This window comes from Microcaecilia unicolor, chromosome 13 (assembly GCF_901765095.1).
Source record: "Microcaecilia unicolor chromosome 13, aMicUni1.1, whole genome shotgun sequence".
Lineage (NCBI taxonomy): Eukaryota > Metazoa > Chordata > Amphibia > Gymnophiona > Siphonopidae > Microcaecilia > Microcaecilia unicolor.
Window position 1 is genome coordinate 75314923 of NC_044043.1, and position 136356 is coordinate 75451278.

A 136356-nucleotide genomic window follows, 5' to 3' on the forward strand; every position below is an offset into this window, starting at 1 on the left:
GTGCTTAACCCTTAGATGTACTTCCACCATCACATGCACAAGCACACTCGTGAGCTACGACATCAGCAGACCTGCCAACTTTTAAATGCTCTCTTAAGAGGGAAATAGATTGACACTGGGTACATGAGGTTCCTGATACCTCCAGACCTCTTTATTACTAGGGGGAGATAGACTGACACCATGTATATGAGGTCCCAGATATCTGCAATCCTGTCTGTATCTCTGAGCCCCTTTGCACATTACAGCTGTTTTTTGCAGTTTTTTCTACAATCATATCATTTCATCTCTGTAACCATTTTCAAGAATTAGAGTAGTGGTGTCCCAAGGGAATACAATGGCACCGGGGAGCCTTTGGGAGGAAGGCAACAGACAGAATGGTAATCATTTTGACCAGACAGCGCTCTTCTCTTGCAGAAGTAGAGGTAGGAACATCTGTCTTAGCTCTTTGACAGCTAGTACTGCAGTGTGGTACGGTGGGAGCTGAGATTTAATTAGCCTCCTGCCATACAGGTAGTCTTGTGGCAAGTACAGGAGGAGTAATACAGCTGTCTTGTTAACTGTTTGCACTCCGCACTTTCAGGTTATCGACATGTGTACCTTGAAGGTATGGAAGAGGCATCCATCTTTGTTCATGTAGCAATTAATGACATCAGTGGTAAGGTGAGTGTGTTCCGACTGACTTGCATGAATGATTGTGCTAACAACGTTATGCCACCAGCTTATAATGAAAAGTGAAAAGGTTATCTTTCGAAATACCTCAGAATGCTACTTTTCCTGCAAGTGGAGAACTATTGCACTGGCTTCTCTTTCTAAAAATTCTGTGTTGTATGCTCCGTTTTCCGTCACACCAGTGCCCTTGGCTATGTGCCATAAACTGCTTAACACAATATTAAAGAAATTTAGTTTCTAATATTAATGTCAGATAATGTGGCCTATGTATTAAAGTGTAGCAACATGGCATTTATCATGCTTATTAACTCTCAATGTTAATTAAATGCAAATGAGAGATGTATTATCACTGATACAGAAGTACTTGCATTAATACTGTCTGTAACTCCACCTTCCTGGGCTGTAGGTAAGTTTGTAATGGTAAGACATCTGCATTACATTTTGTGTGATTTAATCCACAAATGTTTTCACTGTGTTAGTAGATAATGCGCTATTTAGCATACTTTTACATTTTATGACCTCATTTCTCATACATTTCATGATAACATAATTGAAGGATAGTTATACAGTTGGTGATCAAAAATGGGGATCATTGAATGCCTGTTGATGATTGCAATACCGTTAACATTCTGAAATCTTCTGCCCAGTGTGCGGCGGCAGCCAAATAAGCAAACAGGATACTAGGAATTAATAGGAAAGGGATGGAAAATAAGATGAAGGATATTATTATGCCTCTGTATTGCTCCATGGTGCAACTTCACCTTGGGTATTGCAGGCAATTCTGGTTGGCGAATCTCAAAAAAATATATAATGGAATTAGAAAAGGCTCAAAGAAGGGTAACCAAAAAGATAAAGGGGATGGACCTCCTCTCATATGAGGAAAGGCTAAAGAGGTTAGGCACTTCAACTTGGAACTAAGACAGCTCAGAGGGATATGATTGAGATCTACAGAATCCTGAGTGGTGTAGAACGGGTAAAAGTGAATTGATTTTTTTTTTTTACTCTTTCAAAAAGTACAGAGACTAGGGAACACATAAGTACATAAATATTGCCATACTGGGAAAGACTAAAGGTCCATCAAGCCCAGCATCCTGTTTCCAACAGTGGCCAATCCAGGTCACAAATACCTGGCAAGATCCCAAAAAAGTACAAAACATTTGATACTGCTTATTCCCAGAAATAGTGGATTTTCCACCAAGTCCAATTTAATAATGGTCTATAGACTTTTCCTTTAGGAAGCCATCCAAAACTTTTTAAAAACTCTGCTAAGCTAACCGCCTTTACCACATTCTCTGGCAACGAATTCCAGAGTTTAATTACAAGTTGAGTGAAGAAACATTTTCTCCGATTCGTTTTAAATGTACTACTTTGTAGCTTCATCGTATGCCCCCTAGTCCTAGTAGTTTTGGAAAGCGTAAACAGACGCTTCACGTCTACCCATTCAACTCCACTCATTATTTTATAGACCTCTATCATATCTCCCCTCAGCTGTCTTTTCTCCAAGCTGAAGAGCCCTAGCCGCTTTAGCCTTTCCTCATAGGGAAGTCATCCCATCCCATTTATCATTTTTGTTGCCCTTATCTGCTCCTTTTCTAATTCCACTATATCTTTTTTGAGATGCTGTGACCAGAATTGAACACAATGTTTGAGGTGTGGTCGCACCATGGAGTGATACAAAGGCATTATAACGTCCTCATTTTTGTTTTCCATTTCTTTCCTAATAATACCTAATATTCTATTTGCTTTCTTAGCTGCAGCAGCACACTGAGCAGAAGGTTTCAACGTATCATCAACGATGACACCTAGATCCCTTTCGTGGTCAGTGACTCCTAATGTTGAACCTTGCATGACGTAGCTATTATTCGGGTTCCTCTTTCCCACGTGCATCACTTTGCACTTGCTCACATTAAACATCATCTGCCATTTAGATGCCCAGTCTCTCTTAAGATCCTCTTGTAATTTTTCACAATCCTCCCTCGATTTAACTACTTTGAATAACTTTGTGTCATCAGCAAATTTAATTACCTCACTAGTTACTCCCATCTCTAGGTCATTTATAAAAATGTTAAAAAGCAGCGATCCCAGCACAGACCCCTGGGGAACCCCACTAACTACACTTCTCCATGGAGAATACTGACTATTTAACCCTACTCTCTGTTTTCTATCTTTTAACCAGTTTTTAATCCACAATAGGACACTACCTCCCATCCCATGACTCTCCAATTTCCTCTGGAGTCTTTCATGAGGTACTTTGTCCAATGGCTATTGAAAATCCAGATACACAATATCAACCGGCTCACCTTTATCCACATGTTTGTTCACCCCTTCAAAGAAATGTAGTAGATTGGTGAGGCAAGATTTCCCTTCACTAAATCCATGTTGACTTTGTCTCGTTAATCCATGCTTTGGAATATGCTCTGTAATTTTGTTCTTTATAATAGCCTTTACCATTTTGCCCGGCACCAACATCAGACTCACTGGACTATAACTTCCAAGATCTCCTCTGGAACATTTTTTTAAAATCTGCGTTATATTGGCCACCCTCCACACTCATTGGAGTTACATGGTAATAGTTTTAAAACAAACAGGAGGAAATATTTCTCCACACAATAAATAGTTAAACTCTGGAACTCATTGCCAGAGGATGTGTTTATAGCAGTTAATATATCTAGGTTTAAAATAGGTTTGGACAAGTTCCTGGAGGAAATGGCCTCTTAAACCAAAGGCAATTCTTGCCCAAAGTTTGTTGACTCCCCCTATCTTTTTCTCTTTACTTGGACATTTTGCATTAGGGGAATAACTTCTTCTGTTTTTGTTGCATTTAAATATACTAACCACCACTGCAGAAAATTACCCTCATCTTTTATTTTATTTTTGTTACATTTCTACTCTGCGCTTTCCCACTCATGGCAGGCTCAATGCGGCTTACATGGGGCAATGGAGGGTTAAGTGACTTGCCCAGAGTCACAAGGAGCTGCCTGTGCCTGAAATGGGAATCGAACTCAGTTCCTCAGGACCAAAGTCCACCACCCTAACCACTAGGCCACTCCTCCACTGGTGCTACTATTTGAGATTCTACATGGAATGTTGCTATTCCACTAGCAACATTCCATGTAGAAATCGCCCTTGCAGATCACCAATGTGGCTACGCTGGCTTTTGCTTCTGTGAGTCTGACATCCTGCACATACGTGCAGGACATCAGACTCACAGAAACAGAAGCCTGCGCAGCCTTCTACATGGAATGTTGCTAGTGGAATAGCAACATTCCTTGTAGAATCTCCAATAGTAGCAACATTCCATGTAGAATCTCCAATAGTATCTATTTTATTTTTGTTACATTTGTACCCTGCGCTTTCCCACTCATTGCAGGCTCAATGCGGCTTACATGGGGCAATGGAGGGTTAAGTGACTTGCCCAGAGTCACAAGGAGCTGCCTGTGCCTGAAGTGGGAATCGAACTCAGTTCCTCAGGACCAAAGTCCACCACCTTAACCACTAGGTCACTCCTCCACTTCATTTTTTTCTGAAACTAACAAAAAGGCGATATATAGAAATAAAATAAAACAAAGAAAATAAGATGATACCATTTTTATTGGACTAACAATACATTTTTTTATTAGCTTTCAAAAGCAATACCTCTTTCTTCATTTGAATGCTTTTATGTTTCACTTATATATTTTGATATTTGTCAACATTTACTGATTTCTGATCTGGCCTTTGAAAGTGAATCAAAAAATGTATTGTTAGTCTAATAAAAAGGTGACATCTTATTTTCTGTTCTTTGTTTTATTTCTGGTTGTTACTGTTAAAAGTGAGTTAACACAGCCACCATACCATTTTCTGAAACCAGAATGAAATATTCAAGCTCTTACAGCAGGTGGCAGTGTTGGCAGGTTTTTAAATTTTTGGTCAATTCAAGAACTGTAAAAAGAAGACACCAAGATGTTAAGGCTAAGTGAAAATGTATTCAGGGTACTACTACTACTACTATTTAGCATTTCTCTAGTGCATTTCCTTTCTGGTTTTCAGGATAGAACCACTAAGCATGAAAAGAGTCTCAAGTATTGGAGTGTATAGAAATCAATCTTATGCATATTCACTGTAGCTCTCCAGAAAAACAAGTCTTGGTTTGCTAGACCTGTCGGACTGGGATGTGAAATAGCAAGCTGGCAAACCCTCCATTTATCAGTGAATGTACAAGAAAGGTCCTTCATCACTCTACTTATTATACAATATAACTGGAGTAACAGTAATGATGTATTTTATCGTAGTAGGTCAAAATAATCTTGGTATATTCCTACAAATCTTTTAAACACATATATTTTTTTCAAATCATTTATACTCCATATATTATGAAAAAACAGTGAAAAATGTGCTCAGAAAAGTGTTTTCTGTCTCTAATGCCACCACATAAAAAGCATCTTCTTTATCATTGTACACATTCGGTCCATATAAAGTAGAACCTTCATAATAAGGGACCCAGATATAAAGGACACTCGGATATAGTAGCCTAAAATTTTAGTCCTGGCTGAGAGAATAGTACATCCGATGTATTTCAGTTCAGTTATAGTGGACTCAGTTTTAGCGGACTTCCGTTTATAAGAGAGCTTTTTACACAGTCCCAAGTCTTCATTGTACCAGGTATATAAGAGACTGACACGGTGGCAGTGCTACTAGTGAACTGAGTGATAGCTGGTCTTAATGTCCAACAAACGTAAATGAACAATGTTGCATATGGAAACAAAAATAGCTATAATAACTGACATTGAAAATGGTCGAAAACAGTCAGTCTTATGTTCTAGACTAAATCTTGCCCTACAAACAGCAACTCAGATACGGCAGGAAAGAGAAAAGCTAGCATATGAAGCATTGGCAACTGCTAGTCAAAAGCTTTTGTCAATGGCAGCCTTCAAAGATATCGGCGCTGTTTAAGTGGTTTCATTTGGCATGATCGCAGAACGTTATAGTTAATGGCCCGCTGCTGCGTGAAATGCCAACATGTTTACCAAGAAATTAATTCAGTATGCATTTCAGTGCAGCATTGAATGGCTTGACAGATTCAAGGACAGACATGGAATTGTGTTTCATGTGGACAAGGGTATCGTTAACAAATGGATGACATCAAGTATCCCAAACATGATGTCATCATACCAACCACGTGATACCGTTAATGCAGATGAGACGGGTATTTTTTCCACCTACTTCCTGATAAAGACCATGTGCTTCAAAGGTGATGCGTGTCATGGTGGCAAAGTAAAGAACACCTGACTGCAATAGTTTGAGCAAATATGGATGGCAGTGAAAAAATGCCATTGTTAATCATTGACAAGTTTGAGTGGCCTCACTGCTTTAAGAACCCTAAACATAGGCCATAAAATCCAAACTTTCTCTTCATCCCCCACTCACATTGTAATCCTGACAAGACACTGATAACTAGTTGAAAGACAGTATGAATAACCAAAATAATCACATAAGTAATATCAAAAGGTTAATGGTTCCAGGAATCAGGATTGATGCAGCTAAATGCCCTTTCACACACTGATTTCAAGTGTGCAGTCTTCAATAAAGAAGGGTATTGAGTTTTCTAATGGCACTGTGATAAGAGAGGATTCTCAAGTCCTATCTCAATTTAGAGATTTTTACTCTTCTATCTACACATCGGAGACTGCCTCACTCTACCTTGAGTGCTACTGACAACTAATCATTAGATAGGCCCATCACATTGGCGGAAGTCTACAAATCAGTTAAGGCACAACCTCATCAGAGGCCAGAATTTTCATGCTGGAGAAACCTGGGAGAGATCCCCTCCACGTCAAGAACTAAAAGTCCATCTCCCTTATCAACTTGGACTGTAAAATATACGTGAAGATCTTGGTGACGCAACTTCACTTGGTTCTTGACTCCTTGATTCATATGGGTCAGAGTGGGTTTATGGCACGGTGCCATTCATTCTCCATTACGAGACTGTTCTGCCATCTCCTACAGGCTGCAAAGTCCTTGTCCATTCCAGCCTTCTTGGTATCCTTGGATGCCAAGAAGGCGTTTGACAGAATAGAATGGACCTATTTGTTTGCTACTCTTGATTGGATGGGCTTTGGTGTATCGTAATCCTATGGCACACCTTTACATTAATGGTAAAACTTTGGGGCTTTCTCTCTCACCAAGAGCACCAGGCAAGGATGTCCCTTGTCTCTGCTCCTCTTTAATGTTGCCTTGGAGCCCCTGACGATAGCGATATGGCATCATGATGCAATATGTGGCTTCCAGATGGGCTCCTTGCATTATGAAATGTCTATCTGTACAGATGATGTTATCCTTTATCTAACCCATCTAGATTGATCCATTCCCCCGTTGCTCCAATTCATCATAGATTTTGGCAAATTTTCTGGGTGCAAGATTAATTGGGACAAGACGGAGGTTCTGCCTCTTAATGTTCTCTACCAGCAAGCTCATTTTAATCCTATTCTTTTTGCTGGTTTACTGGACCTTATAAATATCTGGGTATCCTGTTTTGTACAGGTCTGAACTCTGTTACAGAGAACACTACTGGATAATGTTGCAACCCTATGTGGCAAATGGTCTCCCTTATGTCTCTCTTGGTGGGGGAAGCTGGATAACCAAAACCTTTGTATGCTCTTAGTATGCTGCTGGTTTTCTTTCCACCCAGGTTTTACAATTTTATAATCACATGCAACTTAATTTTCTATGTCAGGGTACACAACACCGCATTGCATTAAAAAAATTACAGCAACCTAAATCACTTGGAGGTGTAAATTTCCCTGATTTCCATGATATCACATGACTTTTATGTTATAGCAGAGTAATAAGTGGATTGTAGGTCCTGATAACGACAGCTCACCTTCCTGGCTGTCATGGGAACAGGATTTAGTTTCCCCTCTCTCTCTCTCTCTCTCTCTCTCTCTCTCTCTCTCTCTCTCTCTCTCTCTCTCTCTCTCTCTCTCTCTCTCTCGTGTGTTTATTTTTTTTTGTTTATTTTGAATTTGATTAATCAACAAATCACGACAAAGCCAAATCTTACCCTCTGGCCTTAGGCAGAACCCTCTCTTATTATCCTTTCATCAGGCTCTCCACTTACTTAGTTAGTAAGTCAGGTATTAAATGATGTCAATCCTTTCGATTTTCATTATGTTATAATAAATCTCTTAGGGTTAACGGACAACCTTTCTTTTGGCCAAGCTGGACCACTCAAGGTATATACCACCTTGATGATGCGTCCTTTGTAGATTTTCAGAGTAAATTTGCATTGCCATTCTCGTAGTGTTTTAAATGGGTTCAGCTACGGCATTGCGTCTGTTCCTGGAGTTTCTGAAGCCAGAGCCTGCTCTTTATTCTATATGTGTATCTGAACGCCATTTGGGTCATGTTGCCTCCACTTTTTCTAAATTATTGATACAGAAGTTGCATGCAGGGTGTATGGGGGCAAACTTATTTGGAAGACTGAAACTCTAAGGCCTGGTCACCAGGACGACTGGGAGACCACCTGGAATACAACTGTGTGGTATTCATTGTCGGCATCCCTCACTCAGTCCATGTACGTTTTGGCACATTGAGCCTATTGTACTGTGAGCAAGCTTAAGAGATTGGATAATGCCAAATCTGTCCTATGCTGGCACTGTGGTAGCCACAAGGGTACATTGGAACACATTCTTGAATCCTGTTATTTATTTATTTATTTATTCCAAACTTACTATATCGCTTTAACTGTCAAGCAGGATACTAGGCTAGATGGACCATTGGTCTGACCCAGTATGGCTATTCTTAAGTTCTTGTGGTTTACACTCTAATAAAAACAAAGAAAAGAACTACAATAAAAAATAAGGGGGAAAAAAAACCAAAAACCAATCCTACAAGAATAGTTGCATGCAAACAGTATACTCCCCTCGAGGTCTTGATGTCGGACCGAGCCAGTTAGCACTCACTGATTCAGGTTGCGAAGGCTTGTTCAAAAAGCCAGGTTTTCAACAATGACTTAAACTTTCTTAATGAGAGTTCACAATGTAAATACATATTTCTCTGATTTTTCCAGCTACAGGTTAAGATGCCTTATTCTATATTGTTTTGGAAGGCTGCTTTGTTCATGAAGAGTTCCTCTCAGCAGTCTCATGCTTGCTGAAGCTTGTCAAAATATATTATGTGCATGGAAAAGTACTGCTTGCTTAAATGTTATTTTTTTTTGGTGGAATTCAGTTTGTCTGTTTGCCAAGTATGAATTGGCTGCTGCTGAGAGATTGCAACACTTTCCAGCCAATGTTAATATGTGGTCCTCTTTGGATTCCTTTTTTGCAGGATAGAGAATAGCAGCCCCTCCTTGTGGTTTTTACAATTTCTCTACTATATTTGTATGTCTCGCACGGTACATTATATTATTCTGTGGTATGGCATTATTGTATGAGTCTCGAATTATGCATTTTGTAACATAGTAACATAGTAAATGATGGCAGATAAAGACCTGTATGGTCCATCCAGTCTGCCCAGCAAGATAAACTCATTTTACATGGTATGTGATACTTTATATGTATACCCAAGTTTGATTTGTCCTTGCCTTTCTCAGGGCACAGACCTTAGAAGTCTGCCCAGTACTGTTCTTATACTAAGTTCTGAAGCTAAATTTACACTCCAGCCCATCCCTATCTATTCAGTCACGATCAGGGCGTAGACCTTAGAAGTCTGCCCAGTTTTGTTTCCAATTACCGGCGTTGCCACTCAATCTCCGCTAAGATTCCACGGAACATTCCTTCTAAACAGGATTCCTTTGTGTTTATCCCACGCATGTTTGAATTCCATTACCGTTTTCATCTCCACCACCTCCCGCGGGAGGACATTCCACAAATCCACCACCCTCTCCGTGAAAAAATACTTCCTGACATTAGTCCTGAGTCTGCCCCCTTCAACCTCAATTCATGTCCTCTAGTTCTACCACCTTCCCGTCTCCGGAAAAGGTTCATTTGCGGATTAATACCTCTCAAATATTTGAACATCTGTATCATATCACCGCTGTTTCTCCTTTCCTCCAAGGTATATATGTTCAGGTCAGCAAGTCTCTCCTCGTACGGTTTGCAACGCAAATCCCATACCATTTTCATAGCTTTTCTTTGCACCGTTTCCAGTCTTTTTACATCTTTAGGAAGATACGGCCTCCAAAACTGAACACAATACTCCAAGTGGGGTCTCACCAACGACTTGTAGAGGGGCATCAACACCTCCTTTCTTCTGCTGCTTAAGCCCCTCTCTACATAGCCTAGCATCCTTCTCGCCACGGCCATCACCTTGTCTCATTGTTTCTTCACCTTCAGATCCTCTGACACCAACACCCCAAGCTTACTAATCTCTCCCCTCCTATTCGGTATCTCTCTTTTGGGTTTCCACACCCCAAGTGCATCACTCTACACTTCTTGGCATAAAACTTTGCCAGACCCTTGACCATTCTTCTGTTCGGAGATCCCTTCTCATCGTTTCTACTCCCTCCAGGGTATCCACTCTATTGGCTATTTTCGTGTCATCCACAACAAGGCACACCTTTCTTTCCAACCCTTCAGCAATATCTCCCAGAAATATATTAAACTGAATAGGCCCCAGCACCGACCCCTGAGGAACTCCACTGCTCACCTTCCTTTCCTCCGAGCGGATTCCATTTACCACCACACTCTGCTACCTGTCGGTCAACCAGTTTCTTATCCAGTTCACCACTTTCGGTCCTAAGTTCAACCCTTTCAGCTTATTCAGCTTATATCTAGTTTAGTATTTTCAGGGGGGGGGGGTTATTTATTTGTTGGGATTTATTAACCGCCTTTATGAAGAGATTCACCCAAGGCGATGTACAGCAGGCACAGTTTAACATGAAACTTACAATTGAACAAGTAAAGACATAGACAGCAAAACTGAGACCTGATAAAAGGACAACCATGAAACAGGATCAAAAATAGACATATTCAACAGTTTACAATACAAATACCAGATTGACCCCTCTGCAATTCCTTCAAGGCATTCCTTTATGCCCTTGAGAAATTATATCATGTTAAACCTGCATTCTCTTTGTCGGATATCTAACTGTTGAAAAGTATCAATAATTGAGTCTATTGGACCTGGAGGACACCATGAGGAAGGTAGATGATATTTACCCAAAAATGTTTCATTATCCTCAGTAGTTTCAGACCTACTGTTGGGGACAAAAAATGATTGTAATCTCAATTTTCTAAAAAAATTTATATAAATAAATCTGATTAGGAAGGAATCAAAAGGACCCTCGGGAACAAAAGACAACCCTAGACTCAGTACTGATTTCTGAACATCGGCTAAAACCTTCAAAGTTATATTAAATACTACATGACCCTGTTGTTCTCCAATGTTGTAATGTTTTAAATGTTTTTCAATAAAACGCTTTGGACACTAATAAAGGGGGGTATTAAAAAGAAGCCCTGTGGGAATCGTAATGCTTGCATCAGCCGATACAATGGAAAACAGGACTGTAGATAACCTATACTTCACTCCCTCTCCATCTCACCTAGAAAGCTCTGAGAACTAGACATAATACTTTAAACTGTATGTGATGTATTACTGAAAGCCAGTGGAGCAACTTCAGTGCAGGAGTCATTCTTTGACTATGTTGAATGCCAGAGACTCCTTATATGCAACCACTTTCTGAACCAGCTGTAAGATGTGAGAATATTTCTATGGGAGCTGTATCTAAAGACTATTGCAGTAATCCATGCCTGTGAGAACCGGTTCCTGGACCATTTGCCTTAGTCAAAATGTATCCAGTGAATAAGCTGTCAACCAAAACCCAAAGGTATAAGTAAAAAAAAAAAAAAAAAACAACAACCTATATATAGTCCAAACAGGAAACCAGGAAGTAGGGGTGGACCAAAAAATCTTTATAGCCTGAGGTTGATAAAAGCAGGTTTATTCAGCACCACACCAGTGTATGACCTGGGCGACCTTTCTAATGTCTGACTTGTGCCACTGCCTTTTGGCAATGAGTGTTACTTTACTTTAGAGCGGCTTTTTGATCACCAGTTGTATTATTCTGCACCCATATTTTGCTTTTCCCATCAGCAAGTGTCAGACCCCTGAAGCAGACGGTGGTTTCCTTCAAAACACGGCCCTGTGTCGAGTCATACCCTTGTGTGGTACTGAATAAAGTTACTTTTATAAACCTCAGGCTGTGAAGATTTTTTGGTCCACCCTTACTTCCTGGTTGCTAGTGAATAAGCCACCAGTGAAGAATCATAGACACATTGCTGTTGAACCTCACCCCTAGACTACTCATATTCATGATAATAGGTGATATGTTCAATTTGACAGAGTTGTTTCTCCCAATCCAAAAGACTTCTGTCTTGCTTAAATTCACCTTTAGCATATTTCTCTCCATCCATCCATCAATGAACTATGGTCAAGCAATGACAGTTATAATGTGTTTTGTTCACAGGTATAATTGTAGCTCATTTGAGTTGCATAACATATCTTTGTTGAAATACTGAAAAAATCTGATTGTGAGAGATCAGGCAAAGACGGGAAAAACAGGGAGATAATATACCTTTGTTGGATTCAACAGGTCGCCAAGGGGTCCTTTTACAAAGGCGCAGTATCGTTTTTAGCGTGTGCTAAAAGTAAGCATGTGCTAAACGCTGGAGATGCCCGTGTATTCCTATGGGTGCCTCTAGTGTTTAGCACGTGCTAATCATTAGCATGTACTAAAAACACTGTCGCGCCTTTGTAGAAGACCCTCCCCCCCCCCCCCAAGTTAGCAGAATTATATTCCATCATTACTACTAACTTCCAAAAGTAACTATGACCTCATCCTGTTAAGGGTGAGATCATTTTTAATAGGGTAAGATGGGGAAATCATTCCAAATCCCCCCAAGACGTGGCTGCTTCTCCCTTGCGCTTTACTTGTTAAGCCTCCAAGAGTCTAGAAAAATAGAATGGGTGAACATTGCTGACATCTGAAAAGCTTGTTTGTTTTTGTAAATGCTTGTTTTGTTTCCAGTTTATTCTTGTTTCTTGAAATCTGAGCATGCTTCAACATTGGTGTATGTGGAGTTAAAAATGAAAAGTTGACTGAACTGAGTTGTAAATGTAAATGGAAGAAACTATTTAACATAAATACTCTGCTTCAAATTGTTTTAGCATAGCCCATGTGAAGAGCAAAATACTGCCTGCCAGAACCTGGTTATTACTATTGGGTTCCTTATATCACTCTCTCGTTGACTTCAAACCCTTATTCTAAATTGTTGTTTCTTGAAACGCTCTCTCTTCGATCTGTTTTACTTTGATCTCTGTACTGCATTTTCTCCTGTGTTTTTTTTTCTAGATGTGCATTTTTTCTTGTCTGCTCCCCCCCTCAATGTTTCTGTCTGATTTGCCTTTTTACTCTGTCTGTTTGTGATTTCAGTGGCCTTCTCTGTGTCAAAACTCTCCTTTTAGAAGCAGGAAATTTTTAGGAGCCCCGCTGGTGGCCCCCCCTCATGTCTCAGGAAGGTGTAGTGAGAACTGCAACCAATGTGCATGTTTCTGATCAGTGACATCATTACTGTTTTGCCCCTTAGCATTTGAAACTCTTTCAACTCATGTTGTGATTTGTGACATTCCTTGGTGGGGATTTTTCAGGGCATTCTCTACCAGAAAGTCTTACATTTAAGAAGCAGCTCCAGGATAAAGGAATTAAATTAATGATCTCACTCTTGCTTCAGTTTGTGCACTCTTTTTCTCCTTCTGTTTTCCGGGAAATGCGATACCTTTTATTCAGCTATCTTAAAAATTATCCAGCGATCTTAAAGTTCCTAAGTTTTCAAGACCACAAAACCCTTCTTGGTTCTAGTTCTTCAAATCTCTGGATAATTCTTACGTCATCTTGACAAAAAGCATCAAAAGCTGTTGAGAATCCAGTCTTTTCCAGGACTGGTGGGTTCACTGCAATTCTTTATTTGTCTCTCACACTCACGCATTATGAGGGCAATTCTATAACCATGTGGTAAAAGCCTGTTCTATAAAAGAACTTATGTGCCTAAGTTCCGTTATAGAATGCTAGCATAACTGGATATCAAGACACCTAAAATTTAGACATTTGTACTTATGTCAGCCATAGGGCTGGTGTAAATACACTTAAGCGCAGCAGGGATGTGTGTAACTCACGTATTCTGTAAGTTATGCTTGCAAGTGGTAGCCGCATCCCAGTGTATGTCCCTCTGCAAATATGCACTATGGGCTCCTTATAGTAAGCTATAGTAAGCACTAGTGTGTGCTTACTGCAGCTTCTAAGGGCACGCCGTGAGTCACACACCGCAGGGCGTGCTGAGACTTCCCATGGTAAGTTCCGAATGTACGTTTGCAAACCATGCACTAAATAATTTTTCTCAGAGGGGGGAGTGTCTGGGGGGGGGGGGGGGAGACAGAGCGTGGGCATGACAGTGCAAATCAGTTAGCCATAACTACATTGCTGTATGGTGATTAGCATGGGATTAGCATGTGAGTCTTTTCCACCTATAAAGTAGGTGGTGAGAAGGGCTTATGTGCTAATCTTTGGTAATGGCCATGCACTAACATTTGGAAAATGGAAAATTAGTGGGAAAGAGCCATGTAAGGGGACAGTAAGGCCACTTTGTACTGCAACTTTGTAAATAGACCCCTATATAAGTTAAGTGGATATTTAAATGAGAATTTGCATAATAGTGCTTAGGCACCATACTAGCATTTACACATATAAGTGTTCACATACAGTTTGTACGTAAATGCTGGTATTCTAATAATTTATGCGCATGGTGAGCACCTGGGTTATACAATTGCCCCTGTTTTGACTTGTATTTTCATTTCTCTTTATTTTTTTTCTTCCTAAGATATTTTGTCAAGTTCATTGGTGACAGTAAGAAATACATTGTGTGGGGACTGGGAGGAGCTGAAGCACTATTTTATTTAAATTAAGAACTGCTGGAGAAAAAAAAATGGAGCCCCTGTTTTATTTTAAGCTGTTTTGGTTGAAACGTAAATACTCAAAAATGTTCACTGAGGATGTTGAAAAAATTATCCTGGATCTTCTTCTAAATGGTGCTTCTTTACCTGAAACCAAATTTGCACTGGATTTGGGGCCTTGAATCAGTAGCTGGATTCAAGAGTAACCTCCGATAACCTCATCGTGACTGACGATGCACTGAATCAGAAAGGGTCCGACTCAAGACCCTGCAGTTTCATGTCACCCATTTCATCAGTTCGACTACTTGTTTGTTTGTAATATATGTAATGACTCTTTGTGTGTGCTTGAGAGAGATTTCCCACTATGCAACCGTTTGAACTGCTGCTTGCATCATCTGTTAGCAGTCAAGTTCATTTCGTATACTTGCCAACTTGGATCAATTGGTTTACATTTAGAGGCTTTGTTGGCATTCAACAAGGAAAGGCCTCATGGCCCCTTGGCTACTGGCAGCTGAAGTGACTGAACCTTATTTAATGAGGCTAGTATGAGCGGCATTCATTAGTCGCACAGGGCTTTTCCCATCAGACCTGTTACTTGGATAGAGGCGCGACATAAGCCTGTCAAAAAGTTAGTGTCAGTGTGTTAATATGTATTACTGCAATTGAACGTGCATTGTTTAATGCAGGTCCCCTTGTTGTCAATAGAACCTATTAACTACATTCTATACATATTGCACATTAATGCATGTAAGCAAATAGTACATCTCTTGTTTATGATAGTTTTTCAGCCTTTATTAATCATGAATTCCTCTTAAAACATTTACTCCATATATGCATCCATGTGGTGCTGAACACTCTTGTAAATATACTGAAAGGCAGAGCACGGGAGTTTTTGATTTTAGCATACAGTTTGAAAGATACTCCATTTTTATTATGAAAAGTGAAAGATCGCTGTAGCCACACAGTTCATTGGGTGATGTCAGAACCCAGTGTCTGTGACATCAACACCACTTTGATTCTGCCATAGTGATGTCACAATCGTTGCCTCACTGATGGAGCCAAAAAGAAGCAGACTTATCATACCGGGATAAATAATGCAGAAGCCAGTATGTTGATGCAAACCCCACTCGACCGCATGGCTGAATATTATTGCTTTGAAGAAAAAAATCATTCAGGGAGATTTGCAGCGCATGTAATTTTTCTTGGCCCAAAACAGCGCACACATTTTGACTAATCAACTGGTATTCAGTCCCTTGTACTCTCCCCAGCCTTCAGGGCTGCCTCTGCAGTCTCCAGGTACAAGTACTTTTACCTGTACAGACAGGGTAGGCCATAATGAAAGAGCCAGTTTCCAAGGGGTAAGTGATGTCTTACCTGCAGAAATGCTTTAGTAGTAGTATACATTTATTTAGGCATTTATAGGGTCCCAAAAAACAACAAGGCAAACGATCTGCAAAATCCAATATGGGAAAGAAAGCCAGCAGATCACTATCACGACAAAAAGATTTAGGCATTTATATACCACTTCTCCAGTAAAACTGTCCAAAGCAGCATTCAACAAAATTATAAAATAAAACTAACGACAAACCATATTGTAGACGATAAAATTACACATTGCGTAGAAAAATGTTTTCTTGATGCCTTCTGAAACGTTCAGCACAACAGAAATGGAAAAGCCCAGGCATAAGAGAAGGGTGCCTAATACCTGTGAATGATGGTTGTTCGTTAATCCTTAGTTGCCAGATGGTAGGAACCCCCGACACTGAAAAAGAAATGGATCTTTACAGGAGTCCATTAAAATAATATTTGAATAGTATGGTGAATATTGACAATAAATTCAATCGATGCTGAATGCTATAAAACAGTCAAATGATTGTCAGATTACTGCAACCACCTAAGAGATGGTGTATGCAGTAGGAAAAAAAATATTTTAATGAGAAAATTGAGGGATTCAGGAGTATGGTTGAACCTTTTTTGCTTATAATCATGATGAAGTTGGCAAGTATATTTTGAATGTCCACTGGAATGTTGAGAGAACTGTGTGTTAAGAATATAGAAGTTACCTATTGCAAAACATTGAGCTGAGCCATTTTCTCTGTTATGATTCTGTCTTCTTTGGAATATGTTTCTGTTTACTTCCCAAAACATCCAGGGACATCATTGGATGTCTTTTGTATAGTGATAAATCCAAATGCTGGTAACCTTCAGTTGCTTTGTAGAAATCTCTGTGTACGTTGGAGGGGTGAGGTATTATTGAAATTAATCTTTACCAGGGCATCCTAGGAAAATAAAGCAAAAAGTAAAATAAACATTTTTCTATCCCTTAGAACCAGTTTTGTGTGGAGAAAATGGCCACCAATAAATGTAAAATGTATTTAACCAATGGCGCTGCATATATCCCCGGATTCTATAAATGGGCACGCAAATTTCTGCGTGCATAATTGTGCGCTATCCTGAGATGCGCACACAACTAAATTGGCTGATGATCCAATTAGCGCCAATAATTGCCTGCTAACCATTATTGTTATTAGCAACAATTTGGATTTGCACGCATATGTTACTAAGCGCTATTCTATAAAGATCCGTACGCATGCTACTCAAAAGGGGGCGTGGCCATAGGAGGGACATGCGTGGGTCAGGGATGTTCAGTAAAGATACGCACAGTATTACTGAATACCAGGGATCTGCGTCTAAATTTCACGCCAGGTTTTACACCAGGCTTCAGTTGGTGTAAATCCTCACACCCAAAGTTTGGCGTGGAAATTGGCTGTAAGCGCTGTTGTATAAAAGGTGTGCAACTCGGAGCATCATTTATAGAATAGTGCTCCATGCAGGGTTGGTTTTGCTGCTGTTTTTTGAGAACCATTTACTGAATCTGAAATTTACTGTTTTTTGTCATCCTGCCACAAAAGAGGTTTTCCAAATTAGGAACGTATTACTGACATCACAGATGGTGGTGCTGGTGGGGGGGGCAGGGTGAATTGCTTTAAGATAACTGTCACACATTTTTATTTCTACAAATAGTTTTGATTTACCTCCTAACTCCCTGGCTGAATTGTTATAATATGAAAACCAGTAAGAGTGACCCTCCATTTGGTATCCAGAAGCCTGGAAAAAGTGTTGTGCTGCTTTTAATGACACACTTTAGTACAAAAAAGATGGAGCGGAGATGGCCAAGGGGAAGAATGATGCAAGACTCTGTCTTCTACAAGGTTTGAAAGTTTATTGCAGATCCAAAGATAATGGTGTACAAGGCCTGACATAGACTGTGTTTCAGCAAAATTGCCTGCATCAGGGGTCCTCACACTTATTCAGAAACTTTAGTGTTCTGGTCCTGGGGAATGTATTTCCAGCAGGAGTCCTGAGGGAAGGGCAGGAAGATATCCCAAAACGGAGGGGCGGAAACCCAGTTTGGAAGGGCTGCTCATGGGACAGTGTCTTCCTGCACAGAAATTGCCTGTGCCTACAACTCCCAGAAGACGTACCCCCTGGATTCTATATATGGTGCATAGATCGCCATGCCCAAATTTCTGTGTATGCCCAGGATCCACATGCAATTTATTTAACAAGCCCTGAACTATCAATAATTGGGTGCTAACAACTAATTTTTGAAGTTAATTGACACACATTAAAATTTGCACGCACATCCGACTCGCAAGCGGTTCGTTAAGGCTTAGCATCTAAATCTAGCACATAACTCAACAGGGGCCATGGGCGTGTCACAGGCATTCCAAAAAGTTGCATGCATAGTTATAGAATATGGTCTCAGCACACCTAACATGGGGGCCAATCCTTACCTGGTTTCAACAGGTGTAAGTCTGGCACCTAAAGTTAGGCGCAGGAATCGGCACTACACACAGTTCTATAGAATCATGCTTAGTGTCAAATTTGGAACACCATTTATAGAACTCCCTCTTTGGTTTCCCCTAGCCTGCCTAGCAATAAAATTTCATATCTTGTGAATGGACTGAGTCTTGTATCATCCCTCCCCTTGGTCATCTCCATTCTGTCTTTGTTGTCTTGATTTCTGTGTGGGGAGGAGGGGGGTCCTCTTTGATTCTTTCGACACACTTTAGTATAAATATGCAAAAGTCAATGGCAGAAAACCAAACTATGATGTCACCAGACATGCAATAGTTATATTATTTAATGATAGGAGTTCAGCTCAGCTCTAAGGGGCTGTGTTGCCCAACCCATGTCTTGATGACAGCACTGGGCATTGCTATTGGCTAGACTCAGTTTCTGACTGGCAGGGCTGGTGGGATTCAAGTGTGCTGTACAGGTGATGTGTTTCATCCCCAGGGTCAAGAGGATGATTACTACTGCAGAAATGACCACTGTTGGATCAAGAGGGGCTTCACTGCTAGCCTTCAGCTTTCATGGACGACCTTAATCACCTTCCCCTGTCAACCCAGTGGAAATAGGAGGAGAAAACAGTGGGAACAGAAATTAATTTTAAAAGCTTAATACTAACTTAATGCCGTGTGAATGTTCCAATCAGTTCTTGCCCTCTTATGAAATATTCTTCCTTCCCAGAAAATATTAAAATCCTTTTAATTGGTTGATGGTGATAGCTAGTTTTGACTGTCTTGCCATATAAGATTTAAACAACCAGAAATTGAAAAATTGTCATGCAAATAATTCTGAGTTGCTATAGCATTCGACCTTTAATCTATACCCCATGAATGGTAAGTGGTATAAAAATCCAGAACACTTTTATTTCCCACAATAGTATAAAAACTGAGAGAAGAAATTTGGTAGCAAATTGAAACTGCTGACAGTCACTTAATGGCCAAATAAAAATGTTAGAAAATTCATTGAAGTGCAAATTTTTAATCCTGATATCTTGGAGTTTTTTCAGATGCGCTAGATGCTTCCCCTTCCTTTTTGAACAGTAAATATTTTCTTAGAGGTAGATTTTCAAAGGCACTTATAACTGGTTAAGTGCTGGTAAGATTATGCAGTTAGTAGTCATATTCAGACTGCTAACTAGTTAGCTAACCGGCTAAATTTAGGAGTGTAAAAAGGCTGTCTTAACCTTTCTAGTTAGCAGGTCTGAATATGGCCCCTTTAAACAGGGAGGACTTCGGGTCAGAGCTGAATGTCTAGTTTCAACTGCCACAGTTAAACATCAGGCGGCTAAATTTCTAGATTTTTATCTCTTCAAAATGTTTCCACCCAACCCAAAGATTCTTTTCATACGTGCTTTGAAACTATATAACAAGCTGTTATGTATAATCTGAGCTGTATTTGTCTGCTCTGTGGCTTCCATGTCCCATTTTTATTTTTACTTGTATTTTATGATTAGGGATATATAGTCATAGTATGGATAATTCCAACAGGCATTCTGGGGTAAAATACCTGTTAGCGCGCACATTAGGGAATTTCTCTGGGAGGTGTGACATGGAAACATTATCCTGTTAGCACATTCTAGGTAGCACGCGCTAATTGGATTACAGCTCAGTTAAAGCTGGATACTTTAGTTTCTCCCTTATATGGTGTGAAGCCCCGCCCAGAGCATCCCAGGATACACTGAGCAGGGCTGGGCGCCGCCATTTTGCAGGCGGCGGCGAAGGAAGAGGAGGAAGGCAGGCCACCTCCCTCCAACTCAAGGTAGGGGGGTGGGGTGGGGGGATTGACAGCGGCCCACTGGACCACCAGGAACTTCTTGCTAATGCTGGGGGGGGAGAAAGGGGGGGCTGGAGACCCACCAGATCTCTAGCCCTCCCTGAACCTGTGTCGGGGGGGTCGGGAGGACCAGAGGTCTGCTGGACCTCCAGCCCCCTGTCACTGGAGGGGGGTAGGGTCGTTGGTCGCCCACTGGGCCACCAGGGACTTCTTAGAAATGCTGGGGGGGGGGGGGTAGGGAGGCTGGAGACCCATCGGATCTCCAGCCCTCCCTGAACCTAGGTTGGGGGACCGGAGGTCCGCCAGACCTCCATCCCCCTGTTGCTGGGGGGGGGGGTCATCGGTTCCTGGGGGGGAGGGTTGCTTCATTGGGAGGAATGGGGCCCTGCTAGCATGCAAATGCATGCTGGACAGGGCTCGCCATTCCTCCCCAATGGTCTGCAAACCCTAATGCCAGCTCCGAGCTGGTGAAGAGTTTGCTGCGGCCAGTGAGCCAATCTTTGGCATGCTGGTCGCTGATCATTGGGGATGAATAGGTTTAGCATGCATTTGCATGCTAGTTGCATTCAGAGCCCACAAGCGTGTTGTTTCACGCACTTAGGGGCTCTGATCATGGGGTGGTAGCAAATGCAGGCGCTAGTATGGTGCTAACAGCCTCTAGCGCCTGAGTTTGCTTCTGATCATCGGAGCATTAGTGCCCCTGCGTTAAATCCTAGAACTTAATATGCCCTAATGATTACATTAGTGCATGACCTGCATAAAATATACCCTCAGAATTAATAGCATTAGATTTGTAGTTAATACACACTAAAAGCTGTGTTAACTACAAATTCTAACACACTTTAGTAAACATACCCCTTAGTTTCTTAAATTTGCATCAACGTAAAACTGGCAATCTGTAAGAGGCATGGTTTCTAGCAGTTTGATTGGCTGACACACAAGAGCTCTTTTTCCTCACAAATATGTTCATTTTGGACTAGATTCAGTAAATGGTGCCCAAATTTGGGTGCCAAAAAAATGCATTCTGAGTGCTATTCTGTAAACAACACTAAGTTGGACGCCATTTACAGAATAGTGCATAGCATCGGGATCTGCGTCCAACTTTGAACACGAGGATTTACACCGGCTGGAACCACAAATTTAGTTGAGTGCCGCTGACTTACCCATGCCCCTCCCATGGCCATGCCCCCTTTCAGTTATGCACTAAGATTTGCACGCATATTTTTATAGAATAGCGCTTAGCAAGATGCGCACATGAATCCAAATTGTTGCCAATTAATGCTAATAATTTATTGGGATTTATTAACCGCCTTTATGAACAGATTCTTACTTGTTAGCACCCAATTGTTGGTGCTAATTGGCTCATTACGCAATTAAATTGCACACACAAATTGGGCATGCACCCAACTTTGCACGTGCAACTTTAGGTGACATGTATTGAATCTGGAGGTTTATATCTTGAATGCTATCTTTGGCTACAAATGCACAACTTGAGTTCCAGAAGGTTTTCCAACTGAGCAAAAGCAACTGGTGTTTATAAAGCGATACCTAAGGGTGTGCACCATGCAAGTCACAGAGCAAACATGTCTATACAACTCAGTTTTATTTGTGTATACTATCGTGCTCTGCTAAGCTGGCCATCAAGGCAGTCCAATGACTGCACGAAATGAGACCCCTCTGTATCTGGGCTGAGGCACACTGTGAACAGTAGAGTCCACCTTCGGGCTACAACTGCCCAAACTGGATCTCGTCTGTGGGCAGATGGAGGTCTTCAGTTTCCAGCCCTGTCAATCTGGAACCTTTTACAAGCACTGAAATAAATGGAAATTAAAATAAAAAAAAGGTGCAAGTGTGTATATGTTAACCCTAATTTGAGATCCGAGCAACTCAGAAAATGTCATCATAAAAGGGGGTGATTTTCATTTTTGATCTTCCTCATATCTCTGACGTTTCTGCATGGGGCAAACTTTCCTTTTATGTTTTGTTGCTTGTTTGTTTTCTTCTTTCTTGACAGGTCAAGCAGGCTATGGGCATAAAAGGACTATTTCTCAGAAACCCAAAGCAGGCCTCCCTGGACAGTCATGCTGCTGGCCAACTCCATCGGAAACACTCCTTTAGCAGCCACATCTTAAGAAGGACCGCCAGTGCTCCCACCAAGGGCCAACAGAAGAATAGAAAGGGCTTCCCTGAGATTGCCATTAACACCAAAGATAACAGCTCAGAAGGAGCTAGCGAAGACAGGGATTTGGATGACTCGTCGCAGCCTCGCTTTGACAAAGATCCAGAAAGTGCTTCTCCGGCACCCATTCTAAGGGACGGCTCCAATGGGGAGCTCCACAGCAAGGGGTTCAAAGGTAAGAGCCGCAGTTCCAGTAAAGGTAAAACTCAAACCCACTCACCAAGGGCTACCACTTTCAGTGAACCAGTGAGGAGGTCCGACCAGGAGTGTCATCGTGAGAGCCCTAGCGAAAGGTCAGGTGTCTTTGCCCGCTGTGCCATGAATGGCTCAGGTACGATTGGAATGGCAACAAACTGTATTAGATGTATGATTGGTTCAAGTGAGAGTCCTGATTTAGAGTGTGGATGGAATCAAAATATGACCCAACCTCTTGCAAAAGATATGCCACAGTCTGACGGGTATAACAGTATTGGTGGAGAGGAATGGCTAGATCTGCAGTCTTATAGCGTGACAGAGCAGCCTAGAAGGCGGTTGTCAGATTTGCAAACTTTTGGCAGCCATGGAAACACAAATGATTTATCAAAGAATGCTCAGGCTTTTGTGACCCCAGGCAAGAAAAATGGAGAACCAAAGTGTTCTGGGGTGAAAAACCATCCTCGACAAAGGTGGCAGTGCCAGTCAGGTGGCAAATATGGAAGCACTGTCAACTTGGTTAACACCAGCTGTGGATCAGTATCCTCCACCTCCAGCAGCCTAGAGAGCCTTGGAAGTCCTGATCTATCTGTGCGCTGGCCTGAAAGCTCCCGAAGACAAGTGGGCACCCTACAGAGGGAAATGAATGCGTTGTTCGTTCAAAAAATGGAGGAAATTCGAAGTAATTCCCCTATATTCTTTGCTGGTAAGAGTAGATTTTTGTAATCCCATTTGTCATCTTAGACTGCCTTGTTGCTTCAGCACTGCCTAGGAGGTCTTGTATTTATTTTCATTTGCCATTCAATATAATTTCCATTTTTAACATAGAGTTGGGCAAAGGTAACATGAGCTCAGACTCCAACTCAGTTTTCTATATTGTCAAGTCAGAACAAAAGCCGAGTGATCAGAGAATTTGACTTCCAATTGAGAATACGATTTTAAAAACAATCACCCAGCATAAGCCCTAAGAAATTGGCAGTGAATGCTAGGAAAGTTAGTGGGGGGAGGTGGGGAAGGTTTGAGATTACTTTGTTTTGTGCTGACATAGCTTTACGTCACTGGTTGTCCCCTCTATTGAGCTCCAAAATGCATGCTCTAGAAGTGATTTATCTGGAAACTAAAGAATACAATTTGACTCAAAAGTTTTTATCACATTTTTCATCTCTGGGAAAGGACTTCTATTTGGCTTTCCAGATGGAACATCAGTTGGACCAGTACCGGTTTTGTTCTGTTTCACCTCCGAACTTGCAGTCCTGCTTTTTTTTCCTAAAGAAAATTGGAGCAACAAGTTCAAAGATGTAACACGACAAAATCCAGAATAGATTCAGCCTAGTTCACAGAACCATCTGGAAACCCCTAATCTGAGGGAGCCAGTCTGGACCCCTTTAGCTTTGCCCCGTCTTTGCTTTGACTTTTGGTTTTCTGGATGGCTCTTTCTTTTTTCTTTTTTTTTTTTCTTTAGAATTGCGTGAGCTACATTACTCATACCCTCATCTAGAACATTAGTGCTCATGTATATGTAGTTTATCTTTAATTATATTGTAAACTCCAACCAGAGCATCATATCAAGCGCTGAAAGACAAAAGCAATATCTTGCATATCACCTGACAGCCAAAAGTTGTTTGTTTGTTACTAAAACTGCAAAACCATAGATAAAATCTTCTTTCAAAAAATTTACTGTAAAAAAGGTAAGACATTCTGTTCAATAATCATTTGGAAAATACGGAAGTATTGATAAGTGGATTGTCACAACTGCTGGATGTGTTGGCAGGATCCACTGTACTAAGGTTTTCAAACCTTCGCCCAACTCTACCGGGTCAACAGAATCCTTACATTTTCGGTGGATTTCTTTTTCTCATTTTTTTTTTTTGTTACATTTGTACCCCGCGCTTTCCCACTCATGGCAGGCTCAGTGCGGCTTACATGGGGCAATGGAGGGTTAAGTGGCTTGCCCAGAGTCCCAAGGAGCTGCCTGTGCCTGAAGTGGGAATCGAACTCAGTTCCTCAGTTCCCCAGGACCAAAGTCCACCATCCTAACCACTAGGCCACTCCTCCACTAATTTTAACTAATTTGCCTCAAATTCATTGAAATGAAGATGGATTTATTTATTTAATCCCTTCTGTTTCATAGGGCCATCTTAAAGGACGAATTACTGTTAATAAGCTGAAATACTCAAATCTAACTTGATCACCATAAACCGTTGCCTTTACTCGTGATACCAAGTTAGTAAAGTGGAGAAAAAGACCTCAGTAGTCTCAGCGTGTCAGCAGAACAAATAATGTACTTGGTGCTCGCATCTTTAAGACTCCGTTCTTATCATTGGTCAAAAAACTCCACTTGTTCTTATACTCAGTCAATATTTATTCCAAATAAATGTGAGTTAGTTGTGACTGTTTTCTAAATTACACAGGATCTTAATAGTGTCACTTGGCTTTAAATCTGCCCAATGGGGCTCTCCGTTTCACTTGTGGTTGAGCTTCCTCTGGGGGCCAAGTAATGCCCCTCTTCTGCCCGCTTTCAAAATGGCTGGTTAATGCCGGTATTCAGTACCTGCTGAATATTGTTAGCCAGCCCAATTAATCGTTTTGAATATTTTATTTTAAATATGTTTTCAAAGTTTGCACTATTTGCAATATTTATTTAAAAATATGTATTGCCCACCCATCTATATATTGTTTTTTCTTAAAACATTTGTACCCCGCGCTTTCCCACTCATGGCAGGCTCAATGCGGCAGGCAATGGAGGGTTAAGTGACTTGCCCAGAGTCACAAGGAGCTGCCTGTGCCTGAAGTGGGAATCGAACTCAGTTCCTCAGGACCAAAGTCCACCACCCTAATCACTAGGCCACTCCTCCACTGTTGCTACTATTTGAGATTCTACATGGAATGTTGCTATTCCACTAGCAACATTCCATATAGAAGTCAGCCCTTGCTGATCACCAATGTGGCTGCACAGAAACAGAAGCCTGCGCAGCCTTCTACATGGAATGTTGCTAGTGGAATAGCAACATTCCATGTAGAATCTCCAATAGTAGCAACATTCCATGTAGAATCTCCAATAGTAGCAACATTCCATGTACAATCTCCAATAGTATCTATTTTATTTTTGTTACATTTGTACCCTGCGCTTTCCCACTCATGGCAGGCTCAATGCGGCTTACATGGGGCAATGGAGAGTTAATGCCCAGAGTCACAAGGAGCTGCCTGTGCCGGGAATCGAACTCAGTTCCTCAGTTCCCCAGGACCAAAGTCCACCACCCTAACCACTAGGCCACTCCTCCACTCCTAGGCAGGTTACAATAAAACATCTGAAATAAAATTCACAGGTAATATAAAATAGACTAACAGACGAGGAGCCCCGTTTACTAAACCACGCTAAGGCTGTGCTGGCGTTTTTAACACGTGCTGATTAGCACACGCTAAATGTTAAGTCATATATAAGCGACTCTAGCATTTAGCGCATGCTGAAAACACGAGCGTGGCTCAGTAAACAGGGCCATAGGTATACATTCAGCCTGCTTTATTCAAAAGCTCCAGTTAACAAAATGGTCTTCGAAACAAAATCCCATCAATGACATGATGAGAACCTAAATAAAATGGAAATTCTGAGCCTGCAGACCCCTAGGTAGTAATACTTTTACTATCCATCAATTAGGAAAGCACTTAAACTCTCATTTTTATTTATGTGCATCTGATGGTTTAAGATGCGAACAAAAACTGGGTTGCTATGGAAATCCTTGTTTAATGTAATGTCAGCTAGCATTCCCAAAGACTGGTGTGATTTAAATTTGAAAAAAAAAAAACTATACTCTTTTAATTAATTTATTTGAGGAAGCCATTTAAAGACAAACACACATTTTCAGTTTCTTAGAATTTGACTTGCCTTTTTTCAGAGAAATTTATGGCAAGAGGCAGCATATTAAAGATCAATAAACATAAAGATAGAAATATAATTACTCATCATACGTGTAGGTCTCACAGTTAAATAACCTAGGGACAAAAACATCCATATAAGGAACTCTAATACAAAATATGGCCCTTATTTTAGAAGTCTTAAAACCCAAATTTAGAAAGTTAGAATTAATACTTATAAATCGGTTTAGATTGCAAGGGAGCATGGTTTGGCCGGGGCTTTTGCAGAACCAAACTCTACATATGTATTCCTCATTTCAGAAAGGAAACTCATGTGTATGCCCTGATAGTCCACTTTAAGGATTACAGCTGCTCCTTTGCATGTTTTTACAGGAGGGATTAAAAGAGGTCACTCCCTTTCATCTCCAGTTGTTTATCTCCCTATCCAAAATGAAAATAAACAATTGCAGCCTCTATATACATGTAAGTTTGCAAAATGGCGTACTCTGTTCATTTTTTCTAGCAAAAAAAAAGGTACTCAAATGCCAGGCCACCCTTCAGGGGTGGAGTGATCACTGAGGGACCTACCCCACAATAGCCAGGCCCCCTGCAACCAGTCACAGAATCTATGACAAGGCAGAATTGGTGTGTAGAACCTGAGCTCTTTCATTAAAACTTGGGGTCCATGGGTCAATTTTAGAAGACTATGGAAAAGGTGCCGGTAATCAGTACCCCCAAGTACCCCCTCAAAAAAAAAAGCCCTGGGCGTACTCGTAAATTACACTTGCATGTATATATTACAAGGAAGTTGGTGTTTCACAAATGTATAAGTTGCCGATTTCTGTGGTATCTTTGTGAAATGGCTGCGTCCACGGCGCACGCAGGCAAATATACATTCACATTTGCATGTGTTTTAGAAAAATCAATCTTAATTGGGGTTGTATAGTAGATGATGCAGAAAGGCAGTCTGTCTACTCTGTTAAGGTTTCCTCTCTGCCTCGTTAAGGGTGTATCTCAGTTCTCAAGCGTAGAATGTGACCCCCATGTAAGATCATCACTCCCTATCCTAGATACTTTGTCATTGTCTATCCACTTTTCTTCCTGTTCCTGGCTCCTTTTTAAGTTCACACCTCTCCCTTCCCACATTGAAACACAAGATGCCACTGCAGTTCAAAGAGTCACCAACACCAGCATAGCCCCCAAACATTTAAAGCCTTTCCAGATGTGTAAAATAGGAGGCAAAAAAAAAAAATTAAAAAGTACAGAACCTGTGTTATGCCACCACCTCCCCCCCACCCCCAACCGTCCTTAGTAGAAAGCAGAAAATATAACTCCTTTCTCAATGAGGATAGGGGATCACTTACTCCTTTTCACTTCACTCCAAGAACAGTCCAAATATCTTTGTCAAATCAAAAATGTGTAATAATGAAAACAAATAGGAGGACAAGAATAAAACACGAGGAGGATATGGAAAAATAAAACCTGTAAAATCCACAAGTTCAGAATGATCCAATATGCAAGCATAAAATAAATGTGTAATCTTCATAGACAAATCATAAGCCCTCACCAAAAGGAAAATCGAGCCTCCCACTGTTCCTTCTGAATAAGGCCCAGATGCATTAAAGACATTGGTAATTCCCGTTCCCTACCGATTCCATAGCGAATCGGTAGGGAACGGGAATGCATCAACGATAGGGAATGCAAATGAGCTACTCGTAGCTCACTTGCATTCTCTAGTCCTTCGGTACCTGAGTCGGAGAATCGGGACGTCCCTTTAGATTAGGCTCCTCTTCCTGGTCTCTTCAGCCAATCAAAGCGGGCTTAGCTGGCTGTTGTCAGCGAAATGCGCTCTGATTGGCTGAAGAGACCAGGAAGAGGAGCCTAATCTAAAGGGACGTCCCGATTCTCCGACTCAGGTACCGAAGGACTAGAGAATGCAAGTGAGCTACAACGAGTAGCTCATTTGCATTCCCTATCGTTGATGCATTCCCGTTCGGTAGGGAACGGGAATTACCAATGTCTTTAATGCATCTGGGCCTTAGTGTCCTCCCTGGAAATCCTCCCACCTTCTGCCTGCAGCCAGGAGCGTAGCCAGACCTCACGGTGGGAGGGGGCCAGAGCCCGAGGTGAGGGTGCACATTTTGGTCTGCCGCTCCGCCACCCTGCCGCTCCCCACCCACTGCTGCATCAAATACCTTGGCTGGTGGGGGTACCTAATCCCCACCAGCTGAAGCCTTGTCCTGCGCCGGTCTCTGGCACCACCGCATTGCCCAACCTGCTCTGTCTTCCTCTTACGTCCCTCACTGGTTGAATGGCAACTCTTACTTTCTCACAGAGAGAGGGCGAGAACAAGCCGTCTTGGTAGAATTATGTCTTGAACTCTTGCTAGTGTCTTTGCACCCTTGATTTGTGTGACTGCCTCCTGCTTCATTATGTGTATGCATTACATTTTGTCTTTATTCCGAGACAAGGCCATAACTGGGGGGTGGAAGAGGGTGGGAGGAGGAAAGGTGGATCATATGGCTATTCTACAGAGCCCTTCTTTAAGAAGGCCATAGACTAAGCTATTAGACATAGTAAGTGGTAGCAGAAATTGTATTGCTACCCACTTGGCAGAACGAGTTGAGGTTGAGTCACTTACCACTTTTCAGACACCTGGGAAGGAGGGGTAAGAAAGGCCCCCACCGTTTCTGGTGATTCTGTAGTTATATGGCACTGTGAAATCATGGATGTCTGATTGACCCAGGCCTTCATCTTCACCTATGATTTTTAACTACCGTTTTGATATTGCACTAATGCCCAAAACACACAGCCAGTGCACCATTCCAGGGCTGCTCTAAACCTCCCAATATAAATTCCACGCACCATGCATTATATCTTTTGAAAAATAATCATCTTCCTTAATTTTTGTTTTCAAATTTGGTGATGGAAATATAAAACAATAGAATGTGCTCTGGTTGGACAAGATCTTCTGCTTGATCACATGTTTACATTTCTCGTTGTCTTCATTTTTCCTGCACTGATTTCTCCTTTGAACTAGACTTATCTTTCCTGACTAACTTTTGGCCTTTGTTCTATCCTTTTCCCATGCTGGTTCTCTCTAGTTCAGAACTGAAAGGAGGAGCCCATTAAGGTAATGGTTTCTGTGTCCTTCATATTCAAGTACAAATACATAGCTGCATGAAAATGTGTTCTTAGGCTTCTAAATGTTCTGGATTTACACTGTTAATGTGAAACAAGCTGCCCCTATACATATTTTTGTACAGTGTTTGATCGGTTGGGTACAGTTGATGCCTGTTACTAAGCCATTACTCAAGTGAAGGATATGGGTTTTAGCTTGGGCCTTTTCAGTAGTAGTTCAAGGTGAATTACATTCAGGTACAGAGGTATATTTCCCTGTGCCCAGTGGTTAACAGTATCACAGACAAGCTTTTGGCACGTGTATTCAAACCAACGCAGTTTGAAACAGCAGCATTAAGAGTTAATATAACTTATAGCACTGGTTGTCAGGATATTCACAATGAATATGCATGAGATATCAGCATGCATTGCTTCCACTGTGTGGGTATCTCTCTCATGCATACTTAATGAAGACTGAGTTAAGAAGCACAAATTTCAAAAATACATGGAAGGATCTGTAGTGGTTGCCGTCATTGTTCTTGGGTTACTGGAAACCCCTCACTCACTTCTGCTTTGTTGTAATCAAACCTTTGTATAATAAGAAGGCATAATATGTTCTCCATATCTAGTAAACCCAACGTAGTGCCTGTTACTTGTCATGGCATTTTTTGCATTCCGATCAATAGCTATGGTTTTGGTAGGATTTGTCTGCACAGCCAATGAAACTTGAGCATTTGTTTTCATGGTCAACTTGCCATTACAGTGAGATATAAGGCAAGCTGTCTAATCTTTCTTTGAGCATGCTGTTGGTGCCTTCTTACAAGAAAGTGCAGGTTTACTTTAATATAGTTTTATCTTTGTAATGGTTACAGTGGAAGAACTTTGAAGCTTATAGTAGATGCTTCTCAACATTTTCAGTAAGTCTCTTGCACTTCTGCATCTAAAACCTCAACAACCAAAGCGCCTGTGGATCTGGCAGTTGAAGTTTGCAGGCTAGATTGTTTTGTTTTGTTTTTTGTCCTTTGACCAGCAGGATTAAGTCAAGCACACAAGTGGATGATGACATCACATGTTGCTGGGATAGAACAGCTCACCCAGAGCTCGGAGCAGTTTGGGGGGCTTATATTGCTGGGGCACTTATTTGGGAGGGGGCCTTAGAAGGGGAGGGGCCTGGGGGCACCTTGAGGGTGCTGTTTGTGTTTCCCTTTTAGATGTGGCCCAGGAGCATCAGGCTACAGCTTTGCAGCCCAGTGCTCTCAGAATGTGAACTAATCCCAGTGTGAACTGCACCCAGTGTGCACTGCAAGCGGTGTTATGGAATTTACATAGTAATGAGCTGCTCTACATGCATTTGCATGTCTAGAAAATCAACGTATATAGGCAGGTTCCACAATATTTCGTGGATTCTTTACATATGTATGAACCGCAACAAGAATGACTCTCTGTGGTAAAGAAACACAGAAATACGGATTGGTTCAAGATTGGAAAGGGCGCACATGACAAGGATGCATCCTGTCACCAGCAGCTTTCAACATGTATGCCAAAACTGTCATGCGACAAGCACGCCTGGATGAGTCCAAGATTGGCATGAAAATAAGTGGCAGAAACATCATCAACCTCTGATATGCTAATGATACCACTCTGCTGGCAGAAGATAAAAAGGATCTTGAACATCTGATCAGAAAAGTCAGAGAAGGCTGAACTGCACCTGAACATCAAAAAGACAAAGATCATGACATCAGCAAAAAAATGTGAATCTTGACATCAAGATCAACAATGAAGAAATTGAAGTTGTCAAAGATTTCATCTTTCTTGGCTTCAAAATTAATCATGATGGTGAATGCACCCTTGAGAGCAAGAGACGACTGACACTTGGAAGAAGTGCGATGGTCAGCATGAACAACATCTAGAAGAGCAAGGATATCAGCCTGGCAACCAAATGTAGATTGGTCAGTGCAATCATCTTCCCAATAGCAGCGTATAGCTGCGAAATCTTGGACGTTGAGAAAGGAAGACAGGCGAAAAATTGATGCATTTGAATTATGGTGCTGGAGATGACTGTTACGCATCCCATGGACATCCAAAATGACAAACAAAGCAGCTCTGGATCATATCAAAACAAAAGTCTCACTGGAGGCCAAGGTAGCAAAACAAAAGCTCTCCTATTTTGGTCACATCATGCGAAGCAAGTCCCTTGAAAAAGACATCAAGCTTGAAATGGTTAGTGGCAAAAGAAAAAGAGGCCACCCAAGAATTTGCTGGATGGATACTATCGAGGAAGATACTGGAATGAACATAGCAGAACTAAAGAAGCTGTGAGAGATAGGAACTGATCCATAGAGTGACCGAGAGCCGTACTCGACTGATTGGATAAGGAAGGAAGGTAAAGAAACAACTACAAACCTCTGTTTGTCGTTTGAAACTGTAAAAGCATATATGGATGGTTAGGGATTGCTTTGTTCTATTAGCTCTTTAGATAGTCTATAGGTTAATGATAAAACAGTATGACATTTTTTTGTTTGTTACTGTTGGCTATTTTTCTTTTATGTTTGTTTTTAATGTAACCTGCTTTGATTTAAAGCAGGATATAAATCCTTCAAATAAATAAATTAAAATTATTATATACCATGTGGTAACCTAAATAATACTATGTTAAGGCACCAAAACTTGAAGTAGAGCCCTTTAACACATTCTAAGGGGGCAAATAATGTGGGTTAGTGCTCTAATTCAGCTTGATAACTAACTCCCTAAACTGGATTGGAAACTGGCTAAAAGACAGGAAACAGTAGTACCAAAAGGTCAGTAATCCACATGGAAAAGGGTCAGTAGTGGAGTGTCCTGGGGAAAGGTACATACTGAGACCTGTACCATTTACCATATTCATAAATGATCTGGATATTGGAATGACAAGCTAAGTGATTGACAAGATGACACCAAATTATTCAAAGTCATTAAAATGGCCAGAGGATTGCAAGAATTTGCAGAATGGTCTTGTGAGTCTTGGAGACTAGACCTCTAAATGGCAGCTTAAGATGTTAGAAGCACCATTCGTGTTTCACGTGTACATAAACTGGCATTTAAATGTTTATCTTGCATAAACGTCTTAGTTCTGATTATACAAAGCCAGGATATGCATATGGCAAAGGGGCTGGCCTAAAAATAAAGGTTTATTCCCCATTTCAGAAGGGGAATGAACATCTGTGTCCTAACCCATTGACACCAGCATGTACACCTGCTACCGAAGATTGGTGCCTCCTGTTGAGCAATGCTGTTCTACGGGGTTTAGTGGAGATCACCCCCTCCCCCTAATTCCCCAGTGGAGTGAAGTGGAGGAGTTCAAATCCCACTGCTGCTCCTTTATCATTAGCGCATGCTATCAGGCTACTGCAGAACACATTAAAGCCTGTTGAATGCGCTAACCCACATGTTACAGATTTTTTTTTTTTATTTTGGAAGGGGCATGGCATCCCCGTTTTATCCGACTAGTGCGTTATGATTAGCGTGTACTAACCGGATAACCGCATTAATTCTTTCCAGGCTTCACACGCTAATGGGGACATTAACGCACAACCTGTAATTAAAACAGAAAAAGCTCTAAAGAGGCTGTATTCCATCTGGGATTAGTGCACAGGAAAGTCTCACTTTAAGCCCAGATTTTACCGCAGTTTAGTAAAATGACCCCGATCTCTCTCAGAGCAATCCTGTATCATCCTTTTGAACATTAAACTTTATTTAATAAGGCAAGTTCTAAAAGTCATCTTGACAAAATATATACAGAGTCTTAGCATAAAAGTGTTAATAGTCTAATAATAAGGCAGGTCTTGAGTTGATCAAGTTTACAAAGTTTGAGCAGAGTAGCAGATGAGAGGACTGGCCAGTAGCAAGGGAGCTCACACCAGTGGGTATTGAATAAGGTACTAGTATGTTACACTATTGTAACTGTACACAGGGCCACGGAGGGAGGGGGGCAGGGGGGACAAAATTCCCCGGGCCCGGGCCTCCAAGGGGGCCTGATGCCGCAGTCCCCTCCACCCGCCCCCCTCCATCCACTACCAGGCCGGGCCCCCCCCCCGAATTCAAATCATAGCGCTTCACCTCGACCTCGCTCGGTGTGAAAGAAGCGCAGCAGCAGCAGTCTGCAGATCGCCTCCCTTCGGGCCTTCCCTCCTTGTGCCCCACCCTCGTCTGACGTAACTTGCGTGAGGGCAGGACATAGGGAGGGAAGGCCCGAAGGAAGGCGATCTGCAGACTGCCGCTGCTGTGCTTCTTTCACACCGAGCGAGGTCGAGGTGAGGCGCTATGATTTTGAATTCAGGGGGGCCTGGCCCAGTGGTGGACGGAGGGCGACGATGACCTCGGGGGGGGGGGAGGGGCGTGGTGGGGCCCGGAGTGAACGGGAGGAGCAAGCATTCGGGCTAATTGCCTTTCTCTGTATTCGTGTTCCATATTCATGAGCCCTACATCTTGTTTGGAAAGCTGAATATGTAGTGTGCATACCTAGTAAAAAAGTCTTTGCAGTGTATCCTTGTAGCAATGGACAATGGGAACAGCGGACAACTGCTTAAAAAATACTAATAAAAATGAAAAGATGTTAAAAAGATTAACATAAACAGTGAAACACAGAAAAATAGGCATTAAACATAAAACTGTACAAATACATATAGGAAGGGCTTATTCAAAACACATATTGAAGACATGAAAATATATGAAACATCGGTAACAACGGATTTTCAGAGCAATAGATACTGGCCTCCTCTCCCCCCCCCCCCCCCATATAGTCCATTGCTCTAAGGATAAGCTATACTACTTAGGGGTCCTTTTATTGAGGTGTCCCAAAAGTGGCCTGCGCTGGTGTAGGCGCGTGTTTTGTACGCGCTGGTCCATTTCCCTCCCGAGCGCGCTTGGAAAAGGGTGGATTTTTCTTTATGTGCCAGAAAATGGACGTGCGGCAAAATGAAAACCAGTGCACGTCCGTTGTCAGCCTGAGACCTTAACACCACTCATTGACTTAGCGGGAAGGTCTCACACGCTAACCGGGTGGTAAGCGTGCAGCACGTGCCAACTGCCAGTTACTGCCGGGTAAGGGACCTGCGGTAGAAAATGGAAAATATTTTCTACTGCGTGTTTTGGGCACGCGCCAAAAATGGAATTACCGTCCGGGGCATGCAGGCCTTCGCAGCTTTGTAAAAGGCCTCTTAGGTTGAAGCCTTGTTTGCTATAGTTTGAATATGTATTTTAGCTATGGAAAGTGAAAACCAAACAACACAGTGATTCATATAGCGTGTTTATAAGATTTTTAAGGAGGACTCACCTTGATTGGTGCCTCTTTACCTTTGCATAAGTTGAAAAATTAAATCAGTAGCAAAAGAACAAGGCCTGAGATTTGTATTTATTTTGTGCACGCTACGCTATTGGATGGGAGGGAAGGAGGTGTGGCCTACTGAAAGAAGTCTCCTTGGGATCATCTCTTGTGTCTTACAAAAATAGTTGATTTCAATTTATTAGTTGCAGCTGCTTAAAAATGCACAGTGCAATTTAGAGAAATCAGTACATCATTACAAAAATGGGTAAAATCACAATAACATTACAATAACAGCATATAAAATATATAACTGTTTATGATTGAAATTTGGATTTAATTTTGTTTCATTGCCCAGTTTCCTTCATTGACTTGCAATTTGCACTTGAAGGCAGAAAAATCGTGTTTGGTTCGTACCTCACCAGCCCTTGCAAGATATGAGAGCACCCATCAGTCTGCGTTTGAGTTTTTGGCCCTTGCACTCCAGAACTCCTTTCCTACCTGTCTGAAAATTACAGACTAAATTTAAAAGATGTCTCAAAGCCCACTTTTTAAAATTGGCACTTCAGTCTTTATTTATTTATGCATTCTAGTATCCCACTATTATCCAAAAACAAGTTTTGGTTCAAAGTGGCATACAATTTACATTTTGGTGGCGTTACAATAGCGTCGTGCAGTGCGAAGAGGGCATCTATAGTCTTAGGGTGTTAGGGTCCTGGATCATATGACATGGGGCACTCAGTCTTTTTATGTCTTCCCTTTGCCCTTGATATTTATATTTATTATGTAAACCACCTTGATTGATTCAGAAAGATGACACATCAAGAACTAAATAAACAAACTATCCTTGATCATTTTGAAATTCAGTTGACCGTGTTGCTTGATTTCCAGCTTTCAGCATTGTACACTCTTCATTTTCATTGTTTGGTCTTAATCCTCTTGCTTCCCACACAGCCTTCAACTGCTTCTGGTAATAGTGTGAGATGATAGCGCTTGCATAGTGCAGTGCGTTGAAATAATTTTCACCTTCTTCTTTTGCAGATGTTCTCAGCTTCTCGATGCACAGATCTCTCTCTTCTTTATGCAGTCTTGAAACCATCACTGAAGAGCCCATCACGGTCAAGGAGAAGACTTGTTCTGATTCTTTTCCTCAGTCAGGTACCCCTGCCAGCGATTCAGAAGATAGGGCTTTGTTCAACCATTCCAAAGAATCTCATGCAGAAAAGAGCCGTGCATCCAGTCACTCTGAAAACTCATTTCAAGGGAAAGAAAATAGAGTGGGAAGCCCGTCAGCGCATAAAGTCACGTTCCCCGTCACTGCTTCCACAGGTGTGTGTGTTCAGGGAAATGGATCTACAGATACCGAAGGAAATTTCAAAGGCATGAATAGCTATGCACTAAAGCACAGTGATGGAAAAGGAGAGTCCATTGCAGTATTTTACAATAATAGTAAGCATGGAGAGTCCATGCTGAGCAATGCTTCAACTAATTCCTATGGGGATTGTCAGAAGAAAGTATTCCAAGCTGGTTTAATGTTAAATGGAGAAAACATGCTTGATACTGCTAAAGAGAAGCCGAATGATATGATGGACCTAAAACAGCAAAAATATGTGCAAACACGTACAGGTCTAATGTCAATATCTAATGTTTCTTGGAGGACCCCAACTGTTAAGGGTTCAATGGTTCAACAACCTTTAATTTCTCAGCCTGGGGCACATATGTTTGTAAGAAGAACAAAGAGTGAAGGGCATGTGACTTCAGACTGTTCAGCCTTAAGGACAAGTTCTACATGTCAATCCCCAGTGGCTGAGGTATACTCTGATGCCACTGTAAATGATAGGATCTGGAGTAAGCTGGAATCCAGCAGTCATCGGGACAGCATGTCTTCGTCTTCCAGCATGTCATCCAATGACACAGTGATTGATCTTTCTTTACCCAATCTAGCTCGAAAAAGCTTGCCAGATCTAGAGAGCAGCTATGATGAAAATTATGAAAACATCATTAAAAAGACTATGCGACCTCGGTCAGCGACAACATCAGGGAATGAAATGTCAATGGTTACCAAGAGCAAATCCAACCCTAACTTAAGGTCTAATCAACAAGTAGCTGATGATCTCTGTCCAAGACCCCTGGCCAAAGAACCTGAGAAAGCACTTCTACAAACTGCTAGGAGACACACTTGGAGTAGATTGTATATGGAAAGTCTTAAACAAAGCTCTCTAAAATCCAAAGCACAGGAAAATGAAATACAAACAATAACAGCTAGCCAGACAAAGTCTAAAAGTCTTGGTGATCTAACATTTGACGATATTTCTTGCAATTTTGAAAGTAAATATAGAAGCATCAGTAGAAGCTTTGTGACCAACCCAATGCGAGCCCAGCGGCGTCAATCCAACTTGAGAACTTCAGCAAAGACCCAGGATAACCTGACAGAGCAACTTAAGAAGCTGACAAGCTTCCAACAAGAAAACGATATCACCTCACCAACAGGTTTTGAGCCCATTGAATCTGAAGAGGAAGGCTTATGCCTTCTTCGACGGTCATCATCCAGAAGTCAAAGTAGAGTGCGACACATTGCAAACAGAGCTAAACAGGCTCAAGAGAGGCAGCGCTTGCAAAACCTGAGTTCAATAAATGGTAAGCCCATTGAAGAAAGGGGAAATCCAGAGGGGGCCTGCTCCATTCCCAAAGGTGTCTGCATGGATTCAGGTTCACCTACCAATCTGTTTACAACACAGCTTAAAACCCAAGCAGAACTAGACCGGGACAATGAGGTCATCTTCAAGCTGAAACTTTAATGCTGTGAAGAGCTGAACAAAGTTAGTATATGCATTTCTTTCAAGGACCATATTTACAATTATATAGTGTTAGGGACCCAGTGAGTGAGAGGATTGTCCTTGCAGAGTTTACGGTAAAACAAGCAAGCACTTAAAGGTATCGATCCTATGACCCCTTGAAAATGTACAAGCTTTGAACTCTTGCATTTATTTGAACGCACTTTGGAAGTTATAAATTCCAGGCACAAAAGGTTTTCTTACAGAATGTAATTTCCAAGGGAGATCACAGTTAAATATGGTAACTGTTTTGACCCCATGAGTTATCTTCCACCTGGTTCATTTCAGTGGGAAAAATTTGCAAAATTAAGAGGTCTTCCAGTCTTTTGTCTAAAGAATATCCACAGAATTTATTTTAGAACCAGAAAGGAAATACCTTCTGCTACCTTTGCTCAGCTCAGCGATAAATGATACATGCCCATTTCCCTTGCAAAAATTTGTGTGTCTATGATATTATGGTATTTTAACAATGCTGCTGTATATAGCACTTTGAGAATTTAATTTTAGCTTTTTTTTTTTTGCACTGCCATGCAAGATTTTCAAATATGTTTCAAGTATGTTTTAAAAGAAAAAAAGATATTTAAATTTTTAGACCATATTTAGAATTTAAATAATTCAAGCAAGTCTTCTTTTTTTTGTTATTATTGTTGTTTATCAGTTTGTATTTTTATACCTCTGTTTTGTTTTGTTCTAAGTTTTTCAGAGACTTTGTTTACTCAGAATGTTAGATGTACATTTTACGTTAGGCAGAAATGTTATCCAGATTATTTAAAAGAAGAAAACTATAGTTTAAACAGACTCAATTCATTTAAAAGCTTAATTGGAGGGAGGGGGTTCGTCTCTTAACATTTTCTTGGCAGTTTTGATTGAAAGTTTTGTTTTCTGTATATATTGAGGCATTTTAAAATCTATTTGTAAAACCATCTGATACTAATCAAATAAAAGTATTTAATCTTTTGGTTTCTAGAATATTTAGATGTAATATATTTAAGAGTATTTTATCTGTTGGAGACATACGATGAAAAATGAGTATTGAGGTGGGGGTATTCCGTCTATCTTTCTGTATCCAGAAGAGGGAAAATCTATTTGCATATATTTATGAATTTAGCATGTCACTGTTGTTTTGCATTTTACTTTCTGGGAGACTTTTTTTTTTGCCTTTATTACATAGGTGTTAAAGGAAAAGTTGTATTTCCTACAAATGAATTAGCTAGCTTTTACATCTTTTAATTTAGCTCTTCAACAGAAAAATACAGATTCTTCTCATTCCTTTGTTTTCCTGAGAGCCATCGTTCTTGCCAGGTCACTTGCATAGCCAGTCAAACACACCAATGATGCACAGCCTGGGGGGGGAGGGGATGACACACTGTTTCTGTGCAACTTGATTGCATAGAAATGAAAATTCAGAGAGTGCAAAACAGAGGTGAGAGACAGGGATATTTGTTAAGGATTTAAGGGGTCAATAATCTAAACTGTTCACATTGATGCAAACTCTGTGGATATTTGTTACTTGGGGACTCTTCGTCAATAAATCCATAAGCAAAGCAAAACTGTACAAGGTATTTTGCTCCTGGAAAAAGTATGGGCAGAAATTTGTATTTGTGTTTTCCAGGGGTACCTTTTCTGGCAGAAACAGAATGTGTACTCTTAATGCACTTCCCTGGCGCCTTTGTGTCCCCATTCTTCACCAGCCTTTTCAATGTCTCCCGCTGGCCGCGGTCGTCACCCACACTGCTTATTTCAGGCATCAGTCACTGCCTTCTAGGCTTTGCAGTCCTGTTCGCCTGCCTTAATGAGTCTCAACGAGTCAAGACCTGATTTAGGACTCTTCCTTCCTTCCTTTTCTTTTTTGCTTTCATTTCCCTGCCTACTTATTTATTTGTTTTAAGATTGTATTTATATTCCCTTCCGTTCCTTTCTTTCTCTGTTCCTTCTACCCTCTCAATTCTCATTGTAATTATTTCATTAGTTCATTGTAAGCCGCTTTGAGGCTGCTAAACTGTGGCAAAATCAGGGGCGTATCTGGGGTTTGGCGGTAGGGGGGCCAGAGCCAGAGTGGGGGGGGGCACATTATAGCCCCCCCCCCCCCGCCGCCATTGCCACCCCCCTGCCGCCGTCACCACCACCCCCCTACCGCCGCCAACACCTACCTTTGCTGGCGGGGGACCCCAACCCCCGCCAGCCGAGGTCCGCTTCCTCTAAAAATATTCCTTGAGCTGAGGTCTTTTAAGTTGTTCGTCCTCGCGCCCACTCCTCCGTGCTGCTGTTCAAACTCTGTGGAATACAGTTTCGGAGTCTGTCTGACGTCGCAGCACGTTGTATGTCGTCCTGCATGTACAACGTGCTGTGACATCAGACAGACTCCAAAACTTTTTGGATATTAAAGCCTTAGAATATTACGCTTTAAAAGTCCTTGACACCCAGATGTGCATGCAAACTTAATTGCTATCAATCAGCTATTGTGGTGAATTGGAGCTAATTGATATCAATTTAAATTTGCATGCGTATCTGCCCTAGTCACTATTCTATAACATCTGTACCTAACTATCATAACGCATAACTCAAATGGGGGTGGGGACATGGGAGGGGCATGAGTGAGTCAGGCGTATTCCCAGAAATTAGGTGCAATGTTATAGAATACTTGGATTTGTGTGCCCAACTGCCATCAGTTAGCACGAGGATTTGCACCAGGTTTCAGCAGAAGTAAGTCCTTGCACCCAAAGTTGGACAGGGGAGTCCACGCTAAGTGCCATCCTATAAAGGGTGCTTTGTGCAAAGTGTCTTTTACAGAACACTCATTTAGCATGGATCTTTCTGATGTCTAACTTTGGGCCCCAATTACTGAATCCAGTCCTTAGTACCTGCAGACTTTCACCTGCTTAATATAGAGGTAGAATTTCTATGGGAAATAATGAGTAGATTTGAAAAGACAGCCTATCCGTGTTTTCTGATCCACCTAAAATGTGGTCCTGTGAACCCTCCTGCCACCAAAGGGCACACAATGTGGGACACTGCCTGGACTTCAGCTGAACTGAGAGAGGATGATTTTCAAGGAGCCTAATTCATTCAGGCTAATGGCTGATTACTAATGCAACTGGCTTTGAAGCCCTCAAGCTTCTGAAACCAGGTCAAGAGACTTTGCAAGGAATTCCTTGGCATCTCCTGTCTCTTGATATACCTCAATGCAGGTGTTGGGTTCTGTTATTAATATCAGTTTATTATTGTTCTGACCTACCTTTGTGAAAGAACTTAGATCCCAACAAACCAGGCTGAAGTTTGCACCAGACAGTGGTAAGGACATGAGGAGGGTTAATCCAGAAGAGCTCAAGTTGGCACTCCTCTGAGCTTGTGATAGTTTCCTCCCCAAAAATTGTCCAATAATAAGGCCTACCCCTTTCTGCCAAAATCCAGTCCTTTAATCCCCATTCTGGCAACAGATGAATAGAAGTTTCTGAGCTGAGAAGTCCCCACCCCAAGACATTGATGGGGGAGGGAAAAGAAACAGCAAAGGGGAGAAATTGAGTGGAGCAGTGTGCCAAGAATCAAATCAAGCAGAGGAGGATATAAAGTCCTATAGCTCTGATCCTATAATCCCCTTAAGTGAGCTATAAGAGCAGTTACATTCAGTTCTGATGTATGTTTCTGACGGATGTACTGTGCATGCCAAAGTAGTTTTACTCCTACACTGGTTCCCACCATTTCTCCATCCCATGGCATAATTGTAGGGTTTTTTCCCCATCACTTCATTTCTGACATAGTTTTTGGTGTGGGGAATCTTGTGCTACTAAAAGACCATTAAGTTTTGGTTTTTTTTTTACAAAGTTGCAGAGGGCTGAGCATCCTTACACAAAGGAATGGTGGATTCATTAGCAACTCAAATCTGAATTCAGACCAAGATTTAACTGTGATAATCGTTCTCTTATGATTGAGGTCTATAAAATCCTGAGTGGTGTGGAACAGGTAGAAGTGATTTGAGTTTTCACTCTTTCAAAAAGTACAAAGACCAGGGAACACTCTATTAAATGAAATGGAAATACTTTTAAAACAAATAGGAGTAAATATTTTTTCACTCAAAGAATAGTTAAGCTCTGGAACTGTTTGCCGGAGGATGTGGTAACAGAGGTTAGCGTATCTGGGTTTAAAAAAAGGTTTGGACAATTTCTTGCAGGAAAAGTCCATAATCTGTTATTGAGGTGGACATGGGGGAAGCCAGGATTTGTAGCATGGAATGTTGTTACTCTTTGGGATTCCGGAATCTCGCTACTCTTTGGGGTTCTGGAATGTTGCTGCTAATTGGGTTTCTGCCAGGTACTTGTGACCTGGATTGGCCACTGCTGGAAGCAGGATACTGTGCTAGATGAACCACTGGTCTGACCAATGGTATGGCTAGTCTTATGTTCTTATGTTCATCTCTCTTTTTTTTTTTAAACCTGTATAAAACACCACATTTTGGCATGCATCAGTAAGCAACAGGCTATCCCATCCTTCAGCCTGTTACTAAACTATTATTGTAAACTGAAGATCATTATTAAGGGGTGTGTTTGTGAATAACTTTAGTTCCAATTTGGTTTTTAATTTTAATAGAAATTGTTTTCATTTCTACATTTTAGTCTGTGCTAAAACCATGCAACACATATTGAAATGCTGAAGTGAAATGAAATGTTGTTGCTGGTGTCATTTCAGATGGATCAACAAATGTCATTTGAGAGTTCCTTGTTTCAAAATGCCAATATGTGCCTTTTGCTTATTAAAGGATACTGAAGCCAAATGCCATTGAGTAATGACGAGTGCCATTTACTAGTGGAAATTCTCACATATTGCTGTGCAAACTAGTTAAGCTCAAATCTTAATGTATCATCCTCTTCCTTAATTAATAAACATATTCACAGGAGATATTAATAATTTCCTAGGTATTTCAGAAAAGCCTGAGCCAGAAAATGTTCGTGTTGTGTCTTTTCTGGGAATGTTTCTTTTTTTTTTTTTTCCCAAAGGGGGCATTCGTTTTGTCATCACAAGAGCAATGTCAGAGTGTACATTCCTTTCAAAAGAGTAAAGAGTGCACACATGCACTAGTGAGAGAGAGAGTGTGCACTGATTGGGAATAGTGCACACATTTTAGAAAGGGGATGCGCTCTTTTGGAAGAGTGCACAGTATTAACAACGCACGAAACTGCACAGGATAAATGGAAAGAGGAAAGGAATCAAATCAAAACTTAATGGGTAGGAATGGTGCTTTGACGACAACTCCACTAGTTGGGAAGTAAGGGCAGTGCCAAGCTTCTATGGTCTATGTCCCAAAACTGGCAAAGATAGATCAGGATCAGATAATAGTTTTGTACACCACATTCAGATCAAAAGCAATGTATGCAGGTGCTCTGTATCTTAATGGGGGAGGAGAGGGCAGCTTAAAGTTGAATTTATTTATTTATTATTACATTTGTATCCCGCGCTTTCCCACTCAAAGCAGGTTCAATGCGGCTTACTTAGTAATAGGGAATACAGAATATTTTTAGAGAAAGTAAAAATTAAGTATAACAGAATAGTAGAATAGATAAGTAGGTAGAGATAGGCAATGGAGAAGGGAGTAAGGTGGGAGATATAGTCTGGGTCAATGTCGTTGTCTCCTGGATATGTGTTGGGTAGATGGGTTCATAGGATTAGTCTGGGTCCTTTGGGTAGGCTTGCTTGAATAAATGGGTTTTTAGTGCTTTCCGGAAGGGTAGATGGTCACAGATTGATCGGATAGGTCTGGGGAGGGCATTCCAGAGTTGGCTGCCTAGGAGGGAGAAGTTGGATCCATAATAGGTTTTGTACTTGAGTCCTTTACAATTGGGGTAATGCAGGTGGAGGTAATTTCGCGAGTAAAGGATTAAATTCTATATATCATGCCAAGATTTCCATGCAGAAATCTATCAAATACTCTTTAATTTATAAGTACTTTATAAAATAAAGCTAAATTTCTGCACAGTTTATAGAATACACTGAGCGCTGGTCCACACGACAAAATTTAGTCCGGTCAATTACACCAAGTAAAACCTGGTGTAAATCCTGCCGCCTAAATTAGGCAACGAGCAGGTGTGTTCTATAACAACGTGCATAGATTTTAGAAACGCCGTTGACCTGCCCCTTCCATGTGCATAACCGCACCCACTTTTCAACTATACGACATATTTACACACACCACATTACAGAATACGCTTAGCTAGAAATGCACGTAATTAATGCCAATTAGTGCTGATTGGGTAACATCCAACTATCAGCACTGATTAGCTTGTTAACTAATTATATTATGCGTATTGTTATAGAATATGCTTCAATTTCCGCATGGAAATCTTAGCGTGGTATATAGAATCCCGGGGAAATTGGCGTTTGTTAACAACATTGTTGGATTAATCACAAATTGATAATGAATGGACTGTTGGTTCAGGTCTTTAGCTGCCATCATCTATTATGTTATTATGTAACAAGTGTTAAGGGGCAAATAATACATGTTATGGCCATAACGCACAATGATAACTAACCCCCTTAAAACGAATACCATAAAGGTTGTGGTTGCCATGTTTTAGTCCACTTGAATCCTTACAATAGCGATTCCTAAACCTGTCCTGAGAACCCCACAGCAAGTCAGAGCATCCACAATGAATATGCATGAAATCAATCTGCATCATTGGAGACCTAGCATACACATTTTATCTCATGCATCTGCCTGACTGGATGCAGGGTTCCTAGGACAAGTTGTGAAATATGCACCACTTATGCACATCATAAGCTCCAATAACTGGTAGTTGTGTGCAAATGTGCACTACTAAGCACTATTCTGCAAGGTTGCACCTAAGTGCCTTAGTGTGTAACTGCAGAGGAGTGTATATTTATTTATTTGTTGCATTTGTATCCCACATTTTCCCACCTATTTGCAGGCTCAATGTGGCTTGCATTGATCCGTCAGGGAGATCACCATTCCAGAGTGAAAGATACAAGTGGTATTGCATAAAGAACATAAGTGATATGGTAGAATTAAGCAAGCAGGTATAAAGAGATCAAATTCGGAATAATAGATACAATGGTAATGCACTACAGTTCATATAATACATTAAAGTTCAGGCAATGGGTCGATGCCGTATGCCTTGTTGAAAAGGTAAGTCTTCAGTAAGTCGCCCATTTTTTTCACGTCAAGTGGTAATGCATTCCATAGCTGCGTACTTATGTAGGAAAAGCTAGATGCATGTGTTAATTTGTATTTTAGTCCTTTGCATCTAGGGAAGTGTAGATTTAGGAATGTGCATGCTGATCTTTTAGTGTTCCTGGGTGGGCAGGTCTATGAGGTCTAACATGTAGATGTGGGCAGAGCATGGGTGTGTCTCCATGTGATGCCTATATAGAATACTGTCAGTTATGTGCATCACTTTTGCTAGTAGTCGGTATTAGCATCTTAGTGCACAGATGCTGTTATAGAATGGTATGCAGTGCAACTAAACAGAGATGCAAATTTGTAGAATTGTCTCCATTGTGTTCCAAAGCCAAGCCATGGAGTTTGAAGTACCAGTAAAGATAAGTACATAAGCACCGCCATACTGGGAACGCATCCTGTCTCCGACAGTGGCCAATCCAGGCTTCAAGAACCCGGCAAAAGCCAAAATTTTAATAATGTTCAATGGACTTTTCCCTCAGGAATCTGTCCAAGCCCCCTTTAAATTCCGTAAGGCCAGCTGCTGTCACTACATTCTCCAGCAATGAGTTCCAGAGTCTGTCTACACGCTGAGTAAAGAAAAACTTTCTCCTATTTGTTTTAAATCTACCATATTCTAGCTTGTAATCAGTACTCACTGACCTGTAAGACAGTAGCAATTAAAAACAAAATAGTACCAGGTCAACCTCCTGCAGCTGCAATGGTGAAAAGGAAGCAAGTTCAAAAAAGTTCCAGTTTGGCAACCTAGCAGAAAATCACTACTGGTGGTGGATACATGGTACTGTGGAGGTGGAAGGGGCAAAATTCATAACAGACTTCAGAAAAAGCCCAAAGGCTCCTCAGTTGCAGACATAGAGAATCTTACGGCAGGTAAGAACAATCGGAACCCATCCAGCTTGCCCAGGTTGCTTTCTTCAGACCCCAGTCAACTAATTTTCTCTGTAATTATAGAAAATTATAGTGTCGACCCTTGAAGGGGGACATCCTTAAGTAAGAAGCCAAGAGCATTTATTGTAGGTGAAGGACAATTAGCTATTGTAAAGTTAACCAACGAGGGTAGTGTTACTTTTAGAGACTGGAATAAACAGCAAAACTTCATCATATTTCCATAAAATTGTTCATATACCACAAAGTTTTGCAATCAAACAGTTAGACCGGCTTGTGAAAAGTATCATATGAAATAATGCAGTGATATAATAGGTATATAATAGGTTCTATAGTGCAGTAGCAGATAAGATCATTTTCTATCCTAGCTGATATCAGCCAAAATCACATACAGCCAAAGTTAAGAATATCTGGTGAAGGCAGCAAGCATTCTGTGTTGTTAAGAATCACTGCATGTTTTAGAGAATTAAAGAAGCATAGACTTCTTTCACACCTTCTTCTGGGCCAATATTATTTTAAGCATCATGTAGCTCTCATTTGGTGCAATGCCAACAATTAAAACTGTAGCAGGCAGTGATCAAAGCATCAGTCAGGCATATGCAAGACCTCCTTCGCTCATTGTATTGACTCTCTCATTTTGCTAAATTCAGATACTTTACCACTAAAGATGCCTCCTTGATTTTGAAAATGGTTTCCAATTTTCTCAGTGCAAAAATAAGTTAATGGTTAGTGCAATGGGCTGAGAACTTGGGGGATTGGGTTGGATTCCCACTGCAGTTCCTTGTGACCCTGAGCAAGTCACTTGACCCTCTATGGCACCCCCCCCCCCCCCCGAAACAAAACTCACAATCTAAGGGGTCCTTTTACAAAGGCGAGCTGAAAAATGGCTTGCAGTACTGTAGGAGTGGGTTTTGGGCGCGTGCAGAATAATTTTTCAGTGCACCTGTAAAAAGGACCCCCCCCCCCTGAAAATGTACATGTGGGAAAATCAAAATTGCGCGTCCATTTTGGGTCTCAGATCTTACCGCCAGCCATAGACCTAGTGGTAAAGAATTTGGGCGGTAATGACCTACGCGCATCAGATGCCACTTGGCATGCGTCCGCTACGCGCGCCAGAAAATAAAAAATATTTTTCAGACGCGCATAGCAGACACATACCAAAATTGAAATTACCACAAGGGCCAAGCGGTAACTGGGTGGTAACTCCAATTTGGTGCACGTAGGCACCAATGAAGCTTAGTAAAAGGGGCCCCAAGTTTTTGTACCTGGGGCAGTGGAAGTCCAGCTTCTGAAAAAACTCCAGACTGCCCAGAACACAGCGGCCAGATTGATATTCAACAAAGCAAAATATGATAATGCTATACCTCTTCGACTAAAACTGCACTGGCTCCCTATCATGGCCCGCATTACCTTCAAACTTTGTACTCTGGTCCACAAGATAATCTACGGTGAAGCCCCTGGTTATATGATTGCCCTAATTGACCTTCCAGACAGGAATAGTATCAGATCATCTAGTACCTATATGAATCTTCATTATCCTAATTGCATTGGTCTTAAATATAAAACATCCTACGTGTCCAATTTCACCTACTTAAGTACTCCTCCACTCTTGTTCATTGGCTGGGTACCAATGGCAGCAGGTAGGGCACTGTGGCACTGGCAGACACAAAGCTCCACAAATGTGTGCCTTATTGAAAAAGAGTGTCATCCCTTCGAAAGAGTGCACACTCAATAACACTGCCCTGCAGGGGCGTAGCCAGACACCCAATTTTGGGTGGGCCTGGGCCCAGGATGGGTGGGCAGAATAACTTTGCCCTGTCCCACAAGTGATTTGGTCTCTCCCTCTCTCGCCTGCATGCCATTTGGTCTTTTAAACATCCTCCCTCCCTCGCATGCAGCAACTAATACACACTGCTCATGTTGGCCCCACAGCCTTCCCTCTGATGCAACTTCCTGTTTCCGCATAGGTGGGAATACATCAGAGGGAAGGCTGTGGGGCTGGTGCGAATAGTATGTATCCATCGCTCCTCGCTGCAGGCGAAGATCTGCTATTTACAAATATTTAGAAATATTTGAAAAGTTATTAAGAAAAACAAACCAAAAAGTCTTGATTCAACACTTGGTGGAAGCTCTTTTTTATTGGGCTTTATTAACCACCTTTATAAAGAGATTCACCCATGGTGTTCATCAGGTACCGCTTGATATAAAACTTACAATGTTGTTAACAACATAACAATAGTACAATGACCAAACATAAGCTTAAAGACAATCAATCAATGAGGTAAACCTGGAGACAGGCAAATTGAATCGTAATAACATAAGACAGTGTCAGAAATCTACACATTAAAACACAGTAGAACAATCATATAACTGAAATATGATAAATGTCAGCAGGGTACAAATCCCCCCAGTGGTCATTTAGGGCACTTTTTGGTCACTTAGTTGTGATTGAAACGTGTCTATCCAGAAACATCTTAATTTTGGCCCTAATTGTTCTCATTTTGTTCCATTATTTCAGAAAAAGTTTATCTTTTGGTGCCACCCATGTACTACCCAAAACACACCCCAACATGCTTGAAATTCAGGCAAACTGTGGAGCAAAATGTCTAAAAATCAGGGTGTTGAAAATTGCAACTTGGACGTTTTTGAGCGAAAAACCTCCTGCCACCTTATGACCTTTTTTGGACATTTTTGTGTTTTGAAAATGAGCCCCTTAATGCGTCGGCTATATTAGTGTTCTGAAGAAGAAATAGCTTTTCAAGCTACATTTGTGATAACATTCATGTTTCTTCAGGACAAAGAAGCACTTCTGTGACTCTAGAGAATGAAATGTTTCATGTATGGGGGACAGAACAGAGATTTTTCCAGCTGTATCTCTTAATACTCAAGAGAGGAGGAAACAATTTCTATGAAAATGGAAGTTTTGTCATATGCTGCCAAATTTCAGTTGAGGTTTCCATTTAAATGCATTATTAATTTAATTAATGTGACCTATCATTTCTTTGATCCTTCCCATCTGCGATCCTTTTTAGATTCTAGAACTACAGTTAATCAAACTTGATGGTATATTAGAGATGGATATTTGCTTATGGTGTCAGGTACTTGCTCTATCTTCTAATTTCCTTTTTCCTCGCATCTTCTCATGCTTGTGTTAAGCATGTCCCCAACTCTAGTGGATTACTGATGCATTAAGTATTTATTTCCATTGCACTTATTTTCATTACTTGTACACTAAGCAGAAATTTCTGTATAAAGTTTCATTTTGACATTCTATAAATAAAAATGTTTAAAAAGAACAATAATAATTACCACACAAATAACAAAACTCTTTAGTAGCCTTGCATTAGGCCATTATTTTCTGTGTTTGGTATGTGTTTTCTATTCAGCAGGATCCTACAACTCTTGGCGGATCACAGCATAACATACATAGAGGAATATTTTCGATATTATGTCTAAGTCCAACTTTGGATGTTTTGCACAAAACATCCAAAATCCAAATAGAAAAGAAGGTCATTTTTGAGAGAGAAAAAATATCGATGTTTTGAAAATACCATTTCAAACAAGGTTTTGTGCTTTGTACATTTTTTTTAAACATTTTTTGGGGAAAAAAAAGTCCAAGTGTAAAATGTAGAAAATCAAGGCATTAGGATGTATTGAGGGGGTCAGCATTTTTAGTTGACTGATCCCCCAGACATCCCAGGAGAGCAATGGGGCACCCTGTGGGGCACTGCAGTGGACTTGAAATAAATGCTCTCAGGTACACATCTCACCATTGCTCCCTTATCTTGTCTGCTGAGCCCCCCCCCCCCCCAAACCCACTACCCACAACTGTACACCACTACAATACCCCTTATGGGTGAATGGGGCACCTATATGTGGGTACAGTAGGTTTCCGGTGAGTTTTGGAGGGCTCATAGTTTCCACCACAAGTGTAACAGGTAGGGGGAGTTATGGACCTGGGTCCATCTGACTACAGTACACTGTACCCACCACCAGACTACTCCAGGACCTGCATGCTGGTCTAATGGACCTGAGTATAACATCTGAGGCAGGCATAGAGGCTGCTAATGTTTCTAATCAAAAAATTATTTTTTTTGGGGGGGGGGATAGGAGGGGGTCAGTGATCACTGGGGGAATAAGAGGGGGGGGGGGGGTCATCCCTGATTCTCTCCAGTGGTCATTTATTTTATTTATTTATTTATTTATTTTATTTTATTTGTTGCATTTATATCCCACATTTTCCCACCTATTTGTAGGCTCAATGTGGCTTACATAGTACCGGAGAGGCGTTACAGACTCCAGTGTAAACAAATACAAAGTGATGTTGTGGTAAGTTAAAGTTCATGGGGCACAGCCACACTAGGGAATCGTATAACGGAAGAGTTGTGTTATGTCCATTACGTTCTTTAGTTTTGTTGTGCTGCAGAGATCAAGCATTTATGTTGGATCGGTAGGGTATGCCTTTTTAAACAGGTTAGTTTTTAGTGTTTTCCGGACATTTAGGTGGTCGTTCGTAGTTTTCAAGGCTTTTGGTAATGCGTTCCACAGTTGTGTGCTTATGTAGGAAAAACTGGGCACCTTTTTGTGCCTTATTTGTTCTAAAACCAGGTCTAGCTCAAAACTCCTTAGTTTTAGTCCTGCACGGTTTTGTTTTGTTCCATTATGGCTGAAAAAGTCCAAGTCTTAGGAATGCTCAAATCCCACCCTTAACATGCCCCCTTGAAATTTGGACATACTGCAGATGAACAGCATAGAAAAACGTCTAAAAAAATAGGTTTCAAAAATACCAATTTGGACTTTTTTTTGTGAGAAAAACATCTAAATGCTTTTTCAATGTTTTTCTCTTTCGAAAATGATCCCTATAATATAATTTTAAAAGAAGACATACACCCACACATGCAATGAAAGATTCTTGACTGAAACAAATCTGTCACTAAAACAATAAGGAGCATAAACACCCAGCTTTAAACCACCTTAAAAGCTTGGGCAAAAAGGAACGCTTCAAATGTTTATGGAACTGAATTTAAGAAGTTTCGCCTCTTAAATTAAAGGGCAAAAATTCCACTGCCTCACACCCTCACTATAAAAATAGTCGAACAGCACTCAGCCTAATAGGATGAAATGAAGGAATATCTAGCAAAAGGTTTGTCTGAAGAACAGAATACACAAGAACTTCAAAGAAGTAGCCACAGAAACTGGCGCATTGTTGCTTAAAGCCTTAAAAATTAGCAACAAGATTTTAAACCTGATTCTCCACTGGATGGGTAACCACTTCAACTCCTTAAGTACCGGCATAATATGAGCCAGGGAGAGAGAACAGGGAGCAAACCAGCAGCAGCATTTTGAGCAATTTGTAAAGGACGGTATCTTACCTAGAGGTAACCCAAAATACAATGCGTTACAGTAATCAAACAAGGGAGCGACTAATGCAGCTTAGTAAAAGGGCCCCTCAAAAAACAGTAGTAATAGACAACAAAATGATAAAGAATTGGTTTAAAACATTTTATCTAGCATGTTTTTAAAGGCATTCTAAATTTCAAATAACTATACTAGACGTGTAGGTCAAATGGTAAGGACTTCCAAAGACTGGAAGCAACTCCTTCTAATAATCTCTTTTGAGTAGCCTTCAATTTGATATCTGAAGTGGAATGCAATTTAAATTATACATTTTAGAGAGCAGAATGTGAAAAACGTAAAAGGGTGTTGTCACATTTTCCAAAGCAGGAACTAGGTTTGTGAGCCCTTGGGCCACTGCCGAGGTGCAGCAGTGGCAGGCAAAACCACCCCACACCAGGAACAAGACAGAACTCAGATAGGAACAGCAAGACTTCACCTGCACTAGCCGCCCTTCCCCAGGAGTTGAGCCCCTGGCTGCAGGCGGCCGACAGGACTTACAGGGCAGGAACTGGAAGCTGCAAGCAGCCACCAAATCAGGGAACAAATACAGACAGACAAAAGACAGAACTGAAAGTTGCCAGGCAGCCACTAAAACAGGGAACAAACACTGACAAACAAGAGACAGAACTGAAAGCTGCCAGGCAGCCACTGAATAAGAAACACAGACAAACAGAAACTAAACACAAAAAGACAAACAAGGAACAAGTCTAGGAAACAAACAATAACCCTAACAAGACTAACAAGCATCAGACAAGGAACTAGAATAAAAACCAAGCTAGGCAGAAGTGCAACAAGCACCAACAAGCCAAGGCCTTAGGCGATGCAAAGCAGAGAATTTTCAACTGGCTAATTAGCCCAGCAGCAGCTGAGACTCAGCTGCAGCAATCACCAGGCAACTATGGGTGCTGTGTAGGTTCATCAAAGCAAGCAAGTCTGGCAGGCCGGAAGATCCGGACTGGACTGGGCTGAAATCTGGAACGAGTGACAATAACCAGACAGTCTATTGCAGCCACCAGGTCTGGCCACCAGGTGGCGAGAGGAAGGCGAGCACAAAACTTGGGCACAACCGTGACAGATGTGAAGACTTTTACAAGGTACTGTACATGTATAAGCTCCTAGATTCTAAATATGGCACCCACAGTTGCGCATGCCCAATTTGCATGTGCATTTAATTGAGTATGAGCCAAAATCATATACAGCGTAGTCCCGGGATACATGACAGACCTTATAGATCTACCAATAAGAAACAAAATCAAATCGTCAAGATCCCACCTAAACCTACACTACCCAAATTGCAAAGGACTGAAATACAAAGCAACTTACGCATTCGGCTTCTCCTACATAAGCGCAAAACTATGGAATGGCCTCCCAAAAACTGTGAAAACAATGCATGACCACCTGAACTTCAGGAAATCACTAAAAACCAACCTCTTCAAAACGGCCTACCCTAACGAACCCAGGTAAACCTCTTCACTCAGCAACACAGCATGACTATAATCATACTGGACAATACGCAATCTTCATCCCTTGCGACCCTCCACTTATAACTCATACGATCACTATACAACCTTGTATCTGTTACCAACCGACTGGGCAAACGCCTTGACAGTACTATGTAAGCCACATTGAGCCTGCAAATAGGTGGGAAAATGTGGGGTACAAATGCAATAAATAAATAAATAAAAATTAGGTCCAGAAATTGGGCATTAATTGGCAACAAATTTGCACGTGCATCTTGCTAAGTGCTATTCTATACAGATGCTTGTGCAAATCTTTTAGTGTATAACTGAAAGGGGGTGTGACTTTGGGAGGGGCATGGGCGGGTCATGGGTGTTCACTAAAGATGCACACAGTATTATGGAATTCAGGTGATCCATGCCTAATTTAGGGACCCTTTTACTAAAGCCGCTTAGGTGCCTACTTGTGCCAAACATGCACCAAATTGCAGTTACTGCCCGGTTACCATATGGTCCTTGCTGTAATTTCAATTTTGGTGCGCATCCGTTAAATATTTTTTTATTTTGTGGCACACGCAATGGATGCGCGCCAAGTGGCATTTGACGCGCCTAGGTCATTAGCGCCCAGATTCTTTACTGCTAGGTCAATGGTTGGCGGTAAGGTTTCAGACCCAAAATGGACGCGTGACCATTTTGATTTTGCTGCACATCCATTTTTGGCAAAATATAAAAAAGGCCTTTTTTTTACAGGCGCGCTAAAAATGGATTGGCGTGCGACCAAAACCCGTGCCTACACTACCACAAGCCATTTTTCAGCGTGCCTTTGTAAAAGGACCCCTTAGATAGGTGTGAGATTTAACACCAGGTGTCAGTTGGTGTAAATCCTCATGCCCAAAGTTGGACATAGATCCCGGCGCTAAGTGCGATGCGCATTTTTTTCGGTGCCCAAATGTGGGTATCATTTACTGAATCTACTGCAAAATGTATATGTGTGTATAGAGTATGCAAATTTTTTTTTTTTACTGAGTGTGCAGGAGTCCTTGTGTGGAACAGCATACCCATGAGAAGATGTGTATTCAGTATATGTGGGTAGCTTTATGAAGATGTAGGTTGGGCATCATTAATGAGGCAAGGGCTGTATAAACAGATCTGGGCTATGCTCAGGCAGTGATCAAGGACCAGTTGCTATGAGCAACTAGAAGAATGCAACTCCTTTCCCAGCCTTTGTATTCTGTGTGGCTATGCAATTGATGGCTTGTGATTCACTTGGGCTTTCACTGTCTGGCTTTGCTTTATACCCCTGAATTTTGAACACAGGGCCATTGGCTGAGCTGTGACTTTGAAAGAGAGTAGCCTGACGGTGGCTCCTCGGAGTGTGACTTCCTCAAGCCAGGCTTGGGGGGGGGGGGGGGGCAGCTTGAGTGCAACAGTGGGTACAATAAACTGACTGAAGCTGTATTTCTGTGGAGCTGTGTGATCAGGTCTATAAATACATTTCAAATTCAGCAGATGTTTACTTTGGCTATGTACCAGGGCAGCCAACGCTGTTCTGCACCAACGCTGTTTACCGAATCGTGAGGGATCGAAAGCACAATCTGATCAGATGTTTATTGTAATGGCTGCGTTTCAATTTTGTAAAACTAATATGCTAGGTGGGGGGGGGGGGGGGGGAGGTTGGTTCCATTGGCGTTTCTGTTTTTTTTATATTTTATTCTTTTATGAATTTATTTTTTCATTTTTTAACTTTTTTCCCTATAAAAATGATCAGTCTTAATATAAGCAGAGACACTGGGCTGAATATTCAAAGGGTCCTGTACACTTAACAGCATACCTAAAAGTTCCCTATATTTGAATTTTCAGTGGCATATACAAATACATTTTCTGGCAGTATCTGGATTGCGTTAGATCAGAGTGGCGATATTCATCTGCTATCAGTTTAGTTAAATGGTATAAGTAAGGCCAGAAATAAGGCTGGTCCTAACTTAAACCACTTAGGTCTATGTCTAGCGGATGATTATAGCCGCTGGCGTGAGCACTACAGAATGAATATATGTGGTGTGGTTTTTTTTTAACACCACAGCCAGAGTTTAAAAATACCTGCTCATTGCTATGGCTGAAGATTGAGCTGCCTCTTTTCATTTTCTTCTCCCTCCATCTTCCTCTGGTTGCTGTACTACATTATATTGGGATCGTACTGTACAAACCTAGCAGCACTAGGGTAACTCTCTACATGAGGTTTCTGATTAAAGCCACAACAGTCACTTATTCACCATACCGGGGGAGGGGGGAAGAGATTAAAGGAAGCTTTCAAAAGAATTGCAATTGTTTTGCCTAGAATATAGAAAAGGGAAAAAGAAAAGGAAAGGACGTTAGCCTGGAAAGTTCTTCCTGCTTGTTTGGACGTCAAGCTAGAGGCCGATCGAATTTTGGGGGTTTGGTTTCAGTTACGGAGCCGAAACCAGCCCAAACTCCTTTTGTCTGTCCAGTTTCGGCAGAAAGGTTATTAGAATTTTCAGTCACGCTTTCAGTTTCATGCCAAAACTATCGTGGGATGCCTGAGCACACCCCATGGTAGTGCATTTTATCCTGCGGTAAGCATACGTTAATGCTTACCACGGTTTAGTCAAAGGGACCCTTAGGGGTCTATTTACTAACCTGTGTCAAGGTTTAGCACATATTGAGTGTTAGCAGCCAAAGTTAGGGGCCCTTTTGCAAAGTGTCGGTAAGCCCTTAATCGGGCAGTGCCGCGTGCTGCCCGGTTACCGCCGGGATAGCGCAGGAACCCTTACCACCACCTCAATGGGTGGAGGTAAGTGCACCCGCCTGAATGCACTTGCTGCACGTTCATTTCTTATTTTAAAAAACCTGCCTTTTACCCACTGCAGTAAAGAAAGGGCCTTGATGTGCGTCAAAAACATGCAGGCCCCCTTTTGCCACAGCTTTGTAAAAGGACCCTTTAAGGTGCACAAAATGAAAAATCTCTGCAGTAACTGGTTGGTGCCATTCCCGGCATTGTGGGGAAAGTAGCCATGCCACAAACAGAGCAATGATCGTTAATAGTCTGGACACTAATGCAGAGTGTACTTCACTAAACGTCTGGTGATGTAGTTAATGGCTCCACGTAATCTGCTGCTTTGGCTAGTAATCGTTCACGGTGAAGCCCCGATCTACATATTAGACCTCCTAGATCTACCAGCCAGGAACACAAAAAGGTCAGCACGCACATTCTTGAATCTCCATTACCCCAGTTGCAAAGGACTCAAATATAAATCAACTTATGCATCCAGCTTCTCCTACATAAGCACGCAACTACGGAACGCACCACCAAGGGTCATAAAAACAATACATGACCGAACAACCTTCCGAAAATTACTGAAAACCAACTTGTTCGAAAAGGCATACCACAATGATCCATCCTAAATACTAAACAACGAAACTTTATAATAAAACTAAACAAAGCCGAACTCCCTACACCTGACTACCTCATTTACTCGAACACGCGCTATGCGTTATGCACTACCACTCCATTTCCCATGCCGGAAATAAACTTTCTATATTTGATTGTCTAACTCACTTTACTCTATCATTCATGAATTTTACTGCAATACCACTTTGTGTTTGTCAGTTCTGGAAATGGTGATTGCCATTACGGCATAATGTAAGCCACATTGAGCCTGCAAATAGGTGGGAAAATGTGGGATACAAATGCACTTCAACAGCACGTGTTAACTGTAAGATATAATCCTTCCTTCCTCCCCACCCCTAATATGAATTTCTACATGTGGAGGGCAAGTCTATAAAAGCTATGAAATTTCAAATTAACTATTTCAGGTATATACATAAATAGAAACTAGAAAATAACAATGAAAATATACAAAAGTACAGTCCTTTTCAAGAAATTCAACCTAAATCTCTGGTCCATGAATAAAGAGGGGAGAACAAGATTAGCTAAAAAATAAATAAATAAATAAATAAATAAATAAACAGGAGTACAATTACAGTCTGTGCCCTGAAGGGGACAGGTACAAATCAAGGTAAGGTATACACATAGTGGAGGAGTGGCCTAGTGGTTAGGGTGGTGGACTTTGGTCCTGAGGAACGGAGTTTGATTCCCACTTCAGGCACAGGCAGCTCCTTGTGACTCTGGGCAAGTCACTTAACACTCCATTGAGCCTGCCATGAGTGGGAAAGCGCAGGGTACAAATGTAACAAAAATAAAATACATACTATTGGAGATTCTACATGGAATGTTGCTATTCCACTAGCAACATTCCAAGCTGCACAGGCTTCTGTTTCTGTGAGTCTGACATCCTGCATGTACGTGCAGGACGTCAAACTCACAGAAGCAGAAGCCTGCGTGGCCACATTGGTGATCTGCAAGGGCTGACTTCTACATGGAGCTAGTGGAATAGTAACATTCCATGTAGAATCTCAAATAGTAGCAACAGTGGCCTAGTGGTTAGGGTGGTGGACTTTGGTCCTGAGAAACTGAGTTCAATTCCCACTTCAGGCACAGGCAGCTCCTTGTGACTCTGGGCAAGTCACTTAACCCTCCATTGCCCCATGTAAGCTGCATTGAGCCTGCCATGAGTGGGAAAGCGCAGGGTACAAATGTAACAAAATAAATAAATAAAAATATGAGTTTATCTTGTTGGACAGACTGGATGGACTGTGCAGGTCTTTTTCTGCCGTCATCTACTGTGTTACTGTGTAATTCAAGTACCATCTGGTAAAGAAAGGAGAGTAGCTTGCCTATTTTATATCAAACAGAGGTTACTATTCTAAAATACCCCTATTGCTACAAAGGAACACTGTGAGCATTTTAAAAAGAGTATAATTTTATTGGCTCAAAAAAGACATTCTGCTTATTCTGAAACCTAATCACATTTACAAGGAAACTGAATCAACAAAGTGCCCAAAACCAAAACTTCCTGATGAATTGCAATAATTTTTTTTCTCCGCTGCTGGGAGGTTTTGCAAAGATCTGGAAATGTCCAAATTTTTTGACCAAGAATTAACATATGTCCATGGCAAAAAAAAAAAAAAAATCTCATTACATGGTCCCTATCCGAAAGGAAAACAAAGGAAACAAGGAGGGTAGCTCTATTCAATTCCTCTGTCTCAGGTTCTTCCAACACACCAGACACAACTAAACTACCAGCAGGAACCTCACCAGAGAGAGAAACACTTTCACTATTATCAGTCTTCCCACTGGTGGGTAGATAAAACACTCTGCTGAAAGGTGAAAAAGTTCTGGTTTGAAACCCAGTATTTCAAGCAGGAATCAATCATCGGCTATGGACGAACTGGCTAAGATTAGTAAGCACCCCCTTGTTGAGAAGCCATCCCAGATTACATTGGATTCCTTGTGGAATGCAATGGTGTCTGTTGACATTTCAGTTGCAGCCCTTGTGAAATTTGCTCAGGGACATTTGCAGAGTTACAGCTCCAACTTCCCGGAGAAGGAATCTAGGAATGTAAGACACACATCTCAGTGCTGGAGAAGAATTATGAGAAAGTAACAACTGTGCAATCAGGTTTCATTCAAGGTAAGCTGATACTTCATAGGAAAATTAAGACACTTGAGAATCGCTCAAGGGCATTAAATTTGAGATTATTTCATTTTCCCAAAAGACCTAAGGGGTGCCTATATTTAAGTACCTATTTGAAGTGTATTCTATTAAGAAAAGTACTTGCCTGTTTTCCTTTCTACCTAGTTATGCTAATATTCTAGATCCGCCTAATTCTATGTGGAGGTGTATTTTCAAAGCACGCTGACTGAATATTGTACAATTACAAGAAGTGTACATATCAGAATGTACATTCACTCTTTCAGAGCTCAAAAGATGGGTCTCCCCTCTGATAGGACCTCTTCTAAATGCTACGCAGCTAAGGCTTCCTATCAACACTCTATTTGGGACTGCCAGGGAATCGACTTGTTTTGGACTGCACTTGAGCGCCGTTTATCATAGGCATTGGGATGCTACTCCCCAGATGTGCCTATTGGACGATCTGTCAATGGTACTAGCAGGGGCATAGCCAGACACCCAATTTTGGGTGGGCCTGGGCCCAAGATGGGTGGGCAGAAGAATTCCGCCCCATTCTACAGGTGATTTGGTCTCTCCTTCTCTCACCTGCATGCCATATGGTCTCTCAAACATCCACCCTCTCCCGCATATCTTTTAAATAGCTGATTTTCACTGGCAGCGAGCAGCAGCTAATACACACTACTCATGTTGGCCCCACAGCCTTCCCACTGATGCAACTTCCTGTTTCCGCATAGGCGGGAATACATCAGAGGGAAGGTTGTGGGGTTGGTGCGAACAGTACGTATCAGTCGCTGCAGGTGAAGATCTGCTATTTACAATGTAAGCAGGAGGGGCAGTTGTTGGGAGTTCTTGGCTGGTGGGGCTTGGGGATCCCTGCCAGCCACATCATAGGTGTGCTGCTACTGGATGGGCCTTGGCCCACCCTTGGCTACGCCACTGGTCTACATGCCTTAGTAAAAGGGCCCCCTAGTGCGTGTACATTGCTACATGCCAACCAATTAATGTATGATTAGCGCAGGAGCCCTTACCACCTAGAAAATAGGTGTCAGTAAGTGCTCCCGTGCTAATGGTTGCACACTAATAGGAAAATTAGTGCATGGCCATTGCACCAGGAAGCCCCAGGCTACTGATAAAGTAGACCACTTTTTAACGCAGCTTAGGAAAAGGGCCCCTTAGTGACCGTTAAATGGTGTTAATGTCCGATAAAATGCTATAGCAAATGCTGAAATAAAAACTATAATGAAACCAAATCTTTTGGAGTTTTGTGGCTATCAATACAGGAAATGACCCAAAGTAAAACAATTATATTTGTTTGCTTGTCAAAAACACCACATTCATCCTTGCTGACTGTGTCTTCAGTTTCCTCTTCACCGGGGTTCATTACCAGCGAGTGAGAAGATGTGATAGATTGCTAAAGGTGAGGTAGCGAAGTGATGGCAGGGGACCTTAGGGTATCATCAATAATAGAAAGTTAAAGAATCAATGATGATTACATTGTAGACCTGGGCAAGCAGAACACAGAGAAACAGAGAAAATGATAGCATATATACACCATTCCCCGGATTCTATATAGCATGCCTAGAGATCTGTGCCGAAATCCAGGTGTATTCCATAACAATGTGCATAACTTAATTGGCTTAACACGCTAATCAGCATTGATAGCACTTAACAAGCAATAATAAGCACTAATTGGTACTAATTAGAATGTACACACATAACTCGCTAAGTGTATTGTGCAATGAACTGTGCCTAAATTCTAATGCATGTAGCTATGGGCGGGGAAATGGGCATTCCAAAATTTACACATCTACTATAATAAAACTCACCCTCAACGTTCTGAAGACAACGTTCTGAAGTCACTCAGTCACTCCCTGAAGGGTTCATGGATTCATGGTGGTGAAGCCACAACACTGACCATGTCTCTCTGCCCCGCCCTCGCATGACGGACCAATCAGAAAAAACACCCTCAACATTCTGAAACACAAAGGACCATCACAACATCGTTCCCAGGCAACACTAGGCAATGTAAGATGGACCAATCAGAGGAAACTACGTGACAAAAAGGGAGGAGCATTCCCCAGCAGAATGGCTCATTATCTGAGCAGCACGGAGAGCACAGAACCACCGCTGGAACGAGAGAAGAATATTCCTGCTGTGGGTATGTGCAAAAATAGACCGGGGGGGGGGGGGGGGGAATTTTTAAATGCCTAATGCCAGTACTGAAGAGTGCCAGAGGGCCTATAGCACAGACTATATTTGGGATCGCTTGACATGGAGTCAGAGGAGCCGGAAAACAACGTGCCCGTCACCATCTGGGACGTGGGCGAACAGGACAAGCTGCGGCCCAGCTGGAAGGATTACCCGCGACCCAGCCAGCAGCAAACAGCGACCAAGGACAGCACAGCACATCCCCCAACCCTCAAGCAAAAAACAAAACAAAACAAAAAAAGACACACAACAACCTGCACACACACCGCACCCTCACACACTCACACACACACAAAATAACTCTGTGACACATACACACACACACAAAAAAAGCCACATGCTAGCGCCCGTTTCATTGGTTTCGGAAATGGGCCTTTTTTACTAGTATAGTTATAGAATATGGCCCAGTGTGCGTAAATCTATGCACAGGGATTTACACCACATTTTCACTGGTGTAAATGGAAGTGTATATATAGTTTTAGGCGCTGGGATATCAGCTAAGCATATTCTATATACCATGCCTAAATCCTTAGGCAGAAATGTTTACTGCACAGATTTTTGGGGTACCTTATATAAAATCTGGACTCATATGACCCACCAAATCTGCCTTTCCCTAATGAAGGTAGTGACGGCAGCTGGCCTTGCTGAGTTTAAAGGGGGTCTGGATAGATTCCTGAAGGAAAAGTCCATTGATCGTTATTAAATTTTGGGTTTTTGCCAGGTTCTTGGGGCCTGGATTGGCTGCTGTCGAAGACAGAGTGCTGGGCTTGATGGACCTTTGGTCTTTTCCCAGCGTGCTGGTGCTTATGTGTACACTAATTCCTTCCTCTCCCTTAGAGATTCTACATGCTTGACCAATGCTTTCTTCAATTCATCTCCACCACATCCACCAGGAGGCTGTTCCATGCACACACCCCACAGGTGCAATGCTCCCCGCCCCCCAGTGCATCACATCCCCCATGGGCGCATCACCTCCAACCCTCTCTCTCAGGTGCATTGCTCTTACCTCTTGGGAGAGCTGGGAGCAGCTGTCGGCTCCGCTGGTTCCCAGCCCCAGAACAGGAAGTAACATCAGAGGGAGCAGGAAACCGGCAGAGCCAACAGCCACATGGCTGTTCCCTGCACCCCACTGCAGCATGCACCTGCAGCTCCCACCACCCTGCCCCCGGTATGCCACTGCCTCTTGTATTTATGCCATGGAAGTATTCTCCCCATTCTTTCTTATGTAGGATTTATCTTGTATTAATTTAATTTACCGGATCGCGTCAGCCTTTGCGGTACGATGTAAGTCACATTGAGCCTGATGCTGTTGGGAAAATGTGGGGTATAAATGTGATAATAAATAAATAAATAAATGTCTCTATCATATCTCCCCTCTCCCACCTTTCTTCTCAAGTATACATATTGAGATATTTAACTCTGTCCCCAGATGCTTTATGATGAAGACCAGTGCGCATTTTAGTGGTCCCCTCTGGATCAACTCCATCCTGTTTGTATCTTTCTGAAGGTGCAGTCTCCAGAATTGTATACAGTACTCCCCAGCCCAATGGTCAACTTCCGGGTGTTGCGCTCGCCCTACCCGCTCCCCTCGCGCGTGCGGTCTAATTGTTTTAGTTCCGTGGCAGCGATGTCATTGATGTCGCTTCCACGGAGAACACGGAGGTCAGCTCTCCGCCCCCTTGGCAGCGACGCGACATCATTGACGTCGCTGCCGAGGTAAGCTCCGCCCCTCCGCCCCCTTGGCAGTGACACGACGTCATTGACGTCGCCACGGAGGTAAGCTCCACCCCCTTTAGCCTCCCCAAAACAGTTGACTACCAACCATCTATGCAGAGGAGGGAATTTCCTAATTCCTCCAACGTACAATGAACAGCACAGTTAGCAAGGGCTTCCTTACTGCTGCAGAACTTACATCTATTCATCACATATCCAGGAGCCAATGACAACGACCTAGACTACATCTCCCGCCTCATTTTCCCCCGCTTATCCCCTGTTTCTATCCTCTTTCACCTCATCAACCCCTCCCCCAATGCTCACCTACCCTTACTCACACCTCTCCTACTCCCTTCACTCTTGCCCATTCCCCTCCGCCTCATCTACCCTCTTATTTCTTTTATTACTCCGATAATACTCAACTTATTTCTCTCCACCAATACTTTGCAATCCCAATTACTATGTAAGCCGCATTGAACCTGCTTTGAGTGGGAAAGCGCGGGGTACAAATGTAATAAATAAATAAATAAAATAAAATAAATCAGCTCCGAGCTGGCATTAGAAGGTGCCTGAACAGGCTCACTGCGCATCTCCGTATCCGGCTCGGTGTTCATGAGATTCACAAAGGCCGTGTACCAGTGGCATAGCTCTGTGGGGCCATGGGGTCCTGGGCCCCCTCCCAAAATTTCTTCTGGGCCCCTGGTTTTGCTGGCGGGGGTCCCCAACCCCCACCAGCTGAAGCCTTAATCCAGTGCCGGTCTCTGACGCTGCCTCGTTGCCTGCCCTGCTTTCTCTTCCCTTCACGGCCGGCATGCTCCTTTTAGTGAAACTGAGCGTGCTCAAGTTCACTAAAAGGAGTGTGCAGGATGTGAGGGGAAGAGAGAGCGGGGCAGGCAATGCGGCGGCTAGGCTTCAGCTGGCAGGGGTTGGGGACCTCTGCCAGCCAAGGTACTTGCATGGCAGTGGGTGGGGTATGGCAGGGTGGCGAGGCGGGGGGACGGCGGCAGGGTGGTAGAACAAAATGTGCCCCCCACCTCAGGCTCTGGCCCCCTCCCACCATGAGGTCTGGCTACGCCCCTAACGTGTACCACTCCTCCTTCTCAGCAGCCATGAACTCCAGGCAGAGCAGTTGAATGAAGCACAGGACAGGAGCCATGTATCACCTGCATGACAGACCCTACCATTTCTAATTCACCTTCTGCCTGCCTATCTGCTGCCGGGAATGTGTGTGTGTTTGTGTGTGTGTGGGGGGGGGGGGGGGAGGATTGCTGGTACTAAACTGCTAAATTCTTATTAAAATGCAGTCTCTAGAAAGTACCTTTAAGAAGACTAACCCAACTGGCAGCCCTTCCCTCTTCCCCCTCTGCGCATTCTGGGCATGCGCTGAAGAGCTGTGATTCACGCACAACTCCTCATTGCAGGCGCCAGGTGTCATCCTTCCCCTAACTTCAAAACAGCTCCCTAATGGTCAGCACCGACATTGCACCTAAATTTGCAAGTCATTAGTGCTGAGCATTAGGGAGCAGTGTTGCAGCGCTGTTGTGGTTGTATTTTTCTGGCACTGTACTGAACTGGCATCTCCCTGTCAATGAGGTCTCATCAGAGATTTTCTACAAAGGCACTCTTTCCTTTTCCTGCTGGCCATTCCCCTTCCTATGCACCCAAGAATCTCTCTGGCTTTTGCTATTGTTTTTTCTACTAGTTTGCCCGCCTTACGATCATCAGATATGATCACACCCGAGTCCCACTCTTCTTTCTTGCATAGATGTACTTCATCCCCTACACTGTATCTCTCCCATGGGTTTTTGCAGCCCAAATAAATGACTCTGCCGTTTTTTTTTAGCATTAAATCTTAGTTGCCAAATTCTGGACCATTTCTCAAGCTTCACTAAATCCCTCCTCATCTTTGGGAGAGGGAAGCCAAACAAATATCTTTGGCCCTGCCCGTAAATCAGGGCCAGCTCAAGGCAAGATACTGCCTGAGACAGAGCTTAGATGCCGCCCCGCCCCCCCTGGCCTGCGATACCGTGCCCCCAGGCATTTTACCTCATCATGATGATGTTCCAAACCCAGCAGCCAAACAAACAAACAAACAAAGTAAACACTGGGCCTTCAGGATTGAGAAAAATGTAGTCCTTTATTTATGATGATTACCCGACACGGGCCGTGTTTCGGTGTACAAATGCCTGCATTAGGGGGTCTAATGTGAAAAATACATAAACATATATCAGTAAAATATATATTATATATAATACAATAGTGCAGGACCAACATCAAAATCAAGATGCATATGCATTCTTACATAAACATACATTCACATGTACATTTAAAAAAAGATAATTTAAAACCAAAACATAATTATCATAATTTAAAAGAATATAGACCAATTATCATATATACAATCCTATGTAAACATACATACACATATACATATAAAAGATAATAAAATATAAAACATCATTATCATGGCCTGTTTACTTTGTTTGTTTGTTTGTTTGGTTGCTTTTGTATGCTGTTTTCCCTCTTTTTTGTGACTCCAAACCCAGCAGCAGCAGCGATTCCCATATGCTGCCCTGCCACCGCTGGCACCCACCTCTTCCCTTTACTGCAACCGCCTGAGCGAAACAGGAAGCTACTTCAGGCAGCCACAGTAAATGGAAGAGGCGGGTGCTGGCAGTGGAAGGGCAGTGTATGAGAATCGCTGCCACTGCTGAATTTGGAAAGTCACTGTGATGAAGTAAAATGTTGTGAAGCTGCCCCCCCCCCCCGAGATACTGCTCCTGAAGAGTGCCGCCTAAGGCCCCCACCTCAGGTGACCTAATGGTCGGGCCACCCCTGCCCTAAAGTCCCTAGTTGCTGATGCTGTTTGACAAAATATTGGTAGGGTCATGGACCAAGTAACCCACCCCATTCCACTGCCTATGCCCTATTCTACTGGGGCATTATTAGATTTGTTACCACCAAAAAATCCTGGTTGTGTATTGGGCCAGGTTGCCATCTAACTACAGAAATATACTGTAGATCCCACATAACATGGATGTTGGGGTCTGAAATATTGAACTGCGTTAGAAGTGAATCCATGTGGTATCAAGTCTCCAGTGTACTATGTAATAACAAAAAAAGGGGTCCAGTCCTTGACAACACTGTAAGTGATCCCTCATTATTAACAAACTGTATTGCATGAGATCTACAGTGTATATGAAGCAGGCACCTAAGAACATAAGAATAGCCATACTGGGTCAAAACAATGGTCCATCTAGCCCAGTGTCTTGTTTCCAACATTGGCCAATCCAGGTCACAAGTACCTGCTAGAAACCCAAATAGTAGCAACATTCCAGAATCCCAAAGAGTAACACACTTCTAGAACCCCAGAGAGTAGCAAGATTCCGGAATCCCATAGAGTAGCAAGGTTCTAGAATCCCAAGGAACAGCAAGATTCTATGCTACCTATATAGATAGATAGATAGATAGATATAGATAAGGTCTTGCTTAACGCTAGCATTAATGATGACAAGAAATACCTGCAAAAAAATGTTATGAAAATAATATGCTTGATGCAATATGTTTCTTTTATAAGAACAGCTTTGGAACCAGTAAATTATGTAAAAATGAACCCAGTTTAAGTGGGCTGTTTCTTTATGAAAGGAGCAGAGCTCCGGAAAACTAGTTACGGTTGTATCGAATTAGTTCACTAAAAATGCAGCACTTATAACTTGTCTGTTGACTCTTATTCCTGCGTGCAAAAAATAAATACATTCAGCCCCAGCTTATAAGATGACATCTCAATCAGAAGGTAAATGATGGAATGTCTTTCCCTCAGCCATTGCCCCGAAGCCACTGCAATATCTGTAATAATAGCCATGCAACTCTCCCTGAAGGAGCCCAATAGTCTATGAGGCTCGCTCGCTCCTCCTCCTCGGGAGCCCCCACTTTACCCCCATGAACTGGGGAGGTTTTGCAGTGATTTCTTAAACGGCTCCACAAGCTGACACTCATTCCTGGTGAGGAGCTTAGCCAGACGGAGAGAGAAGCTTGTAAGTGGAACTCCTTACCTCAGTTTTTGCTGTTGTGTGTCCCTCCTCCCACGTCCTTTGCAATAAATGTAGATTTTCTTTTGTATTGGGATTCTATCTGATGCTCAGTAAGAGAATTTTTTTTTCCCTAGGTCGTATTTTTTTTTTTATTCATCTTCCTTTGCACACAAAAAAAGAGCTGGTGGAAACAAAGGTTTTATGGGCTCTAATTTGAATGTCTATTGCAAAGACTCAACAGGGCTTTTCATTTGTCAATGAAAAATATTTTAATTCCTTCAGTCTACAAAGGAGGAAATCTCTTTGCAGAGCCCAAATCCAAATTGACAAATGTCTGAATTCACTCCTCCAAGCAGCCTTTTATTTAAATTGCTCTTTGTTGAACTGATGATAAGTGGGGAGGTAAATGGGAATTTCTAAAGAGAGAATCCTACAAGTGTTTTACAGTAGCAATTCAATAACCAGCCGTCGTTGGCGTTAATGTGTGGGGATGTGTTAATTTCAGAGATCTGTAAACTGAGCAATGTTTTCCTGTGGCCGTGTCCCGTCTCTCTAAATGTTTCTGTGTCTTCTGAAATTTATTTTGATTCACAGCGTAACAAGTGCCTGAAAACTTGTCTCATCTTGTGCAATATTTAAACCACTCGTCCAGCTTGCTTTATGGTAGCTTAAAAACACCGTGAGACTCACTTATCAAGGTATGATTTTAAGGAAAGAGGGGATAGGGACCATAAAGGTGTCCTGGAGAGCACACATTTTGGGTCAATGTTGGTGATTTTTTCCTGCAGAGCATCCTTGTGAGGATCTTAAGGCTGTTTTCATTTTATTTGACCCATTCAATGGTGAACATTTTATTTTTTTTAAAAAATGATTACACCCCAAAACTTTCATGCGGGTAACCTGTCTGCCATCTGTTTGGCTTGAAAAGACAATCAAAGGGCGGGCGTACATTAAAATTCAAGGACTGGCGTGTTGGAAACAAAACAAAACAAAACAAAAAATGTGGTATATAAATGCAATGCAATCTTGCTGGAGGAGAAGGCTGCTGGGTGTTTCTCTTTCTCTGTGCATTTATCGCCTCCAGCTCCTCAGCTTCTTCCTTCACAGAAGATGCCCCATGAGGGTGAGATGACTAACTCCAGGGCTGGCTATTTTCCTAATGGTCCAAAAGTTAGCCCATTAGATGAGTGTATATGCTAGCTATCTTCAGGTGGCATAACTGGTGCCTTGAAAATGTAAACTCCTTTATTTCATGTTTTTAACAACTTTGTTTACATTTGCTGGTGTTTTTCTGAAATAGCTACAGCAGGTGCCTATATTTAACCCTCTGTAAACATGAAGGAAGTTGCACATCCCTGTATAGCACAAGGATAGGATTATATGGTAAGGCACAACACAGGAGCCCTGTGCTTGGGACATACATGGTGGTGGTGGGGATGGGGCGAGGGAGGTATCCTAGCATCCACCCTCAATGATTTTCTTTGTAGCCTTCTGGCTTAAATGAATGCTTGGAAGTATTCGCTGACAGTGAGACAGTCTATCCACCAGAAGAGCTGGGGCATATGCTGTCTTGGGCAGGAAGCCATGCTGCTGCCCACTCGTACACCCATTCCTCCTACTGCGCTATACAGCATGTGCTGGCTACACACCGAGGCACCATGCAATGTAGCTACCTACGCCAGAATATCATCATTAGCATAGATAGGAACTTTATTAAAGAGAGAGCTCAGTCCTGGGGGGAGGGGAGAGGGGGGGGTGGGAAGCAGTAATCTCCACTAGCCACAACTTTTAAGTACTTCACTCACGTTGACCATTCTGACTTTTTCACTAATGGAATTTTTGCTGTCAAAATGCAAAATAGGTTGATTTGAAAACTCAAGGGCATGTTTTCAGTCGGTGTTGGTGTTGAACTTAGTCCAGATATTCAGCACCACTCACTATCCCCCGGATTCTATAAAGGTCACCCAAAATTGGGTGCCAACCCCGGATAGTTGATGGGCTCCAATGATTTAGTTGTTGGAACTAACAAGCACTTATGGGGCCCCAATACGGCTATGTAGTATTCTGTAACAATGGGCACCTAAACTGGATCGCTGGCAAGTCAAAAGGGGGTGTGGCTATGGGAGGGGCATTCACAAAAAATGTGCGCACTGTTACAGAATAGCGGGAATCTGCACTCAGTTTGCATGCCAGGATTTACACTAGGTTTCAACTGGTGTAAGTCCTCTTACCCAGTCACGTGCCAAATTTGATAGCCAAAGCTGAGCGCCAAATACAGCCCTAAATGCTCTTCTATAGACAGGGGCAGCCCAAGGCAATCTGCTGCCTGAAGCAAGGATGAGATGGCCCCTGACCCCCCCCCCCCCACCCAACATCTTTCCCTTCAGACTCTCTCTTTCTCCCCCAAATCCCTGCCCCCAGCTGTGGTCTGGTATCTTCCCCCCCCCCCCCCATTCTTCCTCAACCCCCTTCCCCAAATGTACCTTCTTTTTTGGTTTTCTAAAAGTCACCAGCATCAGCTTCTTCCCTCTATTGCAGCCTGCCTCTCTGACGTAACTTCCTGTTTCCTCAGAGGCAGGGCCACAGTACAGAGAAGAAGCTTGTGTGATGGGAATCGCTGCTGCCATCGCCGACTTTTGGAAAACCAAAAAAGGTAGACTCAGGGAAGGGGGTTGAGAAAGGAAAGGGGGAGAAGCCAGACCACTGCCAGTGGGGGAGTAGAAAGGAGTGAGCTGCCACCCCATGAAAAGTGCCATCTGAGGCCCCCACCTCAGTTGGCCTAATGGTAGGGCCACTACTGTCTATAGAATGCTCATCCTGAAGTGCCCTTTATGGAATAGCATTGAACGCCAAAGTTTTGGTGCCATGTATAAAATCTACTACTACTACTTATCACTTCTACAGCGCTACAGGGCATACGCAGCGCTGTACATCATACACGAAAAGACAGTCCCTGCTCACAATTTAAATAGGACAAACACACAGATAGAGCAACTAAGAGGTAAGGGAATTAAAGAGAGGTGAGGATAAAAGGGTACAGGGCAAGTGAGTAGTGGTTAGGGTCTAGTCCTATATGAATAGGCAGCGGCACTGAATATCCAAATTGTGCATATATTTTATAAAATAAATGCATAAATCACACCACCACTGCCTGTGATGTGCTGTAACTCCTCCCCTGAGTCTGCCTACTCTTATTCCAGAAATGCTCCTTGTGTCTTAGACGTACATAAACTGGCATTTAGATGTGTATATAATTTATTTATTTATTAGGATTTATTTACCGCCTTTTTGAAGGCTTTCACTCAAGGCGGTGTACAATAAAAAATAAATCAAACATGAGCAATAGACAATTACAGCAGTAAAAACATTCAAATAACAAGACAAAGTACGGCAAAGTATACTACTTACAATGCAAACACAATACGTAATATAACATTTTTTTTTTAAATGTATTTATTTATATAGTTTCAATAATACAAACAAACAATCATTTGTAAGGTAATACAGAGAAATTATATAAACGAAAAATACATCTAAATTCTAATGAAACATTTGTATTTACTCTTCCTCAGACCATCATATGGAGGGGGAGAGTGGTTTTGTAAGTACAATTCAAGGAGTATGTAACACTGAAGCAACTTATTTTCATCTAAGGCTAATCCTGATCTTCATCCCTATACACCATCGCTGAGAATTAGTCATATCATTCAACTAGAAGGTCTTTTAGAGTCCAGAAACGTCTTTAATTGAAGTGGATCAAAAAAAACATATTTGATTCCAGATAGACGAATCAAGCATTTGCAGGGATAGGCCAGCATAAATGTTGCTCCCAATCCCTTAACATCATTCCTCAAAAGTAAAAACTGTTTCCTCCTTTGTTGTGTGATCTTTGCTACATCTGGAAACATCCACACTTTCTGGCCACAGAATAATTTTGAGGAATATTTGAAATAAAGTTTCATCAACAAGTTTATATCTTGTTCAAAGACTAAAGTCATACTTAAAGTTCCTCTTGTTGTAACATCTCCCATGGAGTCTTCCAAGATAGCAGTTAAATTCTGAGTATCAATATCCAAAGCAACCTTCGCTGACTCAGAGACATCTCTCTCTTTTGAAACATTTGGCAAGTAATACACTCTATTACAAGGGGGAATGTCTGTTGAAGAAAAATTCAATATTTCTAGAAGGTACTTCTTAAGGAAATCACGAGGTGTCATAGTTGGTAACATTGGAAAATTCAGCAATCTCAAAGTTAGTCTTCGATTATAATTTTCTAATTGCTCTAACTTTCGAGCCGAAATTATTTTGTCTTTAACCAGAGTATCCATTACACTTTTGACGGAGGTAATATAACATTTTAATTGACAGTGTAGGGTATAAGCAAAGATGGAACATATAGATAAGTAATAGAGTAAGAGGAGTTAGAAAGTATGGTGACTAATTTAAAGAAAGGTGCACATGAGGTCAGAGAGATGGTTAAATATTATCTCAGCTAGGGTAGGTGTGGATAAACATGTCCTGCTGCAGTACGTACAGTTCGTGTCACTCTTTGTGTGTGAGTGAGACTAACAAGTTAGCCTATTGGGGGTGAGGGGCAAAAATGCACTGCATCCTGCCAACCAGGGCCGCCGAGAGGAGGGGGCATGGGGGACAAGATTCCCCGTGCCTCTAAGGGGGGCCCGGTGCCACAGTCCCACCCGCCCCCCTCCGTCTGCCACTGGGCCAGGCCCCCTGCATTGAAATCACAGTGCCTCTCACCTCTCTGGGAAAGAGCTGCAGGCAGAAGCAGATCACCTCCCTGTTCGGGTGTCCTTCCCTCCCTGTGTCCTGCCCTTGCGGAAGTTATGTCAGACGAGGGCGGGACACAGGGAGGGAAGGAGGCCGGAACAACAAATAGGTGGGAAAATGTGGGATACAAATGTAACAAATAAATAAACAACCAACAGGGAGGTGATGTGCTGCTGCCTGCAGCGCTTTCACACGGAGGTGAAAGGCGCTGTGATTTCAATGAAGGGGGCCTGGCCCAGTGGTGGACAGAGGGGGCGGCGGCCTCGGGGGGGAGCAGCGGCGACCTCGGGGTGGATGGGGCGGGGCCCCGGGCCCGGCCCAGTCTCTCGGCGGCCCTGCTGCCAACTCACCAGTCTCCCATTCATTCTTTCTCTCTTTCCTTCATATAGGTGGTAAAGACTATCCTGAAAGAAAATGGTTGATGACCCCCATCATCAGCCATTAAAATGAAACAGAGGGCCCACATTCAAGGCTGTCAACAGTGGCGTACCAAGGGGGGGGCGGTGGGGGCGGTCCGCCCCGGGTGCACGCCGCTGGGGGGTGCCGTGGCGTGCGCCTGCTCCTCTGAGTTTGCTAAACTTCGTTCGTTTGCTGCAGCTCCCTCTGCTCCGGAACAGGTTACTTCCTGTTCCGGGGCAGAGGGAGCTGCAGCGAACGAACGAAGTTTAGCGAACTCGGAGGAGCAGGCGCATGCCGTGGCACTGCCCCCCTCCCAGCGGCGTGTACCCGGGGGGTGTCATTTCACTGGAGGGGGGGAGGTGTCATCTATCGGGGGGGCGCACTGCACCCGGGGGGGGGGCCCATTGGCGCTCCGCCCCGGGTGCCATCCAGGCCAGGAACGCCTGTCAAAGAAAAATATTTTGACCTTCTTAAGATCAGATTCAAGTTCCTACACAACTTTTCCCAGGAGCAGCAGAATTACCTTTTTGTTTAGCTGAGCCCAAGCTCCACCCCCAACTCCAATCCCAAAATAATACTACCAATTTTTGATGCCACTATTTTTGCCATTCATTCTTTACATACACGCTATATAATCTTATTAACCTCACAAAATTAAGCTAAAAAAAAAGCACACTGAATCTAGAGAAAATTTTATATTTTGCTTTTTCCAGGGAGGTCAAGGCAGATGACTTCATAATATTCAATGTCACCTCAGTAACTGCTCCAGAAAACTTCCCTTCAGTGCTAATCACCAGATGTATCAAGAAGTAATATAAAACCCTACAAAGAGCACATTTAGAGCGTAAAGTAAACCTCACATACCATAACAGCACAGCAAGGGCTCAAACATCACCAACCCTACTTTGGAAAGACAGCACTTCAAATATTACATCCTACTATATAAAAGAGCTGTGACCGACTCACCCGCAAATGCGCAGTAGAGAGCAGCTGTCATCAATGTTCCGCACATGCGCAGCAGGTCACAGCGATCCATTGCTGGTGTCGCTGTCCCGCCCCTTCCACTGACGGAGGCTATGTGTGTTGCTAAGGGGAGCAGAAAGAGCAGCAGCAGCCCCCCCTCTCTGAGAACCGGACGGCCGCAGAGTCCACCGTGGGAACCGCCTTTGAGAGCCCGGCATCCCGAGATCGCCAGCGCACCAACGTCTGCCCCCCCCTCCCCGATGTCACCACCGCCGCTCCCAGCCCCTCCGTGCCAGGCCCCCTAACTACGCCACTGCTCCCACCCTTCCACCCCCACGAGGTCGCCGCCGCCGCTACCCCCTCCACCTCCCTCCCCAAGGTCGCCAAAGCACCAACCTCCACCCCCCTCCCCGACATTGCCACCACCGCTCCCGCCCTCCTCCGTGCCGGGCCCCCTGCACTGACATGACAGCGCCTCTCACCTCCATGTGAAAGCGCTGCCTGCAGCGCTTTCACAAGGAGGTGAGAGGCGCTGTCATGTTAGTGCAGGGGGCCCGGCACGGAGAGGGGAGGGAGCGGCAGCGAGGAGGGTAGCTGGACGGGGGAGGGCAGGGGAGAGAGCAGGGTTGTTGGACGGGGGAGGTCAAGGGAAAGAGGAGGGTTGCTGGACATGGATGGATAGAGGTGAGAATTATTAAATATACAACAACAAACAACTCGCCCCTCAACTTTCATTTCTTCCTTTTGCTCTTTCATTACATTTTTAAAAACAAAAAGCTCGCCCATTTTAACAAGCTTAATGGCTAGTTAGTATATAACACACATGTCTAAAACTCAAATATATGCATCTGGCAAGAGGATACGGTATAAGCACATTTTGGGTAGGACTACAAAATAATCATGTATTTGCCATTTTAGAACAGGAATGCATGTCTATGTCCAAACAGATCAAGGGCAGGATTTACACCTGCAACCCATCTAGGTTTCAGAAAAGTGCTTGTATTGAGCAGTGCTCCACTGGATGGAGTAGAGGAAGTTTCCCCCTTAATCCCCAGTGATTTATGTCCCCCTAAGAGATACCGGGGAAAAATACACATATATGTTTCTAAAATGTCTGACATATAAACAAGTCTGCTCTCACTTTCCTATTTTTAATGATGTTCCTTTCTAACTCTCATTTTTTTATAGTTATTTACACCGTCTTCTATTGTTCAAGGAATGGTGGTATATTAAATCCAATAAACCATACACGTGCATGTTGCTAGTTCAGAACAAGTGGAACACAAAGCAGACCAGGAGTCCAAGAAATTCTTTATTCAAAAAGACCTGATGTGGCTATGTTTTGCCAAAATGACTGCATCAGGGGTAAAACACATAAATAAATTAAAATTATATCTAAGATATAAATTGTAAAAATGAACAAATTTGAATCATGCATATCCATAGTGTCAGTTTTGCAGCTCTTTTTGCATGTTCATATGTATAAATTTATGATATATATATATATATATATATTTTTTTTTTTTTTAACAAACCTTTATTAAGACAAATCAGCAGAAAAATAACACCAGGCAAGACAGATACACAGTGGTTTTTTCAGTGCATCTATCTGCAGGGCTTTTTTGAGGGGGTACTTGGGGGTACTGAGTACCGGCACCTTTTCCACTGTTTGCTAATATTGACCCATGGACCCCAAGTTTTATTGATAGAGCTCAGGCTCTACACACGAATTCTGTCTTGTCATAGATTCTATGACTGGTTGCAGGGGGCCTGGCTATTATGGGGTGGGTCCCTCAGTGATCACCCAACCCCTGAAGGATGGCCTAGCATTTGAGTACCAGCACCTTTTTTGCTAGAAAAAAACACACAGTGTCTATTTGACATATGAAAAAAAAAACTAGCTACCCAGTAACATTCCCCTTCACCCCCCATACCCTCCCAGCTATCTCTCAAAACTTGTATGAGAAAATCAACATATATCCACTATAGGTGCACAAATTTGATTCCATTGGGCATAAAGCGTCCAGCGTCTATCAAAAGAGCTCACCCGAATGCAACTAAGTGCTGTCGGGTGATACATTGCATACCATTGACCCACCACTGCAGAACGATGGGGACCTAAGGCTACTTGCAGATAGTGGCAATCACCACCGTGGCCGCACTGATACCCAGCCTCGAAATCACATCCACACTGTCGTCCAGATGTGGGAAGGAGACATTCAAAAGGGCAAGTTCCGTGTTCAAAGCAATGTCCTCCTGCAAGATCCGAGAAAGCATAGAAAATACCTGAGACCAGAAAGGCTGCACAAGAGGACAATCCCACCCCATGTCCCCCGGCTTCTCTCCAACGAGGTCTGACATATTGGTCCCCATTTTTGCCAATTTCACAGGGGTAAAGCACCACCAAAGATGCAACTTATATCCATTTTCCACAATTAAAGAAGTTATACCCGAAGAAAGAGTACGTTGACAAATGCTGCCCCACTCCTCCCCACTAAGCACTCTACCCAAATGATGTATGTTTTAACGCTTTTATGTTATCACACCCATTGAATATGAGTACACAATCATGGTATAAGTTTTTTTTTAGTTTTTGTGCATGTTTGTATGTATAATTCAAATTTATTTATTTTTATGATTTATATCTTAATTTTAAATTTGTATGTTTATTAGTGTTTTACCCCGATGCAGCCATTTTGGTGAAACATGGCCTCGTCGGGACTTTTTGAATAAAGAATTTCTTGGACTCCTGGTCTGCTTTGTGCTCTGCTTGTTCCTGTGTGCTGTGAACCTGTAAGCCACTTCTTTGGTACTGTGCTATTTCAGAACATACAGGTTTATGTTCTTTTTTCGACCCCCGTTGATGTCTATGCTTCTAAAACTGGATCCTTCCGCTGCACATAACTGGGGTGGAAATGTCCATTCCTCAATGCATTTTAGAGCAGGCACTATGGACTAGATTCAGTAAATGATGCCCAATATTGGGTGCCAAAAAAAATGTGAGCTAAGTGCTATTCTATAAACAGCGCTCCAAGTTGGGTGCCATTTACAGAATTGCGCTTAGCAGCGGGAGCCACACCCAGTTTTGGGCACAAGAATTTACACCAAGTGAAATTGGGTGTAAATCTCAGTGCACAAAATGGGTGCGGATCCCCCAAATTCAACAACACTGCACACATTTTAAGGGAATGCCTCTGGCCCACCCTTGTCCCTCCCATCATTATGCCTCCTTTTCAGATTCGCACAGATCAGGGGCGGGCTGACCATTTGGGCAACCGGGCAGTGCTCGAGGGCCCAGAGGCTCTTCCCAGATGCCTGCCTCACACTCCAGCCTTCCCTGGTCCTACCTTTAAAGGTGCACCACTGGTGATCTAGTGGCCTCTGCGGGGGGGGGGGGGGGGGGGGGGGGGATGACGACATGTTCTCTTTGTGCTGCCGCTATTCCCCATGCTTGGCACCTCCATATTATAAAATTGGTGGCTGAGACTCCCTGCGGAATTCTCATGAGACTGTCGAGACCCGCGAGATTACCACGGGAAGTCTCAGCCACCATTTTGAAAACATGGTAGTGCCGGCAGGTGGGAGAATAGCAGCAGCACAGCAGACAGGAAAGAACATGCTTTCCTCCCTCCCTCTGCAGAGACCACTAGACCACCAAGGCCGTTCAGGTAGGACCGGGGCAGCAGGGGTGTCGGCTGCGGCGGTAGGGGGGGTATCGGGCAGCCACTCTCTGTCCACCCCTGGCACAGATAGACTAAGGGGCTATTCTATAACAGGGTACATAAGTGTAGTTCCGTGCTGATCTGCCATTTTTGGGCTCTGTTGGTGCCATGCTTCTGTTATAACGCTTTTTGGTGCTGAATAATTGGCATGGAAATAGTGAATAATGTTAAGTCTGCCCTCGTTCTGCCCTTCTTCCACCCTTTTTTTATAAGGACAATACTGAGCCATTCAGGCAGATTTTCAGCCATATAGAATCTGAAAATCCACAGATAAACTAGTTACACATTCACTGGCTACAGCGAACATAGAATTGCTTAGTGTATTGGGTCAACTTGTGTTTAACAGTGCTTCGTACTTTAATATCTGTTTGACACAGAAGTTTACTCCTGCTCCTTGGGCTTCCAGCTTAATTGTAGAAAGTGATACAATTGTGACTATGCAGTGGGAGTTTACCAATTTTATTTACCCTCTTGCCTTAGGTCACTGCAGTGAAAGTGCTCAGCAGGGGCCATGCACCAGGGCTTCATCCTTCAGATATGGGTCTTTAATCAAAGTACTACCTATCACCTTATGCGGGCTTGGGAGGGGTGGGGTGAGGGAAGAGATTGACTCAGTGTATATGTGTGTGTCTGTCGGGAGAAGGGGATGGCATCAGCGTTGGGGTGGAGGTGGGTGAGAAAGGATTGGTTCCTGGGATGGATGTGTACTTGAGAGGGTACCAGGGATGCACTAGTAACCATTTTATCTGAAGTCAGCTGCTCTACCATCTGGTTGAAGAGTGAAAGGTCTCTTCTTTGCAGCAGTTTTAATTTCTCCCCACTAGGAACACTCAATATGACAAGGGTGAGTTAGGATAATGACTGTTCTGGAAAAATGGAATGAGGAAAAGGATTTGGGGTTTAATTTATGTCTTTTTTAGTTGTAGCTTAAGGCAAGTTACATTCAGATATACTAGGTATTTTCCTGTCCCCGGAGGGCTTCCAGTCTAAATTTGTACTTGTGGCAGAGGAGGGTAAGTGACTTGTCCAAGATTACCAATACCTGCAGAGCTCTGGCTTTGCTGGCTAACAGCCATTAGGCGTCTCCTGCTTTCCCCACCATATCAGTGAGTTGTCTATGTTGACATCAAGACCTTGTAACAGCAAATCCCTAGGATGTCTTAATGATGGTAGGTGGGAACATGTTTTACCCAACCCTTGCTTTTCATTTGGTGCGCGGCCTCCTTCATTCCCTGTTCAGACACCAATCTCAGTTTACACTCATAATCTTCCGTTCTCCCATCTCTTTTCATTCCATCTGTGGTTCAGTCCTTGTCTTGGTGACTTCGTTACAGACCATGCCTAAAAACACATCTTGTTCTGATGCTCAGTAGTTGAGTGAGAATGGGGAAGAAGATCGCATAAATAATAAAGTCGGCACAGCAGAGGAACAAGTCCATAGCATAGGCACAGACAGAAATTCAATGGTAATAACGAAGTAACTAAAACTACCCGCACCAGGCCTGTGAATTGAAAAGATTTTTAAAAAGCGGGGCTGATCAAACTTAACTGTTTTTTGCCCTTTTAACAGGGACTACCTCTGTTACTTCTTCCTCTCCAAATGGCTAAAGTCTTTGGGTTGCTTGTTTGTGTGGCTGCTGTGCTGCTTCTGAAAGTATTCGTCCCAGCAGGTGAGTCCACAGAAACTGTTTCTGGTACTTAAATGACTATGAGGGCAACAGGAGTTTTAATGAGAGCAGGGAGAAACAGGAAGCATCAAAGAGTTCATGATCCTGTGTTCTTCAACTGGAATTAAATCTTTGTTTGAGGGGCAGATTAGAGAGAGGGGTTTGCTGTTCTATGCCGGAGAAGAAGTAGGGTAAAAAAAAAATATTTCTTTTCAATAAACTGTGTAACCATGAAGAAAATTGTGCATGTTTGAACAGAAGTGGTGAAATGGGGAACTAAAAACCTTGGTCATTCTTTAGTGCTGAGCCTTAATGAGACTGCTGTGTATCTGGAGATTGAATCCTAGAATCAAGTTGACAGCAGAGTTAGCTGGATTTTATTCCAAATTCACTAGGAATTAGAAAATCTCCAACGGGAAGCGAGCAGCGATTTATAAAAAGGTTGACCTGAGCTCCCCCACCCCCTCTCCCCACATACCGCAATGAAAAGACTGCCTGTTTCCTGCTTCATCTCTCCTGCCCCAGCTGCTCCAAATCCAAGAAACTGCTGTTTGTGAATTATATTAACTGTCGAGATGCTCATAAATAAGTTCAGACTGAGGTGGGAAGAGTTTAGGAAAATCTCTCGTCCTCTTTTTGGCTCACCAAATATACTTAGGGGTCCTTTTACCAAGCTGTGGGAAAAAGTGATTCAATTAGAGAATATGACATTTTTTTAACCATTTCAACTTCGTACATTTATTGATGCAAGAATTCCTAAATGACTACAGAGATACTAGTAAAAAAGGCCCGTTTCTGTGAGAGATGAAATGGGCGCTAGCAAGGTTTTGGTGTCCAGCGAGCCTCCTGTCCCCCGGGCCCCCCTGCAGCCACCCATCGTCAGCAACCCAGCTGTCCCCCAACCCCCCTCCAGGCACCTGTCCGTTCCGTGATGCGGGTTCCGTATGAAAAATGGCCGCCGAGGGGCAGGGGGAGATCGCGTTTTGTGGAGTGTCAGTGCTCCGCCCCCGTCGTCATCACGTTGTGACGCGAGGGCGGGGCACACAGTCATGGGCAAAAAGGATATCTCGACGCTTCACACTTCCGGTTGAGGCTTCATTTAGAACGTTGGGGTTGTGAATTATGTGCGGATGGGGCGTGGCTGAGGGCGGGTCTATGAGTGACAGTGAGTGGTGCTGACAGCCTAGCCTACCAACAGTGCAGGGCTTCAGTGTTTCCCTCCCACAGAGTGAGCTTCAGAAAGTTGCAGGTGAGAATTATTTATATAAGATTATATGTGGAAGTAATCGTTCTATCTAAAACGCTATCCTTTTTGATGTAATGTTGTTTTTCTTACTTAGTAGCCTTATCCTCTTATAAGGATTTGTGTATCAGTCTCCCCTTTTTTGTGGACTGCTGCATAAAAATGAGACTTCATCACCTCACCTTCTCTCCTACCCTCTTCCTCCCTCTTGGCTTTTAATCTCCGCCTCTTTCTTCCGTCCATTTTGCCTTCCCCATTCCACCTAAATACCTCTCGCCTTCGACGCCTTCGTGGCCACACCTCTCCTACTCTCCTCTTACTCTCTTTTACTCCTCTTACTCTCAGCCGGTGACATCAATCCCAATCCTGGCCCCCCTCACCAACTATTATCCCAACTCTACAGATCTCACCGCGACCTCTCTAACCTCCTCTCTATTTCTCTACTCCCCTTCTCTTCTCTGCCCTTCTCTTGTGCCCTATGGAATGCCCGCTCTATCTGTAATAAACTCGCCTATATCCAGGACCTCTTTATCTCGCGTCACCTCCATCTGCTCGCCATAACAGAAACCTGGCTCTGCCCTGATGACTCTGCTTCAGTCGCAGCCCTGTGCCATGACGGTTATCTATTTTCACATACTCCTCACCCTGCTGGCTGTGGGGGCGGTGTTGGACTACTTCTCTCTCCCTCCTCCAGATTTCAACCCCTTCTTCCACCTCAATCTCACTGTTTTTCCTCCTTTGAAGTCCATTCTATCCGCCTTTTCTCTCCTCTGCCTCTTCGAATAGCGGTCATTTATCGTCCCCCTGATAAGTCCCTTTCATCCTTTCTCAGTGACTTTGACGCCTGGCTTGCCTTCTTCCATGATCCTTCCTCCCCCTCTCTCATCCTTGGTGACTTTAATATTCCTGCTAATGATCCTTCCAACTCTTATATTTCCAAGTTACTCGCTTTAACGTCCTCCTTTAATCTCCAACTATGCTCCACCTCCCCCACTCATCAAAATGGTCACTGTCTTGATCTCATCTTCTCCTCCAACTGTTCACCCTCTAGTTTCCTTGCCTCTGATCTTCCCTCCTCTGATCACCATCTTATAACTTTCACACTTAAATCTCCTCCCTCCAAGTCCCGTCCTATCTTATCTAATTTATCTAGGAATCTTCACGATATTGATCCTTCATCTCTATCCTCCCATGTTTCAAACCTCCTCTCTACTGTGGCACCATCCACGTCTGTCTACGAGGCTGTTTCTTCTTACAACAATACTCTATCCTCTGCCTTAGACACTCTTGCACCTTTGATGACCTGCCCTGTAAGGCGTACAAAACCCCAACCTTGGCTGACTTCTAATATCCGCTACCTACGTTCCTGTACCCGCTCCGCCGAACGCCTCTGGCGGAAATCTCGGGCCCTTGCTGATTTCTTACACTTTAAGTTCATGCTGACCTCCTTCCAATCTGCTCTTTTACGTGCCAAACAGGATTATTATATCCAACTGACCAACTCTCTTGGCTCTAATCCTTGACTTCTCTTCACCACATTGAACTCTCTCCTCAAGGTGCCCCCTCCCCCAACTCCCCCTTCATTATCTCCTCAGACCCTTGCTGAATTCTTTCACAACAAGGTTCAAAAGATAAACCTTGCTTTCTCTACCTCACCACCTCTCCCTCCACTAGTCCATTCCCCCCTCTCTCCTTCCCCTCATTCCCTTTCCTCCTTTCCTGAAGTTACTATTGAGGAAACTACACTTCTCCTTTCTTCCTCAAAATGTACCACCTGTTCCTCTGATCCCATTCCCACCCACCTTCTTAATGCCATCTCTCCTACTCTTATTCCTTTTATCTGTCACATTCTCAACCTCTCACTTTCCACTGCAACTGTCCCTGCTGCCTTTAAACATGCTGTGGTCACACCTCTCCTTAAGAAGCCTTCACTCGACCCTACTTGTCCCTCTAATTACCGACCCATCTCCCTCCTTCCTTTTCTCTCCAAATTACTTGAGCGTGCTGTTCACCGCCGCTGCCTTGATTTTCTCTCCTCACATGCTATTCTTGACCCATTACAATCTGGTTTTCGCCCTCTCCACTCAACCGAAACTGCGCTTACTAAAGTCTCCAATGACCTATTACTGGCTAAATCCAGAGGTCAATATTCCATCCTCATTCTTGATCTTTCCGCTGCTTTTGACACTGTCGATCACAGCATACTTCTCGATACCCTGTCCTCACTTGGATTCCAGGGCTCTGTCCTTTCCTGGTTCTCTTCCTACCTCTCCCTCCGCACCTTTAATGTTCACTCTGGTGGATCCTCTTCTACTTCTATCCCTCTGCCTGTCGGCGTACCTCAGGGTTCTGTTCTTGGTCCCCTCCTCTTTTCTATCTACACTTCTTCCCTTGGTTCATTAATCTCAACCCATGGCTTTTCCTACCATCTCTATGCTGATGACTCCCAAATCTACCTTTCTACCCCTGATATCTCACCTTGCATCCAAACCAAAGTTTCAGCGTGCTTGTCTAACATTGCTGTCTGGATGTCTCAATGCCACCTAAAATTAAATATGACCAAAACCGAGCTTCTCATTTCCCCCCCCCCCCCCAAACCCACCTCCCCGCTCCCCCCGTTTTCTATTTCTGTTGATGGCTCTCTCATTCTCCCTGTCTCCTCAGCTCGAAACCTTGGGGTCATCTTTGACTCTTCTCTCTCCTTCTCTGCTCATATCCAGCAGATTGCCAAGACCTGTCATTTCTTTCTTTATAACATCCGTAAAATCCGCCCCTTTCTTTCCGAGCACTCTACCAAAACCCTCATCCACACCCTTGTCACCTCTCGTTTAGACTACTGCAATCTGCTTCTTGCTGGCCTCCCACTTAGTCACCTCTCCCCTCTCCAGTTGGTTCAAAACTCTGCTGCCCGTCTCGTCTTCCGCCAGGGTCGCTTTACTCATACTACCCCTCTCCTCAAGACCCTTCACTGGCTCCCTATCTGTTTTCGCATCCTGTTCAAACTTCTTCTACTAACCTATAAATGTACTCACTCTGCTGCTCCCCAGTATCTCTCCACACTCGTCCTTCCCTACACCCCTTCCCGTGCACTCCGCTTAATGGATAAATCCTTCTTATCTGTTCCCTTCTCCACTACTGCCAACTCCAGACTTCGTGCCTTCTGTCTCGCTGCACCCTACGCCTGAAATAAACTTCCTGAGCCCCTACGTCTTGCCCCATCCATGGCCACCTTTAATTCTAGACTGAAAGCCCACCTCTTTAACATTGCTTTTGACTCGTAACCACTTGTAACCACTCGCCTCCACCTACCCTCCTCTCTTCCTTCCCGTTCACATTAATTGATTTGATTTGCTTACTTTATTTATTTTTTGTCTATTAGATTGTAAGCTCTTTGAGCATGGACTGTCTTTCTTCTATGTAGCACTGCGTACGCCTTGTAGCGCTATAGAAATGCTAAATAGTAGTAGTAGTAGTAGTAGAAGTTGGAAAGGGGAAATTGTTTCCCTTAGTATATTGTTTCTTTGGAATATTATGGCATATTTCTTGACAAAGTTCGCTTTGGAGTTGTATATAAAAATTATAAATAAAGAAAGAATAAAGAATTTTTTTAAAAAGTGCCCTGTGCTGGCAGTGGGGATTGTTTCTCCTGCACGCCAGGGCTCTTTTTACTGCAGCGGGTAAAAAGCCCCCAGGGAACACGTGGCCATGTGGTGAGAGAACTCTTACCAAAAAGTTGGACATTTTTCTAGTTTGAAAATAGACACGTTCACTACTGGAGTTTTCGACGTTTTCCGCAAAATGGCCAAAATCGGATTTAGTTGTTATATTGAAAATGGCCCTCCACATCAGCTAATTGGCTCTAAATTGGCATTAAGTACAAATAATTGCCATCAACAAGCTCTAATTGGCAGTAATTTGTAGTTATGCATGTAAGTGACTTAGGCCCCTATTCTATGCACAGTGGCGTAGGAAGGGGGAGGACGGTAGGGCGGTCCACCCCGGGTGTCAGCCGCCCTCACTACATTTAGGGCCCTAGCCTCCTTAGTCTTTCTTCATCCCCGCTATCATTTTAGTCGCCCTGCACTGCACCTTTTCCAATTCTACTATATCTTTCTTGAGATGCGGCGACCAGAATTGAACACAATACTCAAGGTGTGGTTGCACCATGGAGCGATACAACGGCATTATAACATCCTCACACCTGTTTTCCATACCTTTCCTAATAATACCCAACATTCTATTCGCTTTCCTAGCCGCAGCAGCACACTGAGCAGAAGGCTTCTGTGTATGATTGACGACGACACCCAGATCCCTTTCTTGGTCCGTAACTCCTAACGTGGAACCTTGCATGACGTAGCTATAATTCGGGTTCTTTTTTCCCACATGCATCACCTTGCACTTGCTCACATTTGGGTGCCGAAAAAAGTAAGCAGTGAGCGCTATTCTATAACTGGCACTCTGAGTTGGGCGCTGTTTATAGATTAGCGTTTAGTGCCGAGATCCACACCCAGTTTTGGGCGCGAGGATTGACACCACGTGAAACCTAGTGTAAATCCTTGCACCTAAATTAGGTACAGATCTCCTGTATTCTATAATACTTCACGCATCTGAATTGAACGCCCGACCCAGCCATGCCTCTCCCGTGGTTACACCCCTTTTTCAGATGTGTGCTCAAAAATGTATTCACACATCTTTATAGAATATTGACTAGGAAGATGCACTCGTAAATTAAAATTGTTCCCGGTTAGCTCCAATAATTGATTTATAGCTACTACTACTACTTATCACTTCTATAGCGCTACAAGGCATACGCAGCGCTGTACACCATACATGAAAAGACAGTCCCTGCTCAAAGAGCTGACAATCTAAATAGGACAGACAAACAGACAGAACAACTAAGAGGTAAGGGAATTAAAGAGGTGGGAATAAAAGGACTTATTTGATTTATAGCACCCAATTAATGGCGCTAGCTAGCTCATTATTCAATTAAATTGTGCAAATTGGGTGTGGGCCCAAATTTGAGCGCCATTTATAGTATTTGGGGGGGAATTGCCATATAAGGCTTTCACAGTGTACATCTATTCATGCTTGGTAAATAAGTCTTGTATTCTAGGGGTCCTTTTACTAAGGTGCGCCAAAAAGTGGCCTGCGCTGGTGTAGATGCATGTATTGGACGCGTGCAGGTTCGTTTTTCAGCGCAACTGCAAAAAAGGCCTTTTTTGGGGGGGCCGAAAACAGACATGCGGAAAAATGAAAATTGGTGCGCGTCCATTTTGGGCCTGAGATCTTACCGCCACCCATTTACTTAGCGGTAAAGTCTCACGCATTAACCGGGTGGTAATCGTCAGCATGCGTACAATGCCAATAACTGCCCAGTTAGCGCCGTGCTGAAAATTTCCGGCACACCTACTGGACACGTGTACAAAATGAAATTATCACCTGGGCCATGCGGTAGCTGGGCAGTAGTTCTGAATTGGTGTGCATTGGGTGCGCACAGGCACCTATGTGGCTTAGTAAAAGGGTCCCCCAATGACCCTCTACAAGCAGTGCAGGTTTATTTATTTTAAAAACTTCGGGGCCCTTTTACTAAGGTGCGCCGAAAAATGGGCTGCACTAGTGTAGGTGTGCGTTTTGGGCGCACACAGATTCATTTTTCAGTGCACCTGTAAAAAACGCCTTTTTAAAAATTTTTGCTGAAAACGGACGTGCAGCAAAATAAAAATTGTTGCACTTCCATTTTGGGTCTCAGACCTTACCGCCAGCCATTGACTTAGTGGTAAGGTCTCGCACATTAACCATGCGGTAATCATCTACGCACGCAGAATGACAATTACCGCCCCGGTTTCTGCTGCATGCCAGAAAATAAAAATTATTTTCCCGCGCGCGTAGCAGACGCACGTAAAAAATGAAATTACCGCAAGGGCCTCACAGTAGCTGGGCAGTAACTCCAAACTGAAGTGCATTGGGAGCAAGTAAGAACCTACGCAGCTTAGCAAAAGGGCCCCTTATATACCACTGATTTGACTAAGTGGTTTTAAAAAGAACAAACATAATCATATTATATAGAACCTAACATACAGACACAATTTTTATACTCTTAGAATCATGCCACACTTAAGAGTGAAGTTCATTATGATATTAATGGTAGGGTAGCCGTGTTAGTTCACTATTAAAGGTACTAAATAGAAATAAAACAAAATAAAGAGAATAAAAAAAGATAACATAGTAGATGACGGCAGAAAAAGACCTGCCTGGTCCATCCAGTCTGCCCAACAAGATAAACTCATATGTGTATACCTTACCTTGATTTGTACCTGCCTTTTTCAGGTCACAGACCGTACAAGTCTGCCCAGCAGTATTTCCCGCCTCCCAACCACCAGTCCCGCCTCCCATCACCGGCTCTGGCACAGACCGTATAAGTCTGCCCTCCACTATCCTCGCCTCCCAACCACCAACCTCTCTTCCCCCACCTGCTCCGCCACCCAATTTCGGCTAAGCTTCTGAGGATCCATTCCTACTGCACAGGATTCCTTTATGCATATCCCACGCATGTTTGAATTCCGTTACCGTTTTCATCTCCACCACCTCCCGCGGGAGGGCATTCCAAGCATCCACCACCCTCTCCGTGAAAAAATACTTCCCGACATCTTTTTTGAGTCTGCCCCCCTTCAATCTCATTTCATGTCCTCTCGTTCTACCGCCTTCCCATCTCCGGAAAAGATTTTTTTTGCGGATTAATACCTTTCAAGTATTTGAACGTCTGTATCATATCACCCCTGTTCCTCCTTTCCTCCAGGGTATACATGTTCAGGTCAGCAAGTCTCTGCTCATACGTCTTGGAACGCAAATCCCATACCATTCTTGTAGCTTTTCTTTGCACCGCTTCCATTTTTTTAACATCCTTCGCAAGGTACGGCTTCCAAAACTGAACACAATACTCCAGGTGGGGCCTGGACTAACTTGACATTTTTGGTGAGCTTTCAAAGGTAACCCCAACTTGACATTTCGTCCTTTAGATTGTAAGCTCCTTTAAGCAGGGACTGTCCTTCTTTGTTAATTTGTACAGCGCTGCGTAACCCTAGTAGCGCTCTAGAAATGTTAAGTAGTAGTAGTAGTTCTTCAGATCAGATCTAAAGAAGAAAGGTTACCTTTGAAAGTTTATCAAAAAATGTGTTTAGTCCAATAAAAAAGGTATCATCTTCTTTTCTTTGTTTTATTTTATTTCTGTTTATTATGATATTAGAAATAGCAGTTTCAGCTTTGGTAGCCTCAGTCATGCAGGGCCCCTGATCTGTTTCCTAGACTTGAAAACCAATTCAGCCCCAAGGGGTGTCATCGCAATAAGTCAGGAGAGCAACATCGCTTCCCAGTTTGTTTCCTTAAATTTGAAGAGGAGGGAGGGCCCAAAGACAGTGAACAAATGTTGCTGCCATTCAATTCCATTCACTTCCGCTGCGCTGTTATTGATTGCACTTTAATAACTGGCAGCTGGTAGAAACACTAGAATGGCATCCTCTGTCAACCCCATCCAGAGATGCTGTGGGAAATCTGATGGCCTAAATACAGATGCCTGTTTACTTCAAAGTGCTTCCAGCAGTTGTTCAAAAAAAAAAAACAGCTCAAGGAACTCCCCTTGACTGGAAAGATGAGCTTCTGAAAGGAAGACCAGAAAGGTCTGGTTGGCAGTGTCCCACTCCACAGGGTGGGTGGGGGGAAGAGGGTGGCTGAAAAGAAGAAAGCATGTTTTGTTTCAGAACAACTCCATGCTTGGCCAAAGAATGGAAAAGAAAGTTGATGGATTATACAGAGGGAAAAACAAGCACCTTGGAGTCCATGTCATGAATTTCTGTGCAAGCTGCTTGGTAGACTTTGCTGTGCCTCTCTTAATATTTCTATACACATTCTGTGATACTGTGAGTGAGGGTTGAGGGTGGGCCTTCACGATAACACAGCCACACAAGGTTGTAAACATGAAATAAGTGCTTTATTGACTTAAATCGGAGACCTGTTACTTCACAGGCCCGAGAACAAAGGTAAAGTCTCTTTACTTCAGAGGGGGAAAAAGTCTTGGCCTGAGTCTGTGGTCAACAGGGCCCAAAACAAAGACTATGGCTTGTGACTGCCACGCCCCAAATATGGTTTGTAAGTTCTCTCTCTCTCTCTCTCTCTCTCTCTCTCTGTCTGGATTTCCAGATCTGGCTGCACCTCAGAACAAGGTTCACAAGTCTTCACATAAAAGACTGACTTGCCTCAGCCAGGACACAGTAACTAGAAGTATGCAGTAAAGGCATATGCTGGAGCCTCACTTCTTCCTTCTCTAGGCCTCCTTATCCCCACTTTGGCCCTTCCTTTTATATTCCTATTTCCTACCTTTCGGCTCCACCCCTCCCATCTCACTTCCTCTCTGGGAGGGACTAAGGGTTTTAAGGTATAAGGTGGTTCAGCTTACCTGAGGGACTGTTCTTGAGGGTGAGGAGTAGTGTTCTATAAACCCCCTCACATATCTATCTATCTAACCAGATATATATGTAGTTATATACTATACCATAGGTTAGATCACCCACAGACCTTTAGTAGAAAACATCCAGTTCTTTACAGAATGCATCCAGAATCTACCCAGTTCTGAGGTTTGTTAACGATGCTGGCTCACTTTTGACTTTCTGTCTGATAAAATCTGACTTGTTTTGGTCCAGAGTTGGATGTAATATAAAACCATAAATAATTTCAACTCACAATATCACAGTTTAGATCCTGAAAGAATGTAAAATGAACTTTGACATTTTAACCCTAAAATCATATAATTCATTGTTTTTACATCCAGTAAAAGTAACGTCGGTCCACGCAATAATGCATAATATAATTCTTGTTGCAGCAACTTGAAATAACCTCATCCAAAGAATTTAATCAAGTGTAAAACAAAGATTCTCATTTACTAACAATTAAGACAGGCTAATGTTATTTATGCATTAGTTGGCAGAGGGTTCTTTTCATGCAATTGGCTCTGAATGCAAATAACAGGCATTAATTGTGCCTAAAAAATCAGTGCAGAAAAAAAACGCTTAAGTGCTATTCTATAAGCTACGCCTAAACTTCGGTGCAGTTTATAGAATAGCACTTAAGTGCGTGGGTCACGCATAAATTTAGGCACGTCCATTTCTATCAGTAAAAATGTGGTGCAAATGCCCCACCTAAATTTACATGCAGAACCCCCTTATTCTATGTATTATTTTATTTATTTTATTTGTATCTCGCCTTTACCCAAAGCGGGTAACAAAAAAAATATACATACAATTAATAAAAACATGTAACTGGAATATACACCCATGCATTGCCCCAGAACGCCCATTACTCTCACATTTCTGCACCCTTTTTCTGGGACACACGTAAAATTTAGGGGTGTCGTTCAATTAAAATGCATGCGCAAATTGAACGCATGTCCAAATTTGCGTGCACAGTTTTTGGTGACTTTTATAGAATTAGGGTGTAACTGCCTAATTCTATAAACTTGTGTACAAATTATAGAATAGTGTCAATTACAAACATAACTTGATAATTGGCTGCTAATTGGAATTAACAACCAATTACTGGCTATAATTATGAATAATTACTGTTGCTATGTTCTATCCCCCTAATATTCAGTGCTATTTAACTAGCCAGAATGGCTGCATTTAACCAGTTATCTGCCGATATTCAGAGGGGGATAACCGGGGATAAACTTTACAGAAGTGTTAAGTGATATATCAAGTCAATAAATCAAATTGGTGCTAATTGGCACTAATTAGCAGTTTTGCGCATAACTGCCCATAGTCAGAATACAAATTGTGCACGCAAAATCCATAGACTGCAGCTGCAATGGGGGCATGCATGTGGGAGGGGCATGGGTGGGTCGGGGCGTGCCTAGCAACTTATACGCCTGGGTTCTAGAATACTAGCAGTTATGCACCTAATTACTAAGTTAGGTGTGAGTATTTACCACAACCATTGACTGCTCGCACCTAAAGTTAGGTGTGTAATTATGGACTTACACTCATACTCTTGAACAGCAATTAGGCACATAATTGCCGATACAGAATTCGGGTTTAGCGTGGATATTTCTGGCACCTAACTTCAGGCGACCTTTAGAACATTACCCCCTATCAGCGTTAGTGCATGCCATTAAGAAATGATCCCAAGAGGGGCTTATTTTCAAAGCACTTAAGACTTACAAAGTTCCATAGGTTATTACAGAACTTTGTAAGTCTAAGGGGCCCTTTTACACTTACCGCTCACTCTTTCGGGACTACCCCCCCCCCCCCCCCGCCGCCGCCAACTTTGACGACCCCTGTCGATGACCCTCTTGACCCCCCTCCTGCTGCCAACCCTCCCCCGCCGTTGCCGTGGGCTACCTTTGCTGGCGGGGGACCCCAATCCCCGCCAGCAAAGGTAGGCCACAGTGACGACAGGGGAGGGTTGGCAGCGGGAGGGGGGTCGAGAGGGTCATCAGCAGGGGGATCCAGGGTCAAATCTACGGGGGCCCAGGCACCCCTGGACCCACGTAGCTACGCCACTGGCCTAGAGTCTACATTAAAAAGAGTCCCCGCCGCCATGGCAGGGCCCTTCTTCCTGCAACTCCATAGTACTCTGAAAATATGCCTCCACGAATCGTAAGATCAATAGGTCACATAGGGCCAGATTCTACAAAATCACACTCAAAAATGGGTGCCAGAAAAGGTCAGCACTAAGCATGATTCTATACAGAGCACACTCCTTTTATAGGCTCATGCTTCGCGCCAATTCCTGCACCCAATCTGTAGGGCAAGCAAATGACATCTTGCACATAGAGTAATTTTATATCAGGGCACCTAGGAAGGAAGGCACACAGGTGCCCAGGTACTTTTATAAAGAACCTACCTGAAAGCTGCTGCACTGAGTTACCCCTGTTCTAAGGCAGGAGGAAATTTGTATTTCTATGTGCTGGTAAGAATTGTCACGTGTGTGTATATTTTATAAAATACATGCATACATGCTGAGCATTACCACATTCCTTTCATTCTCTATCTCCAGGAATGCTTAAGTGTATATCATTTTGTTCTCTGCCTGCATAAAACCCTGGGCAACCATGTGAACTTGTAAAATATTATCTTGCAAAAATAATGTTTCAAAAAACGTATTTTGTTTGGTTATTTCCAGGTGCTCAAGAAAGCCAAGCTGTCCTAGATGAGGTTTGCTATGTTTTTCTTGTATTAAAATTCAGCGATTTCATCCTGAATAGGAATGCAGTGATCATGCTGGTTACAGAATCTAAGATGCATTTCATCATTAGAATTTCTTATATACTACCTGCAAGTTGTGTACATTTAGGTATTTTTCTGTCTCTGGAGGGTTCATGTCCTGAGGAGTGCCTTTTACTAAGTCATGTAGGCGCCCACGGGTACCCAATATGTGCGTCAATTTGGAGTTACCGCCTGGCTCATGTGGTAATTTCATTTTTGATGCGCATCTGCTACGCACACCCGGAAATATATTTTATTTTCTGCTTCGTGGCGAAAATCGGGCAGTAACCCCCGACTTGATGTGCGTAGGCAATTACCGCATGGTTAACACGAGAGACCTTACCGCTAACTCAATGGATGGCAGTAAGGTCTCAGACCCAAAACGGTTGTGCGCCAATTTTTATTTTGCCGCACGTCTATTTTCGGCAAAAGTTTTTAAAAAGGCCTTTTTTACAGGTGCGCTGAAAAACGGATATGCGCGTGTCCACAACACGCACCTACATTACCACAGCCCATTTTTCAGCACACCTTAGTAAAAGAACCCCTCAATTTTTACCTGAGGCAATAAAGGGTTAAGCAATTTGGCCAAGATCACAAGGAATGGTAGTGGAATTTGAACCCTGCTTCCCTGGTTCTTAGGCCACTGCAGTGGCGATCCTAGGTCGGCTACCACCCGGGGCGGATTGCCCCTGCGCATCACCCTCCCGGGTGCAGCGGCGTCCATCCCCCCGGCGCATCAAGCCCCCCCTCCCCCCCCGGTGCAATGACACCCCCTCCCCCCCCAGGTGCATTCTTGGCTGCTGGAGGGTGCAGAGAGCAGCCGCGCGCCTGTTGGCTCCACTGGCTCCCTGCTCCCTCTGCCCCAGAACAGGAAGTAACCTATTCCAGGGCAGAGGGAGCAGGGAACCAGCGGAGCCGACAAGCGCACGGCTGCTCTCTGCACCCTCCAGCAGCGTGCACCCGGGGCGGGCTGCCCCCCACCGCCCCGCTCTTGCTATGCCGCTGGGTCACTGTTCTAACCATTAGTGTACTCAAACTGGATTCTTTATACTGAGGTTATACTTCTGCTTGATACTGCTCTCAGAGAGCTGCATGTTCTGATGAAATTAACCTTTGAAAGGTTTGTTTTGCACTTCTTTTGAAGGTATATTACAATAGTGCTGTACTCCTGTGGAGGAGATTGTGTCATCTTGATTGGCTTTTGGTTGGCCGAGATTAAAAAAAAACACCCTTTTTAATAGAGTGAACGAGGTGATCATTAAGAAAAGCTATAGAAAATATAAATCTCAGTCCATCCGAAACCCTAACATTTTAAAATACTCTCTTCTGTGCATAATAATGGCTTCCTAACTCGCTCAGCTTAAAATAGTGACCATTTCTGATGTTTCACCTGGAATTTGAGCCCTGCTCCTTGGGACTTCTCATTCACTTGGACGGACCAGGGTTCTGATCTGATGCCTTTAACTTTTCTTTGCAATTAATTACCTTATGATCTTTCCTCTATTAGGAAAAATAGAGGTTGAGGATGGGCTTTCACAATAACACAGCTAGACAAGGTTGTAAACATGAAATAAGTGTTTTATTAAACTTCAGACTGAGGCCTGTTACTTCAGAGGCCCAGGAACAAATGTAAAATCTCCATACTTCAGGGAACAAAGTCTTAACCAGGCCTGTGGCTGACAGGGCCCAAAATATAGTCTGTAGCTTGTGATTGCCACATCCCAAACACAGTCTGTAAATTTCTCCTCTCTTTCTCTCTTTTTGGGTTTACAGGTCTGGCTTTAGCCAGACTTCAGAACAAGGTTTACAAGTCTTCAAATAAAAAGTTTGCTTCCTTTAGCCAGTTCACAGTAGCTAGAACACTGGCAGTTATACATGTGGCACCCTTAGAGGATGACCAAATTTCGGTTTCGAATTTAGCACCGAAACTGATCCGAAATCCGGATTCAGTTTTCAGCTGAAAATCCTCGGGCATTTTCAGCTGATACCAAACTTCCATCCCCACCCCCACAATCACTCTCTGCTGCTACCCCCTTGGAAAAGAATGGGTCCTCCTGGACTGGTCTGCCATCTGTCCCCAACCCCTCAGTCCTCCCAGTTCTACCTTTAAACAGCCCGGTGATCTAGTGGCTTTCTTCTGAGCAAGGTCAGTCCCCAGTTGCTCTTTCCCCTGCAGGTTCCTCAGCCAAAATGGCTACCAGGACCTCCCACAGCATTTACATGAGACTGTCATGGGAAGTCCTGAGGAACCTGCGGTGGCAACAGTGACTGGGATCGCTCGTGCTCAGAAGAAGCCACTAGACCACCAGGCTATATAAAGCAAAAGTAGGTCTGGAGAGGGCCTTCAGGTGGTGAGAGGGTGAAGGGGTTGGGATTGGGTGGCCAGCTGGCCGGCCTTCTTCCGGAGAGGTGTGCTGTGGCAGCAGCAGTGGCTGGCCCAGGAAGACCCGCGAGGCGCCATTTTCAATTTCAGTTGCGATTCCACCTGAAACCAAGTTGCTATTTTAGCCACGAATTTGGTTTTGGTCAGCCTCTAGGCATCCTTAATTAGGCCATACTTGCTGCTAACAACCAATATTGGTGTTAATTGCAGTTAATTGGTATTAATTGATACTAATTCATACTTACACATGTAAGTGCAGTTGCTCGCTTTTCTATAATTGTCATGCACAGTTTCTATCATGCGCAACTGCAAGGGAACATGGGAGCAGCTTGGGCAGAGCAGGGTTGAGCCTAATACTTATGTACTAACCTTATAGACTACAGTCATTTACATCTGCCATACAGCTGCTATGTGTGGCCGCGACTAAATGTTCATATGTAAATGGTGATTTATGCTAGTTTTCTATAACAACTTATTATCCATGTGATTGCTGTTATAGAATTCACACTTAGCAGGCTAAATTTTGGCGTCTAAATACAGGCAACCTTTTTTGAATTGCCCCTTAAGGACTAGATTCTTTATATCATGCCTAAACATTTGGTGCCAAAATTAAATTTGCTTAAGCACATTCTATAAAGTACACCTCAATTTAGGCATTTTTTAAAATAGAATAAGCCTAAATTTCCACATGGTTTATAGAATATATCAAATGTCCATATGCACAACTAAATTTAGTCGTTGACAGTTACCTGGTGTAATGCCGACACTTAAATTAGGCACAGGCCAGGTGTATTCTATAACGATGCACATAGATTTTAGAAATGCCCATGATCTGTCTGTTCCATGCCCCCTTTTCAACTATCCTGCTTATTTTTGAAGGAGAAGGCTGGCCATCTTCCGACACAAATCAGGAGATGGCCGGCCATCTCCTAATGCCGGCCAAATCGGTATAATCGAAAGCCGATTTTGGCCGGCTTCAACTGCTTTCCGTCGCAGGGTCGGCCAAAATTAAAGGGGGCGTTTCGGCAGGGTACAGAAGGCGGGACGGGGACGTGGTTACGAGATGGCCGGCTTCGGCTGATAATGGAAAAAAGAAGGCCGGCTCTGACGAGCACTTGGCCGGCTTCACTTGGTCCATTTATTTTTAGGACCAAGCCTCCAAAGAGTGCCCCAACTGACCAGATGACCACCGGAAGGAATGGGAGATCACCTCCCCTTACTCCCCCAGTGATCACCAACCCCCTCCCAACCCCCCCAAAAAATTAAAAAAACATTTTTTGCCAGCCTCTATGCCAGCCTGAAATGTCATACCCAGTTCCCTGACAACAGTATGCAGGTCCCTGGAGCAGTTTTTAATGGGTGCAGTGCACTTTAGGCAGGTGGACCCAGGCCCATCCCCCCCTACCAGTTACACTTGTGGTGGTAAATGGGAGTCCTCCAAAACCCACTGTACCCACATGTAGGTGCCCCCCTTCACCCCTTAGGGCTATGATAGTGGTGTAGAGTTGTGGAGAGTGGGTTTTGGGGGGGGGGGGGATTTGGGGGGCTCAGCACCCAAAGTAAGGGAGCTATGTACCTGGAAGCAATTTTTGAAGTCCACTGCAGTGCCCCCTAGGGTGCCCGGTTGGTGTCCTGGCATGTGAGGGGGACCAGTGCACTACAAATGCTGGATCCTCCCACGACCAAATACCTTGCATTTGGCCGGGTTTGAGATCGCCGGCATTAGTTTCCATTATCGCCGGAAACCAATGCCAGCCATCTCTAAAGCCGGACCAAATGCTGAGATTTGGCCGGCTCCAACCGTATTATCGAAACAAAAGATATCCGGCTATCTTTTTTCGATAATACGGTCGGGGCGCCAATTCACAGCGCTGGCCATATAGATGGCCGGCGCCGTTCGATTATGCCCCTGCACGTCACTTAGAATTTATATGCAGCACATTATGGAATACACCTAGACAATTCTGCATGTAAATTCAAATTAATGCCAATTAGTGTCAATAATTGCTTGATAATTGGCAATTATCAGTGCTGATTGTCTTGTTAACCAATTAGTTTATACGCACTGTTATGGAATATGCTTCAATTTCCACATGGAAATCTTGGCGCGATATATAGAATCTGAGGGTAAGTGTTTACCTGGGGTAATGTAGCGTTAAGGACTAAATTCTATATGTGATGCCAAAAAAATCAGCACCAAAAAAACACGCTCAGTGCTATCGTATAACCTGCACTTAAAGTTAGGCGCAGTTTACAGAATAGCACTTATGCCCGGGAATCTTGAGGCATAGCCAGTTCAATGGAAACGTAGTACAAATGTCTCATGCCTAAATTAGGCGCAGATCCCACCATATTCTATAATTATGCACATAACCAAAAGGAATGCCCCTGATCCGCCCATGACCCTCCCATTTCCACGCTCCCTTTTTTGTCTCAAGTGTAAAGTTAGGTGCATAGATTTTAATTAATTCTAATTAGTGCCAATAATTTCTTGTTAAAAAGCCAATTATCAGCATTAATTAGCTTGTTATTCAATTAAATTGCACATACAAGTTGGGCATACACCCACATTTTCAAATGCAATTTTTAGCATGCCCAAGAACAGCAGCAGAAGGGGAGATTTGAACCATGTTTTCCCTGGTCCTTGGCATAATCACATTCATACACACATACAAGCTGATTCTTACTCAGGGGCGTAGCCAGACCTCGATGGGAGGGGGGTCAAGAGCCCAAGGTGGGGGGGGGGCACATTTTAGCCTGCCTCCCCCCGCCTCGACACTCCTCTGCCACTTTCAACTCCCACCCGCCACCGTCGACCAAGCCGCAAGGTACCTTTGCTGGCGGGGGTCCCCAACCCTCGCCAGCCTTAGTCTTCTTGAGCGCCGGTCTCCAGCGCGTTCGCTGATCTGTGCTGTGAGTCCTGATGGCCTGCATGTGCCTTGTGGCGGTGGCGACGGGGGGAGTCAAAAGTGGCGGGGGGGGGGGGGTCAAAAGTAGAGGGGTCCAGGACTAAATCTGTGGGGGCCCATGCCCCAATGGCCCCACCTAGCTACGCTCCTGGACTCTTATGTCTTTAAGATATGTTTAAAATCTTATCTGACCTTTATTATTCTAATGTTTGTGTTGAATGTTTCCCATTGCAGACTGAGAAGAATGGGAGATCAAAGAGACAGAGCCAGCAGATTTTGACCGTGACAACCATCCTGGTAAGGCAGGGCAAAGAAAATTCATCTATGGTCATCCAGGAGGTCCAGGGATGGAGGGTGCAGGAGCAAGGGATCGGGTTAAATCTTAACACAATGGGGAGGCCAAGCTAATATCAAATTCATGATATAAAGTGTGTTGTTTCACACAGACTCTTTGCATCAAAGCGTGGAACAGGCACATGGGATCTCTTAGGGAAAGGAGGAGATAGTAGATAAGAGCCCCCATCCACAGCAACCACTATCATGTTTCTATATGGCGCCAAAAAAAATCAGGGCTGAAAAAAGTGCTGTTCTATAAGCTGCGCTTAAAGTTAAGTGCAGTTTATCGACTAGACTTATGTCCAGAAATCCCTCCCAACTTTAGGAACGGCCATTTGCACCAACTGAAACGTGATGCAAATGTACGCACCTACTTTCGGCGCATATTCCCGTTATTCTACAACAATGTGCATTAATTTTAGGAATGGCCATGACCCTCCCATTTCCATACCCCCTTTTCCAAATTATGTGTACAATTCAATTAAATTGAATTAGTGCCAATAATAGCTTGTTAAAAAGCCAATTATTGGCACTAATTAGCTTGTTTAATTAAATTATGGGTGCAAATTGGGCACGCGTCCACATTTGCATACATAAGTTTTGGCAACTTTTACAGAATTTGGAGGAATGCACATACTAAAACATTTTAGCATGCACTAAAATCACAAAAACAACAAAGATGATATTGTGTTAGTTTTTATGACTCAAAATAAAATAAGAATATCATTGGCAAGTTCATACTATTTTAAAATGAAAGCAGAAACCTCGTCCTTTTAGAAGCTGGATCTGCATTATATTTCTGGCTACCTCCCAACAGGTATGAAAAGTCACAAATGTTGTTTGGGGATATTTGTTTCAGGAATTTAGAACTGTTACAGTTATCTCCAACAAGGAAGCAATACCGCCCAATGCATGATCGATTGGAAGTCATTTCTCACCCAGTCCACTGCTTCCCAAAGCGCTAGCAAAGCACTCACAATATAAGAATGTTTTCTTGTAGGAGAGACCCTTCGCCATGAGTAAAGGTTCAGAACTGGAAGGATACTGCATCGACCTCCTGAGCAAACTCTCCGAAAAACTGGGATTCAAATACCTGGTGGCCACGGTGAAGGATGGACGATATGGCATGCGGGACAATGACGGGAATTGGAATGGGATGGTTGGCGAGATCATCCGAAAGGTAACTTTACATGGGGAGATATTACAGGTGCTGTGATGGCTTTGATGTAGAAAACCAGCTTTTATTTCTCAATCAAATTAACTATAGTTCTCAAAAATGGCACCTACTGGAAACTCAGATCCGACTAATGAAAATTGACTCTGGGCTGCTCACAACAAAGAGAGAGAATTTCTTCCATAATTCATCAGGGTGAGTCAAAAGATTGAAAGGCCAAAGCCCAAGGTGAATAAGTAATTAAATAATAATGCGACTGGCACCTAGAGATGGGTAAATTTTGGAAGAGCAAAAAGACAAACTAAACTATCTACCAAAAATGGATTTACTCTAAAGATTAAGAAAGAGGACGCCAGAAACAAAAGAATGGCTTAACAAAAATGAGCAGTTAACATCGTAGACCTTTACTACCAGTAATCCCAAACAGGTTAACTCTTACCGACTCTTTGCGAGAGACTGCAAAAACGAAAGTGGGAAACAATTCCTAAAAACCACTATGGAAAAAACAGGCTCATTTTTGCAAAGACATTCTTTTGTTACTGGTGTCCTCATTCTTAATCTTTACAACAAATCCATTTTACCTAGAGGTAGGTGCCACTTACATGCGTCAAAGCTGCCATTAATTGACCCTATGAACAGTAAATGAAGAAATTAATTATTAGTCAAAACACTTTCAGCTTTCAGGTGCAAAGCATAAAAATCTATCTTTCCTCTGATACAGTGAGTTCCCTGATCTAGGGGTCCTTTTACCAAGCTGCAGTAAAAGGGGGCCTGCACTGGCATCAGCACATGTTTTTTGATGCACGTTGAGGTCCCCTTTTTCCACAGCGGGTAAAAGGCTATCTTTTTTTTAAAGAAATGGCCATGCGGCAAGCGAACCACTTGCCGCATGGCCATTTCAAGGGGGAGCACTTACCGCTACCCACTGAGGTGGTGGTAGGGGCTCCCGTGCTAACCTGGCAGTAACTGGGCAGCACACGGCACTACCCAATTACCGCCAGGTAGGGAAGGGAAAGGGAAATGGCACTTGATATACCACCTTTCTGAGGTTTTTTGCAACTACATTCAAAGCGGTTTACATATATTCAGGTACTTATTTTGTACCAGGGGCAATGGAGGATTAAGTGACTTGCCCAGATTCACAAGGAGCTGCAGTGGGAATTGAACCCAGCTCCCCAGGATCAAAGTCTACTGCACTAACCACTAGGCTACTCCTCCACTAGCAACATTCCATGTAGAAGCCTGCCCTTGCAGATCACCAATGCGGCCGCGCAGGCTTCTGTTTCTGTGAGTCTGACGTACGTGCAGGATGTCAGACTCACAGAAACAGAAGCCTGCGTGGCCGTGTTGCTGATCTGCAAGGGCAGGCTTCTACATGGAATGTTGCTAGTGGAATAGCAACATTAACATTCCATGTAGAATCTCCAATAGTAGCAACATTCCATCTAGAATCTCCAATAGGAAAAAGGAAATGAGATTTGATATACCGACTTTCTGAGGTTTTTGCAGTTACATTCAAAGCGGTTTACATATATTCAGGTACTTATTTTGTACCAGGGGCAATAGAGGGTTAAGTGACTTGCCCAGAGTCACAAGGAGCTGCAGTGGGAATCAAACTCAGTTCCCCAGGATCAAAGTCCACTGGTAAACACCAGCACTACAAAAATAAAAATATTTTTGTAGTGCCAGAAATGGCACACACTGGGGCTGGGAGCTACTTCTGGGCTGTTGTGGTACAAAAGCAGGAGAGGGGAGATATATTACAGATGTTCAAATACCTCCATGGAATAAATGTAGGAGGTCAGTCTCTTTCAATTGAAAGGAAGCTCTGAAATGAGGGGTTCATAGGATGAAAAGGGACAGATTCAGGAGTAACTGGAGGAAATACGTTTTCATGGAAAGGAAGGTGGTGGAGACAAAGACCGTATCTGAGTTCAAGCAAGCTTGGGACAAGTACATAGGATCCTTAAGGGAGTGAAAAGGATATTAGATGGCATGGATGGGCAGGTCTTTATCTGCTGTCATTTTTTCTATGTTTCTGTTTCTATGAACGTTTGCGGTGATGCTCTAAGAGCATTTCACTCTTTTGCAGGAAGCAGATCTAGCAGTGGCTCCATTAACCATCACTTCAGTGAGAGAGCAAACCATATCTTTTACCAAGCCCTTCATCCAAACTGGGATCAGCATCCTGTTGAAGAGGGACACTACGGCCGAGGGTCCCTTCTTCTTCCACTTCCTGAATCCCTTCAGCAAGGAGACCTGGGTTAGCATTGTCATCGCATATCTGGCCACCTGCATTTGCCTCTTCCTTGTGGGCAGGTAGAAGACCGATTTACATCTTTCGCTCTATGTTTCTGATCCTGCCTTAGCTTCAGCAAGTCATGGAAGCATCTAGCAAGCTAGATTCCATCACACCTACCACTTACGTTGTGGCATATCATGGTTTATATCAACAAGAATATTGGGGGTTGTGATATTCTTCATTCTGTAGTGAAAGGTTCTAAAGGGATCTCTCTAGCTTGTGATAATTTTCATTGGATCAACAAAGATTTAGGGGCATGATTTCATTTGTTTTGTTTCCTTGAATGCATATTAAGGTGTTTTTTTTAATATTTTGTTTGAGCTCACACATTTTTCAGTAGAAGCAAAGTTTCATCAGGTATGCTAGGCATTTCCATGTCCCAGAATGCTTATAATCTAAGGAGGTCAAGCTTAGCTTGAGTTCTGCAGCAGGGCCCATTTTATTCCTATGGACCCTGCTGCAGGTAACTCAAACTAAGTTTTAGTAAAAGACCCCCTAATCTTGCACCTAAGGCAATGGAGAGTTAAATAGCTTGCCAAGATTTCAAGGAGCAGAAGGGGGATGTAAACAAGGCTTCCCTGTTGGCCAACCCAGTGCTCTAACCACTAGGCTACTCCTCTATTCAAGTTCTAGAGGTGCATAAACTGGCAGTTAATTAAGGCGCTTATTTTGGGTTTTAGACATGCACTAACTGGTCATTAGACATTTAAGTTTCAATCATTTTTATTACTAAGCAAGCATACATCAAATTATAGCTAACCATCAAATTATCCCAACCGACTCTGTAGCACTCATCTTGATCCCATCATATATCTGCTTTTGGTTCCTCAGCTATACGGTAAGCCATATTGTAGAAAATCTTTAGCATCATATCTATGTTAGTTGAATGTTCTAATGCATGCTTAGTAGGTGTATTATTAGTATTATGCTAACATTGTATTATATCTCTGGTATTTGAATTTCACTGCTGTTAAATGTGTATATTTTTGATACTGCTTCACGGCAGTTCTATTATTAGGTTTGAATTTACTGTTTTCAAGTTTACCTCATTTATTGTATTTATGTTTATTCTTGGTTATTTTATTATTGTCATACTGTTAACAAAATTGTAAGTTTTATGTTAAACTGTACCTGCTGTACATCGCCTTGGGTGAATCTCTTCATACAGGCGGTTAATAAATCCCAATAAATAAATAAGAAATGATAACCAGTACCAAACCCCTCTCTCCCTCCATATCTCCCCCATTCCTAAATCAGATGACACCTATCCACCACTGTAGAGTCGTTATGCAATCCACAGCCAAACACGAGAACCAACATGAGATGTTTAATAGTCTGCTGCAAGCTTGGTAAGATAAAGATAGCCAAAAAGGCTCCCAATTAGTTTGAAAAGCCTGACTTTTAGGGCTTTGAAAGTCAATTACTAGCAGCCTCTCTAATTGTATCTGTTCTATCAGGTAGGTACACCAGTGATGTGGATGGGGCCTCTGGATGAGTCCAAGAAAATAGAATGGTTTTAAGTAGGGTTACCATATTTTGTCCCCCAAAAAGGAGGACACATGCCCCGCCCCACCACACACCCCACCCCACCCCTGTCACACCCACCCCACCCCTTTCACACCCTCACTCCATCCATGTCACATTTTTCTCCCCCCTGTCACACACCCCACCACCCCCCCTCCCCGTCACCCCCTTCCCTTACCTTACTACTGCCCTGGTGGTCTAGTGACCTCTTCGGGGCATGAAAGAGCCCCCTCTTTCCTGCCCAGAGCGCTGCACTGCACACAACCTTCCTGTTGCCGATCTCGGCGCCGATTCAAAATGGCCACTGAGTTTTGAAGTCTCACGAGGTCACTTCAACTCTCGGTGGCCATTTTGAATCGGCACCGAGATCAGCAACAGGAAGGTTGTGTGCAGGGCAGCGCTCCGGGCAGGAAAAAGGGGGCTCTTTCCTGCTGCAAAGGCGGAAGAGGTCACTAGACCACCAGGGCAGTAGTAAGTAAGGGGAAGGGCGGCTAGCAATCTGCCCATTTGTCTGCCCACCAGCCTGCCCGTTTGTCCAGAAATCCGGACAAACGGGCAGATTGGCAAAACCTGCCCGGTTGCCCGGACATGTCTTCAAAAAGAGGACATGTCCGGGTAAATCCGGACATATGGTAACCCTAGTTTTAAGGCTAAATAAAACAGTTCATTAAAGAAAAAGACAAAATCCCTGGGGCACTTAAAATAAACTGCCCAAACAAATGCAAAGAGTCAATTTTCACTGTACATCACCACTCCTGAAGGGAGTGCTTCCAAAATCTTCCAACACTCAAGCAACTCCAAAACATATGACCCAAAGATGTGTTTGTAGAATTACATTTAGAGCAATATCCATGAGTGGTATAACCCGCACAACAAGCATGTCTCAGTGATACATATAACTGTAACACAAATTTGTAAAGTGTTTCCCGATGGGAGACACTATCCACCTTTTTGCTCCTCTGGCTGACCACATAAGATTGCAAGAGCTGTGGCTCAACATTACACTGCAAATCCAGAGACCACAAGTGTGCAGCTGTCATGTGAGCAAAAATGTCCCTTGAAAATTCATTTAATAAACCTGTCTTCCCCTCTCCCCTCCCAAGAATCCCTACCACTCCCAAACCCCAAGATCCTCCTCTCCAAACCTGGCCCTCCCAACTCCTTGCCTCACCCACTCTTGCCCTAGCCCAACCCCTTGCCTTCTCCCTTCCTCCCTTATCAACATCACCCTCAGCATTGTCTTCCACATATTGAGTGGCGAGTAAGAAGAACCACAGTAAACATTAAGGGGCCCCATGTCCAATCCACCCCACTCTGCAGTAATATCAAAATAAAACATTGTCAGTACTCTTTGTAATCTCAGAGCTGCAGTAAATGGAAAAGGTCCACTTAATAAAGCACTCTTCTATTGTATGCCAGCACTGTTCAATGCAGGGGCGTAGCCAGACTTCAACAGTAGGGGGGTCCAGAGCCAAGGTGAGGGGGCACATTTTACCCCCCCCCCCTCTGCCCGCCTGCCATTGCTGACACCTCCAACAACTTTGACCCCCCCCCCACCGATGACCCTCTCGACCCCCCCCCCGCCCGCCATCGCCGTCGCCTACCACCTTTGCTGGCAGGGGACCCCAACCCCCGCCAGCCGAAGTCTTCTTCCTTCGTTTGGTTTCTGACTGAGTCTGACGTCCTGCACGTACAACGATCTGCAGGGCTTCGTTCTGTTTCTGTGAGTCTGACGTCCTGCACGTTGTCCTGCACGATGCAAAAAGGTGGGAAAATGTGGGATACAATTGCAACAAATAACTAAACTAGCACCAATAATTGGGTGCTAGCAATCAATTATTGGTATTAATTGGCAACAATTTGGATTTTCATGCACATCTTGATAAGCGCTATTGTATAAAGAGGCACGTGCAAATCATTTAGTGTGTAACTGAAAAGGGGGCATGATTATGGAAGTGGCATGGGTGGGTCAGGTGTGCACACTAAAGATGAGTGCTGTATTATAGAAGTCGGAGGATCTGCGCCTAATTTATGCATGAGGATTTATAGCAGGCTACAGTTGGCGTAAATCAACATGCCTAACGTTGGACATGGATCCCAGCTTGGAGTGGAGCAGTGGTCTAATGGTTAGAGCACCAGTCTTGATATCCAGAGGTGACCTGTTCAAAATCCCACTGCTGCTCCTTGTGATATTGGGCAAGTCATTTAACCCTCCATTGCCTCAAGTACAAATTTAGGGGTCCTTCTACTAGGCCGCAGTAAAAAGTGGCCTGCAGTAATGTAGGCACGTGTGCACCAGGCCAGTTTTTAACCGCATCTACAAAAAATGGCTTTTTATTTTAATGGTACGGGAAAAGGGCCTGCGGTAAAAATGAAATCAGTGCACGCCCATAAACGGCCTGAGCCCTTAATGCCACCCATTGATCTAGCGGTAAAGGCTCATGCGCTACACGCGTGGTGACCAGTGTACCTGAATGTAACTCACCTTGAGCTACTACTGAAAAAGGTGTGAGTAAAATCCAAATAATCATTTATAGAATAGTGCTCAGCGTACATTTTTTTTTCAGCACCCAAATTGGGGCACCATTTACTGAATCGAGTCCAATGTCAGTATCCATGCCTAAAAGCACAGTGGATATTCATATGGCAAAGAGTGCATGAAATGTCCCATCTTGTAAGCACTGGTTCCATATTCAGCACCGACAGGTTTTAAGACTGATTTGTGGCTTCTGCTGCATCTGTCTGTGCAGTGTAAAATCACTGTTGCCCTTAGCTTTGAGTTTACATCCAGTAAAAGTCATGACCATGCATCAGGATCCCAGTATGTGGCTGTGTTGCTTTGCTGAGTTATGTGAGTAACACTGGTTTTCTCTCCTTAGGCTGAGCCCCATTGAATGGAAAGAGCCTCAGAGCGAGAAAAACAAATTTACTTTTCTTAATAGTCTGTGGTTTGGTGCTGGAGCACTTACTCTGCAAGGTAAGTGTCATTTTCATTTCAGAGAGCTTAGGGGGCCCTTTTACTAAGCCGTGTAAGCGTCTACGCGGGCCCAACGTGCGCAAAAATGGAGGTAGCGCACGGCTACCACATGGCTCTTACGGTAATTTCATTTTTGGTGTGCGTCCGATACGCGCATCCGAAAAATAATTTTTATTTTTGGATGCGTGTATCGGATGCGCGCCAAGTGGCACTTGACACGCATAGGTCATTATCGCCCGGTTACCGCATGAGTCTACCGCTAGGTCAATGGCTGGCGGTAAGGTCTCAGACCCAAAATGGACTCGCGGCAATTTTGATTTCGCCACACGTCCGTTTTCGGCAAGAATTTTAAAGAGGCCTTTTTTACGGGTGCGCTGAAAAATAGATCGGCGCGTGCCCAAACTCTGCACCTACACTACCGCAAGCCGTTTTTCAACGCACCCTTAGTAAAAAGACCCCTTAAATTCTTTTTAGTCACATTTTAAAAGGTAAGCTGTTCACAGTTTTAATGTTCTGCTTCTCTCTTTAGTAGACAAATAGTAGATGTTTGACCTACCAGCTGGTCTCCTTTTGGATCAACCCAGTCCTGCTTTTTTTTGTTGTTGTTGCATGCAAGCACTTGTGGTCTCTTGTTTCTTAGCAAAATCAGAATTCCAAATTCCTTCATACAGTGAAATCGGGAGTGCTTGGAGGGAGGTGGAATGAAGGGGAATCGAAGTATTTAGAAACTATGGACACCATATTGAATGTGATTTAACCAGCCAGAAATGGCTGCTGGATGGGTAAATTGCCTGTTTGGGGCTAACCGGTCATTTTCAGTGGTACTTAGAGGCCATCTCCGGGGCCGGCTCCGTAAAGGGGCGGAGCCAACCGTATTATCGAAAAAGATGGCCGGCCATCTTTTCTTTCGATAATACGGTCGGGGCTGGCCAAATCTCAACATTTAGATCAAATGTTGAGATCGCCAGGTTTAGAGATGGCTGGCTTCGGTTTTCGGTCATAATGGAAACCGGGACCGGCCATCTCAAACCTGGCCAAATGCAAGCCCTTTGGTCGTGGAAGGAGCCAGCATTTGTAGTGCACTGGTCACCCTCACATGCCAGGACACCAACCGGGCACTCTAGGGGGCACTGCAGTGGACTTCAGAAATTGCTCCCAGGTGCATAGCTCCCTTACCTTGTGTGCTGAGCCCCCCAAAACCCACTCCCCACAACTGTACACCACTACCATAGCCCTAAGAATCTGGAGGGAGAATTATTTGGCCTTTTAAATTCTTTTTGTAAAACAAGTGATCAAGTGATATCTTCATGCAGCCTATCACTGGGGTTAACGGGGAAATCTGTGGGGCATTTTTCATCTTCTCCGTAGGTGCGGAGCCCCACCCTAAGGCCTTCTCTGCACGTATTATTGCCACAGTCTGGTGGATATTTACAGTGGTCCTCCTAGCTGCTTACATTGCCAACTTTGCTGCCTTTTTGAACTATGAGAGCCATCAAATGCCAACAATTCAAACCTTCGAAGATCTCGTGAAGCAAAAATCCATTGAGTTTGGAACCCTCAATGGCTCTTCCACATATAACTTCTTTAAGGTATGTCTGGTTTTAATAGTAGAGTCAAAATTAATGACAGAAAGATTGTATTTAAACCACCTCTTCTTTTTCACCAGAGAGATCCTCTGGGGTGCCCTCAATTACATTCTTGGCAGTAATTTCATGTTGGAAGCCCTCATGTCTGTTCATAATGCTCCATTTCAGCATAACTTCGGGGGGGGGGGGGGGGGATTTCCTATCAACAGTAGATTCTCTATCACAAATGAACATGAAACCAATAAATTTATGATTTATAACAAAAAGTTGCCATTCCAGACTTCAATAAGGTGCAGGATTTCAGTTGGTGAAACCCCAAATCTACTGGCTTCTTGTTTATGTGTGACAGAGAATCTGTTTATAGAGTGATTGTTAGTGGAGGAAAAGCATGCTAGTATAAATTTTTCAAAAATTAGCCCTTGCATTTCTCAGAGTAAACCTACACCCAAGTTATTTAGAGGACATACATCTATGATGATACTCATTATAATACCAATAGTTCTTAAGTTACTCAACTTTGGGGCATCATTTGACTTATATTTGTTTTACATCACTCCAGAATTCAAAACATCCAACTTTTCAAATGATCTATGAGCACATGGAGAAGAGAAAAGACTATGCTTACGTAAAGACCTTTGAAGAGGGGGTCCAGCGTGTAAAAGAATCCAAATATGCACTTCTTGGAGAATCTGTCATGCAGGATCTTGCTGTAGCCAAACATTGCGATTTAATTAGAGCTCCGGAGATTATTGGCGCACGGGGCTATGGTATCGCTGCTGCGCAGGGTGAGTTTCAGAGGCACTCATTCAAGGCTTTTCCACTGATATCAGTAACTCATGGTACTAGTTCTCATTAGATCCTAAAATTGACAATTGTCAACATTCTTCAACTGAGCAGTGTTACAATTTATGGGCCAAAACCAGTTTTACGGTATGGGCTAGATTCTATATATGGCGCCTGAAAATTTCATGCTGAAAAAAAATACACCTGGGGTATTCTGTAATGTATGCCTAAATTTAGGCTTACTTTATAGAATAAACCTAAATTTTTCCTGTGGATTATAGAATACTAGTAAACAAGGCCAGAAATGAAATGGGCACTAGCAAGGTTTTCCTCGGAGTGTATGTTTGAGAGAGAGAGAGTGTGTGTGAGAGATGGAGAGTGTGATAGACAGAGTGTCAGAGACAGTGTATGTGATAGACAGAGACTGAGTGTGAGTGTGTGTGCGCCCCCTCCCCCCTCCTTTTATGGTCTGAGGCCCCCCTTCCACCCCCACCTTTCTGGTCTTAGGACTCCCCTCACCTCCTCCCTGCAGCCACCCATGTCCACCGACCCTCCCCTTGCCCCCCCCCTGCAGCCACCCATGTCCAGCGACCGTCCTCTCCCCTGCCCCCCTCCAGCCACCCATGTCCTGCGACCCTCCTCTCCCCCTGCCCCCCTTGCAGCCACCCATGTCCAGCGGGGGGGGGGGGGAGAGGGAGGGATCTCTAGGAAGTGCAACTGAAGGACTCTGGCACCATTTCACAGCCCTCATACCAGCTGAGCTAGCAAAGAGCAGGAGGAATCTGCAAACTCAAAATAGACAGACAATACCCATATACTATATATTAAAAATATTAGGAAAGTTGACTGGTAGGAGTGCAAGCAAGCTGTTTTATAGCCTAAAATACTGGAGCCTGGAGAGGTTGCCTAGTGGCTAGTGCCACAGACTTTGATCCTGGGGAACTGGGTTCAATTCCCACTGCAGCTCCCTGTGACCCTGGGCAAGTCACTTAACCCTCCATTGCTCCACGTACAAATAAGTACCTGTATATACTGGCATATTTTCAAAGCACTTAGCCTTCTAAAGTCCCAACAGAAAGGACTTAACAAGGATCTGGGGTTCCTAGCCCATTATAAACCATAAAGCTGTATGTCTCTGTTGATCACCCCACCCCTCACCTATCCACACCCATCCTGTTAGAATATCAACGATATGCTTTGATGGCCCCATGCCTACCTCCGACCCACCCCCATCCTCCCACCCTGTCAGACTGTCATAGTAATGCTTGAATGTTTTCACTTATATACACTGTCAGGTAGCACATTTGCTTATTTCCGATCTGACGAAGAAGGGCAACCTTCGAAAGCTAATCAAGAAATGTATTAAGTTATGTCCAATAAAAAAAGGTATCATCTTATTTTCTTTTCCATGTTTTATTTTGTTTGATTTCTATAGATTCTACATGGAATGTTGCTATTCCACTAGCAACATTCCATGTAGAAGTCGGCCCTTGCGGATCACCAATGTGGCCGCGCAGGCTTCTACATGGAATGTTGCTAGTGGAATAGCAACATTCCATGTAGAATCTCCAATAGTAGCAACATTCCATGTAGAATCTCCAATGGTATCTATTTTACTGTCATAGTAATGCTTGAATGTTTTCACTTATATACACTGTCAGCTAGCACATTTGCTTATTTCCGATCTGAGGAAGAAGGGCAACCTTCGAAAGCTAATCAAGAAATGTATTAAGTTATGTCCAATAAAAAAGGTATCATCTTATTTTCTTTTCCATGTTTTATTTTGTTTGATTTCTATTGATAACCTTAAGAGTGGACTAACACGGCTACCACACTCCTCTACTTATGGAACTTTGGAAAGCTAAGTGCTTTGAAAATATGCCTAAAAGTAAACCACTTTAAGTGCAGTTGTAAAAACCATTCCCTTCCCTAATTGGCCCTTGCAACTAGACAATGAAGATGCAGTTTCAAATCTTCTGTGGTTGTTGCATTATAAAAGTAACAAAGTGGTCTAGGAAGCTCATATACAATACCTTCTTTGGATAATGTTTATTTATTTGTATATTATATTTATTGAGCACCCATCAAATAAAGCTCTGTATGCTTAGGTAATCTCAATAAATAGACTCAAACATTTGCAAAGAATCCCATTCTCTCCAAGACCCAATACAGCTGTTTGAAAATTTATACTGTCAAAGCAGTCAATAACAAATGTCCTATCGTATGTGTTCTGTTGTGTTCTAGATTCACCACTGATCAAAAATCTATCTGTTGAGGTCTTGGCACTAAGTGAATCAGGACACCTTGACTACTTATACAAAAAGTGGTGGCAAAGTAGTTGTTCTGAGAAAGGGAGCACTGGATGGGTCCCTCTGCAAGCCCAAACACTGGGTGGCATCTTTCTTCTTCTTGCTGTTGGTCTTGTACTGGGGGTGATAGCGTCTTTGATAGAACTGGTGAACAAGGCAAGGCACTCTGCAGGCCAACAGAATGTAAGTGAATCTTCGTTTCTTTTCAGTAGCTGTCGATGTGGAAAACTCCATGTTCTGTTCTGGTGATCCTACTAGGTATGGGGGTCAAGGCTGGTTTTAACCATGCCAGAGCCCAGGGCAGAAGTTTGGAAGAGGGAACAAAGCCCACAAGTAGACTCTTATCTACTTGAGCTTCAGGCAAGCTTGGAGCCCTCTGTAGCATAGGGGCCCAGGGCAAATGCCCTTTTTGTACCCCCTTTTGTGTTCCAATTAAATTCAACGGGCTGTAGCAGAGGCAGAAGTTTGAATGCAGGGATCCCAAAACTGTAGCCCAAGGCACTAATTTTTCCAGTCCACCATACTTTTCCTGCCCATGACTGAATCCAGTCCACAAGGGAAGTTTTACTTTTCAAATTTCTTGTGCAACAAGGCAATGGGAGTGCTTGGTGGGGGGGGGGGGGGGGGGGGGGAAGTGAAGCAGTAGTGCACCATTGTGACAAACTCAATAAACCCCAAGGAGATGGATCCCACACCCCACAAACTCCAAGGAGAACTCCCACAATACTGAACAAACTCAAACACACCGCACCCCACACCAAGCAAACTTTGGAGGAGAAACCCTCCGTCTCCCATCAGTCATGTCAGCAATTTGAAAACTTCTACTGAGAGAAAGTGAAAAATATATTTATAAAAACTGTAATTCTATACATGTGGGCCCTGCTAATTTAAACATTCAGCTTTTGTTCTCAGCTCGCCAAATATTGCTCATTTTGGTTCCTGGTAGCTCATAGGCTACTATAATAATTACAAGCTCCAATTTCAAAGTATTTTGCACTGGAACACAATGGCCTAATTCGTTCTTTTAAGAGTTGCTATATAGTAAGACATTGTCATGTGATATTTGGCTTCTGAATAAACCACCCAGTTTTAGTGGATAATACTTGAAATATGTTCTAGCCCATTGAAGGAGTAATGATCACATCTGTTACTGTTACCCATTCACAGTATGATAATTGCTACTCAGGATCAGTGGTAGGACAGTAGGAGAGCAGACATATGTCATCTTTCCACAATACCATATTCATCCTAATGTTTTCTTCTGTCTTTCAGAAATCTTGCTGCTCTGCCTTGTCTGAGGAGCTAGGGCGCCGGTTCAAGGGGGGTACAGAAAGCCAGGAGAATACTGAAAAAGTCCAACCATGAAGGGCTCGGTGGAATGGCACACTAGAAAGAAGTCGCTTTGAACATGTAAACTCTGGCTGGTCCTTACTGTAGCCAACACCCTCCTTGTGTTACTTTTAGAATAGCAACATTTTTTTTAATGCAGTCATGTGAGATGTAAGCTAGATTTTGGTGATAATTTGAAGTGAGAGTTATGATATTCAGAACAACTGGTTGCAGCAACGTTGTCTTCTGTCCCTGTCATTACACATTCTTGAAAGAACCCATAGAGATAACCCCCAATTCCCCTCCCACCATATGCACACTTCCACAGCTTGAACTATAAACATCATGCTATCGTGTAATAAGTGTTCCCACTCTCAAAGTACCAAGTAACTGGATGAGGAACTAAATGTAACACATATAAGCCACATTAAAATACATCTGTAGGGTAGAGAGAGCTACCAACTGGTTGAAGAAAGGTTATGTATAGCGGTGAGACAAGAAGCCCCTGGTCATAATGACATGGTGATCTTAAATTCAGTTGCAGTCCTTTAACAATAAAGGCCTGTAATCCAGTGGTGTAGCTACTGGGGGAGGGGAGGGGAGGGGAGGACCTAGGCCCCCTCACTTTTGGCTTGGGTCCTCTCTGCTTTCATGGCTGGTGGGGATGCCAAGCCCTACCAGCCGAAGATGTCTCCTGCCTGAGTCACGCCTATGCTGAACAAGCATCATTAATTCAGCAGGCATGCTTCAGTCGCTAATGCCAGCTCTCTCACGCACGCTCAGTTCAGGTCTTCATTTGTTCTTCACAATCAAGGGACCACAGATGCTAGTAAATTTAAGCTATTTGTAATGTTCCTATTGGTTAATATAAGAGTAAGGTTAGGATATTTTGCAGCTTTTCAGAAGCTAATTCCCCTTAATTTCATTTCGGGAACTGAAAGCACCTTATGTCTGATAAATTCTCAGTAGTTGATTGGCCAGTCTGATAACAACACTTTCCTGGCAGGACAAGAAAATGCAAGTGGATCGTAATTTGGTGTACTCAGACGGCGGCAGTCTAGTGCTGCCAAGAGCATCCTATTATTCTGGTGAGAGTACTAATGCCAGAAAGCTCTTCCTGGTATGGGAAATAGTGTTTCGGGGGGATCTATTACTACTATTGCACAAAATGAATGCATCGAGAAACAGAAAGAGCCCTCTTTGACCTAAGCTACCTTAGTTTAGAGGTCTGAACGTTAGCTCTCATCCAAGGACATACTTTCCGCTGGTTGGACAGCAAACCTCTTTAATCTGTCAGGAAGGGGTTTTCCTTTCATCATTAGGGGTAAGTCTAACTGACAATAAGTTTGAAGACTCTTGCAAGTATTTCAATGAATAGGATACTAGGGGACCCTTTTACTAAGATGCATGGGCACTTATACACGTCCAACGCGGGTCAATTTGAACTACCGCCCGGCTACTGTGTGCCCCGTGCGGTAATTCCATTTTTTATGCGCATCAATACACGCGGCAGAAAATATTTTCTATTTTCTACCATGTGGTGCTAACTGGATGGTAATCTGCACTGTATGTGTGCTGATGATTATCGCCTGGTTAATCATGAGAACTTACAGCTAAGTCAATGGGTGGCAGTAAGGTCTCAGGCCCAAAAGAGACATGCACTGGTTTTTATTTTGCGCACATCCATTTTTGGCCACCCCCCCAAAAAAAGGCCTATTTTGTAGGTGCGCAGAAAAATGGACCTGCACGTGCCCAATACACGCGCCTACACCAGCGCAGGCCATTTTTTGGCACGCCTTAGTAAAGGGTTGTCGTAGGCCATGCAACCTTGGTTTTCCTTCTTTATGAAATATCCGGTTTAAATCTTTTTTTGGAAGCTTCCTTTATTTTTGTCAGGTTATGGAATAAGCTTTCTCTGAAGATAAGACAATTATCTTCTTATTTTCTTTTTAGGAAAATGTTAAAAACATATCTGTTTGAAAGAGGCTCTTAATTATTTCTGATTATGTATTTACTATTCCTCCATTACTTTTGAAGTTCTATTAAATAGGAATTCAGTTAAATTATAGCCGTATAGAAGGATCTTGATAGAATAGAATAGAACAAAAGCATGGTCAGGTCTGGCACAGGTGGTTCCTCGGGCAGTAATGCCAATCACCCTCCCCCAGTCACTACAGTGATGGTGACGACCTTGAATGATGGAGACCAACAGTGCAGGGGTCAAGGCCTTTCTTTCAACCTCATTTACCATTTTTTTAAGCAATCCCAGATGAGCTATTTTGAGGAAAGTGCTTACCTGACACCAGTGACAGAAACAAGACTACAAGCATACATGAACTGCAGGAGGCAATTTCTCTCCCTTGCTAATCTTTTTTTTCCCTCCTTCCCCAGTGGCCCTTGTTGCATAGCAGCACATGTGACCATCCTGTTCACCTAGCTTGAGTCCACCTCTACACTACTACTACTAATAGCATTTACATAGTGCTACCAGACGCACGCAGCGCTGACATTTGACATAGAGAGACAGTCCCTGCTCAAAGAGCTTACAATCCAGGTAAAACAGACAGACAAGACATTACGGGCAAGGGAATTACAGGGTAAAGAGGAAGAGGGGAGGAGGAGGGCAAATGAGTAGTGGTTAGGAGCCAAAGGCAGTAGTGAAAAGGTGAGCTTTCAGCATAGATTTAAAAGCAGGTACAGATGGAGCTAGACAGTTCCAGGCATAAGGTGTACAGTACCAGTGTACAGCCTTTGAAACCATTGACAAGGCTGCTCTGTGCTGTTTTACATTGGCCTGAGATCTTCCCCATAAGCGAGTTTACACATGCCCAGATAGACCTTTGTGTTGCTTTCAGCTGCTCCTGACAGGGAAGGGACCTTAAAAATACATGTGAAGTGGAATTCTATGAACTAGGTGCCTGTATTTATTTGCTCCTTCAGTGTGTAAAGTTACAGAATATTAGCATTTATGCACATTCAAGAAAGAGAGCCAAAATTTAGGCACCAGGAAGCTGTGCCCTAAACACAAATCTGTTATGCACGTAACTCCTAGCATTTTATAACCTGTGTGCCCTCCCCACCCCCACTCTGACCCACACATATTCTGCCTCAAAGTTGCAGATGATGAAAGCAGTATGCACAACTTCTAGAAGAGCGACTAAGGGAAGTTGCACATGCAAATTGGTGCACATTAATGACAATTGAAGCCAATAATTGGCTATTAATTCTAATTAACAGCTAATTATTAAAGTGGGCACATAACTGCATTTGCAGAGATCTGCAGTTGGGAATGAGCATGAGAGGCCAAAGATGCTCACCTTGAAATGCACTAGTAAGTATTTCTATTTTTTTTGCTCATAAAGGGCATCTTTTACACAGACATTTTGAGCAAGAGTTTTCATAGTTTTTTTTTTTTTTAAAGATTTGCATGAAACCGTACACCTGGAGAATAAGATCAAAGCATTTGACGTGAAATGAATTTAATGATTTTGCACCTATGGATTATAAGTATTCCCTAAGTGATAAATTCAAATATGATGTTCATCTCACTGTTTGTTACGGTACATAACCTGAATCTAAAAGGAGAGTTGCTGGTCTGGTCACCACTTCTACGTATATTCAGCAGCACTGCTGAATATAAGGATAATTTTATAAGAAGTCACTATGTGGAAAGGGCAGGGAGGCACCTTCCCTTGTAGCCTAATTTATACTGGCAGAGGTGCCTATGAGGCTGATTTTCAAAGCACTTAGGGCCCTGTTTACTAAGGTATGTTAGCATTTTTAACGTGCCTATCAACCGTGTAGGTGCCTAAAGGGATATTGGAGGCGCATACACAGTTAACTCGTTTACATGGTTAACGTGCACTAAAGATGCTAATGCGCCTATAAGGCAGCTTAGTAAACAGGGCCCTTAGACTTATAAAGTTCCATAGGTTACTACGGAACTTTGTCAGTCTAAGCACTTTGAAAATACGCCTCCTATATTTTTTATAAGATTTCAGCACAAATTGGGCCAGATTTGATAAATGGCACCGAAATTTCAGCACTGCTAAAATTTGGCACTCAACACTATTATTTAAAGAGCACTCTTTATACAATGGCCCTGGGTGCTGAATTTGACGCTCAACTTTGGACGCTGAATTTGGCGCTGAACGTTGGGAGCAAGGACTTATGTCAGCTGAAACCTGGTGTAAATCCTGGTGCACAAGTTGGGCATGGATCCCTGGTATTCTATAACACTGCGCACATCTGTTGTGAACGCTCCTGTCCTGCCCAAGGTCATACCCCCTTTTGAGTTGTGCACGACCCAATTTAGATACCCCTTGCTACAGAATAGCGCATAGCCAGATCAGCACCCAAAGAATTATTAGTGCTAATGAAGTGCTTGCTAGCGACAATAATTAAAGGGTCTTTTTACTAAGGCGTGTAGACACCTATGCGCATCCAATGCACGCCTTCTACCCGGCTACCACATTCCCCAGACACTAATTCCATTTTTGATGCACACCCAAAACATCTGGTAGAAAATATTTTCTATTTTCTACCAAGTGGTGCTTACCTGGCGGTAATCGGCAGTTTACGTGCGCTGGCCGCTTACTGCCCGGTTAGCACGTGAGACCATACTGCTAAGACAGTGGGTGGCAGTAAGGTCTCAGGCCAAAAATGGATGCGCGCTGGTTTTAATTTTGCCTCATGTCCATTTTCAGCCACAAAAACGTGCCGTTTTTCCAGGCATGCTGAAAAATTGACCTGCGCGTGTCCAAAACATGTGCCTACACCAGCACAGGCCGCTTTTAGGTGCAACTTAGTAAAAAGGTCCCTCAATCATTGAAGTCATTAACTAATTGGGTGACCTTTATAGAATTCGAGGGACTGTGCCTATAATGAACCTGCCTATATTTACTCCAACACGCGATCAGGGTTAAATTTACCCATATACATTATGCACAATCATACATATTTTATAAAAAAGTGTGTGTAAATTACAGCTGCACCCACACTCCACCCCAGAACACCCTCACATTAAAGTCACGTATAAGTATACAGGCTAATATAATAAGAGGCCTTTTACCCACGTATACTGGCATGTACATGTGAAAATGCCTCTGTACAACTCCTCTCTCCATGCGTAAAGTTAGGCCAGCACTTAAGATTCGATGCTGGCCTTCCAGCCTGACCATCAGGACCTCTCCCTTTTGCGAAAACAGTGAGTGCCCTGCTGTTCACATCATTTATTACGGCAACTAAATGAACTTTCAGACACTACAAATCGTAATTAGTAAACTTTTGTTTATAGTCTGCTAAAAGGACATGAAAACAAAAAATGTTACAAACCATCCAAAAGTAGGTGTATTGTGTATGTTATTCACATCAGCCCCTTAAAAATAAAAAAATAAAAATCACAGTTTAGAATATTAGCTTCTAAAGCACAGAAGCTCCAAAGCTAGAGGCTTTTGCCATCTTGTAGTGGAAAAGGCAATTTTGAGTAAGGCGTTTACCAGCAAAGAACTAATTATCAAAGAAAACTGATGTAGGTATAAACATACTCACATGATTCTATCCCTGACAGTTGTGCAGCTGGGGTTTGGAAGTTAAAAATCATCCTTTTAGAATTAGGACATACAATTATATATGCACAGTTTACTCTCCTATCCTAACCAAAGCCCTAGGAATGCCTGTAGTAAAAGCAGCTAAATATATCCCTCAATCAGCAATATTTAGAAGGGTTTTTATATGTGGATAGAGCTGTTTCTAAAGTAATGCGTTGGATGTATGCAGTGTTGGATAAAATCATGTTGAGAAAGGTTTCAAATCAGAATCATTTAAGTACAAAATGAATTTGTAATCAAAATCAGTAAGCCAGTGATGATTTAAAATCAAAATCAGTCAACAATGATTTCAAATCAAAAATTGGCAGAGCAAGGTACTATTAAATGTAATTGTCATGGGATAGAATTATATAGATTAATCTATCAATACCGATAACCACAGACATGCGAATTACAAGTCCATATATGGCAATAATTAATATATAAATTGGGTTTATGGACTTTGGTAGCTTAGACTTGAGTTTAGACCTCACCGGTATTATTGACCATCACAGTAATAAATCCATGAATCCTAAGATTAAATGAACATCCTTCAGCAAATGATTTTTGATTTCATAACCAAAAATGATACAAAAATCACTTGAGCATGTGATTTCAAATCTAAGATCAATATCAGGGTCAAAAGAGTGATTTCAAATAAAAATCAGAAATCATACAAAATTGATTTTACATCTACTTGATTTGAAATCATATTCAACACTGGATGCACGTACAAAAGTACATGTTGATAGCAATCCTATGAACACTTTTCAAGGTTATTAAAGTGGGCTTTGCAAGGGGCAGAGTTGGACAGAGTATAGGGTTTCCACATGTGTGTATGTATATTTTATATATATATATATATATATATATATATATATATACATACATACATACACTTACTCCAGAGCAGACGTACACAAATATACACCATTATACACACAAGTTAAGTGACAGTTTTGGAAGGGAAAAGTAGATGTGAAGTTCTCAAAAACTATTTTCATGTACACTGCTCACATCCACTTTATGTGGCCAGTTCTAAAATTAGCTACTGAACTGGCAACAATTTTCAAACCAAGAATTGAGTTTTCTAGCTCCTCGGGTAGTTAAACAGATCCCTTTAAGATCATTGTAATAAATGTCCTTGGGGGACATCCTAGATCTAATTTTAATCAGTAACGCTTGGGTGATAGTGAAAACATTTGTGAGATGTATGTTGTTGCTAACTGCATGTTGACTATTGTTAAAATTTGTACTGTAAGTTGTTCTAAAGCAGATATGTAAAAAGAAAAGTCATTCCACATAGTTTGATGTAGAAATATTGACCTTGCATGGAATTATCTTGATGTTATTCTTTATAAACTGTACAGTAGAAACCACAGCACCATTATTTGTGCAGAAAGTTAAATAAAAGCTCAGAGGTCGGAGGAGATGATAGGAAGAACTCAATCAACGTTTGATGTCTAAGCGTTAAATGATATTGCTGGATTTCCCTTGTGGTAAATTAAATATGATTATACTGAACTCCCAGGTGCTGCAGTCTTACTTAAAATAGTTCTCAAACCACCAAAGTAATAATCTTAAGGTCATTTACAGCTTGCCTTTGGCTATAATACCCTCCGCCTATTCACATAATTACTTAGTGAGGTTTAAATGATTAAATTATACCTAGAATCCATTAAACCTGCTTTTGTTTTGTGATGCTTCACTTTTTGTGTTGTTTGATTTATTCTTACATGGCAATTCTTTAAATTGGCACCATAAATAAGGAGTCACAAAAAGCCACCCTTAGCCTCAGTTCTATAAGCGGTTATAGAATGCAGGCATAAGGTGGCTTTGGAGCACCAAAATATAGATGTAGCCACTAATAGAAAAGTTGCATGGGTGGCATGGCTCACTTAGGAGCACCCACTCATGCCTGCCATTGAGTTGACGTAAGCTTATTGTTTATTGAGCAATTTTCTATACTGCCAAATTTGGGAAGCCAAGTCAAGGCCATGTACATACTAATTAAATAAGAGAAGAAAGGAACCATAATTAATCAATAGAAGAGACACAAAAAAAATAGGTCTCAATCATAAAATTATTGCAATTGCCCTTTGCTCTCCAGTGCAACCAACTCATGAAGATATCAAAATTCATTAAGGGGCCCTTTTACAAAGCGGCAGTAAGGGTACCACGCACACAGCGGATGCCAAATCAACATTACCGCCTAGTTATTGCGCCCACCCAGTGGTAATTTCAAAGTTGGCACCGCACACTGAGCAGGTTTCAGCATATTATCTACGACACCTAGATCTTATTCTTGAGTGCTGACCCACAAGGTGGACCCTAGCATCAGGTAACTATGATTCGGATTATTCTTTCCAATGTACATCACCTTGCATTTGTCCACATTAAATTTCATCTGTCATTTGGATGCCCAGTCTTCCAATTTCCTAAGGGCTTCCTGCAATATTTCACAGTCTGCATGTGTTTTAACAACCATGAATAGTTTTGTATTATCTGCAAATTTAATCACCTCACTCGTTGTTCCGATTTCCATATCATTTTAAAATGTGTTAACTAGCACCGGTCCCAGTACAGATCCCTGTGGCACTCCACTGTTCACCCTCCTTCATTGAGAGAAATGACCATTAAACCCTACCCTCTGTTCTCTGTCCAATAACCTAATCCACACCAGAACCTTGCCTCCTATCCCACGACTCTTTAATTTTCTCAGGAGTCTCTCTTGAGGAACTTTATCAAAAGCTTTCTGAAAATATAGATACATCAACTGGCTCACCTTTATCCACGTTTATTCAAGCCTTCAAAGAAATGAGACAAATTGGTGAGGCAAGATTTCCCTCGGCTGAACCCATGCTGACTCTGTCCCATTAAACCATGGTTGTCTACGTTTTCTGTAATTTTATTCTTTATGCCACTATTTTGCCTGGCACCGATGTCAGGCTTACCAGTCTATAATTTCCAGGATCACCCCTAGAACCCTTTTTAAAAATCAGCATCAGATTGGCCACCCTCCAATATACTGTGGTTTAGTAAAAGACCCCTAAGTAATAAATGCCATATTAAAAAAAGATGAGATTTGAACAGGACTCTGAAATGCTTACAGGATAGTTCTGACCGGACTGAATGGGGTAGATTATTCCAGAGATAGAGCGCAATATGAAGAAAGCAGTCCACAACCTCCACCGGGAGGCCATTCCACGCCTCCACCACCCTTTCTGTGAAATAGTACTTCCTTAGATTGCTCCTAAGCCTATTCCCTCTTAACTTCATTATATGCCCCCTCATTCCAGAGCTCTCCTTCAGTTGAAAAAGGCCTCTCTTCCTGTACATAAATGCCCTTGAGATATTTAAATGTCTCTATCATGTCTCCTCTCTCCCTCCTCTCTTCCAGCATATACATGTTGAGGTTCATAAGCCTGTCCCTATAATTTTTGCGTTCAAGACCACTTACTAATTTTGTAGCCGCCCTCTGGACCGACTCCTTCCTGTTTATATCTTTCCATAGGTGCGGTCTCCAGAACTGCACATAGTACTCCAAATGGGGCCTCACTAGAGACTTATACAACGGCACTGTCACCTCCTTTTTCCTGCTGGTCATGCCTCTCTTTATGCACCCAAACATCCTTCTGGCTTTGACTGTCACTTTTTCTACCTGTTTGGAAGCTTTAAGGTCATCACCCCCAAGTCTCGCTCTTCCTTTGTACACTGAGGCACTTCACCCCCTATACTGTACCGTTCGCTCGGATTCTTGCGACCCAAGTGCATGACCCTTTGGCTTTCCTCTTTCTTTTTCTTAAGCAGAGGGATGGGGAAGAGATAAGGACAGGAATTACATGATGTGTAGACTTCAGAATTCCATGCTGTTTGCACACTTCCCCAACTTAAAAACACACCCTTAGGCACACTTCATTATAATGGGGATAAAAGTACACTCTTTATTGACAGTCTGAGGAGTGTAATTTCAAGATAGCAGCTTACTTGGGAAAACTGGCCTATTTAACTGGGCAAATGTTTTTCAAACTTGTCCTCCCCATGACCACTACAGCTGACCTCAATGTAGGTGCTGAATCAGCCAAGACAGATCCAGTGATTGGAAGGTTCATTCTGCTTGATGTAAACTCTCATGGGTAAAGTCAAATCACAGACCAGTTTTGAGGTTATGTGTACCAGTGCCTAGGTGCAAAAAGTGGGTTATTTTATCACAGACACAGATTATAACAACCTTACCACATATATAGGTTATAACAGCCATTATGAATGTTGGAGCTGCTCAGGAGTGGCATAATGTGAGAAGTAACTTTGCTTGCACTGCATTTGTAGCTGTTTAGTACTGTGGCAGTACAGGTGTCTATACTGTATACACAGGATACTTACCCTGTTGTCCATTTTGTGGTGGGGCAAAGATTGGGAGAGGGGGTAGGACATGGAAAGACACATTTAAACTTCTGGCTTGGCAGTACCTGTCCTATGGTGAGGCAGTGTATGTGAGGGAATCTGTAACACTGTTCTTTCCTGAGCTGTAGACGAAGACCACCATTAATCAGTGCTGTCAATCCAAGACATAAATTTAGTAAAATCTGGAAAAACAATGAGACACAGGGCAAGGGTATAATTGTATCACTCAGCAGTGCACTAGAATTATGTATATTGCAGTTTTCCTCTCTGCAGTCCACCATATCAGCTAGGTTACCTATTATTAGTACTCAGTTTTTGGTTTGCAGGGTTGTTATAGCAACACTAGATCTCCTTAGAGTCCTTGTCAGGAAGGTTTTCACCCTTGTGTTTCTATGGTAAAATGCGTAGTGAATTAGCTCAATGCACTCACTTAATGATCACAACTGAGGGAAACACAAGCACCTCTTTTGGAAAACAGCACAGAAATGGAAAGGTGTGCTTCTAGGGTCAAGACTTCCCAAACCTGTCCTGGGGACCTTACAGCCGGTTAGGTTTTCAGCATATCCTGAATGAATATGCATGAGATCAATTTGCATACAGTGAACCTCCAAAGCATGCAAATTGACCTCATGCATATTCATGCAGGATATGCTGAAAACCTAACCGGCTGTAAGGTCCCCAGGACAGGTTTGGGAAACCCAGTCCTAGGTTCTTCTGTGTAGTGCACAAAAATTGTCACACCGAAGGGTCAATATTCAAAGCGATTTTATGGGGCAGGAGAGGAAGGGAGAAGGAATTTCTTCCTGACAAAGAGAATGATTGACAGATGGACTTTAACCAGGCTAACCTAAAAAACATATAGAAAAATATCCTTTCCAGCGCACTGCAATCATAATACATTTATAAAACCATATGGAAAAAGAGTTCAGTGTCTTGCCTTAAGAAGGTACTTAGAAAATAGATAAATTAAATACAAGTTACACAAAAGGCAATGTTACCTCTTAAATAATGATTGTCCATTTGTATCAAAGGGTATTTAAAAAAAAGTATATGTCAGAGGCAAGATGGATCAATTTGTCCTACCATTCCTATATAAAGATCTCCTAATAATTCGTTAACAAATCACAAAAATGGGAGACACACAATATTATAAAGTAAACAATAAATCCCTAAAAACTCATTACATACAATAGCTGTTTAGTAATAAAGGCTCCCTTTTACTAAAGGACATTAAGCCCATAACGTGCAGTTAATGCAGAGATTTTCAAACTTTTTCATCTCATGGCACACTTACATGCCACCCCCCCCCCCCCCCCCACATATGGTCCTGCATTTTACCTTCTCCCCCCCTACCTGTACCCTCCCCCCAACATGGTCCAGCTTTTAGCTCCCCCCCCCCCCCAAAATAGTACAGCATATTTTTTTAATACTGGTTTTAGATCAGTTTTGATTGTGTAATATACACTCTTTGTTTTGGCATTCTCAGTGATCTTTAGATTTGCATACATTCACAAACTTGCAAGCAACATACATACACACATCTTTGTTTATTTTGGGTTGCCCCATGTTCTTTAGATTGCTTATTTGGGGACCCAAATCCTCTTCTTGAGGTTTTGCTATCTCTGCCACTGCTATTCCCCTTTCCTTCCAAAGCCTCAGGAATTAACATGATATGTTTGCCTCCTTCCCAACTCATTCCTTACTTCATAATTCAGGGGCCCCAGCCAACGCTGAATTACCCAGGAGTCCCTCCATCTTGCCGTACATTTATGCAGGGTGGAGAGAATCTGCACCAACACCCTCTCTCTCATACATACATAGTGGGATTGGAAAGAATTCCATGAGTCTTGCATATTCAAGGGACAGGGAAATACCTAGTGTACCTGAATGTAACTCACCTTGAGCTACTACGGAAAAAGGTGTGAACAAATTCCAAATAAGTAAATACAATTATGGATACTTTGGCAACCGGACTTGATAGAGGCTATTCTAGGCTCAGCCTGAGACACACCAGACAGATGTATGCTATAAAGCTACACCAAACAGCGATAAATTATGGAGGATGGGTTCTGTAGAAATGATTCATCCCTAATATGAGTCCTTTGCACTGACATTCTGTAATTGATTGAAGTGATACTTACAAAACCTTGAATCCGTGCCAAGCTTGATTAAATCTGCATACGGTCACTCCCAGGTACCTTTACCTCAGGAGGCTACTGGTCAGTGCTTGTAGGTTGGTGTCTGGTCCCCAAGCCTCGGATCCTCTGGTCCACAACTGACTTGTAGTCCAAGTCTCTGGCAGGTGAGTCCCTCTCTCAGGTCCTACTGCTTTACATGTGGTCCTTCTAGTTCAACTTGCTCACCTCTGCACCACAATGCCCCCCCCCCCCCCCATATGGGCAACCACTTATGTCAGGGATAGGGTGGCCTCAGGGTCGGCATTCTCCCGGAACCCCCAACACACGTCCGAAGAAGTCATTACTTAACTACAAGTAACAAGAGTTTATTATAATGGCTTAGTGCAAAACACAGTCTTCATGGCGTCAGCTGATTCCTCACTGCAGAATCCTGGGTTGAGTTTCCACCACTAAGCCTTCAGGTAACCCTCCCCATCTTTAGTTCATTAGGACAATCCCTTCAAGCACAGTCTTAGTTCCGGGAGGGGTATTCCCTCTTCCCCTCAGCTTCTCTCCCTCTCTCCCTCTTGCAGCTTAGCAATCTTACAGCCCAATATACAGTCCACAAGTATACTCCTCCTCTCCCCTCTTACATAACAGTTCCTTTGCAATTCAGAAAGTCCTCAAAATGTTTCCACTTGCTTGTACAGTCCCAAAACACCAACAAAAAAAAGGAAAAGAAAACTATCCAGCTCTGGGGTTTGTACTTTCTTGTCCCCAGAACTAGGGCAGCCATCTCCCATGCAGCATTGGAGTACATTGGCCCATCCACAATGGCTGCTACTGGAGCCAAAAATACAAAGGCCCCAGCACAGAGGACTGCAAACAAACAATCCCCCAAGGCTTAGGGACTTACTTCAGACTCCGTGAAGGTGGTTCTCTCTCTCTTCCTGTTCACCAGCCTCTGCCAAGTTTCCTCAAAGTCCCCCTTCGCTCCTTGCCTCTGGCTCGCATGTCTCCATGCCCTCTCACTCCATGTTTGGGCACACCATTCCTCATCCTTCTCCCTGCCTACCAAAGTTCTCTAATCCCTCCCCTGGAGTCGCACCCCTATTTGATGGGCAGCTGGGGTGATCTGGAACCCTTCTCCTTCTGGAGGACTCTTGTTTCTTCTGGCACCCAACCCCCACCTCACCACAATACTTACAGTTGGTGTCTGTTTCTGGTTCTAGACCATCTCTCTCGCTCCCCCCCCCCCCCCCCCCAAGCACTGTCTTCCTCAGTCTCTCATTCCCTCTCGCATCCTTCTTCTCCTTGGGACTCCCTCTCTCCCCCCAGTCATCCTACCATCCCTTTTTTCCCCATCCCTCTTCATCCCTTTCACTTCCCTCTTATTCTCACCCTTCCATTACAACTTTATTTATTTTTATTTAACTATTTATTACCCACTTTACAGCCTAAGTAGAATTCAATAAACATTCATATTCATCAAAACAAACACAAACAAATGAGAGATCTAGACATACCATAAAAATGACTGCCTCCAAAACAGAATTAATTCTACGTTGGTACATCAAAGGCTTATTTTCAAAAAGTTGTAATCTCATGTAAATGCCTCAAAGCAAAAGCCAGCTTATGTCAAAGCAGAAGACCTGCAAACAAAAAGGTGGCACACAAAGCAGGTTCTCTCCATCAGATCTCAATGGCCTTGCAGGCTGATACAGCTTTAAAGATTGAGACAGATAAGTAGGACTGCATTCTAATAAAATTTTTAAATCACGATTAATCACACAATTAAGCGAATGCTACATACCTGTAGAAGGTATTCTCCGAGGACAGCAGGCTGATTGTTCTCACTGATGGGTGACGTCCACGGCAGCCCCTCCAATCGGAAACTTCACTAGCAAAGGCCTTTGCTAGTCCTCGCGCGCGCATGCGCGGCCGTCTTCCCGCCCGAACCGGCTCGTGTTCGTCAGTCCCATATGTAGCAAGACAAATCAAGGGAAGACACAACTCCAAAGGGGAGGTGGGTGGGTTTGTGAGAACAATCAGCCTGCTGTCCTCGGAGAATACCTTCTACAGGTATGTAGCATTCGCTTTCTCCGAGGACAAGCAGGCTGCTTGTTCTCACTGATGGGGTATCCCTAGCCCCCAGGCTCACTCAAAACAACAACCATGGTCAATTGGGCCTCGCAACGGCGAGGACATAACTGAGATTGACCTAAAAAATTTACCAACTAACTGAGAGTGCAGCCTGGAACAGAACAAACAGGGCCCTCGGGGGGTGGAGTTGGATCCTAAAGCCCAAACAGGTTCTGAAGAACTGACTGCCCGAACCGACTGTCGCGTCGGGTATCCTGCTGCAGGCAGTAATGAGATGTGAATGTGTGGACAGATGACCATGTCGCAGCTTTGCAAATTTCTTCAATAGAGGCTGACTTCAAATGGGCTACCGACGCAGCCATGGCTCTAACATTATGAGCCGTGACATGACCCTCAAGAGCCAGCCCCGCCTGGGCGTAAGTGAAGGAAATGCAATCTGCTAGCCAATTGGAAATGGTGCGTTTCCCCATAGCCACTCCCCTCCTATTGGGATCAAAGAAACAAACAATTGGGCGGACTGTCTGTTGGGCTGTGTCCGCTCCAAATAGAAGGCCAATGCTCTCTTGCAGTCCAATGTGTGCAACTGACGTTCAGCAGGGCAGGAATGAGGACGGGGGAAAGAATGTTGGCAAGACAATTGACTGGTTCAGATGGAACTCCGACACGACCTTTGGCAAGAACTTAGGGTGAGTGCGGAGGACTACTCTGTTATGATGAAATTTGGTGTAAGGGGCCTGGGCTACCAGGGCCTGAAGCTCACTGACTCTACGAGCTGAAGTAACTGCCACCAAGAAAATGACCTTCCAGGTCAAGTACTTCAGATGGCAGGAATTCAGTGGCTCAAAAGGAGGTTTCATCAGCTGGGTGAGAACGACATTGAGATCCCATGACACTGTAGGAGGCTTGACAGGGGGCTTTGACAACAGCAAACCTCTCATGAAGCGAACAACTAAAGGCTGTCCTGAGATCGGCTTACCTTCCACACGGTAATGGTATGCGCTGATTGCACTAAGGTGAACCCTTACAGAGTTGGTCTTGAGACCAGACTCAGACAAGTGCAGAAGGTATTCAAGCAGGGTCTGTGTAGGACAAGAGCGAGGATCTAGGGCCTTGCTGTCACACCAGACGGCAAACCTCCTCCATAGAAAGAAGTAGCTCCTCTTGGTGGAATCTTTCCTGGAAGCAAGCAAGATGCGGGAGACACCCTCTGACAGACCCAAAGAGGCAAAGTCTACGCTCTCAACATCCAGGCCGTGAGAGCCAGGGACCGGAGGTTGGGATGCAGAAGCGCCCCTTCGTCCTGTGTGATGAGGGTCGGAAAACACTCCAATCTCCACGGTTCTTCGGAGGACAACTCCAGAAGAAGAGGGAACCAGATCTGACGCGGCCAAAAAGGAGCAATCAGAATCATGGTGCCTCGATCGTGCTTGAGTTTCAACAAAGTCTTCCCCACCAGAGGTATGGGAGGATAAGCATACAGCAGACCCTCCCCCCAGTCCAGGAGGAAGGCATCCGATGCCAATCTGCCGTGGGCCTGAAGCCTGGAACAGAACTGAGGGACTTTGTGGTTGGCTTGAGATGCGAAGAGGTCTACCAAGGGGGTGCCCCACACCTGGAAGATCTGTCGCACTACACGGGAATTGAGCGACCACTCGTGAGGTTGCATAATCCTGCTCAACCTGTCGGCCAGACTGTTGTTTACGCCTGCCAGATATGTGGCTTGGAGCACCATGCCGTGACAGCGAGCCCAGAGCCACATGCTGACGGCTTCCTGACACAGGGGGCGAGATCCGGTGCCCCCTGCTTGTTGACGTAGTACATGGCAACCTGGTTGTCTGTCTGAATTTGGATAATTTGGTGGGACAGCCGATCTCTGAAAGCCTTCAGAGCGTTCCAGATCGCTCGCAACTCCAGAAGATTGATCTGCAGATCGCGTTCCTGGAGGGACCAACTTCCTTGGGTGTGAAGCCCATCGACATGAGCTCCCCACCCCAGGAGAGACGCATCCGTGGTCAGCACTTTTTGAGGCTGAGGAATTTGGAAGGGACGTCCCAGAGTCAGATTGGACCAAATCGTCCACCAATACAGGGATTCGAGAAAACTCGTGGACAGGTGGATTACGTCTTCTAGATCCCCAGCAGCCTGGAACCACTGGGAAGCTAGGGTCCATTGAGCAGATCTCATGTGAAGGAGGGCCATGGGAGTCACATGGACTGTGGAGGCCATGTGGCCTAGCAATCTCAACATCTGCCGAGCTGTGATCTGCTGGGACGCTCGCACCCGCGAGACGAGGGACAACAAGTTGTGGCTCTCGTCTCTGGGAGATAGGCGCGAGCCGTCCGAGAATCCAGCAGAGCTCCTATGAATTCGAGTCTCTGCACTGGGAGAAGATGGGACTTTGGATAATTTATCACGAACCCCAGTAGCTCCAGGAGGCGAATAGTCATCTGCATGGACTGCAGGGCTCCTGCCTCGGATGTGTTCTTCACCAGCCAATCGTCGAGATATGGGAACACGTGCACCCCCAGCCTGCGAAGTGCCGCTGCTACTACAGCCAAGCACTTCGTGAACACCCTGGGTGCAGAGGCGAGCCCAAAGGGTAGCACACAGTACTGGAAGTGACGTGTGCCCAGCTGAAATCGCAGATACTGTCTGTGAGCTGGCAGTATCGGGATGTGTGTGTAGGCATCCTTCAAGTCCAGAGAGCATAGCCAATCGTTTTCCTGAATCATGGGAAGGAGGGTGCCCAGGGAAAGCATCCTGAACTTTTCTTTGACCAGATATTTGTTCAGGGCCCTTAGGTCTAGGATGGGACGCATCCCCCCTGTTTTCTTTTCCACAAGGAAGTACCTGGAATAGAATCCCAGCCCTTCTTGCCCGGATGGCATGGGCTCGACCGCATTGGCGCTGAGAAGGGTGGAGAGTTCCTCTGCAAGTACCTGCTTGTGCTGGAAGCTGTAAGACTGAGCTCCCGGTGGACAATTTGGAGGTTTTGAGGCCAAATTGAGGGTGTATCCTTGCCGGACTATTTGGAGAACCCACTGATCGGAGGTTATGAGAGGCCACCTTTGGTGAAAAGCTTTCAACCTCCCTCCGACTGGCAGGTCGCCCGGCACTGACACTTGGATGTCGGCTATGCTCTGCTGGAGCCAGTCAAAAGCTCGTCCCTTGCTTTTGCTGGGGAGCCGAGGGGCCCTGCTGAGGCGCACGCTGCTGACGAGAGTGAGCGCGCTGGGGCTTAGCCTGGGCCGCAGGCTGTCGAGAAGGAGGATTGTACCTACGCTTGCCAGAATAGGGAACAGTCTTCCTTCCCCCAAAAAATCTTCTACCTGTAGAGGTAGAGGCTGAAGGCTGCCGGCGGGAGAACTTGTCGAATGCGGTGTCCCGCTGGTGGAGCTGCTCTACCACCTGTTCGACTTTCTCTCCAAAAATGTTGTCCGCACGGCAAGGCGAGTCCGCAATCCGCTGCTGGATTCTATTCTCCAGGTCGGAGGCACGCAGCCATGAGAGCCTGCGCATCACCTCACCTTGAGCAGCGGCCCTGGACGCAACATCAAAGGTGTCATACACCCCTCTGGCCAGGAATTTTCTGCACGCCTTCAGCTGCCTGACCACCTCCTGAAAAGGCTTGGCTTGCTCAGGGGGGAGCGCATCAACCAAGCCCGCCAACTGCCGCACATTGTTCCGCATGTGTATGCTCGTGTAGAGCTGGTAGGACTGAATTTTGGCCACGAGCATAGAGGAATGGTAGGCCTTCCTCCCAAAGGAGTCTAAGGTTCTAGAGTCCTTGCCCGGGGGCGCCGAAGCATGCTCCCTAGAACTCTTAGCCTTCTTTAGGGCCAGATCCACAACTCCAGAATCATGAGGCAACTGAGTGCGCATCAGATCTGGGTCCCCATGGATCCGGTACTGGGACTCGATCTTCTTGGGGATGTGGGGATTAGTTAAAGGCTTGGTCCAGTTCGCCAGCAATGTCTTTTTTAGGACATGGTGCATGGGTACAGTGGACGCTTCCTTAGGTGGAGAAGGATAGTCCAGGAGCTCAAACATTTCTGCCCTGGGCTCGTCCTCCACAACCACCGGGAAGGGGATGGCCGTAGACATCTCCCGGACAAAGGAAGCAAAAGACAGACTCTCGGGAGGAGAAAGCTGTCTCTCAGGAGAGGGAGTGGGATCGGAAGGAAGACCCTCAGACTCCTCGTCAGAGAAATATCTGGGGTCTTCTTCCTCTTCCCACGAGGCCTCACCCTCGGTGTCAGACACAAGTTCACGGACCTGTGTCTGCAACCGTGCCCGACTCGACTCTGTGGAGCCACGTCCACGATGGGGGCGTCGAGAGGTAGACTCCCTCGCCCGCATCGGCGAAGCTCCCTCCGCCGACGTAGTCAGGGAGCCTTCCTGGGAGGCGACGGCAGCCGGTACCGCACGCGGCACCGACGCCGGGGACCTCACCTCGGGCGATGGGCCAGCCGGCGCCACGCTCGACGGTACCGGTGGCGCAAGCACCGCCGGTACCGGAGGGGTAGGGCGCAACAGCTCTCCCAGAATCTCTGGGAGAACGGCCCGGAGGCTCTCGTTCAGAGCGGCTGCAGAGAAAGCATGGAGGTCGATGCAGGCGTCGACGTCAGAACCTGTTCCGGGCGTGGAGGCTGTTCCGGGCTGTCCAGAGTGGAGCGCATCGACACCTCCTGAACAGAGGGTGAGCGGTCCTCTCGGTGCCGATGCCTGGTGGGTGCCGACTCCCTCGGCGACCCAGAGCTCTCGGTGCCGACCCGGGAAGGAGACCGATGACGATGCTTCTTCGATTTCTTGGAACGAAGCACGTCACCGGAGCTTCCCGGCACCGACGAGGAGGACGTAGAATCCAGTCGTCGCTTCCTCGGGGCCGAAGGAGGTCGGTCTCGGGGGGGGCTGTACCGCAGGAGCCCTCAGGGTAGGGGGAGACCCACCCGAAGGCTCACCGCCACCAGCAAGGGAATGGACAGCCCTCACCTGCACTCCAGACGAAGCACCACCGTCCGACGACATCAGCAGACGAGGTCTCGGTACCACCGACGTCGATGCAGCTATCCGATGTCTCGGCGCCGATGCAGAGGGCCGATGCCTCGATGCACTCAATGCACTGGCGGCCGAGGATGAAGCTCTGGACGCTGAAGACGTCGATGCACTCGATACCCCTGGTGCCGATGCCGACGAAGAGCCCGAGAACAAAACGTTCCACTGGGCCAATCTCGCTACCTGAGTCCGCTTTTGCAAAGGGAACACAGACTACAGGCCTGCGGGCGGTGCCCAGCCCCCAAGCACTGAAGACACGACGCGTGCCTGTCAGTGAGCGAGATGACCCGGGCGCACTGGGTGCACTTCTTGAAGCCGCTGGTAGACTTCGATGTCATGGGCGGAAAAATCACGCCGGCGAGATCAAAAGTCGAAATGGCGGAAAAGGCACCGAAAAAACAAGGGGAAGAAAACTTCAACCCGAGGCCTAAAAGCGGCCTACCCCGACGACGAAAGAAAACTTACCGGGGCGAAAGCTGAAAATAGCGGGGAAAGAAAAGACCAAGAGTCTTTTCCCACACAGAATGGATTATAATTTTTCTCTCGAAAACACACGACGAACGCGCGAGGTCGACTTTGCGGGGCCCAACACGGCGAAAACACGACCGTACCGAGCGCGGACAAAAGAAGACTGACGAACACGAGCTGGTTCGGGCGGGAAGACGGCCGCGCATGCGCGGTGCGCATGAGCGCGCGAGGACTAGCAAAGGCCTTTGCTAGTGAAGTTTCCGATTGGAGGGGCTGCCGTGGACGTCACCCATCAGTGAGAACAAGCAGCCTGCTTGTCCTCGGAGAAAAGGTGTTCTACTTATTTATTTCCCACTGCAGCTTCTTGTGACTCTGGGCAAGTAACTCTATAAGATGTAAATTGCTTAGATGTAACCATAGAAAAGTAGTATAACAAATCCTATCCCCTTTCCTTTCCCTTAAGGGCTGATAATCTCCCTCCCACTCCCAGATCCAACATCTCTCCCTTTCTCTTCTTTTCCATTACCTCTTTCTTTCTCTCTCTCTCTCTCTTTCTTTCCTTCCTCCGTCCCTCCCACTGTCCAGCACCACCTCCATGAGCAGCGACACCAGCTCTTCTCGTGGCTGATGGAGCTCACTGCCTTGGCCACAGATTCCATCAGAGGCACCTTCAGTTCTGCTTGCGGATCTGCAGCTCACTCCCCTCACCCAACCTGGGGCTCAGCATCTGTCCTCTCTCTCTCAACCCCCCTACCACCATCACCAGTCTACTGTAAAGGTGGTCTTCTGTCCCTATTGGTGGGATTTTTACTTTTTATTCTTTCCAACAGAATGGAAGTTGGAAAGTCACACAAAAGGGGTTAAGAAGGTCTGTCCGTCTGTCTGGGGACGAAATAATTCTCTGAAAGTTAAACAGAATGGGATGAAATGGGGTGTAGAGGGGAAAAAATAATCGATGAAGAGACACCAAGTTTGAACATGGGCCAGTTCAGACCATGGATTCCAGTGAAATACTTTCTCCTGCTCTGTCCTCCCCCCCCCCCCCCCCCCCAAAAAAAAAAGAACCAAAAAGACAAATGGCCCAATGAATGTGTATGGAAGCAGCAGTTCCAGCTTCTGCAACATAGAAACTTACATACAGTGAAACATCAGTTTAGTCAAACTATCTCACCCCGTTCTCTACTCTTCCCACCCTAAAATCTACCCCCAGCAACTGCTCCACCACCCCCAAAACTCACGGACGGGCCTGGACAGGCCCAGCCACTTTCCCGCCTTCTGATGTCATTTCCTCTTCCGCGAGGGCGGGACTCTGAGGAAACAAACTCACGAAGGGAAGGCTTGATGGGCAGGGCTTTCAATGATGCGGCCGCTTCGATGGAGGTAAAAAAGATTTAAACCAGAGGCTGGCCCCGGTGTAAGTGCTCTTTCTGCTAGGAGGGGATCTTCTGCTGACGGGGCTTGTGAATCCCCGTGCCAGCTCAGGTATTTCTTTTGGTTTTATTGGGGGGGAGGAGAGAACCAGAGGGAGGCTGAGGAGAGCAGGAGAGCACTGGAGGGGGAGGAGGGCAGGGAGAGCACTGGAGAGGGGCTGAGGAGGGCAGGGAAGAGATGAGTTTTCGGGCCCACCTTCTTTGGGCTCAGGCCCACCCTAAATTTGCCAGCTGGCTACGCTCCTGTGCCCCACCCTCTAAAATAACCTTCACAACCATCTCCAACCCCAAAACCCACCCCACATCAGCCTTGCCATCCCTAACTACTGCCACCTTTCAAAACTACACCCCCCTAAACCGCCCTACCACTCATGCACATACATCCACAAATTTGCAAGCAATACATAACCCCACACTCACCAACCCACATGCAACACAGACATGTAGTAGGGTTGGAAAGAATTCCAAGCGCCATACTCTGCATGCTTTCCCCATTTGTTTGGTACTGCAAGGGTTGGTGTCCTCATGGCATTACTTTTCGTTTCCTGCTCGTCTTCGGCCTGACTTAACTGCTATAGCACTTATTCATATTTCCAGGTCCCCTTCTGTATATGTATCTATACATATAGCTTTAATTTTGGAAGTACAAACAAACCTATGTGTACACACAGAGAGATGGGTGAGCCCTCTTCAACAGGCGCTATCGCATATGCAAATGTGTTACAGCTCACACACATAACTGAATGGAGTAGACATGGACTCAAGTGGGGGTGGAGGGCCAGTTTCAGGATACTCCTGTAAATGATCATGTTATATCAGATAGCTATGGCTTTGAACATAGCATCAGATTTTAAAAACAGGAAACCTAAAAGTCAGTGTCTCACCATTATAGCACTGTATTAAACTAAATATATTTAAATCTAGCAAAGGAGCTGATGATTTCACATACATATTTGCAAACTCACATAACTCCTTGGATTACTGAACACAATAATCAGACTAACTCCTATGCTCCCCGTTCAAGTATTTCCAACAAACGTAGCGGTGCTTAGATGGCAACTCATTAATATGCAGTAGTGTGCTGGTAAATGTTTAACAGGCTCTCTCCCCGGTCCACCTGTGCGCCCCCCCCCCCAAATTGTAGAGCTGGCTATAGCCGGGGAGAGAGCCTGGGGGGGGGGGGGGCAACGCATTACTCTCTCCAGGAAAAAAAAAATTAAATGCTCCCAGGTTCCAATCTAATTAATGTTTAATGTAGGATAAAATGCCATAAATAAGTAAATAAATATAAACTTTTAACGTTGAGCACCTGATTCTCGTAACATGATGTCTGTTTTAAAAACCCTTTACCAGGAAAAAAAAAATCTCTGCAGTATACCCAAAATGACACAAACCAAATTAACATACAGACCAGGAATTAGGAGAACAGACAGTCTTGCCAACTCTGAAAAAAATGTGTTATCAAAATCTCAGAACCTAACAAACAGATCCCAATTCAGACACTTGGCCTTGCAGTCACACATGCAGAACAGAGATAGCCTCTCTTCAAATTCTTCAGACATTAACCTGAAATCCTAAAGAAGTTAGACTCTGTATGCAGCACAATACCAGAAAAACAGAAAGAAACACATTGCTATACATTGCAAAATAAGACAGCAGATGTAAATTCTCAAAGTGGACATATTCCAAACACTAAAATAAAAATAAAATTATTTTTTCTATCTTTGTTGTCTGGTGACTTTGTTTTTCTTATCATGCTGGCCAAGTAACTGATTCTGCTGCTCTTTATCTGTCCTCTTAAACTCCGTTTCCAGGGCTTCCTTTACATTTATTTCTTTACTTTCCTCCTTTCTTCTTAATTTCTTGCCTTCCATAAGTAAAAGCTGAGTCCTCCACAGACTTGACTGTCCAGTGGATCCAGCTTCTGCCTATTTTCTCCATCCATGCACAGTTTTTCTCCTCTCTTCCTTTTCCCTCATCTCATCTCCTTCCTCTCTCTTGCCTCCATGTCCAGGCATTTCTTCTCTCTCCCTTCCCTATCCTCCATCCTATCCAGCATTTCTCCTCTCTCCCCTCCATTCATGTTCATTTCACTTCTTCTCTTCCCTCCCCTCCATCCATGTCCAACATTTCTTCTCTCTCCCTTCCCCTCCATCCATGTGCATTACCTTCCTGTCTTCCCTCCCCTCCATGTCCAGAATTTCTCCTGCCCTCCCCTCCATCCATGTCCTGAAACTGCCCTCCCCTCTATCCATCCATGTCCAACAACCCCTCCTCTCTCCCCTGCCCTCCCCCCATCCACCCATGTCCAGCAACTCTCCCCTCCATCCACCCATGTCCAGCAACTCTCCTCTCCCCTGCCCTCCCGCTCCCATGTCCACCTACCCACCTTCTTCTCCCCCCAATAGCCCTCTTTTTATTCTTGCCACCCTGCGTGGTTTAAATCTTTTATTTACCTCCGTCCCATCGCAGCGGCCATGTCAGTGCAAGCCCTGCCCATCTCTAGCCTTCTCTTTGCTTCCTGTCAGTGTCCCACCCTCACGAAAAAAGGAAATGACATCAGAAGAAGGCGGGACACTGACAGGGCATGAAGGGAAGGCTAGAGGCGGGCAGGGCTTGCACTGCGGCCACTGCGATGGAGGTAAATAAAAGATTTAAACCCTCAAGGGCAGCGTGGGCGCACTGGCGCAGGCAAACGAGGGCTGTGGGAGGTGAGGTAAGCATGGCTTGTGGTGCCCTCCTGCCATGCTTACCTCGCTTACCACCGGGTTGCGCCGCCCCTGGGAGCCGGCTTACAAGATCTTAAATAATTTAACAAATGGCTCTTGTGAGCCGGCTCCAGCACACCACCGTGTGTATGAGAAATAAGGCCAGGGATGGGCCTATGCCCTGATCATGGCTGGACAGATCTGGATAGGCTGGAGTGGGGCTTCAACGGCAGCTCCAGTAATTGGTGAATAAGGCCAACACTTGGCAGACCTCTGGTCTATGTCCTGAATATGGCAAGGACAGATCAAGCTTGCTGGTGGGCGGGAGGATCGCCTGGTCACTTGTCTGCCTGGTGCGAAGGTGGCAGACCTCTTGCATCACCTAGATAAGACTTTAAATAGTGCTGGGGAGGAGCCTGCTGTCTTGGTACATGTGGGTACCAATGACATAGGAAAATGTGGGAAGAAGGTTCTGGAAGCCAAATTTAGGCTCTTAGGTAGAAAGCAGAAATCCAGATCCTCCAGGAGAGCATTTTTGGAAATGCTACCCGTTCCACGCACAGAACCCAGGAAGAAGGCAGAGCTCCGCAGTCTCAATGCGTGGTTGAGATGATGGTGCAAGGATGATGTATTTAGACTTGTTAGGAACTACACAACATTCTGGGGAAGAGGGAGCCTGTTCCAAAAGAATGGAATCCACCTTAACTAGGGTGGAACCAGGCTACTGGTGCTAACTTTTAAAAAGGGACAGAGCAGCTTTTAAACTAAAATGGTGGTAGTGTTGTGGGGGAAGCCGACAGTCACCCAGGAGCACATGGTTCGTTGTGGAGTATCCTCGAAGGATACTATTGAAACAGGACATTTAGGAAATCCTGTTAGACAGGTTTCAATAGTAGTGAAAGAAAGCCAGAACTGTTAATGGGAGAACAGAATAAAGGATGCAAATTATCCCCATCAACTTCAAAGCAGCTTGTCGATCCTAGGAAAAAAGACAATTTGAAGTGTCTATATACAAATGCTAGAAACCTAAAGAATAATATGGGAGAGTTGGAGTATATAGCACTAAATGAAGAGGTAGATATAAAAGGCATCTCGGAGACCTGGTGGAAGGAAGACAATCAATGGGACACTGTGTTATCAGAGTACAAATTATATCGCAATGATAGAGTGGATCAAATTGGAGTGGGGGGGGGGGGGATTTCACTATATGTTAAAGAGGGAATTGAGTCAAACAAAATAAAAATTCTACATGAAACAGATAGCAGTCTGGAATCCCTGTGGATAGAAATTCCATGTGTGAAGGGAAAGAGTATATTGGTAGGGCTGTACTACTGTCTGCCAGGACAGAATGAACAGACAAGTGAACAAATGTTTACAGAAAGTAGGAAAGCTGGCAAATTGGGCAACATTATATAATGGGTGATTTCAATTTCCCCAATATTGACTGGATAATGCTACATCAGGGAGCTCTAGGGAGGTAAAATTCTTAGATGATAATAAATGACTGCTTTCTTGGAGCAACTGGTCCAAGAAACCGACAGAAAAGGAGCTATTTTAGATCTAGACCTTAGGGGAATGTAGGGCAAGGTATGAGAGATAATGGTGTTGGATCCGCTGTGGAAAGAGTGATCATACCTGATCAAATTTGAGCTGATATCTGAAGTGAGTCACTAAAGAAATCTACTGTAGCAAATTCGATTTTCAAAAGGGTAACTATGACAAAATGAGGAAAATGGTTAAAAAGAAGCTGAAGGGGTTGGCTGCAAAGGTTAGGACTTTAAATCAGGCATGGATGTTATTTAAAAATACCATCGTGGAAGCCCAGACCACTACTACTACTACTACTACTATTTAGCATTTCTATAGCGCTACAAGGCGTACGCAGCGCCACATATTAACCATGGAAAGAAGAGCAGACGACAGCCAGCATGGTTAAAAGGTGAAGTGAAAGAGGCTAATAGAACTAAAAGAACATCCTTCAAAGAATGGAAAAAGGATTCAAATGAAGAAAAAAAGAAGAAACATAAGTAGTGTCAAGCTAGATGTAAAGCACTGAGTAAAGAAGGCTAGAAAGAATATGAAGAAAACTTGCCATGGAGACAAAAACTCATAACACCTTTTTCAGGTACATCAGAAGCAAAAAGCCTGGTGAGGGAATCTGGGGGACCATTAGATCAAGATGAGCAAAAGGGGCACTCAGGGAGGATAAGGCCATAGCGGAGAGATTGAATGAATTCTCTGCTTCGCTCTTTACGGAAGAAGATGTAAGAGATCTATCTGTACTGGAAATGGTTTTCAAGGACGATGATGCGGAGGAACTGAAAGAAATCTCAGTGAACCTGGAAGATGTACTGAGTCAAACTGACAAGTTAAAGATTGATAAATCACCTGGACCAGACGGCATACACCCCAGGGTACTGAAAGAACTTGAAATTGCTGATCTGTTGTTAGTGATCTGTAAGCTGTCGTTAAAATCATTCGTAGTACCTGAAGATTTGAGGATGGCCAACGTAATGCCAATTCTTTTAAAAGGCTTCCAATGGTGATCCAGGAAATTACAGACCAGTAAGCCTGAATTCAGTGCTGGGGAAAATAGTGGAAACTATTATAAAGAATAAAATTATGGAATACATAGACAAACATGGTTTAATGGGACAAAATCAGAATAGGTTCAGCCAAAGGAAGTCTTGCCTCATCAATTTGCTTTATTTC

General features: G+C 43.6%; 2 protein-coding genes across 2 annotated transcripts in view; both read left to right on the forward strand.

Annotated features, from left to right (window-relative positions):
* The window catches only part of PLCH2 (phospholipase C eta 2), a 727403-nt gene extending 688791 nt beyond the window's left edge, over positions 1-38612 (forward strand). The window contains exons 22-24 of the mRNA XM_030185738.1: positions 581-660; positions 22238-22577; positions 35907-38612. Of these exons, the coding sequence (XP_030041598.1) occupies positions 581-660; positions 22238-22577; positions 35907-37663 (2177 nt within the window). The 3' untranslated portion in view covers positions 37664-38612. The remainder of the gene's footprint in view (positions 1-580; positions 661-22237; positions 22578-35906) is intronic.
* A 19309-nt stretch (positions 38613-57921) lies between these two features.
* LOC115482402 (glutamate receptor U1-like) lies at positions 57922-110105 on the forward strand. The gene is made up of 11 exons (XM_030222150.1): positions 57922-58101; positions 77568-77667; positions 90077-90108; positions 95686-95748; positions 96788-96967; positions 99054-99280; positions 103667-103764; positions 105133-105353; positions 105910-106135; positions 108378-108625; positions 109715-110105. Exons 1-11 carry the CDS (start codon positions 57922-57924, stop codon positions 109805-109807), a joined length of 1668 nt encoding a protein of 555 aa, XP_030078010.1. The 3' UTR covers positions 109808-110105.
* The last annotated feature ends 26251 nt before the right edge of the window (positions 110106-136356 follow it).

Coding starts and splice junctions, on each gene's coding strand:
- LOC115482402 (XM_030222150.1), top strand. CDS start 57,922: ATGGACGAACTGGCTAAGATTAGTAAGCACCCCCTTGTTGAGAAGCCA. Junction 105,354..105,909: donor CCACATATAACTTCTTTAAG/GTATGTCTGGTT, acceptor ACATCACTCCAG/AATTCAAAACATCCAACTTT. Junction 106,136..108,377: donor TGGTATCGCTGCTGCGCAGG/GTGAGTTTCAGA, acceptor GTTGTGTTCTAG/ATTCACCACTGATCAAAAAT.